Below are 144,179 nucleotides of genomic sequence, written 5' to 3'. Positions count from 1 at the left end.
CCCAAGGCTTGTAAAGAAAACAATAAAATGAAACCAAAGCCCAAATCAGCAAAAAGCAATTGGGACGCTTAATTTTATTTCCTTTATTTGGAGTTTAACAGTAAGTCCCTGTTTCTGATTAAGAAACTTCTGAGTGGGAACAAGGGCCTTTAAAGAGAAACATGCTGTGTTTTGGCAGAAAAACTTAATGACTTAGGACATAAAACTTTGGTCAAAGGAGCAGTGGGCCCTGATGTCAGAGAGCACCAGGCTGAGTCTAGTAACTCATGGGGAGGGGGTCCTTCATTTGCTCTCTCTTTTTAGGCCAGGAAACAGGGGGCCTGGAATCGCTCTCATGTGAATGAACTGGCTTTGTCATGTCTGAGGGGAGGCCTATGCCTTTTCCTCCACTGAAGCCAACCCTGAGCCTGATGAGAGCCTAGTGCAGACTTATGGGAAGGAAGATGGCAGTCATGTCTGAAGGTGAAGTGAATGTCTCCTCTCGACTTGGAAAATGGCAGCGGGTGGAGGACATCTGGCCAGCAAGGGGGCTGCAGGGGTAAACCATGGAGCTGGGAGTACATTATTCTCATCCATGTGCTTTTATTTATTCATTTTTTCAACATTTATTACAAACCTTCTGCTTTTCAGACTTGACCCCAGGTCTTGGGCTAAAGTGGCCCAACAGGCACTCACAGAACCGTCCCTTGAAGGAAACTGTTACGCTGCCAGAGAAGTGGAGCAGAGTGTGCTAGGCTCTGTTTTTGAAGTTCTATAGGAGTACAGGAGAGGGAAAAATTCCTTCTACCATGACTAGGGTAGGGATGACACCACGGCAGTCTACCCAAAGGAGGGATGTTTGTGCTGAACCTACAGGGAAACATAGAAGCTCCTCGGGTGAAGTAGAGGAAGCTTCTTTCAAGCAGGAGGGGAGGTAGACTTATGAGAAATCACAGCCTGTGACTGAATTGGGCTGGAGTTCAGGATGTCGTGAGGTGTACAAGGTGTGTAGGGAGTGTGGCTGGAAGTGTGATCTGGAGGTCCTGGGTGAAGGAGTTCAGTCTTGATCCCAATTGAGAGGAAACCAGGGAAGAGCTGTGAGTAGGGAGTTAATCTGCCTGAGCTGGTAACTGGGTAAAAGTGAAAGTGTTTGTCACTCAGTCGTGTCTGACTCTTTGTGACCCCATGGACTTTAGCACCCCCAGGCTCTTCTGTCCATGGAATTCTCCAGGCAAGAGTACTGGAGTGGGTTGCTGTGCCCTCCTCCAGGGATCTTCCCTACATAGACGTGGGTTAAGAGGCTGGGGAAATATTGCAACCGTGATCAAGATGGGAGGGTAGGAAGTTCTGAAGTGCAGGGGTCAAGGCAAAGGAGAAAGCAGATGGCTCCTGATGGGAGACTTAATCCTTCCTCATTGACAGCTTTTCTCCTTCCTGTCTTCCTCTCCTTTCCTGTCTTTGCCCCATTCTCTTCCTTCTCCACCTCCTCTTCCCTTCTTTCTCCCCACTTCCCCTGTCACTCTTCAAGAAATTGACAACTCTCTTCTTGAAGAAACACAGGGTTCCAATAGCATCTAATCCACCTCTCATTTTCCTCAGAGATCTGAAAGCCCTCAAGGTGACAGAAGGCTGCATTTCCCAGGTCCACAGGCATCCTGCTTCAAGGTCTTCCTTCCCTATGACTGCACAAACTGTCATAAGGTCTCCATGGGTTTCTGATTTGGGGAGATCATGGTGACCGTGACTTCCAGGCTTGAGCTGGTGACCATCTGCCACCCGCCCCCCTCCCCACACTGAATACCAGCGTCATCTTGGGGACAGCAGCCTCACTGGGGGCCGTGGAACCTGTCAAAGGTGACCTGTGCTTCCTTGACTTGAAAAAGTATAAGGTCAGTCCTTCCACCTCCTCCCCACATACCCCAAGGGACAGTCCAGGAAGACTTCCGACACAGTTCTGTGTGTCACGTCTGGAATTGCTTCCAGAAAGGACTTGGGGCATCTTGTACCAAGAAAGGCAGACAAGGTTGAGTCTGAACTGGTCTTGAAGGCAACCATGGGAGGAGTGATTTACCAAGAAGGAAAGAGATATGGAGGACCCCACCCAGGTAAGTGGGAAATTTCAGCTGTTGGCACTGAGGCAGGAAATACCATGCATGTGTAGCCATAGATGAACCATCCTTCATCCCCAGCTCTTTCCCTACAGTTAGGGATAGGTAGGGACATCTCAGGGGCTGCCTGGAGGAAGACAGCTTCACCAGGGAAAGGGCCTTCATCACTGCAATCCTTAAGCCTTCGCAACAACGATGTTATTGTTCCTCAGGCTTGTCTTTACAGAGGACCAGGGGCTGACCTTTGGTCCCAGCACACTTTGGTAAAGCCCTAGACAGGAGCCTAAAATCAGCCAGGGCCAGTATCCACATCACACTTCCCTGCCCCTGGAGCAGACAGGCCTTTGGAAACAGTTCGGTAACTGGCATTGAAAATGAATTTTCCATTCTGCCCTTCTCCTCAGTTTGCGTTCCCATGTGCTGGCCCTGGCATCTTTCTGGTGACCTTGTTCCATGCCTCAGCTCTGGGATTTTGTAATCTATGATGAATGATTGCCGCACAGATAAATCAAACTAGGCGTGTTCGAAGGTCAAACCAGTGCACTTGCAGCTCATTTTACACAGTCAGTTGTTTGCCACAAGTTGCCTGGAAATGGCACCTCCGGGTTTACTTTTTGGAGGAGGCAGGCACTATCTGCCAACCCAGCCACCTGTTTGTTCATCATCTGTTGATATGGCCCTGAAGTCTAGCAAATGTTACTTGTCCCTGCCTCCAGCCCCTGAGTGGTGTATGCAAATGTACATACTGTAGAATCTTGCCATTGAAACAATCATTTGTAACATACAAATCCTCCAATAATCGTAAAGTACCCTCACACCCCTCTGTTCTGTGATCTCTCCTTTGGGGGGTCCCAAGTGTGTAGCCCTGTTCCACATGGTGGCTGTCCTTGTGTGTGTATGCCCGCTCAGTCGTGTCTGACTCTTTGTGACCCCACAGACTTGCCATGCTCCTCTGTCTATGCGATTTCCCTGGCGAGAATACGGGACTGGGTTGCCATTTCCTTCTCCAGGGGACCTTCCTGACCCAGGGATCAAACTGGTGTCTCTTACATTGGCAGGCAGGTTCCTTACCACTGAGCCATCTGGGCAACTCTTGTCCACCATCAACTTCATTTCCCACCATCCGACCCTCTTTCTTGGCCACATGAGAGCCTGCTTCTTTGAGGCAGTTTCTTTTCTTGCTGGAGCACTGCCTGCTGTTTGGATTTTTACACACTGAATTTTCATAAAGTGGGGCTCATTTATATCAGGATATTTGCTTTGGCCTAATGATTCGCTAGTAAATTCCAGACCATTAGAGAGAGGTCAGTGTTCTATGTTGGGGGGATTTCAGTGAGTGGGTTTGCTTAATTTGGCCTTCCAACTTCTTTCTCTTTATTTTAAAATTAGGTTTTAGTATAAAACTAACACAGACTCACAACAAAAAATTTGACCTCCCATCTATTCCCCGAGGTAACTACTGTTCAATCTCTTCTGTAATTTTCTGGAACATAAATACATTTAAATAAACACACACGTATTCGATAGAAATTAGATTTTAAATGGCATTTCTTTTTTAAAAGTCTTTATTGAATTTGTTACAATATTTTTTCTGTTCTATGTGTTGGGTTTTTGGCCACACGTCATGTAGGATCCTAGCTACCAAGGATTAAACCTGTATCCTCTGCACTGGGAGGCGAAGTCCTAACCACTGGACCACCAGGGAAGCTCCAGAAATTGGGTTTTATTATGCACACGCTTCTGCAGCTTGCTTCCCCCCCACCCCATTTCACAGGACATATTTTCACCTTAGTGGAGGGAACTAAATCCTTCAGAGCTTTCTTCTTGCCTTCCTCTTCCATTGTGTCTCTTGTGAAAATCTCAAGTGGTGAAATGCGTATGGATGGAATTAGAAGAAACCCAACCAGGACCCAGGTTTAGGAAGCAACAGAGTTCAATGTGAAGCCAAGAGGCGCATGTTGAGAAGTACCTGCAGAACAGGGATGGGCTTTGGAGGGTGTGGATAAAGAGAAGACTGGTACTGATTCACTTAACATGGGTTGATCTGAACTCGGATGAAGGGTGTGACAGCCACAGGGGCTCATTTACATTTTTTTTCCCTTCTAAATAGTGTGAAATGTATCCACTTGCATATGCAGTAGCTTTAGCCTGGTACAAAGTTAGGCACTGGGACAAAATATATCACCACAATTGCTACCATTTCTTGACCACCTGGTTCCCAGAAAATGCCTTTGTAAGACATAACACATATTCTGCATAGTATATGTACGAACCCAGATGCCTGCATGTAAATGGCATTGGTTGCATTTTATAGTTAAAAGGAACGAGCCTTAGGGAGCATAAGCAACTTGCCCACAGCCTTAAACCTCTCATGGAACTGGTACCTCGTCAGTCACTAGCCTGACCACTGCTGGGATCCACACTCTTTCTGCCGCATCCTTTCGGCTTCCATTATGGGGACATCCTTTTAAAACTGAACAAGTCTTTGTAAAGCAGACAGACCCATTAATAAAATAGGAAGTAAAAACACCATTAGGGAGAATGAAACAGGGATTTCCCTGGCGGTCTAGTGGCCAAAACTCCCTGCTCCCAATGCAGGGGGCTTGGGTTTGATCCCTGATCGGGGAACTAGATCCCATATGCTGCAGCTAAGACTCAGCATAGCTAAATAAATAACTGATTTTTTTTTTTAAAGAAAGAAAGAATGAAACAGCTGAGCTTCTAACATTTTGAATGAGCTTTCAAGCTCAAGCACGCTGCCTGCTCCCTTTTAACCAGCAGGATCCACAACCTAGTCCTGGATGCCAGAGGTTTTTATCAGCGGAGTCCACCCTCGGACTCAGACCCATGGAAATGAAGTCTAGAAGCTAGGCACTAATAATACCTGCTCAATACATGGAGTTTCAGCATCTCTTTGAATTTTTTTGTTAAAAGGAAGATATTTGTGACCTGGTTTAACATTATATTCCCAGTCTTGGTGATATGTCAGCTTCCCTGCCTGATTTTGAAGTTCAGTGTGTCCTTCACATTTAATTGCTTGGGTTGTTGGTTAAAGGAATGTGGTTATATTTTAATTTCTAAAGGTAATGTACATTGATTTCATGTTACAGCTCAAGAAACACTCCAAGAATTTTTCTCAACAAAGAAAATGTGTGCATATGCACACAGAGTTGGGGCTTCCCTGTTGGCTCAGTGGTAAAGAATCTGCCTGTAACGCAGGAGGCCGGGGTTCCATCCCTGGATCAGAACTATCCCCCAGGTGGCGCTCGTGGTAAAGAGCTTGCCTGCCGATTCAGGAGATGTGAGAGATGCGGGTTGGATCCCTGAGTGGAGAAGATCCCCTAGAGGAGGGCATGGTGACCCACTCCAGTATTCTTGCCCAGAGAATCCCATGGACAGAGGAGCCTGGCAGGCTACAGTCCAGAGGATCACAAAAAAACAGACACACCTGAAGTGCGCGTGCATGTGCGCGCACACACACACACACACACACACATACACACACACACACACGGGGACAGGGTGATTAGATGCAAGCATTTCCACCTGGGGGCTGAGACCAAGTGTCTACCTTCTAGCCAAGGAGCAGCTCTGCTTCCTAGAGCTCCGGCAGAACATCAGGAACGAAGGCCTTTGTGGGTACGCACACTTCTGAGATCAAATGAGTCCCGTCAAAGCAAAGAGGGTGTGCAGCTAGAGCAGCTAGGCCAGCTCACACTCCTCAGCCCCCTCCAGCAGCCGCCTGTGAAACAAGGCCCAAGCCCAGCATCGAGGAACCTAATCAAGCCATTCAAGGAGACAGAAGCCCTCTGCCCTGTTTGATATCTTCCCATAATGATATAAAGTGCAGTTTAATGAAGTCAGAGGGGTCCCGGGCCGCTTGCTGTGTTCAGACATCGGGAGGCAGGGCTCTCGAGCCCACGGCTGATGTTCATTACCCATCTGCCTCCAGCCGGCCTGGCCGACAGGCAGCCGGAGCGCTCAGCTGCGTTGAAGCTGGGGCTTTGGGGGGCAGTTTTCCGGTTGCTGCAGCCCCGCCTGCATTTTGTCTACATAAATTAGACCTTGTGCAGCATATTGGCCTGTCAGGGGACTAGGAAGAAACTGTATATTGTTTCTGGCATCCCTGAGCCCTTCTGCCCCTGACATCTGCTGTGCCTGTGACAGGGAATACATTCTTGACTCATTATCCGGGCAAGTGGAATCCCACCCTGACAGGACCATTAATCAGAATCAAGCAGTCCGGCAAATAAAAGAGAGAGCCAGCGTGTGAGTGAGAGAGCGACTCCAGGAAAGAAAAGAGACACTTTCTAACTTTGGCTTTCGGTGTCATTCTGGGGTCCGGACAACCAGCAATCTGTCTTTCTGAGTGACAGGCCTGATGGATGGCCTTATTTATGTTTTTGTGTATTAAAAGACAGCTCTGCCATGGGCTTGTCATTTTCACAGAGGTTTACAAAAAGTTGAAATTTAATTTGGAGGCAAAGGAGGGCAGGGATCAGAGGAGGCTGGCGATTTGACAGCCTGCAAGACAAGAGCGGGCGCTGAGGGCATCCGCGTCCAGGGATCGGCTGGACAGAGGTGGGCAGTGAATATTGCCATGTGGGTGGGTGTGCGTGGGTGTGGCTCTCATGGGTCTTGATGGACTGGATCTCTCGGGGTGGGGGCTTTGACATGGCATTCGGCAGGTGTTAATCATTTTATTCAGATGAATGGGTTTTTGATAAGAGAATAGGCTAATGGAAAATATCCTTGAGGTATTTTCCGCATATACCTGTGGATTAACTTTCAGTGATGATTTCCATTGCTTGACACGGGACCTTCATAAATGTTGCTAGTGATGCTTCATCCAGGACACACCGAGTTCTGGATAACAAGTAGTGGTAATTTACCTGGTTCCGCTGATTAAACCACCATGGTGGACTTGTGAATGTGTTCGAGACTGTGAAAGACAGAGCTGGATAATGGGTAAATAATTCTGTGGCACGAATTTCTCAGACTGTGTCATTCCTATGCCCTAGAGTAGGACAGAGGAGAAGGCAATGGCAAACCACTCCAGTACTCTTGCCTGGAAAATCCCATGGATGGAGAAGCCTGGTGGGCTGCAGTCCATGGGGTCGCTAGGAGTTGGACACGATGTAGCAACTTCACTTTCACTTTTAACTTTCATGCATTGGAGAAGGAAATGGCAACCCACTCCAGTGTTCTTGTCTTGAGAATCCCAGGGACGGGGGAGCCTGGTGGGCTGCTGTCTGTGGGGTTGCACAGAGTCGGACACGACTGAAGCGACTTCGCAGCAGCAGCAGCAGCAGAGTAGGACAGAAAAGAGAGAGGAATAAAGGCATAAAGAGGTTACAGGAAAACATATTAATTAATTAATTATTTCCCCAGGTTTATTGAGTGTTATTTTTTCCATTACATCTTACGTAGAAACCCAAATGAACTTTTTGGCCAACCCAATAATTGGCATATAACATTGTGTTAAAGGTGTACAATGTGTTAATGCATTTATATTTTGCAAAATGATGACCACCATAGCATTAGTGACCATGTCCATCATATCACAAATTACCACTGCTTTTTTTTGCAGTGAGGACATTTAAGAACCACCATTTTAGCAACTTGCAAGTATATACAACAGTTTTGTTAACTCTGCTCACGGCAAGGCCTATAAATAACCTTCAGTTATAACTCTTTGCTCTTGAGTCCCTTCTACTTGGCTACATCCACAGACAACCATGCATCATTTGCTTTAAATTAAAACTTAAAGAACTTCCAATCTTTGGCTTGCTCTTTTTTTACCCTAAGCACCCTGGCTCTGCAAACCTCCTCCCTGAGGGGTCCCCCCTTGGGCTCCTCCAGCACTGATGACATTGCCTGGCAAGACAAGGGAGCCACAGACAGAACAAAGCCTGCAGCTTTAGTGGGTCCAGCATCAGCCTCCAGCGGCTGTTCTTCCTTCCCTTGAATCGCTCTTGTTTCCTGAAAGGAGGTCTATGAGGTCCTGCTATTAAGCTCTGCTTTTGCCAGGATCTTTCTAGGTGTTGTCAGGTCTAGGTCATGACCCTGGAGGATCTTGGGGAGGTTAGAGGATCATTGATATATTGTACGTGTGTGTGAGTTAGTTGCTCCGTCGTGCCTGACTCTTTGTGACCCCATGATCTGTAGCCCACCAGGATCCTCTGTCCATGGAATGCTCCAGGCAAGAATACTGGAGTGGGTTGCCATTTCCTTCTCCAGATATATTGTATTGGGTTGGTCAAAAAGTTTGAGTTTTTCCATATGATCTTATAGAAAAACCTGAATGAATTTTGTGCCCAAACCAATATATTGAGAATATACAGACACAAATCCTGGAGAAGGGAACAGCAACCCACTCCAGTATTCCTGCCTGGAGAATTCCATGGACAGAGGAGCCTGGCGGGCTATAGTCCATGGGGTTGCAAAAAGTCGGACACAACTGAACGATTTTCACTCACAGACACAAATGGCGTGGAATCAGAGGGTGATGATGTTGTAAGGTAGACTATTTCAAGCTGGGGTTAAATTTAGTCTTGAAAGGAAATGTTAGTTCAGGATAAAGTTCTACTACAAATGACTGTATTGTAAGAGCAGCCTTCTGCATTTAAGATGGAGTCATTTGCTCCTCATTCCAATTAACAAGCTGGTCAGAGGCACCAACTTCTGTGTCTAAAGTAACAGGCATTAGGCCAACAGCTGGCTAGTCAAGAAGCTGATGTCAAGTGCCAAGCTAAGTAGGACAACCATGACAGTCAAAGAATTCTCTTGGGTCGGGGAGAGTTATGGTTTTGTGACAAAGACTTATTTAGACTTCCTGAGCCAGCCCCCTTGCTGGTTTTATTGTTAGACAGTCTTGGATCCTAACGCTAGCTCCATCGCTTTTTAGCTTTTCAATTCTCAGTGTTCTTATTGATAAATAGATAATTGTAATTACTTCTTTGAGAGGTAAAGATGAAATGTGACAACATATGTATATTACATCATAAAAATGCTGGCAAATAGCAGATGCTCAAAGAACATCTCAAACTAAAGGATCTATGGGTCTCAAAGGACGAGAGTTCCCTCCTAGAGATTTCACTCATCTCTCTATTTCTTTATGCTTGGCCGGGAAACTATTTCTTTAAAAGACTACCCTGATCTTTCATTTATCATCGTAAAATGTCATATAGGGCTATGAACTATGTCTCAATTTAAAACTAGAAAATTAAAGCTTGAAAGGGCTGAGAAAATAGAATGACCTGGTGGTAAGTATATGTACAGAGTGGTGTGTGCTTGCTAAGTCACTTCAGTCGTGTCTGACTCTCTGTGACTCTATGGACTGTAGCCCACCAGGCTCCTCTGCCCATGGGGTTCTCCAGGCGAGAATACTGGAATGGACTGCTTTCTCCAAGGGATCTTCCTGACCCAGGGATTGAACCTCAGTCTATGGCATCTCCCGAATTGCAGGCAGATGCTTTACTGCTGAGCCACCAGGGAAGCCCATACAGAGTGGAGGCTTTCTAAATATGGCATTTTATCTGTCAGAAGACACCTCATCGTGTTATACTTTAGATTACATAGAGCATCACTGGTATGGAAAGGCACAGAGGCACCGACCATGGGGCATGTTTCTCAGTGGTCCTGTGGGGCTCTGAAGTCTCACCTGTCCAGGAGGAGGCTGCCCTCAGGGTCTCCCTTGGTAACATGGAGAGGAGGGTCATTAAGCTACAGAGATTGCATGGAAAGTGCCCAGTCCAGCACAGTGCTTGGAGTACAGGGCTGAGTGGCCTATTATTATGTCATAGCCTGACTCTCAGAAAACAGATTTGCACAAATGGATTGGTCTTTGACCCAGGGAAAGAATTTGTAGGCAAAAATTGTCCCCAGCCACTGGGCTTCCCTGGTGGCTCAATGGTAAAGAATCTGTGTGCAAATGCAGGAATCAAAAGAGATGCAGTTTCCATCCCTGAGTTGGGAAGATCCTCTGAGGGAGGAAATGGCAACCCACTCCAGTATACTTGCCTGGAGAATCCCATGGACAGAGGAGCCTGGTGGGCTACAGTCCATGGGGTTGCAAAGAGTCCAGCACAGCCCAGCTGTGTGATTGAAACTAAGTCCCCAACCACCAGTACCCTTCAAAAAAAAGCCTGCTATAAACAGATGTACTTACATACCCGTGTTCTCCAACTGAATATTTAAATTTGAGTGTTCTGAAACTTTTTGTCTCTCTTGGCAAGGATAATTAAGAAGAGAGGAACCTACAGGTTAAGCAGAAAGAAAGAGTACAAAGTAGAGGAGAGAACAGAAGCACCTGTGCGATGCTGCTTTAGAAGAGGAAAAGGCAACGAGATGCACTAAACCTGGGCTTCCAGAAACATTCTTGTCTTCACAGCAAAGGGGGAGCAGAGACTTGTGAGAAGATGGGCTGAGCCAGTTAGGGTTAGGGTCAGGTCAGGGTTCTACTGTGCTATCAAGGGTGGAACAAGGCTTCAGTACAGGGAGGCAAATGGATTGATAAGCGCCCCCCCCCCACTTTACTAGTTCAGGAGACCAAACTCCTCTTCATCTCCAGTCCATGGTGGGATCCCAGAGGAGAGAGGCAATAGCTGAGTCGTTACATTGAGTTGGCCCAAAGGTTGGTGTGAGTTTTTCAATGAGATGTCATGGAAAATATTCCATAGTATGTTACTTAAATATTCAGTTGGAGAGCACGGATATACAAGTACATCTATTTATAGTAGGTCTTTGTTTTAAGGACACGGGTGGCTGGAGACAGTTCTTGTCTGTAGATTCTTTCCCCAGGTCAGTGCTCAATCCACTTGGGCACACCTGTTTTCTGAGAGCCAGTCTGTGATATTAATAGCAGATCCATTTATTGAACACCCAACCCTGTGCTCCAAGCCTGGGCTGGGTCACTTTCCATGCAACTTCTGTAATGTAATGACCCTTTTAAGGAAATATGGTCCTCTCCAAGGTGCCAAAGAACATTTTGACCAACCCAATAGATAAGACTATAAACATTTGGATGGAGGAGGAGCCACAGGGGGAAAAATCCTCTTGGTAACTGTATCATCTACCACTAATGAAAAGATATTTATACATACCTCACTGAAACTGAGAGCCTGAAAACCTTCTGGCACGGGGGCAGTGGTAGAGTACATGGAAACCATAGTATGGCCAATAGTATATAATTAAACATCTGCGAATAGATTTTTGATAGTCTTGCTAGTTCATTGTCTTCATTTCTTTTTTTTTTTTTTAGCAAACCCCAAAATGCTCTTAAAGTCTTCCATTCATCTCCCCACCCCCTCTGTTTTTCCCATACTACTTTAAGTCTCTAATTTACAAATTCTTCCACTACGGGGATTTTATGGCTTGGAGAGGAAATACTACAACACCTATTCCATTTTTTTCCAGGTGAGATGGGTCTACAACTTCCTGTTGAACAGATCACCCAACTATTAGGGGAACGAACAGCTGAGTCACAAATTACTCTGGATCTGCTCTGGGCTAGTCCTGTGACCTTAAGCAAAATCAGCACATCATTTAAGCAACCTCTCTGCCCATCCCACTTAGACCTGAAGACTTGGTCATATATTTTAAAATCTTGCTATGCTGCTTTCATGGGTTGTTGAAAAATGCATGCAGATTTCTTAGCACAGTGCCTCACCCTTCCAATAAAGGATTTCTATTCTTATTACTGCATCACATTCCTATGACAGCAGTGATCAAGCCGAAATGGAAAGTCTAGTGCTGATGCATGTTATTGAGGAAGAGGAAGACAAAAGGTCACATGGAATTGGACCACGAGGCAGCGATCTCAGGAAGAGTTTCGGTCATCATTTATTTTCACACAGGAGTTAGCCAATCTCTCGACTTGGTGCAGAGATGCAGAGGTGAAAAGACACAGTGCTAGCACTCAAATTGGAGAGAATAAGTGGGCAAACACGTAATCCCTATGGAAATTGGCAGAGAAAAAGAGACAGATCTGCAAAGAAGTAGTCCCTAAGCAGCCTCTGGAGCTGGTTAGCTGCCCATGTAGTCTCTTTGATTTTTGAACAGCTGAGTACCATGGTCATTTGCTCTGCAGAAAAGGAAACTCTTTCTTGCTTTCAGTTCAGACATTCCAAGCCCTCAGTATCCTTCAAGGACCAATCTCTATTAGGCAGGCAGTTCTTCTGGGGCCCTGAAGTTCATTTGGTGAACTCAGCTGTTTGTGAAACCCAAGGGAGTTATTCATTAACATCAGTAAGGAATGCCTGACTAACATCTGGCTTGTGGGGGGCTGGGCCTGGTTAATTCTACTTGGAACAACACCAATATTAGTTCTGCTTGGATTAACACCAGCACTAATGATGACATAAGACTCTTACTTCATTAGCCTGATGAAGGGAAAATCTTGCATGTTCAGCCCCAGCCAAAGAATGGCGCACAGGTCCAAGACTCAGGGGCTGAGCTTAATGAGTAAATCAAGCTAAATGGACAGAGGAAACAACCCTCTGCAGAGGACTGCAGTGGCGTGCCATAAGGGGTACCCTGGGCCCAAGCAGATGTGTTGGTAATACCCAAGTATTTTACAGGTTATGGGGACTGCAGGCCTTACTGACCTGTCTCGTTTTTTAAGGATGGTTAAAACAACCAGAGAGTTCTTTGGTTTTTATATCTCTAATAGTCAGGTCCCTATTGATAAGGGAAGAAGTGGCCTGTTCTCAGGAAAGGAGACCATCAGCAGCTTGGTTTGGAGTCCTCCTCTCCCTTCCTACCTCCACCACTGGGCTCAAGCAAGTATATATTTATAGACATACAGTTTCTCTGTTATCCACTCAGACTCCAAATATTTCATGCACGTGCCCTGAGCCTTGCCTGGTTCCAGGGCAATGGTGTAGATGAGGTCGACATCCCCACTTGCCATGACAATCAGATTTGAGTTGGACACATAAGGACAAAGAAGCAGAAAACTGAAGATACCTGGGACACAGATGGACTAGAGCGTCAATCAGCTGTGGGCAAAGCTGACAAAACCACTGAAGCCGGGGGAACAGAAGCTATTCAGGAGATGGATGCTCTGGCAGAGGGAATAGTGTTCAGGACCCTTCAGAAGAGGGAGGCTGGGGGGCAGAGGGGCTAAGAGACCACTAGTGGGCTTTTTAAAAATTAAATTATTTATATTAAATTGGAGGCTAATTACTTTAGAATATTGTAGTGGTTTTGGCCATACACTGACATGAGTCAGCCATGGGTGAGCATGTGTCCCCCATCCTGAACCCCCCTCACACCTCCCTCCCCATCCCATCCCTCAGGGTCATCCCAGGGCACCGGCTCTGAGCACCCTGTCTCATGCATTGAACCTGGACTGGCGATCTATTTCACATATGGTAATATACATGTTTCAGTGCTATTCTGTCAAATCATCCCACCCTCGCCCTCTCCCACAGAGTCCAAAAGTCTGTTCTTTATCTCTGTGTTTCTTTTGCTGTCTCGCATATAGGGTCATTGTTACCATCTTTCTAAATTCCATATATATGCATTAATACACTGTATTGGTGTTTTTTTCTTTCTGACTTACTTCACTCTGTATAATAGGCTCCAGTGTCATCCTAGTGGGTTTTGAAATAGAACTGGAAGCATAACAAGAGTGGAGAAACAGGCAGGCATCTAACCACAGTTTGCCCATTGTATTAAGGAGTTATCAGCATCTCTGTTTCAGTTGACACCTTTGAAAGTCTCTAACCTAGAAGATTGCCCTGAAATTCACTTTCAGGGAACGGTCAAGTTCTACCAGCCAATATGCTCCTACTCTTCTTTCTTAGGTTTAAAATATTTAGCAAGCTCATGGCTTTGTGGTTTGTCTTCAGATTCCTCGTAACTCCCTTGTATCTTCTAACCTGGAAATGATTAAGTCTTGGGAGCAGTGACTGTGTTTCTGCTCTCATTCTGACCCAGACATAACCAGGACTCCCACCCATGGTGGTCAGTTCGAGAAGAGTCTTGGATGGGGAGGTCCTGGAAAGGAACCAAGGGACCCCTTGGAGACAAACCCCTTCTTGGGGTTCAGTTTGGCTGCCTTCACCTGATACTCAGCTGATGAGGGTCACCTCATCCACATTTAGCTCCAACTAAATAAAGTTTGTTCATCTCATTGTTGAACTAACACTTCAGTCTCAACTGCATGTTTTTGCAAAGGTAATGGGGCCCGTGTCTAAGAGATGGTATCAATGCTCCCGATGCCTCAGAAGGCACATCCCCTTGTATTAAGTCCATATTGTATTCAGTGAGTCACGTGTGCGTCACTTCCGGTCTTCAGAAGTCAGCCGGTCTCATCTGCGTAGTGAAGGGCTGTAATTTATTCCAAAACCACGCATCTCCCTAAGGCAGGCTTTGAAGACTACAGCTGAATTCTCCAATGAACAAACAGAAAACGGTTTGCTAGTGAAACTTAATTGAGTTTATTACAATGGACATTAAAATTAGAAAAATTGGTTTTTTGCTGGTTCTGCTTTCCACTGGCCTAACAAAATGGAAAGAGACAGGAGGCAAAAGCTGGTGGATTTTGTTGTTTCTCTCTGCGCCAGAAGAGCTGAGGTCATGAGGCCTTTGCCTGTTCCCTGGGCAGCAAGGAAGCTTGGAAAGAGAGGCCAGGGGCAGCCGCAGCGTGAATTCTGGGCTCTGAGTTCTCTCGCCTGGTCTGCCCTCGGTTTGCTGACAGTGCCTGTTCACGGGAGGTTTTCAGTGCCCTGCGGCCACCCCTGGTAATGAAAGAAAACAGCTCTCAATGGTTAGCGGGGTCTTCGTAAATGTAAAACTTAATGAAGGCATCACATGAAAGGACAGAGAATCCAGTTTTAAATCTTTGAGGTTTTTTTGGCGCTAAGAAAATACATTGCATGAGATCTGATTCAGGAGGGAAATAGATCAGATTTCCATGTAGATTTCCCTGGAGAGAGGGAGGTTGGAAAGTTCATCAGTCATTGCTGCTGATTAAGAAGAGCAGGGTAGGGGACTTCCCTGGTGGTCCAGTGATTAAATATTCACTTGCCAATGCAGGGGACGCAGGTTTGATCCCTGGTCCGGGAAGTAAGATCTGTGCCGCGGGGCAACCAAGCCTGCCTATCACAACTACTGAGCCTGTGCTCTAGAGCCCATGTGCCGCAACCACTGAAGCCCAAGCACTCTCTTCAAGAGAAGCCTCTGCAGTGAGAAGCCCGCACGCGGCAACTAAAGAGTAGCCCTCACTCGCCGCAACTAGAGAAAGCACTTTTGCAGTAAGAAGACCCAGCGTGGCCAAAACTTAATTAAAAAAGCAGTGCAGGGCAAGTTCTGTATTCCTCCTTGAAAGCTGGTCATCTCAGATACCAGGTCCCAGGAGATACTGAAGCCAACAATCCTTTCAAAAGGGGATCTAATGTGGATTGAGTGTATATATTACATGAATTATATACATGACTTATTTTGTTCTGAAACTACATAGGGTAAACACTGGCCCTACTTATAGAGAGAAAAGTGGAGCTCAGAGAGATAAAGTAACTTCCTTAAAGACATGCAGCTAAGTATTAGAACCAGGACTTAATCTGTTTAAATACAATACTGGTTCCCTTTCCACTATCCATCCCAAAAAGTGTGGGGAAAAGTGATGGGTTTTAATAAATACTTTGGTGTTTAGGTAAGATGCATAACCACCTTTTCTGTGGTGTTTCTCTGGGGAGAGAAGTTAGAAGGATCAACCTTATGGTCACTTCGATGTATCATGAAATGTGTATTCCTTTTTTTTTTTTGGATGTTCAATTTATTTTTTTTTCTGTTTACAGGGAATTTAAGGTCCAAGTGATTCTGATTGCATAGGTCTGAGTGAGAATCTGTATTTTTTTATTCTTGGGCACATTGAGTGGAATGTGGAAGCTTACTTCCCTGACCAGGGATTGATTGAACCCATGCCCCCTGCAGTGGAAGGTAGAGTCTTAACCACTGGACTGCCAGGGAAGCCCCATGTCTGTTCCTTCTTGAGCTGCATCACTAAAGTGATGTATGATCTTCTGTCCGAAGAATGATCTTCCATCTTGTCAAATCCCAAGGGCAATAGAGCACATGTGGGCCTGAGAGTGGTGGCCACTCTCGCTCTCAGTTTTTTCCTTTTTTTCTTGTCAGTCAGCTGTAGGTTTCCAGGATGGAAAATAAGCCTGTGGTCTGGTCTCTTAGCCAAGGGTCTGTGATATACTGTATCTCTCCTTCCTGACTCATCCTATCCTTGCCCCCACCTAAACTTGGGCAACTTCCCATACCAACACCATCCATGCAGCATCAAACCCTGCAGCACTAAACTGAGATGTTCTCTGGACATGGCTGAGGAACATGGAGGAGGCAATGGCACCCCACTCCAGTACTCTTGCCTGGAAAATCCCATGGGCAGAGGAGCCTGGAAGGCTGCAGTCCATGGGGTCGTGAGGAGTTGGACATGACTGAGTGACTTCCCTTTCACTTTTCACTTTCATGCATTGGAGAAGGAAATGGCAACCCACTCCAGTGTTCTTGTCTTGAGAATCCCAGGGACGGGGGAGCCTGGTGGGCTGCCGTCTATGGGGTCGCACAGAGTCAGACAAGACTGAAGCAGCAGCAGCAGCAGCAGAAGAAGAAGAACATCAAAAAAGATTAAGAAAAGAAGCAACTCATTTATCATGGATCATTTCCATTTACCTTAAAACCATTGATTTCCCCTGAACATGAAGGCATTAGAAGAAACATGAGGTAGATGTCTAGTTCATGCAGAACTATCGAGTCCTAGAAAAATTAAACCCTGGCTGGGTTTAATTTATGCGAGAAATTCCCTAAGATCAGGAATTGAGAAGCACAATCCAGCAACAATCATTTAGACCTAGAATAAGGAGGCCTGGATGCTAATCTTAACTCTCTCACTAATAAGTTACATACCCAGGAAAGTTACTTTACTTCTGGGCTTCAGGTGACACGTCTAAAATGGGGTTAACAGCATCGGTTTTGTTTACCTCCCAGGGACTTTGCAAGGCTCAAATGAGATAAAAATTGTGAGAATACTTGGGGAAGCTTGAAACATCTCAGCTACTGTGTGCCTTTTTTCTAGGAAGCAGACAAGAATTTGGGCTTGTTTTATGTAGACTGATCTCAACCTTGGCTTTGGGAGGGCTTTTGCCTCTGAATCCACCTTCTCCTCAGTAAGTCATTGGGTTTAGAGTCTGCAGACATCGCCTTATTCTTAACATGCTTGAGATCCTAGGTAAATATTACTCGGTTTGAACCTCAGCTTTAGCAACAGGATTCTTCTTCCTATTTAATGTAATCATGTGAAAATGTATATTGAGAAAGCATTTTTGAAATTACATCCCTGGTGGCTCAGATGGTAAAGAATCTGCCTGCAATGCGGGAGGATCCCTGGGTCAAGAAGATCCCCTGGAGAAGGGCATAACAACTCATTTCAGTATTCTTGGCTGGAGAATTCCGTGGACAGAGGAGTCTGGCAGGCTACAGTCCATGGGGTCACAAAGAGTCAGACACAACTGAGCAACTAACACTTTCACTCTCAGACATTTTAAAAACATTTATTTATTTATCTGGCTTGACAAAGTTACCTAGTCTAGTGGCTTTCAGACACTTTCGATTATACATACATACTCTCTCTATATATATGTATGTATATATAGACACATATATACATATATTAATATATGTAATACATATAAATATATGCATCTATACATATATGTATCAAATGTAATTTTTGTTGTACACATTTGGAATCAACTTAATTGATTTTATAGCAAGTAATGGGTCATGAGGGCTTCCTGGTGGCTCACTGGTAAAGAATCTGCCTGCAATATAGGAGACATGAATTAGATCCCTAGGTCAGGAATATCCCCTGGAGAAGGGAATAGCAACCCACTCCAGTATTCTTGCCTGGGAAATCCCATAGAGAGAGGAGCCTGGTGAGCTACAGTCCATGGGGTCACAAAAGTCGGACACAACTTAGCGACTAACCAACAAAAACAGTGGGTTATGACCTTCAATCCCAAATCCCTGATTTAACCTTGCATTAGTCCCAGTTTCCTGAACTGAGAAAGGGGCTTGTTGAAGACGCCAAGCAAACTCATGCTCATAAGAGACTTCACACATTAAGCATTGGATACATTAGCAATTATGTCATTTGTAAATAATAGCTCACCAGAATTTATACCACAGGTAAGTGGTAGAGACAAAATTCAAGCAAAAAATTGTTGTCTCCTTTCCATGTTAGCCCAGTAGGATCATTTAATTATTTTTTCTTTCCTCTCTTCATTCAGTCCAGTAAGAAATATCTAGTGTGAAATATGTCACAAGCGCTGTGGTAACCCTGGGAACAGAGGATGAATAAATCATGACTGCTGTTCTTACACAGCTGGAATATCTAGAACTGTAGTGTGCAATAGTGGCCACTCACCATATGTGGCTATTTGCATCTACATTTAAATTAATTAAAATGTAATAAAATTAAAAATTCATTTCCTTAGTCGCACTAGTCACATTTCAAGTATTCAACAGCCACAGGTGATTAGTGGCTACTATATTTATCAGCACAAATATGGAAACCATTCATCATCACAGAAAGTTCTAAAGCACCAGCAAAGAGCCTTGGCAGGATGGATAGCTACTCCTCAGATTTAGAGGATGAAGAGGAAAAGAACTCATGTGAAATGGTCTTTATCTTTCAAGGGAACTTGAGAATTTCTCAAACATTTCAGAATGCCACCTGCTGATACAGTTGAAACCTGCTTTCAGTTTGCCCTGGTCTCACATACCTGAGCAGGTGCCCCTTGCTGCTGCATCTCTGCAGCTATACTTGGATTGGAAAATAGAATCCCATTCACGAGGAAGCAAGATGAACATGCTTGATTCCAAACACAGACATTAGTCTGAGCTGGATTCATTGCCTCTCCACCTCTGCCCAGCTGCTGGATATAATAAATCCCTCTTTGGATCCACTGAAAGGCAGACCTTTTGGGGAGCATCTTGTTTACTGGACTGAAGGTCTAGGGAGTGTCTAGCCCCAAGGGCCAACTGCGCATGGGACTATGGTCCCTATCCATCACTGTGTGTTGACAGTCTGACTGGATCCTGTTTCTTGATGGTAATAGAGCCTGCCTGTTCATCTGGTGGCCTTGACCTTCTGCCTGATAACTTCCAGCTCTACTTTTGAGGTTAGATTTGTTTTGGATATTTACTGGCCAGACCCCACCTTAACTTGAACAATTTCCCCTGGACAGGTGGTCCTGACAGCCCTTTGCAGCATATGTCTACTGAAGCCTAGAAGCATTTCTCTGACATACTGCTCACATATTAAGAGAGAACCAGCACTTACAAGAATTGCTGGAGAGCAGAAACGATTCTGATCTGGACTTGACAACTTGGTGTGGATGGGATCCACTGCATTCAATGTAATGGAAAGAGGGAGACCTTTGGAAACAGTCCTGGGTTCAAAATCACAGTCATTTACTAACTGAGATCCTGAAAAGTTACCCATTCATTCCCACCATCAGGACATTTGTTCTGTAAAACAAGATATGCAAGTAGACACGTATGTTGTCTAGGATTTAATGATGTTAATGAAGGTGAAGCCTTGAGCTGGGTAAGGCTTGATGGCACTTAAGTGTAAGAGCTGTTCACCTCTGAAGGCAAGTTCCCTGGCACAAAGGAACTGATGACCTGGGGACCAGCCAATTGTGAGAAATATGTTTATACAGTCAGTTGGTTTATTTGCAACTCTGCAATGAGAAGATCCTTCACATGGGGATGAGGAACATATAAGAGAGACTGTCACACTGAGTGGTAAGTCAGAAAGAGAAAGACAAATATCCTATGAGATCATTTACATGCATAATCTAAAAACATGATACAAGTGACCTTATTTGCAAAACAGAAACAGACTTAGAGAACAAACTCATGGTTACCAGGAGGGAAGGGAAGGATAAAGGGATAGTTAAGGAGTTTGACATCAACATATACACACTGCTACATTTAGTAATATAATGGATAACCAACAAGGACCTATTGTACAGCACAGGGAACTCTGGTCAATATCATGTAACAACCGAAATGGGAAAAGAATTTGAGAAAGAATGTATGTGTAAAACTGAATCACTTTGCTGTATGCATGAAACTAACACACTATTGTTAACTAACTGTATTCCAATATAAAATAAAAGTTATAAATTGATTAAAAAATAATTGAACTTCCCCCAAGTGGAAACATGACAGGGTTGATCGATTCATTTCTGAGGTCACAATGGTCTGTTCAGCTCTTTTCTGCTCTATGACCCTCATACACATGCTCCTCTACCAGAAAGGCTTTTCTCCCTCCCAGTTAGTTTTTGGCTGAGCCTCCCCATTGAACACTCATTTCTCAGCTGTCTGTAGAGCCATCCTTTATATCCTCCAAAGAAAAAAATCCTTGCCACCTGCCTATTCTCCTCCCTAGGAGTGCATGATCTATTCATAATGCTTGTGAAAATGTGGAATCACTGTATGTGTTCATTTGCATGATTATTTGTTTAAGTTTATCTCTTGAACTGGACTAGAATCTCCATAAGACCATGAACCCAAGATTCAAGCATAAGCCTGTGCCTGACTTTGTCTGTCCTGCATGTACAGTGTCTAGCCTCATAGCATCATCCCTGTTCTTGAGGTGTGCTAGTTGATGATAGAAGAAGGTTGCGGTCTGGGTATACACTGTCCCTGGTTCATTTACATGATGAACTCTGAGAATAGATACAAAACACTGAGAAGATGTGAGCTGGGGTTGGAGATTGAATGCAGGTAACCTTGGTTATTTAACTTATATGCAGAGTACATCATGTGAGATGCCAGTCTGGATAAAGCACAAGCTGGAATCAAGATTGCCGGGAGAAATATCAATAACCTCAGATATGCAGGTGACACCTCCCTTATGGCAGAAAGTGAAGACGAACTAAAGAGCCTCTTGATAAAAGTGAAAGAGGAGAGTGAAAAAGCTGGCTTAAAACTCAACATTCAAAAAATTAAGATCATGGCATCCAGTCCCATCACTTCATGGGGAAAGTGGGGAAAATAGATGGGGAAATAATGGAAACACTGACAGATTATATTTTCTTGGGCTCCAAAATCACTGCAGATGGTGACTGCAGCCATGAAATTAAAAGACGCTTGCTCCTTGGAAGAAAAGCTATGACAAACCTAGACAGCATATTAAAAACAGAGACATTATTTTGCTGACAAAGGTCCGTCTAGTCAAAGCTATGGTTTTTCCAGTAGTCATGTATGGATGTGAGAGTTGGACCATAAAGAAAGCTGAGTGCCAAAGAACTGATGCTTTTGAACTGTGGTGTTGGAGAAGACTCTTGAGAATCCCTTGGACAACAAGGAGATCAAACCAGTCAATCCTGAAGGAAATCAGTCCTGAATATTCATTGGAAGGACTGATGCTGAAGCTGCAGCTCTAATACTTTGGCCACCTGATGCGAAGAACTGACTCATTGAAAAAGACCCTGATGCTGGGAAAGATTGAAGGCGGGAGGAGAAGGGGATGACAGAGGATGAGATGGTTGGATGGCATCACCAACTCAATGGACATGAGTTTGAGGAAGCTCCGGGAGTTGATGATGGACAAGGAAGCCTGGCATGCTATAGTCCATGGGGTTGCAAAGAGTCGGAAATGACTGAGTGACTGAACTGAACTGAGGCTTTGGTAGGCAAATCTGGAGAAAGATTGTATGGAATATAAAATTAATGAACTAAGAGGGCATTGACAATCTCCATTAGAAATTAGGAGGAGCAGTATAATTACGCATCAGGGAGATGGTGTTGGGACTGGCTTGCTAAGGGACCTGTTAAGTTTGCCTGCATTTATTAGTGAGGCAACACATTTCCCTGGCCATGTCCTCTTGGACTTGTGAATAAGCCTGTGTCTGGCTCAATAAATATTTGCTGAATAAATGGTAGAGTTCAGATAGCTTTGAATTAAACTAAAAATAACTATTAAAAAAGCACAGGATAGTAAGTGTGTTCTATTTTACAGGATTTGGTATAACCTTGTGCTACCAGCTGGCTTTTTGAGGAAGGCTGGATTAGAGGCTCTCTGAAGTCATTTCCAATCAAGAATCCGTGGCTCTTCCAGCAACATCTTACCTTCATTATGAAAACTGCTTCGGTGAGAAAGAGATGCTGAGTTCCAGCTGAGCAAGTCAGGATACATGCCCATTCTGTTAAATAGAGGAACTGATGAGCTTTCTTCCAAGAGGAGGGTTATGCTCCATTTGGTCATAACCCTGAATCCATTGCTCCCAGGGTGTTCTGAAGGATGAAGACTGATTCCTCTGGGAGTTGAGGAAGGGTGTAGGTGGAAGTGATAGGGGTGGCTCCTAAGATAAACTGATTTCTTTCTCTCTCAAGAGCCGTTGATTTGGTGTTTGTGTGTCTGGAAGTGCCTCTACAAGCAGAGTGATGAACGTGTTGGCACTTTATATTCTTCACTGTCTGCTGTCCATCAAGGCTCCCTCTGGGGCCCAAGGAAGCAAAGTTTCCTCTCATCCTTCATGATCCAGTTCAATTCTCTGCCCTTCCCTCCATGATGGCTCACCTAACAACTCTCAAATCAGATGTCCTCTCTTTCCTCTGATATCTTAGCATTTGTTATGCCTCTTGTTCTTTCACAGGATCTTTTAAAAAATGTTTATTTTTGGCTGCACTGGGTCTTCATGGATGCGTGTGGGCTTTCCCTAGTTGCAGCGAGAGGGGGCTACTCTGTAGCTGCGGTACATGGGCTTCTCATTGAGGTGGCTGCTCTTGTTGCAGAGCTCAGATTCCACAGCACAGGCTCAGTAGTTGTGGCACATGGGCTTAGTTGATCTGCAGCATGTGGGATCTTCCTGGACCAGGGATGGAACCCGTAGGGAAGTCCCTTTCACTGAATCTTAATCACATACAACCATGTTGCAGCTCTTACCTGGTTGAAGTATACTATCCCTTGAGGATGCCACAGTAGACCGAAAAGTGTTCCCGGAAGACATCCCCATCCTATTCCTAGGAATGTATGAATATGTCAACTTACATGGCTAAAAGGACTTTGCAGGTGTGTTCAGGATTTTGAGATGGTGAGATTACCCTGGATTATCTGCGTGGGCCCAGTGTAATCACTAGAGTCTTTCTAAGAGGTGGGATCAGAGGGTAAATTCGGGAGAGAAAATGTAACAAGAGAAACAGAGCTTGGCATGATCAGCATCAAAGATGGAGGGAAGGCCACGAGCCAAAGGACACAGGTGGCCTCTAGGCACTGGACAGGGTAAGAAAACGGATATTCCAGAAACTTCAGAAGGAACGCAGCTCTGCTGGCACCTTAATTTTAGCACATAAGATCTATTTTGGACTTGGAACCTCCTGAAATGTGAGACCAAAAAAAAATGTGTGTTGGGTTAAGCCTTGACATTGGTGGCGATTTGCTCAGGCAGCACAAGGAAACAAATACAGACTGGCTCAGCAAACACTTGTCTGTCCTGATTAGGCCTTGTGGGACATTCTGCAGGCTGATAGAAGTTTGAACCTATTTGGAAAACAATGAAATGGCCATGAAATTTTTATGTAATCTGTTAGGAAAGTGTGGTTGTATTGTAGAGAGCCTAAGAGGCTGGCTAAGAATGCCACCCCAGCCTGCTCTGAAACTAACAGTTGGGTCTTAGCCATGCTCTTAGCCTGAGAGACAATTTGCTGGGTGGTTTGGAGCAGTTGACAAAGAGACTCTGTGTAGCTGCCAGTAATCTGGGAAGAGGAGAGAGTTTGTAATTTAGCTGAGAGTGGGCAAAGCCGCTGCCACTGACATCATGGAGCTTGTCCCAGGCAGAGGGACCAGCCTCTCCTTTCCTGCTGGACTCTCTCCAGGCCTCCGGTGGAGGCAGTGCAATGATCCCTGTGGACCTCAAAAGGCAAACTGCAGAAATGGTGAAGGAGTCCAGCTCTGTCTGGCTCCTGGTTGAGATGGTGGTAGTTAAGTAGATTTCCTCCAAGCCAAGGAAGCACAAGTCTGCCAGGGAAATCAAATTAAAACAAGGAAGGTGGAGAAATGATCTTCATTAAGAGCATACCTGCCACACTATTTCTCCAAGCCAATTTGGCACAGAACTTTGCCTCGACTGCTTTTAATAGGTGTGAACTGATGTTTTATTTAACTGTCCACCTTCTCCAGGCTCCTGATGCTGCCTAGAAAAATAAAGGTTTTAAAATTTATTTCTGAGTTAGCTGGCCATGAGTCCAGGCTTTTCCCAGGGCTACAGCCTCGGGAAAACATTAGAAAGAACACTCGTTTTTTCAGAACTAGGTATTTCATTCAAAAAACTACTGAGCTCCTATGAATCACATTGGGAACTGTCTGAACTCTGTCTGTTTTTTGGAGGGAGTGCTATTTTTGTTTTTGCAATATTTTGATTTTTTTCCCCCAGTGGTTATTCATCACTTAAATGTTCTTACTTTTTTGAATGTTCTTACTTATAATTTGCATAATTTACATTTTTTCTATAAAATTTTTAATTTTCATCCATTTTTATATTTCTTTTAAAAAATTTATTGAGATATAACTGACTTACAATGCTCATTTCAGGTGTATCACATCGTAACTCAATGTTTTTATACATTACAAAATGATTACTATGTCAAGTCTAATTACCATCTGTTTCCATACAAAGTCATAACATTACTGACTATATTGTCTTTGCTGTATATTACGTACCATTATTTATTTATTTTATAGCTGTATTTTATCCATTTTTCAATTTTACTAGTGTAGTATTAAATGAAGGCTTTTTAAAAAAGTCTTCCAACGTCCATTCAATCTGTAAATATAAACCCTTTATCTTGTTCAGTAGTGTAATTGTAAACTTGTGTTTTACTTTTTGTTTCTTGATAGATAAGTTAGTTCAACTGTTTTGCTGCTAGATTTTACAAAACCCTAATTCATTGACTTTTAGAGTTTTTCTTTATTTTAAAAAGTTACTACAGAATATTTAGCAGAGTTCCCTGTGCTATACATCAGGTCCTTGTTGGTTATCTGTTTTGACTTTAGGTTTAATTCATCAGCATTTATTTCCTATGTTTACTTATATTTTCTTACTTATACCTCCAACTTTTGGAGCTAAATATTATTTATATCCATTTTGTTTAGAAATGATGCCATTTAAGGCTATGAATGTTCCTCTGAGTACGATTTTGTTCACATTCACTAATTTCAAATGTGAAGTTTCTTTTATTGTTATTTAATGCGTAAGATTTTGACATTCTCTTTGACTTGAGGTTTTTATTAGTGTTTAAAATATTTCTGTTTGTGAATTATTTGTGCTTCTGTTATTCATTGATATCTCTTGTTTTGTTGCATGTGGTAAAAAAAAGTGTCTAGTTATCTTTGAAATTTATTTAAATTTTTTCATGTTTTATATGATCAACTTTTTAAAGTAATGTAGCATTTACATGTAAAAGGTATTAATAAGTATATTTTTATTTATGAGATTTGAAGCTTGATATACAGAGTTTAAAATTATATAGTATACACCATTTACTTTTGTTTTGAGATAATTTTCTTATTGCCTGTGGTCTGTGCTTGCTTGTGTGTCTTTTGCTATATGCTTATGTTTCTTGCGTGTCAGTTTTTTGTGAATTGCACTTTGTGTCTCCCGATTGTGAATATTTGATGTGTTTATAGTTATCACTTAGTGAAATTGAGAAAGCAAATAATATTGACAGATTATTTTCTACTAAAGATACAGAAATTAGATCATTTACACTTTGCTGTCTGGATTTTGTTCTTTGTATGGCGTTTTTAGTGAAAGTATTATTACTACTCTAAATTACTAAATTATATCTCATTTGTCATTTTCTATATTACATACCTTGACCTTGAAGAATTAGATATCTACAATCTTTTCCTTCAACATAATTAGCAAAATTACTTGAGCCCAACTTTGTGTTCATACACATTCAATTAGCTTATTCCAAATATTCTTCTTTGGGAGATTTGTGTTTGCTTGCTTGTATTGTGTGTTTTCTGATTCATTATTTTTTAAAATTTACTTATTTATATTAATTGGAGGATAATTACAATATTGTGATGGCTGCCACCCATCAACCTTTTCTGGGCTTGCAACTTCCCCAACTGAAGTGAGTTCTTGTTTCTGTTTTCAGTTTACTTGTATACCAGTTTAATCTCCCCTTTAAATTTGTTCTGGAGCCTGGATGATGGATTGAAATGATGAGTTCAGTTGTTCCGCAGTCAGTGGTGGTGGAGCTACCGCCATCGGCAGCTAAAGAATTTGGTGCAAATTCAGTCTCTCTGCAGTAATGGACACAACACCACCAGGGCTGTTTCTGCTTCAAACCATGTTCTTCACATTAGGAAGAGTTTGTCGTTGCTGCAGTCAGCCTCTGTCACCATTAGGAAGTCATGTTAGAGAGAAAAAACTGGGGCACGACCATGCAAACTTCTGTCCCCACTTACAGGGTGTGTCTGACCTCAGTCAGGAAAGGAACAACCAAAGTAGGTTGTCCGCTTTTTTGCTTATGGCTTGACTGAGCGACTGAACTGAACTGAACTGAACTGAATTCACATACTCAATCTTCATTTTCATAAATTGAGGATCAGAGTCTTTAGAAAATTATTATACAGAATTTCTTGACAAAAAATTCACAAGTAGCTGTTGAACAACCTTGGACAGGAAGACACTGGAACCCACCAAAGAAAGATACTCCCCATCCAAAGACCAAGGAGAAGCCACAAGGAAATGGTAGGAGGGGGAAAATTATGCTAAAATAAAATCCCATGCCTGCCGGGTGGGTGACTCACAAACTGTAGAACAATAATAATACCAAAGAGGTTCTCACACTGTTGTGAAGTTTCTCGGCTCCACATCAGAATTTCTTAATCTTCCCATGACACTTCATAGATCTCTTAGGAACTGAAGATGGGTCGTCCACCTTTGATGACTCATTTCAGCTTGGATCAGATTGTCTCTGACACATATTTCTCAGGGCTTAATGATATAAAGTAGATCATTCCCTCCATTCAGAATAATAAAGTAGTTTTCTCTTCTGCTTCTTTTGGGTTCTTTTCAGTAGTGTTTAGGATGGGAGTTTTGTAAAGTTTCATCTACATTGCCATCCTTCCCCAAAATTCTCCGTGGCACTCTGCTGTTACTTTGCTAAGCAGCTAGTAACACAGTAATCTCTAGTGCCTTCTCTTTCCTTAGCTAATCTTATGCTTTTTCCTTTTCCTAGAATAACAACCACCTCTGTTTTGTCTGAGTTTTATATATTAAGCAAAAACCTAAAAGAGTCTCTCTCACTATGTGAAATCTTTCTTGAACATCACACCCTCCGGTAATCTTTCCCAGTTTACATAATCCTCAACATTTTACATTATTACTGGGTATAACATTTGGTACTTGGAACATAAAAAGATATACTATTTTTCTGTGTGTGTTACACTCTGTCTTCTCTCCAGCTATATTTTAGTTGCCCAATGCGAGGCATTACACACAATAGGTTGCCATACATTTTTGATGCTTATAAAAAATAACTTTTAAGCAGCAAAAAGAAAAACTAGATCTTTATAGATCCCTCCCCAATAATGACCCCTGCCCAACCCCTTCCTAGTCTGACCACCTGGCTTAGTTTAGAGTCCACAAAATAGTTTTCATTACTTTAAAGTTTATTTGGTTTTAAATTTTTCTCTGAAATCTCAATTTGAAGGGTCATCAGTAGGTCAGCTGTTTAAATATCTCTACCAGCAATGTAAATAGTGAATCAAATTACCTATTCACACAGGAGCGCTTTAATTCCTCCTACCTACCCCCCTCCCTTTTTATTGTTCTCTCTATTTTATCCCTGTGGCAAGAAAAGTTAAATGAGACTGAAAAAAAATTGCAGCTGATTAGGGCAGATAAACTGAGCTCAGGGAACTGTCTTCCTAAGCCCAATCAAGTCTTTAAAACAGATCAATTTTGTTTCCCACAGACAGCTCGGCACCTGAGATATGGATGATTTTAAAAACTAATTTGTTTGGGCTCTCTGGCTGAGCTTTAGCTTTCTAATGCCAAACACAGGAACAGAGAAGAAGGAGGAAGAAGCAAGTTGTTAGAGGATTAATATTTTCTTGATTTCCTATGCCTCCTTCGAAGATCTTTCAGTAAGTCATTTCCAAGAGGTCTTGGACATGGCAGCCTTGTAAAGGGAGGTGATGATTTAGAACAGAAATAGAGAGGGAATGAAGCTGGTAGATCTAATCCTATGTTTTATGTGCTACACACACACATGCAAACTCACACCACACTATAAAGCAACTTCTCATTGACCATTCACTCGCCCGATAGGTCAGGATCAGTCCATGAGATTGTGGCTGCCTTTGGGCTCCCCTTGGTGGCATTCAGGCACTTGCCATTCCACCTGCACAGAAACTCTTTAGGAATTCGGATTCTGTCCCTTTTACCTCTGTTGCTGCCAAAGACTTGCATTAGGGCCCACCACTCTTCCCAAAGCAGTGTGCCCACTGTTTTCATGCTGTCTTTTTTCAGATGAGGGAGGGGTAAAGAGAATGAGACCAGGATCTGCCAGCGGTCACAGGTGCTGGTAAGGCCTGGAGCTGTTGACAGAGAAACCAGCAGAGACTCTCAAAGCCTTATTGACAAACTGTGTATGAAAAACCTCCAGCTCGGTATCAACACTTCAACACTTTCATATTGCCTAGATGTCAGGCACTATGCTGGATCCCTCTGGAGAAGGGAATGGCAACTCACTCCTGTGTTCTTGCCTGGAGGATCCCATGGACAAAGCAGCCTGGTAGGCTACAGTCCATGGTGTCCAAACAGTTGCACATGACTGGGCAACCAAAGAGCAACAACATGCTGGATCCTTCAGGCACTCACATAGGATGGAGGAGAGAGGATATACATAGATAACTAAAGTATGCAGGTCAGTTCAGTTAAGTTCAGTTGTGTCCAACTCTGCAACCCCATGGACCAGTCTTCTCTGTCCATCACCAACTCCTGGAGCTTGCTCAACCTCATGTCCATCAAGTTGGTGATGACATCCAACCATCTCATCCTCTGTCATCCCCTTCTCCTCCTTCCTTCAGTCTTTCCCAGCATCAGGGTCTTTTCCAATGAGTCAGTTCTTCACATCAGGTGGCCAAAATATTGGAGCTGCAGCTTCAGCACCAGTCCTTCCAATGAACACCCAGGACTGATTTCCTTCAGGATTGACTGGTTTGATCTCCTTGCAGTCCAAGGGACTCTCGAAAGTCTTCTCCAACACCACAGTTCAAAAGCATGCAGGTAGCATGGATCGATACAAAGTAAGGGCTCATTGAAGTTATGTTTACATGTGTAAAATTATGTTTAGGGTGAGAAAATTCACAAAACAAATAGAAAAAAAATAACAAACCCCCAGTGATAAAGTAAGATGCCCCATCCAGCTGGAGAATGTCACTGTCCTTCTTGATCAAGGGCTAAGTTTCTGACTTAGCATCCTTGGCAGCCCCACACATGGAGGAGCTCATGATTAGGGGACTCTGGTGAGATGATGAGGAAAGAAGGATCTTCCAGGTCACTGATTTTATGAGACTATAAGGGAGGGGAAGCTGATTATGGCTATTTTACTGTCATCCTTCTACCTTCCAAGGAGAAACTTGAGTCAAATATCCCAGCAGGTCATAGGTCAGCAATTCCAATGGGGCCATTGGTAATATGTTAGAAGTAAGGAAGACGTCAGATTTCAGCAATTTAGAGCTATAAAGTGTGGCCTTTGCTAATTCTGCAAAGGCAGATTGAGCAGGCCAAGGCAGAAGCAGGATCTCTTGAACAACAGTATCTAGGTTACACGATGTGCCCAAATGTGCTGGAGCACTAGAACTCTTCCAAGGCTTGGGACAAGAGTTAGAGGTGCTGATACAGCCTTCCCGTCTCAATGGTTTGATGCTATTCTTACTTATCAGTTCTATGCTCTGTTGCCTACCCCATCATTAATACTCACAATCTATTGCTTTCCCTCTTTTTCCTTTTGCTCCTCATTTTTCCATTTGCTTGTTGTTTTTGTTGAGTCTCTAAGTTGTATCTGACTTTTTGTGACCTCATGGACTGCAGCATGCCAGGCTACCCTGTCCTTCACTATCTCCTGGAGCTTGCTCAAACTCATGTCCATTGAGTCAGTGATGCCTTCCAACCATCTCATCCTCTGTTATCCCCTTCTCCTCCATTTGCTTAGAGCAAGAATTCTCAGGTATGATTTCCAGGCCAGCAGCATCACTATCACCTGGGACCTTCTTGAAATGCAAATTATGCAGTCCCACTTTAAACCTCCTGAACAAGAAATTCCAGGGCTGGGTCTCAGCAATCTGTGTTTCAACAAGTGACTCTGATGTCTGCTAAAGTTTGACAACCACTGGCTGGGCATTGGTGTTCTAGTCAGTAGCAGATGGTAACACTCAGGAAAGGAGATGACGATGAATATGCATCGGTAGTCTGTCTGATGCTCCCTGTGGGAGATGCTGCTAGTTGCCTTATAAATACTTGTCCTAATTTTCTCTCTCAAAGGAAAATTGATTTTTAGCCAGACACGTTGTGCCTTGACTAACAAATGTTTCCTGGCCTCCCTTGCAGCTAAACATGACCATCTAAGTTTTGACCAAGCGACTGCAAGTAGAGAGGTCATGTGGAAGAGGGGTTTGCTTTCCTGATTCTCTTTGTCCATCTTGCTACTTTGAAATCAATGTGATGCCTGGAATGATGACAACTCTCGAGCCAAGTGGACAAAGACTACATCCTGGGTTTTGTAGAAAGAGCTTAATTTCATCCAGACAATTTAGAACTACTGTTTGAGTCTTGGACTTATCTTCTTTCAACTATTCTTATGTGAGAGGGAAATAAACCTTACTTAAATTACTGTTTTCTGGGTCCCTGTTACTTATGGACAAGCTTAATCCTAAATAATGTCATACTTACCAAGTCTGTGAAACAAGGCCCTTGCTTGTACTTCCACTTCCCTGATCCTTAAGAAAAGGACGTGATTTCATATTATGCTGCTAGTTGCCTCACAGGAATTCAGAGCATTTGGCAGAAAATTGCTTAATTTATCCATAGAGTTTAGGTTTAGCTTATTGACTGTTAAATGAAGCAGTGTGTAAAAGGTAAAAATAATTTTCTCATGGGTTACTTTTCATTCTGCAATGCAGTACAGGCTGCTTTGACAACTAAGGGAATATTTAGCCTCTCACCAAAGGATGAGGATTGTTCTCTCTGTTTTGCAGATTAATCAAGTCTAAGGAAAGGAAGTCACAATTTAGATCATGTAATTGTACTATGAGCTCCTTGAGGGTAAAGATTGAGTCTTATGACCTGCATGCCTGGAAAAAATGCTTGGGATACAGTAAGTCTTTGATAAATTTTGTTGAATGAGTTAATTAAATTAGAAAAAATGGGGACCAAACTCAGCCTCCTTGCCCATTGTCCTGTTTATGGAGATAAATCCAGTGGAGATTAATTCTGGGTTTTCAGTGATCTGAAATGTGTTTTAGCCTGAATTTAATTTTAATTTGGAATACTGGAGAAGGGGAAAAAGTGATAATAGGAAATGCTGAATTTCTAAGAGGGAAAGCATGGCAATTTTCTTATTGTGACAGCTGAAGGTCTCTTTACAGCCTTTGTTTTTCCTATAGTAAGCTCTAATAACAGACGATTCAAGGAAATTTGGTCTAAATTGTATCTAGTTAACCAAATTCTACTCTTTGACTATTTATTGTGGACTATGTCAAGAAGAGGAAGCATTTTGATGTTATTAATCTCATCATTAACCCCCAGTCTTCCCCACTGTGGACTCCATCACTAGCCTGTTCAACTCAGCACCCCTTCATTTCTAGACTCTGTCATTGACATGACACCTCACCAAGCCTGTGAGTTCGAGTCTTTGGTTCTAATTAATGATCTAGTTGAGTGGTATCTGGTTGCAAATGTTACTCTCTAGCTGTGTGTTGGGTGAGGCACTTAATCTCCCTGGATCTCATTCTCCCCCTATTTAATGTATGAATGATGACACCACATTCACATGGTTGAAATAAATTTAAAATGAAGAGCATTTTGAATTACTCCTTGAGGAAGTTTTCATTTTCCTTAATGCCAGTAAACCCAGAGATTCCAAGTTTGACAAAATTTGTGACCTTGGAGTTCCCTTCTCCTTGAGGATTTCACCCTAATTTCTGCTCACTGTTAACGTTTAACCCTAAACTGATAGGCTGAGTTATTTTTAACAAACCAAAGAGAGAGGGGGAGGGATAAGGTAGGGGGAATTTTTTTTTTAGTGAGGAAAATAAGCATGAAGAGTAAGATGCAATTAGCTTATATGGGTGCAGCTCATTCATCTGTAACACACGCCCATGCTTATTATGTGTCACTAGATGCCAGGCACTGTATAGCTCATGGCTGTTGAACCACGTGGATGTGTGTGTCTTTGATCTTACAGAACTTGCAGTCTGAGCATCTCCTTACCTCATTTCCACCTATCCTTTGTGGGAGGGATCATCTTTCTTTGATCTTCTGGAAACACAGTAAAAGTGGAGACTTGAGAGAGTGAGTCAGGGTAAGGTAATTTTCCTTTCTGGGTAGTTCAAGACTAGTTCTAGTTTCCTTTCTAAACCCACCTCTTTTACAGGTACTTGCCACTCAGGAAGTCGTCTACTCACTTCAGGTAGAGACCTGGCTTGCCCTCAGTCAAAAGGTTACGGGTCCTTCCCATATTTTACAGTTGTCATTTCAGAACACAGTCAAAAAGAGAACCACAGGGCACTCTTATTAAATCCTGTCCTGAGCTTACCATGTAACCTGTATCATGGACTTCAGTTCTGTTGCTCATAAGAACATGGGATGCAAAGAACTTTTCTTTGGAGCCCTGGTTTTCTACTCTCCAGCATTACATGTCATCACTTCTCTACTTGAATTCTCTATTTTAGCCTAACTGGTTTACGTATTATCCATAAATCAAACTGTGATTTTATTTCCCTCTTGAAAATTTATTTCATTTTTTGTTCATTTATTTAAGTCTTTCCTTTTCCTTCAAGATTACCTCAGTTTCTACTCCATCCAGGAAGACTTCCTGAATGACCTCAGTGCATTAAGGCCTCCTCCTCCTCAGTATTTATTATCACATCACCTGGTCAGTATTTATTTGTGCCATGGCATGCTGCTGCTTATCTGTTATGGCCAAGTCTTATTTTTCTGATTTGGTTGTATTCTCTCTGAAGGCAGATGGAGATTATAGGGTCATAAGTATAACGTATTCCCAGTAAAATCCATAAATGTTGAAAACAAATTTTTAATGAAATCTCACACTCTATTAAAAGTATAGTGTATGGAATTTTGTTTTTTAAGTTTTTAAAATTATTTTCTAAACAACTCAAAATGTGGCAATATTAGGGTCAGTGGACATTTTTTTCTACTGTTAAAGAGTAGGAGTTGTAAATCTACTATATAAACTTAAAATCTTTAGCTGAAAAAAAAAAAAGGAGTAGCAAGATTCTGTTTCTAGGAAGGATGAGTAGCTCCTATTGGGCCAACTATTTCATGGGTAAGAATTATTAATTCTGGACAGAATATAAAAAATGGCTACCCAAAGACATTTATGTTTTTCCTACCCAAGTCAGGAACCAGCATGGAGGTCTACACTTGACAGAAGGTGAATTGGATAATTTTTTTTTTTTTTTTAAGTTTTGTTGGCTAAGAGTAGACCTTAGTTTGGCCTCATGTAAAGTAACTGAAATTCTGATAGACCCGTGCAGTTTTGCAGACTGAAGAACCACAGGAATGACCACAGAAGCCAGAAAGTGAGAGGGCGTGCCTTAGAAAATAGATATACAGAGAGCAAGAATCACAGATTCTGCACATAAACATCCCAAATATCTGGTTTGTGTCCGCACCACACACGTACAGGACAGATTCCAAGCGTTAAGTAGGTCTAAAGAGCTAAATGGAGATATTAGCTGGTGTCCGTTACAGAGAAGCAGAGGTTGGTGATTGAGGCCTGAAAATTCAGACTGTTAGCACACATGCAAAATAGCAACATTCTTTGGAGGAGTAGGAATACAAAAGCACCTTCAGTCCCTACAATTATCTTTTACAATGTCCAGGATGCAATCTAGAATTACTAAACATGTTCAATAAGGAAACACGAGCTATACTCAAAAGAGAAGGCAATCGACAAAGACCATATAACGGCTAGCCTTAAATAAGGAGGCTGAGAAGGCTCTAAGGGGCTGGGTGGCGGGGGAGGAGGGGTGGTCCAGTGGTTGGGATGACCATGGCAGGTTGTATCAGAGCTGGAGGTAGAAACCCAGCAAGAGCAGGGACATAGGAGGAAGGAAGGAGAAACCAAGCACCTCACAGAGATGCTAGACTGTGGGAAGGAACACAGGGAGGGAAAATCAGCTTTGCTTAAGCCTTCTCATCATCATGGGGTATTAGAATCCTCGAGTTTGCGTATTATGAACTCTACCCTCCATTCCTATAATGACAGACCTGTCAGCTTCTGTGCATGTTGGCAGGCACGTATAAGAAGGAAAGGAGATCTTTCATCAAGAGGGCGCGCCCCTGGGAGGCCCACACTCACTTCTCCGCACAGAACACACTTCTCCCATCCGCCCACTTTCTTCCCTTCTACACCTTGTCTACCACGCCTTTCTCCTGCCCAACGGCTCGCCTCTACCACCCTGAATGAATGCTTCTTTCAGCAATGGGATTTTTCCAGCTGGTTGACTTGATGAAAGCTTTATGAGTTGACATTATGGGAAAAAAGAACAAAGTGAAGTCAGTGTGTGTGTGTCTGTGTGTGTGTGTGTCTGTGTGTGTGTGTGTATGTGAATGTTTGTAGGGGCAGAGGTTGCAGCAGCTACAAAGAGCTGCTGAAAACTTTATTACAAGCTAAGAGACATTAGAAGCAATAAATCACTCATGTGTCTGCCACAGGGGAGCAGAAAACAGGTCTGGCTTTCAGGTAGAATTGGACATACACACAACTCCTCTGCTAACAGTCAGGGGCCCTGTTCCCCCTAGAGGAGATCTGCACATGGTCACAGACCTTTTCCTTTTTCTATTTCTCTCTCTTTTCTTAACCCAAAGAATAAAGAAAATCAGTTGAAAGTGTAGAATAAAAGAAAAAGCCCTTAGCCACCCAGGAGGTGAGGTGTTTAGTTTCTCCCTGCCTGTTAGGGGCAAGTTAAGAAATTAGGCATTGGAAGCCAAGGTCTTGGATTAGATGTGTATTTCTCAATTTGTTTGCATGTTTCTTGTTCTGGGGTCTTAATTTTTATCTTAATGGGGAAGGTGAACATGCTTTGCCCTTACATTATTGCGGGTTCTTTCCAAAGAACATCAGGCTTCCTCATGACCTTCACCCAGACCTTGGAATTGTCTGTAGCAGTGAGAGTACCACATGCTTTTTTTTTTTTTTAACTACTCACCCTCTCACTCCTTGAAGACAGTTGCATCTCTTTGCTCCAGTATTCTGGAGAGATCAACCCCAAGAAAGATTTTTGAAGCTTACCACAAACGACCATCGGTTTTGTTCAATGTTCCTTGGCACCTCATTCTCCAAGACACTTCTAAAGCTCCTGGGCATTTCTTGACACTCACATTGTCATCCCACAAGGCTCTGGACATTAACTAATCCACCTGTTTAATTAAACAAAGAGGCCATTAACCTGAGATGCCTTTCATGTCTTTAGAAACCCAGTAAGCTAATCAAAACTGAGCCTGAAATGCCTCAAGGTTAAGAAATCAAAGCTGAAGGACAGACAATCACAAACAGTCAATGTGTTTCTTCCAAATAAGGTAAATGCTTAAGCTATAGCCAATCCAACAATTTTCTTGTTTTGCTTCTGCAACTTTCTTATAAAATCTTCCCCTTAAGCCCCTGTTCCTGGAGCACTCCTAACGACTTCTGGTTTGGTGCTGCCTGACTCAAATTGACTTTTGCTCAAATAAACTCTTAACATCTTTTGATTTGCCTCAGTTATCTTTTAACACACTTCAGGCTGGCTTCTCCCAGGTGTATTTAAGGAAATGGACATCTCAGGGAAAGACCCTCCTTTGGATTAAAGGGCCACTGGAGCCTTTTAGTAAAAAGAGCCATAATTGTAATTGAGAGAAAAGATTATGGTTGGGCGAAAATGCTGCACTAACTCAATGATCGTTAGGGACAATTTTATTCTGTATTTTAGCATTCAAAAGAAAAATATATACTCTTTGAAGAAAACCTAGGGGAAAACCATAAAGAAAAGAGGCCAGAAATCATTCATAATTCCATCACCTGAAGCTATCCATTGTATCTCTGCAACATGTATTTATATATGACTGTGACACATAATATTTTCACCTCTGCTACACTTGGAATTGTTTTTGTGGCAACCTCCTGAAAGACCACCAGTTAGCTTCACCATTGGTTTGATGTGCACTGGAAACATTAAAAGAAGGCAAATCACTCCTTGGTGGCCCAGGGTGAGTGATTCTTCACTAAGTGATTTAAAAAGCTGCTATGGGGTCTGGTTCAGAACATTAACATTTGAAAATATCATTAGCAACTATTGTGACCAGAACTTGTTTACCCAGCAAACTCCATGGGAAAGACCATCAAGGAGAAAAGTCTTCAGAATTAAGAATAAACGGGTTTTTGGAGAATGTGGTTCCTTTTGCTTTTGAAAGAAAACTATTATCATTATTATTATTACCATCCCAACTCACCCTGTAATTGTTATTACAATGGCAATTTTACACTGCTTAAAGTTAGGGAAGGCATGAGTTAAAGAGAGTTGGCTATCAGGTCTCATTAAGTGCCAAGTGCAAAGCTAGATCATTTTTTGGAGGGGTTGGTTGGTTGGTTTGTCTTACTTTGCTGAATAGCACAGCATCAGGATCTTAGTCCCCCAGACAAGGATCTAACATGCTCTCCCTGAGAAGAACCTCAGATTCTCAACTTCTGGACCCCCAGGAAAGTCCCTAGATCTTATTAATAAAACAGTTCTTTTGTCTATAGAGCTAGTTCTTCTGCTGTGCCTTATTTCACTGGATTAGCATACGACAACCTCCATTTTATGTCATGCAGTTCTTACAGAAGTTCTTTAAGTTGTGCATTACTTATCCTTCTGTCTGATAGAACTGTCTGAGAACACATGCTCCCTTAATTGGAAGGGTAAGTCAATCAATGACTTTTCATCTCATGTCAAGGGCAACTACTTGCCAGGGCTGTAAACACACACACACACAATCAAAACAAAAAACATCACTGTGCACAGGACACGTGGATCATCTCCTAAAATGAGGTAGGTAAGGAAGCCGACTTGCTCCCTTGAAGGATTATCCTTGGTTCTCTGCCAGCCCCCGATTGTCCAAGAGAATCAAGACAGGGAGACACCCCTAGAAGAGTGCTCTTAACCACAACTCCACCACCATCTCCCTCTCAGCTTCCCTGCCCTGCAATTATCAGCATAACCAAACTGCCAAGCAAAGCTTTTTACAATCCACAGACACGGCCCGCGCCCTCCTCCTCCACCTGGTCAGGCTGCTGCGCTCTGCATAGGCTGTGCCTGCATTCGCCCTGCTCTGGTCTCTAGGGCGCTCCTCTCTGGGATGCATTTTGCAGCATAAGCTATTCTCCTGCTCTGTGAAGCAAAGCCAAGAATTCAAGACAAGCCTGAAATTAGAGCTACCGCAGCTCTGGGATTCAGAGAATCATAAAATCATAGAATTTTTTTTTTTTTTTTAAGTCGGAAGGGACCGTTGAGATCTTTTCAACCTGCTGATTTTACAGGATGGGGAAGTGGAGGCGGGGATTCAAGAAGGAGAATGTGGAGGAGAGCTGAGAACCGGAAGCCCTGGGGCGGGGGGTGATGCTAAGTGCTAGACCAGGAAGTGGGCGAGCCCGGTGGGAAGACTGAGGGTAAACATGAGAGTTTTCTAGTCCACCCCTGAGTCCTTAGAACTAGAACCTCGGTCACTCTCTCCCTCAGCCAATCACATACCACGTGTCTTCACTTATGTGACATGGCCAAATGCTTTCATCCTTTAGATCTGGGCAGAAAAGGGACATTTCCCTGCAAATCATAGCATATTAAGCTTCAGCTCATTTATTCATATTTTCAAGCAAAGCCAGAAAAGTAGTGAAGATGCTCTGGGGGGCGGGGCGGTCTTCTGCTGTGCAAAGATACTTTGTAAAAATCCAAGGATCATCTGTACCATTTTTCTAGACCACATATATGTGTTAATATATGATATCTGTTTTTCTCTTTCTGACTTACTTCACTCTCTAAAGCAATTATACGCCAATAAATTTTTTTAAATCCAATTAGGAAATTAAAAAAAAAATCCAAGGATCAATTTGTTTTTCTTGCAACAAGGGACTGAAGTCAATTTCAGGGAATGTGAGTTAAAGTGAGAATGGCATCCTTTCCAGATGTTAACTCTTGCTAAGGGCTGACTTCTACAGAAATGTCTCATTCCCACCCAAGGATTTCATTCTACTTGTCTTCCCTGCCTATTGAAAGATCGAGTCCAAGCTTCCAGGGGCCATAGGATGCTAAGAACCCATAGGTAGATCCTTGAGGCCATGAATGGTTTGCAAACTTTTGTGTGTTTGCATATTTTTTCAGAGTCCCTAGCTTTCAGCATTTTCTCAGAGGGGTGTGTGATCCTTAACGTTATAAACCATGAACCTAGATTGTTAGGACTGAAAGAGCTTGGGCTCAACTTCCCTGTATTAGTTTGCTAGGGCTGCTATTTTGGGTTCTGGATCCAATTCCAATGTGTGGGAGCAAGTCTCCCCTCCACACACTACCAAGCAATTCTGGAGACACCAACTGGGCATCCTAAAATTCATCTCAGTTCTGACCACGTCTACCTGGAGATTCCATGGGTAAAGAGCTCAGTCCCACAAGACCACCCTCCACTTCTTCTGATGCCAATTGCAAACTCAGGTTGTACCTGGGCTTCTGACTGAAAATCAACGTCAAAGTCGCTCAGTCGTGTCTGACTCTTTGTGACCCCATGGACGGTACAGTCCATGGAATTCTCCAGGCCAGAATACTGGAGTGGGCAGCCTTTCCCTTCTCCAGGGGATCTTCTCAACCCAGGGATCGAACCCAGGTCTCCCACATTGCAGGCGGATTCTTTACCAGCTGAGCCACAAGGGAAGCCAGGGCTTCTGACTGACTGGCTATAAATCAGAGAATGCCCACTCCTTGGGTTCAACAATTTGTTAGAGCAGCTCACAGAACTCAGGAACCCGTTCGCTCACTAGGTTACCAGCTTGTTAGAAAGGTGCGTGGGGACAAGGATGACAGAGAGGCCACTTCTGCCTGAGGCCACGTGTCCAAGTGCTTCTAAAGGCACAGCCCCTGTGTTCCCTCCCTCCACAGGGAGGCAGCATGTAGCGATGGAAAGAAAACCGGACCAGAAAATAAAGCATCTGTGTTCTGGATCCCAAACACACCTCTGTGACTGCACTTCACGGAGGTGGGATATTTGAGGTGGGAAGAAGCAGGTGCTCAAGGAGGGACAAGCCAGTCTCTGTCACCAGCCAGAGGTGGCGCATTCAGATCTCAGGCTTGATGATAGGTCCCTGATTTCAGGAACCCATTCTCCCTTTTCTTGGGGTAAAAAGCTTCCGCTTCATGCTTGCGAACACTAACAAATGAAGCCAATTGCAGCTGGCTGTGGATCACCTTTCGAGAGCAGGTTGACAGAGAGAACGATGCACTAGCTGGCGGCTGGCGAGTCTTCGGGGGAGCATCTGTCATCGTCTTTGCAGTGAGTGTCAGAGGGGTTTCAGGCTCCCTGTGACTGGCAGGAGAGAGCCGGGGAGAGGGGTGAGTTCAAACCCGCTGACACTCCTTGAGTGAAACTCTCAGCTTCCTCTGCCTCCTCTGAGTCTCAACAGAAACAAGTTTGGTGCGAGTTCAAGAGACTTTCAATGGCAACAATTGCATACTGCCAATTAGTGTTTTCTCTTTTTCCTGAAGGGTAGTCACCCTATAGAACACCTTTATATTCCAGGCCACGTGATGGAGAAAGGGTAGCTGCCTTCTCTATATAGCAGTAGACATTGATGCCTACATAGAGCAGTCGTTCCTGCCTTCATTTCTCTGCGGGTATTTTCTCTGCTCGAGGTGGTCTTGAGCCTTTTGGAAGATTCATTTGGGTTATTTGGGAGCCAGTGAGCAGAAATACATGCTTACTGCTGAGTCTCTGGTGAAATTGCCCTTCTATTAGCGGGATGACCAGGTGACAGGGCTGGCAGGGGTCTCAATTACTGGGAGATTTACCCTGAAGCACAGGCCATAACCCACTGACATGCAGAGTCCTTGCATTTTTCAGAGGACGGGAATTAACGGCACATGCAGGACTATGCAGAAATCCCAAGGCAGGGACCCATTCCTGTAAAATTCCTGCCTCCAAAGGTTTACCTGCTGGCAACCCCCCAGAGGTGGGGTCCAGGGGGCCCTTCTTGAAGTGGAGCCTCTTTCTTAGGGGTCCTGTTTCCCTGTGATGCTCAGAGGTGATGACACTATTTGCGAGTTGGGTACTAGGTCATGGTCCCCGCTTTCAGGCACCATTTCTGCCAGCTTCCTCTATGATCTGCTCTTTGGCAAGACCATAACTTGAGCATTTCACAATTTCCATCCTGTTGGATGTGACGGTACCTGCTTATAACTCAGGTACCATCGTATCCATACAATGTATTTTTAAAATAATAAAAGTGAGATGGAAAGAAACCTTAAAAGCCATCAGTAAGAGATTCTGCACCACGGAAAGGAGAAAAACACCACGACGACCTAGGAGAAAGAACTTCTGGAAATGAAAGGGATGAAAAAGCCATTCCAGGATCCATCTCCTGCCTCTGGCTCGGGACTCCCTTGGGTGGCTCTTGGCCCATATCCGACAGTGTAAACCAGAGATACTTTATCCTGCAGAGCGGCTCTAAACACTGAAGCTTCTGTGAGTCCATTAGTCCAGGAGTGACAGTATGCCTATTGTATCTCTTCTGATAAAACAGCAGGGTGCAAAATCCTTCTGGTCTTCCTTCTACCTCACCAAAAACATGGCTACTCCCGGAGAAGCATTCTGTGTTCTAAAAACCTAATGGCCAGCTTCCCTGATGGCCCAGTGGTATAAAGAATCTGTCTGCCAATGCAGGTGATTCAGGTTTGATCTCTGATCTGGGAAGATCCCACATGCCACAGAGCAACTACTCCAGTGCCACCACAACTATTTACCTGTGCTCTAGAGCCTGGGAGCCGCAACTGCTGAGCCCCACGTGTCGCTTTACTGGTCTGCATGCCCTAGAGCCTGTGCTCTGCAACGAGACAAGCCACTGCAATAAGAAGCCCCCGCACCGCAACTAGAGAATAGCCCCCACTCTTGACAACTAGAGAAAAGTTCAAATAGCAATGGAAACCCAACACAGCTAAAAATAAAGAACATAATGACGTTCAGAAAACGAAGATCATGGCATCTGGTCCCATCACTTCATGGGAAATAGATGGGGAAACAGTGGAAACAGTGTCAGACTTTATTTTTTTGGGCTCCAAAATCACTGCAGATGGTGACTGCAGCCATGAAATTAAAAGACACTTACTCCTTGGAAGGAAAGTTATGACCAACTTAGACAGCATATTCAAAAGCAGAGATATTACTTTGCCAACAAAGGTCCATCTAGTCAAGGCTATGGTTTTTCCAGTAGTCGTGTATGGATGTGAGAGTTGGACTATAAAGAAAGCTGAGCACCGAAGAATTGATGCTTTTGAACTATGGTGTTGGAGAAGACTCTTGAGAGTCCCTTGGGCAGCAAGGAGATCCAACCAGTCCATCCTAAAGGAGACCAGTCCTGGGTGTTCATTGGAAGGATTGATGCTGAGGCTGAAACTCCAATACTTTGGCCACCTGATGCGAAGAGTTGACTCATTGGAAAAGACCCTGGTGCTGGGAAGGATTGGGGGCAGGAGGAGTAGGGGATGACAGAGGGTGAGATGGCTGGATGGCATCACTGACTCGATGGACATGAGTTTGGGTGAACTCTGGGAGTTGGTGATGGACAGGGAGGCCTGGCATGCTGCGATTCATGGGGTCGCAAAGAGTGGGACACGACTGAGCAACTGAATTGAACTGAAGTGAATGACAAAATCCCCTCCCTCAAGCTCTTGAGACACTGGCTAAAGGTCCTTTGTCTACTCTTTGCTTTAATGAAAGAGCATTCAATTAGGAAGTCAAAAGACTTGTTCTGCCACCAATTCATTTCAGGAAGGTATTAAATAACTCGGTTCTAAAAGATTTTTTTTTTCATTGTAAAAACACCATGAATTCCCCTCTCTGACTAGCACCCTCCAGCCCCACTTTTCCACTCAATTCCATTTGCCCCTTTTCCATTAAGTTGCCCAGGGGCTGTGCCCTCCTCAGGGGCCCTTGGTTTGTCCTTTTTCCATGGGTTCTGCAGTGCATCTGTTCTATTAGATGATGAGCCTGATGGTCATTGACACCTAATAGCTTTTCTGAACATGTCTTTGAGTGAAGGCTTTCATGATTGATCCTCGGAGGACATGGTGTCCAAGTCTCCTGGACCAGCACCCTCTGTCCTGGCCTCCAAACAACAGCCACTCTGTTTTCCATCTCAGGATCACTGCAACTGCCCTCACTTATAAAAACTAGGATTGGAAGGACTCCCCTGGTGGTCCAGTGGTTAAGGCTTCACCTTCCAACGCCAGGAGTGTGGCTTCGATCCCTGGTCGGAGAGCTAAGATCCCACATGCCTCGATGCAAAAAGAAAAACAAAACATAAAATAGAAGCAATAATGTAACAAATTAAATAAAAACTTTAAAAATGGTCCACATAAAAAATAAATGGTGCATAAAAAAAATACTGATTGGAAAAGGACTTTGGAAGCAATCTGAGACCCTAGGACAACATATCTCTTGGACACAAATATCAGTGAAGGTTGAGAAACACAACCATTTTCGAGAAGGGAAGGAAATCATGGAGAAACCTTGGCAAAATGTCTGGATCTAGGAATGAGATAGGGACGCCAGATGGCGCAGCAGAGGATATGAAAATATTGAGCATTAAGTCTTTCCTGGGCTCTCACTCATCTCTTATGGATGAAGGTAAAATATGACGGCGTCAAAGTGCAGAGAGATATCTGATCAATACCCTGCGATGATTTCTGAAAGAATAGGATGCTGCCATTGCCTTTTAGAACTGCTGCTTCCCTATGTGTTTGGATGGGCACAGGGGGCCTTCTGGACCTCAACTCCAGTGACCTTTCATGAAGCCTGGAACTTGCTGCTCTTGGGGTTCAGTGGTTGTCCTTGGGAAACATGGAATCATTTATTTTCATGCTATGACTCTAAAACCAAGCTATATTCTTCTGCAGAAAACCCTTACAGTATTCTGCTAAGTTGTGCCTACTTTTTACAAAGGAAGGCTGTTTGCTTGAAGAAATCCTAGAGAATAGGTATTAGCAAACTTCTCCTGTAAAGGTCTAGATATTAAATAATTTAGGTGTTTGGGCCACCCAGACTCTGTTATAGCACAAAAGCAACCATAGATTATGTGGCAACAAATGAGCCTTACCATATTCCCATAAAACTTTATTTATGGACATTGGTAGTTGAAGGTCATAAACTTCCCATATGTCCTAATACGTTTTGATTAAAAAAAAAAAAACATTTTAAAATATAAGGGACTTCCCTGGTGGTCTAGTGGTCTAGAATCCACCTGCTAATGCAAGGAACACTGGTTGGTCCCCGGTCCGGGAAGATCCCCCTGCAGCGGGGCAACTAAGCCCGTGTGCATGGCAACTACTGAGCCCACGCTCCAGAGCCTGCGCTCTGCAAGAAGAGAAGCTGCTGCAATGAGAAGGCCAAGCGCCGTGACTAGAGAAAGCCCACACGCAGCCATGAAGAGCCCAAAATTAATTAATTAAAAATAAAAACAAAAGAGTCATTCTTGCTCACCGGCCATACAAGAATCAGGCAGCAGAGCAGGCTTAGCCAATGGGCGGACCGATGCTGGCTGTAGAAGAAAGCTATTTACTGTGGGCATCTGTTCTTTCTAGCACTGAGTAGGTATTGACACCAGCTCTCGCTCTGACAGCCAAGGTAGGGTGTCTCTTCAAATCTGTGAGGCTAAATAAATGAGGGCAGGCCCCTCTTAGCATCTAGAATGCAGCGTGTGTACACTGGTGTGATTTCATGTATCAGATGCCTGCATGAGAAACACTGTCATGCCATTAATAACCTTCGGAGGAACACCTTGAAACTTGACTTGCCGAGGGCACGTTGCAAATGGGCTCTAATGGCTTTTATTTCTCATTCTTGTCACCTCAGATCTAATCAGCTGTTTTGTCATTTTTAATTCCTGTTTGGCAGGATTCTCCTACTCCCTCGGTACAGGCTCAGAGGAGAACTAAGCCCGCAGGCCTCTAGGAGCAGGGAGTAGGTGGGGGTGATGGAAAGCTGAGTAAATAAGGACCTTCAACCCTGGCTGATTCAGGAGGACCCAGGAAGGAACAAAAATTGCTAAATGACCCCCATTCCACCCTCACCTCTCTTCTGGGATTCACACATCCTGACACTGCTTTCTCTGGGGAAAAATATCTTTCACTCCTCAATGAGGAATGAGATTCAAGTCTTGTATCATTCTGCGTTGGCTAGGAAGAAGATGAAGGTCTGACTTAGAGGCCTCTTAAATGGGTGACATTTCATTACACAGAGCAGTTTAGCTGTGGTTCAGCTCCTCTACATAGAAACACTGACTCCTCCCATCTGGCCCAAGCAACCAAAGGCCACCCTTGGGGTGAGCTTACTTCCCTTGGAAGGCAGTAAGGAATTGTGAATAATGGAAAAGAATCCACTCCATAAAAATAAAACTACAACGAACTGCGTGATAATTAAAAATCAATAAATAAAACTCATAAAAGCTATTTTCTAGTGTTTGCATGGTGCTAATTATCTTACCTATATTAGCGTATTTAACCTTTACTCCAACTCAAGAACATCATTGTGTTCATTTTGTAAATCAGGGGAAAACTGTCAGAAGGCAAGTTGTGTCTTAAGGTCTGCAGCTGGTAAGTAGCAGAGCAGTTTACCAGTACAGATGTATCTTGCTTCGGAGTCTATAATCTTAATTACCTTCTTGGTACCTATGCATCTTTGCTAAATCATTTCACCTCTCTGAGCCTCATTCCCCTCAGCTCTGAAATGAACTCAAGAGGATGAAATCTAACCTCCTACATCAAAATTCTGACTATTATTTTCACCCCTCCGCCTGCAGGAGTGAACAAAAGTAGACACATGAAGTCAAACACTAACTTAGTGAAAAATTAAAAGTAAATTTCCAGGGTATATCTTTGAGTCAGTACGATCTGTGTGCTGTGCTTAGTCGCTCAGTTGCGTCCTACTCTTACGACCCCATGGACAGCAGCCTGCGAGGCTCCTCTGTCCACGGGGATTCTCCAGGCAAGAAAGAATACTGGAGTGGGTATCTTTCCAACCCAGGGATCAAACCCCAGTCTCCCCACACTGCAAGCGGATTCTTTACCAACTGAGCCACAGAGAAGCCCACAAACTACTACTGGTTTAGTCACTAAGTCATGTCCCACTCTTACGACCCCATGGACTATAGTCTGTCTGGCTCCTCTGGTCCATGGGATTTCCCAGGCAGGAATACTGGAGTGGGTAGCCATTATACGTATCTTCTCTTTTAAAAATTTTTACTGGAGTATAGTTGCTTTACAATGTTGTGTTAGTTTTTACTGTACAGCAAAGTGAATCAGCCATACATACACACCCTCTTTTGGATTTCCTTCCCATTTAGGTCACCACAGAGCACTGAGTTTCCCATGCTATATTGTAAGTTCCCATTAGTTACCTATTTTATATACGGTGTCAACAGTGCGTATATGTCAATCCCAGTCTCCCAATTTATTCCATCTGCTCCTTCCTCCCTTGCTACCCATATCTTTGTTCTGTGTGTCTGTGTCTCTATTTATGCTTTGTAACGAAGATCGTCTATACCAAGTTTTCCAGATTCCACATGTGGTGGGTTAGTCGCTAAGTCATGTCCAAATCTCTGTGACCCCATGGACTGTAGCCCACCCGGCAGCTCTGTCCATATGATTCTTCAGGCAAGAACTAGAGTGGGTTGCTGTTTCCTTCTCCAGGGGATCTTCCTGACCCAGGGATTGAATCCACATCTCCAGCATTACAAGCAGATTCTTTACTGACTGAGCCGCCAGGGAAGCCCACATATATGCGTTCACATATAGTATTTGTTTTTCTGTTTCTGAATACCTTGTTAATATAACACTGTGATGCAAGTAAGTAACAGTCCGAAAATAGTAACCACCCTCTGCTGGACTCAGTAAGGAACTGAAAAAGACCTGTTCTGATCTGACCTGCAAAAAAAACCATATAAACTATCTTGAAGGTATAAGATATAAATCAGAGCAAAGAACTTTCCATTCAAAAAGTCGCGATTCTGAATTATTTTTTAAAAAGCATTATGCTTATCACAGTATATTTTCTAAGATGAACAAGACTTGCTAACAAGATCTTCCAGGGAGGATTGAAGCTCTAGGCACTTTGGAGGCTAGCAGAAACTCTAATTCCTTTAAATGAGGGGTATTACTGTTTAACTCTGAAACCCAAAGCAGCCAATTAACTAAAGCTCCCATTCCTGGAATGTTCCAGTATTGAGCGTCAGAGACAGAGGGAAGGATCAGGGCCGGGATGAGAAAATTCAAGGCCTTCCCCTGAACGCTTCCTGACCAGAGATGAGAGCAATTTCCTTCCAGCCAATTAAACTCAGAAAACTAGGATCTATCACAGCAGGGAGATGGGGGAATTGGCTAACCTCCAATCTGTGATGCTAGCCAATCAGCTCACAGGGAGAAACCGGCATTGACCTCCCAATAGGACACGAGCTATGGCCCTAAAAAAAAAAGAATCAAGAGCAAATATCTGGTAGAAGGCAGATTTCCTTTTTTCTCTTACAGACTCTACCAAGTGACCTGCTCCAACTTCACTGGTATGCTTCATTTTAGTCTTTCAAATATTGATTTTTAAAATATTCTCCAAGAGAAAGCCACTTGGGGACCTTTAAGTTGGGGTCTTCAAATGGTGCATGCCCAGATGTGTTTATTACAGGATGGAAATATGGACTTTTCCCTCTCCTCTTTCCCCTCTACCTAAGTATCTCTTTATTCATTACTTTAATTACCTAATCGTAAATTTCTTCAGGGGGTTACTTAGAAAGAAAATTAGCATCAAAGCTTGGCAGTAAATTCAGGGTCTTTTGGAGACAGTCCAAGCTGTTTCACCTGTGATTAATTAGATGATTTTTTTTCCCCCTTTAAGTGCCAGAAGGCTGTTGAGGTCTTTAAGCAGTTACATGACTGCTGGCACTAGTACAATTATGATTGATGCGTGCGTCTGGAGTCTTTGCAGCCCGGCTTTTGTTGATGGTACGTGTGTGTGTGTGTGTGTGTGTGTGTGTGAAAGAGAGAGAGAGAGAGAGAGAGAGAGAGAGAGAGAGACAGAGACAGAGACAGAGAGATAGAAGGACAGAGACTGACTTGGGAAGCACTAGCTTGGAAAACTCCAAAGGTTTCCAAAACCAGGGAGGTGCTTTTTTAAAAAATATGCTTGCAAGCACAAGTCTAAAAGCTCCAGGACAGGATCTTTTTATCAAACTGTCTCAGCAATTTCAGAAATGTTGCTTGAGCAGGCCTCTTCCTTACCATGAGCCACTGCAGTCTTCGTGGAGACTTTGCATAAGCTCTTTATGCTGTGCACCAAGGAATGCATATTTTCAACAAGCCTTTTGCCATATATAAAGCAGAACAGTCACACCTGTTTTCATATTTCACCCTGGTGAAATTCAACTGGGGGAGAATGTAGTCTCTTTTCAAAATTCATCCTGTATAAAATTACCTCCCCAAATTGACATAAAATCAATGTAACCTCTTAGTATATTTAGAAAAAAGGGAATCTTTCTCAGTCACAATGAACATGCTTTCAAGGATGCAACAGAGAAATATAAATTAAATGACTGCTTGATTGAGAGTGCAAGATTTTCATTTTTTCTTTATACTCTGTATATGAGGGAGAGAAAGGATCCTTCAAACCACCTGACTCAAAGTAGCAGAAAGTTCAGTGTTGGCCAACTTTTGCTGGTATCTATGTAATCTTACAAATGCCTCAGCACCTGAATTGAAGATCATCTGACATTTTCTCCACTGTCCCTAATGCCCGTGACAATGTTTATACAGTAAATTTAACATCTGCCACTCACCTGCCCTCTGAGGACTAACAGGAATGTTGGCCACATGAATTGGTGGCAGCTTTTCTGCCCAGAACAGGGGTAGCCCAACTCTTCGTAAAGAGCCAACTCTTTATTTCAGGCATGCAGGACACAAGATGTCCATCATAACTTCTCAGCCCCATGACTGCAGCAAGAAGGCCACCGAATTAAGAGATCAGCAAATGGACATGCTGAGTTCCAATAAAATGTATTTGCTGCCCCTTGGCCTGGAGTGCTGCTTCTCAGACTTTCACAGGCACAGGAAACGCCTAGGAATCTTGGTAAACTGCAGGTTCTGGGACTTCCCTGGTGACCCAGTGGTTAAGAATCCACCTTGCAATGCAGGGGATGTGAATTTGATCGCCAGTTGGGGATCCCACTTGCCATGGAGCAACTGATAAGCCCGCACACCATTGGAAAGTCCATGCACTGCAGTGAAGATCCCACGTGATCTAACAAAGACCTGGAGTGCCACATCTAAGACCCAATGCAGCCAAATAAATAAATAAAAAATTAAAATGCAGATTCTGATTCAGCTGGTCAGGAGTGCGCCTGGGATCTGCCTTCCTGACCCTCCAACCAGATGGTGGTCTTGATGCTGATCTGAGGACCTCACTTTGAGCAGCGATCTTATAGTGTCTCCTTGGAACATGCCCTTCCTTTATGTCCTGGGCATTTCCAAATACCCTGAGGCTCAGAGAACAGAGCTGGACTCTGGGTTCATTAGGAAGATGGCTGTAGGAGTAGTATTAGGTTTATACCCTTCAAATCCAGACGCTTCGAAGGTGCCTCCAGCCCGTGCGAGAGCCCAGATTTTCCTCTCCTGAATATCCCCTTCCTTGTTTTTCACCTCCGGGCTGGTTGTTTAAGGTCTCCTGCTCTTACATGGACAGATGGCTTGGCCTCAGTGCATCTGCACACAGCGCGCATCAGAGTCATCTGAACCTGACTGCCAGTACCTTTCCAGCCCCCGCATGGCAGGATCTAATGGCCACGCACAGGGCCCTCTGGCCCCTGCCTAATTGGCTGAGATGCAAAAGCTAATGTAGGTTGAGAGACCAATTAACTGGGCTTGTTTCTCCCGCCGCCGCATCTGCACATCAATTATGCTAAACAACATGCTGTATTAAGACGTTTCCCTGTCACTAGCATTTGCTGTGGGACACTCAGATCAGGGCAGAGAGAGACCACCTCTCACAACCTGCCTGAGGGATTTTTCTCTCTGTCAGCACAGACAGCTGGCAATAGGGAGCCCAGGCCTCGAACTGGGAAACCCACGACGCAGGGACACATCTGACACTAACTGGTTACCTCCTCTGGGCCTCAGTCTCTATAGATTGTGGGGAAGACGGTTCAAGAAGCCAGCCAACAGGTTGGGTGAGGGATGCTGATAACCCTGGCATGTCACCTGCTGATTCCACTAAGAAACAGAAACCCCAAGGCTTCTGGATGCTCACAGGGTATGTTCCCTAAAACTTGAAAAAAAAAAAATCCGTAACTGAACAGTTGGGAGGGGGAACATCGTTGTATTTTCTGCTACAGGTTGAGCCGTTTGTTTGTTCTGATTTCATATAGTTTTATTTTGCCAAATGCAGTTGGTGGACTGGGTTCCTGCATCTGTACCGACAGCTGGGGCATCTCCACCCTTAGAGTTTCTGGAATAAATTACTTGAGCTCTGTGCTTTGAAAGCGGTGTACTAAGTCCTTTACTAAGGAGTTCCTGAAGGGCTGCCCTGGCCAGGGAACTAGGGTTTCTCGGTCTCTCAGAGACGACAGCTGGAGTTACAAGCTTATAGTTGGGAGCTACTTTCCAGGGTGTCATATGTTGCTTTGTCAAAGAAGACTAGGTTATTGAGCTCGTTTCCAACTTTGCTTCTGGAACACTTCTGTTTAGGCTTGCCCTGAGGTTTGTTCACTGGATCTTTGTCTTGCTTGGCTGACTTTCTGGAATCTTTCTTCTTGTGCTCCTCGGGTGGCAGAGTGAAGTTGGGAGAGCAGCTGCTACTGCTGTCGCCTCTCTAAGATGTCAGACAGAAAAAAGCTGTTTCTTTTAAAAGCATATTTTTTATTTAACCACACCAGGTCTTAGCTGCAGCATGCAGGATCTAGTTCCCCAACCAGGAATCGAACCCAGTTCCCTTGCACTGTGAGTGTGGAGTCTTAGCCACCGGACCACCAGGGAGGTCCCTAGCTGGGGCCGCTTTTGTATTCCATTCCTCCCTCCTTTGAAGCTTCTCTCTGAGAATGCATTTCTTGATCTTTTACAACAACAATTTGGTTTAGAAATGCCCAGTTCATTTTGAGGAAGCTTACCAACTTTAAGACACGATGCAGTCTATAGTTGAGTTGGGAAGGCTGGACTAATTCAACATTGACTCATTTACTCAATCATTCATCAAATATTTGTTAATCACCCAGTATACATCAGGCAATCTGCTGCGCTAGAAGGCTTTTTTTAAATTCTAAGTTCATTTCACAACAGAATGGGAAAGACTAGAGATCTCTTTGAGAAAATTAGAGATACCAAGGGAACATTTCATGCAAAGATGGGCTCGATAAAGGACAAAAATGGTATAGACCTAACAGAAGCAGAAGATATTAAGAAGAGGTGGCAAGAATACACAGAAGAATTGTACAAAAAAGAGCTTCATGACCAAGATAATCACAATGGTGTGATCACTCACCGAGAGCCAGACATCCTGGAATGTGAAGTCAAGTGGGCCTTAGAAAGCATCACTATGAACAAAGCTAGTGGAGGTGATGGAATTCCAGTTGATCTATTTCAAATCCTGAAAGATGATGCTGTGACAGTGCTTCACTCAATATGCCAGCAAATTGGAAAACTCAGCAGTGGAAAAGGTCAGTTTTCATTCCAATCCCAAAGAAAGGCAATGACAAAGAATGCTCAAACTATCATACAGTTGCACTCATTTCACATGCTAGTAAAGTGAAGCTCAAAATTCTTCAAGCCAGGTTTCAGCAATATGTGAACTATGAACTTCCAGATGTTCAAGCTGGTTTTAGGAAAGGCAGAGGAACTAGAGATCAAATTGCCAACATCTGTTGGATCATCAAAAAAGCAAGAGAGTTCCAGAAAAACATCTATTTCTGCTTTATTGACTATGCCGAAGCCTTTGACTGTGTGGATCACAATAAACTGTGGACAATTCTGAAAGAGATGGGAATACCAGACCTCCTGACCTGCCTCTAGAGAAACCTGTATGCAGGTCAGGAAGCAACAGTTAGAACTGGACATGGAACAACAGACTAGTTCCAAATAGGAAAAGGAGTACATCAAGGCTGTATATTGTCACCCTACTTATTTAACTTATATGCAGAGTACATCATGAGAAATGCTGGGCTGGAAGAAGCACAAGCTGGAATCAAGACTGCCGGGAGAAACATCAATAACCTCAGATATGCAGATGACATCACCCTTATGGCAGAAAGTGAAGAGGAACTAAAAAGCTTCTTGACGAAAGTGAAAGAGGAGAGTGAAAAAGTTGGCTTTAAAGCTCAACATTCAGAAAATGAAGATCACGGCATCTGGTCCCATCACTTCATGGCAAATAGATGGGGAAACAGTGGAAACAGTGTCAGACTTTATTTTTTTGGGCTCCAAAATCACTGCAGATGGTGATTGCAGCCATGAAATTAAAAGATGCTTACTCCTTGAAAGGAAACTTATGACCAACCTAGATAGCATATTAAAAAGCAGAGACATTACTTTGCCAACAAAGGTCCGTCTAGTCAGGCTGTGGTTTTTCCAGTGGTCATGTATGGATGTGAGAGTTGGACTGTAAAGAAAGCTGAGAGCCGAAGAATTGATGCTTTTGAACTGTGGTGTTGGAGAAGACTCTTGAGAGTGCCTTGGACTGCAAGGAGATCCAACCAGTCCATCCTAAAGGAGACCAGTCCTGGATGTTCATTAGAAGGACTGATGCTAAAGCTGAAACTCCAATACTTTGGCCACCTGATGCGAAGAGTTGACTCATTGGAAAAGACCCTGATGCTGGGAGGGACTGGGGGCAGGAGGAGAAGGGGACGACAAAGGATGAGATGGCTGGATGGCATCACCGACTCGATGCACATGAGTTGGAATGAACTCTGGGAGTTGGTGATGGACAGGGAGGCCTGGTGTGGTGCGATTCATGGGATCGCAAAGAGTCGGACATGACTGAGTGACTGAACTAAACTGAACTGAAGTTTATTTCTAGATAGAAAGGCGGGTAGACAAATGAATAATAGTAATTCTGGGTAAGATGTGCTATTATATCTATGACAATACTCATGCTAAAGGGGGCCTGATACATATAAAAAACACAGAACAATAAAATTATGTCTGTGCATTAGGGCATTAAACTATAATGTATCCTTAGAGTAGAGTGTTATGCCCCCTTCCTCGTGATGCTTATTTCAAAAATCTGCCACTCTCCTTAACTTTTTTGAACTTTAAGAGAAAATGAGGCATAAGCTCCCTCAGTTTCCAGCATCCAGAAGCTATTTATTTTTGCATGTATTCTCATATCCATATTTCTGGCCTTGCAGAAAGAGATGTCGTTTCTTGCATTAAGGCCATTCCCTCTTGACTGACTCTGCCAGCAGTCCCCAACTTTTTTTGCACCAGGGACCCATTTTGTGGAAGACAATTTTCCATTGTCTGAGGGTGGGGGGTGGTTTGGGGAAGATTCAAGTGCATTACTTTTATTTCTATTACTATTATTATTACATCAGATCAGACCTACTGATCTGACCTTACTGCATCTCTGCTCTCTTTCTCCCTCCCAAGTTGCCAACTTTGTCCCCATTGGTTCCTTCTGCATAGCATTCGATTATGACCGAGCCTGGGGTCCATCTTAGAAATAAAGTCCTCCCTTGACCCTGCGTTGTACTAGCTACTTAGTGCTCAGGTTTGGAACAGCAAGTAGTTTTTTCCATGTGTGTTGTCCACAGTCTAATTGGGAATGACTCTCCTTAACTTCCAAGCCTAGAATTCCTTCTTTGCGTTTTTTTTTCTGTTATTTCTACTTTCTGCTCACTTGTTCTTCAAACGTCTGCAGTCTATGTTTGAGTTCATCTTTTCTGATCACGGGCCTGATATTTTATTTTTTAATTAATTAAATTGGAGAATTATTACTTTACAATATTGTGATGGCCTGGTATTTTATCTAACTGGCTGTTCAATTCTATGACTTGTCTCACTTTGCTTCTTCCTAGATCTCTACTGCTTCACTGACCAGCCTTCTCCTGTCATCTGTGGAGTCTTAATTCTCTTCAAGTGCCTTTTCATATTGTTTTCTATGACTGCTTTTTCCTTGGACTCTTCGCATTTCACAGCATCTCCGGGTGATACCTTCTTATCACCTGCTGTCACTTACCACCGTGTTCTTCCTTTCAAAATGTATTCAAGTTAACTCTTCTCCTCTGAGAGCTGGTTCCATCTATCTGCTTCTTAGGCTTCTCAGCTTGCTCCAAAGTCATTAATTTCCCACCAAAGTCTGCTATTCCTTCTGTGTTGAGGAATGGCAGAATTATAAAAAACTTGGATGTTATCATCTACTCTTATCCTTTCTCACCCTGACACCCCATCAATCAATAAATCCTGCCAATTCTATTTCTTGAGCATCTGTTAGGTCTGTCCTCTCTTCCCACTTATCTTGCCTTAATTCAGGTCTCATCTTCTATTTGGATAAAAGCAATTATATTACTATCTGATGTCTTTGCCTTTGATAAGATCTCTGATTTTATACCCTTTCAGTCTATCCAACACACTGTGGCCAGGGTCACCTTTCCAAAATACAAATCTGATTGAAGACAAAAGCACACGTGAAATATTCTGCAGTGAGCTATGACCTGTGGTGCTCGTCAAGGTATAGAGGAGAGATTCAACTGAGCCATCTGAGCAGCTGCTAGGAAGGGGAGAATAGAGGGTTAATTAAGGATGTCAATTCTAGGCTCCTATTTCTGCCCTCTGCCCTCACCCAGTATTGTGCTGGTAGGTGCTTAACAACTAACTCTCACAAAATAAACAAACCCCTCATTTGTAGAGTGTACTGGGTTCTGTAGTACAAAAACTACCACTAGGGCCAGTTTCAAGCAACCGTCACCTGAGTTTGGAAGACATTTGCAATTGACAATCACAACTTTTGTTCTCTTTCCTCATACTGAGTATTTCTACAGTGGGATCTAGGCTAAAAAAAAAAACAATGAATTCCCTGACCACCTCTGGTCCATTGTAGGGGAACTTTCTGGCAAGCTTCAGCTGGAGTCAACTGAGCAGTGGATGAGTAGAGCCTTGCTGGGGACTGCACTGGACTTCACAGAGAGGCAATGATGGGCAGAAACTGAAACACAAATTGACGAGATGCTTGGGCTCTGTAAGCAGAAGATGCAGTGGAGTGGATGCTGACAACCTCCTGTGCAGCTGTGGAGGCCCACTATGCACAGAAGACCAGGAGGCTACAGAAAGCACAGCCCTTGCTCTTGGGCTGAGTCGCCCTCACACTGCTGCCCTGTGGCCAGCCTGCCTGGAGCCCACCCTCCCGGGTGACATTGCCTCTGCTCCCCAGAACAACACACAGATAACTTTTTTCCCCCCCATAGCTGTGACCGAATGGATTACTCCTTTCTGCACAAGATTGTATGTCATTGTCAACATCAAAAACTTCCCCCGCTTTGCTCTGGCAGCACCTGCCTTATTGATTGGGTGCCTTCTGAACAACTCACTCACACAAAGCAATTAAACCTGTCTGACTTCAAAAGTAAGGTAAGACAAGCCACGTCGAGCGGTGCAGCACTCACCTAATATGATTATTTCTCTTCTTCCTGGTGATAATAGAATTATGCAAAAGCGGCCTTGACCCAGTAAGGATTTTTCTCTTCAGAATCAAATCTCCACTCCCCCCTCAACTCCCAGCCCTCCCAGCCCCCTCCTTTCCTGTTCTGCAGCCACTCCCTAGGTACTGAAGTTCTTTGTGTACCAGCCCGCGAATCTAAGAGTTTCCGACCTGTGAAGCAGCACAAACTGATGACAATGTGGCCGGATGCCTCTAGTAGGTAAATGATGAAGCAAAAACATCCATCTCCGGCTATTAACTCATTCTGAAAAGTTTATTGATTGCCTCTCGTGTGACTGCTCAGGTGACTAGATTTCATTTAAGGAGTGAGGCTTTTTCCAGCTATTTCAGAATTCCCCTGTTTGACATTATCCTCAAATTGTCTGGATTCTGGGCAGAGGGAGGCCCTGTCCCTGGGCTCTAGTAATAGGAAGGGTAACAGCCGTATGAGCATTTGTATGGCAATGCTGGTTGATATATCATTAAAATAGTTCCCTTAAGGAGCTTCCCTGATGGTCCAGTAGTTAAGATTTTGAGCTTCCTGTGTAAGGGACCACAAGTTTGATCTCTGGTTGGGGAACTAAGATCCTGCATGTACGTAGCGTGATCTAAAAATCAACCCCCCCCAAACTTCCATGATGGTTGGTAAATAGTCATTGCCTTAAGTCAGGGGTCCCCAACCCCGGGAGACTGGGTCCATGGCCTATTGGGAGCCCAGCCACACAGCAGGAGGTGAGCAGCAGGCAAGTGAGTGAAGCCTCATCTGCCTCTCCCTATCCCTCCCCATCCCTTGCTTCACCTCCTGAGCCCTCCTCCCCTATGCCCAACCCCCACCACCTTCTGTCCCTGTTAAAATTTTGGAAAAATCAACTGAATCAGCTGATGTCCTCATGTGTAGCCTCTCTAGTGACAGCAGATCCAAATACCAAACACAGGAAAAAAATCCCTGTGTAAAATCAACTGACCATTCAGAAGAATTGTTCAACTGTTAGGTGACCTTTCCTGTTCAAAACAATGGAGCAGTCCCTGCTAGGGTAGAAGGCAGCCAGATACAGGGGGACTCAGGAGATCCAGGTCCTCTCCTGGATGCAAAGGCACTAGTCTGGTCTAATACCAGCCCTACTCAGTTACCATGGAGAGACCGACAACCTGGCAGGTCCCAGAGGAGATGCAGGGAGTAGAAACAGGAAATATAATTTCCTTGCTTCTGTAATAGATTACCTTAAGTCACATTTTAAGAAAGGTAAAAGAAAGGGCATAGAAAGAGGAATTATATAAGAACTCCAGAAGCAAATAAACAATGTTATGGAATAAACTGTATATGTTCCCTCCCTACAGACAGCATTCAATCTGATAACAGAAGCCACTGAGCCACGATCTCTGCCAGCGAAGCCCTTTATAAGGATGCCAGTGTACACACCAAGAGGGCTTTTTTCTTACCTAACTCCTTCAAAATGTAACTCCTCAAATGTCAGATAGTTTGGGAATTCAAGAATAGTTGATTGGCATCCATCGACCCTGCCCCCAGGTCACACTTTCACTCGGGCCCTGCACAGCACTGCTTTTGGCCAGAGTTCATTTGCTTTCCAGCCAAAATCAGCTAGGACTTTTGCTTCTGTCATTAGGGTCGATGGGTGTTCTGGGGAGGCGCTCTCACTGCAGAATAAATACACCCTGCAGAGAAAACGTGCTTTGAGGCATCGCTAGCTGCCTCTCTTTGGAAGTGACTGAGAAGGGGTGGCCTTACGTACATTTTAAATGTTTGGTAGAATTCAATAGTGAAGCCATCTTATCCTGGACTTCTCTTTGTTGGACTATATTTGTTCCCTGTTAGAATTCAAAGGGCATTTCCCACAGAAATTGAGCAAACAATTCTGAAATTTGTTTGAAACCACGAAAGAATGTAAATTGGTGCGGCCACTATTTTATTAGTTGATTGTTACTGGCCTTAAATTTTTTTTACATGCTTCTCCTCTTTTTGATTAATCAAACTTTTTTTCGTTTTGCTCTCTCCGCGTTCATTATGCATTCCTTGTATCATTCTCTTAGTGTTTATCCAAGAGATTATGATGTGTGTCTCTCACTTAATAAAGTTACTAAAAAGTAGTATTTTCACCACTGTCTTCTATCAATTTCCAGCAAGACACAAATGTTAGTTATCTTAAATTCCATTTATCTCTCTCCCATGTTTATTTTAAATTCCACAAAATGATATTACTATGCAAGGAGATCCAACCAGTCCATCCTAAAGGAGATCAATCCTGGGTATTCATTGGAAGTACTGATGTTGAAGCTAAAACTCCAGTACTTTGGCCACCTGATGTGAAGAGCTGACTCATTGGAAAAGACCCTGATGATGGGAAAGACTGAGGGCAGGAGGAGAAGGGGACGATAGAGGATGAGATGGTTGGATGGCATCACCAACTCAATGGACATGGGTTTGGGTGGACTCCGGGAGTTGGTGATGGACAGGGAGGCCTGGCGTGCTGTGGTTATGGGGTCCCAAAGAGTCAGACACGACTGAGTGACTGAACTGAACTGAACTGATTGTTTAAAAAAAACAATGTTAACTTGTATTTATCTATATATTTCCTTTTTCTGCTCTTCATTCTTTACTGCATTTCCATTTATGAATCTTTTCTTTTTGTCTAAATAATTCCTTTTAGCATTTCTTTTAAAATATTAGTTTGAAGGTGATAAAATCTTTTACTTTCTGTCTGTCTGGTAATTTTTATATTTGGCATTTATCTATAAATTATCATTCTGGGCATAAAATGATAGGTCAGCTTTCTTATTTTTAGAACTTTAAATGTGCTATTTCCCTGCTTCATTGTTTCTGTAGAAAAGTCGACCTTCAATCCTGTTGTAACTTTTTTGGGTATAATGTGTCTTTAAAAAAAAAAAAAAAACTTCAGATGCCTTTAAAATCTTCTTCTGCTGCTGCTAAGTCACTTCAGTCCTGTCCGACTCTGTGCAACCCCATAGATGGCAGCCCACCAGGCTCCCCCATCCCTGGGATTCTCCAGGCAAGAACATTGGAGTGGATTGCCATTTCCTTCTCCAGTGCATGAAAGTGAAAAGTGAAAGTGAAGTTGCTCCATTGTGCTCTACCCTCAGCGACCCCATGGACTGTAGCCTTCCAGACTCCTCCATCCATGGGATTTTCCAGGTTTAATTCGAAGATTTTTTACTATGATGTGTTTAGGAATTTTTTTCATTAGTCATGGTTGGGGTTCACAGAGACTTAAATGCATGTGTTGATGTCTTCAGTTTAGGCTAATTTTCAGTATTTCCTCAAATATTTTTCTCTGTCCCACATGCTCACGCTTTCTCTCTCTCCTATTTTTCTTGGACTTTAAGTACATTTTTGCACCTTATTTCCATGTCTCATATGTCTCCTAAACACGTTCATGCATGTTTTTCTTTTCCAGGATTTACTCTGTACTTTTTTTCCCCCTACTAACCTGTCTTCCAATTCACTAATTTTACCTTCCTCTCCACTCAAACAGCTGTTAACCCACCTCTGACATTTATAATTTTATTTCTTGTACTTTTAAAATAGTTTTTTGATAGATTATAATTCTCTGGTAAATTTCTCCAGTTTGTTTTCAGGTCTGTGGAGAAGTTTCAACTCTTTTATTAAGCAGCAGGGTGGAGACCCCCAGGGAAGGAAGACAGAGCCTCTTCCTTCTCCACATGTCTTTTCCACTGTGATAAACGTTCAACCATAAGGCATTTTCCAGCAGAGTCCTGCCTCTCAAAGGATATTTACACAGAAATGAGAGAGCTAAAGGAACCACAGGCAGTAGGGCACTTGTTCTTCAAAAAGCTGTGTGTTCTGACATCTTGCAGACATCAGCTAGACCCCACAGCAAACAAACACGAGGGCCTGAAACACCCACTGAGAATCACCAGAATCTCTCGCTTTAGCACATTTTTGAGGGTGGGGGTGGTGCATGCAGAATGAGCTACACAAAGCTGGAAACCGTCAGGCTACTTGAGAAGTCACACCACGTTCAGACTGAGAGTTATGATTCCCTTGAAGATGGGCACATAGCTTGGATTTCCTGCCATCAGGCCCTGCTCCAGAGCCTCACTGATGGTTGACTTCATGTCCTGGTAGGTGCCCCCTTGGGTGGCCAGCAGTGGGCCAATGCAGTCATCCTTGGTGTCTGGGTATTTGCTGATCAAAGTTGAAACCTCCAGGCAGAGCACAGAGGGTTTGCTAATTTGATGACTTCTGCAAGGGTGGCAGTAGTGATACTCTGCCCACCTGCATCTTTACCAAATCTGGAGACTTCCGGAACAAGAAGTGGAGCTGTTCCGCCTCCCTGACGGTCTTGTGCTACCTGGCGCTCCAGGATGAGACGTGCTTCTGCGTGGTGGCCGATAGGGACCCCACCCCCACTTGCTGTCACCCTCTTTCTATATGATTTTGAATTTTGGCAACATCATTGAAATATGCTTCCATAGTAACACAGACAATGGCTACAGTTTTGAGCCTAACAGCCACTTCTTTGCCATTGGCTCATCTAGATGTTGCTCCAGATCCCAGAAGACCTCCTCCAGGTAACTGCTGCAGCCTCCTTGCAACAATGGTATCTAAAACCCCATCCATATTTGGTTCACTCTTCCATTTCATTTTTTTAAGTTAATTTATTTTAATTAGAGGATGATTACAATACTGTGGTTTTTGCCATACATCGACATCAGTCAGCCACGGATGCACATGGGGCCCCCCCCATCCTGAACCCCCCTCTCACCTCCATCCCCATCCCATCCCTCTGGGTTGTCCCATTGCAATGGCTATGAGTGTCCTGCTTCATGCATCAAAGTTGGACTGGTCTTCTATTTTACACATGGTAATATGCATTTTTCAATGCTAGAAAGATGGGAATATATTCATGGCAGCAAAAGAGGCACAGATGTAAAGAACAGACTTTTGGACTCTGTGGGAGAAGGTGAGGGTGGGATGATTTGAGAGAATAGCCTCCATTTCATTTTAAAAATACTTTCTCTTTAAACTGACCAGGAGTTCCATAAATGTCTGGCAGTTGTGACAATTGCTGTCATATCCTGAACATAACATAACCCGTAACAGCGTGGGTGTTGCCAGTATTTCAGATGTTCTATCTACAACTGAGTTTCATCTCTATAAGAGTCAAATTCATAGAGTCAGAAAGTACATTGGTAGATGCCAGGGCCTGGGGCGGTGGGGTGGGGAGTCAGTGTTTAATGGGGACAGAGTCTCAGTTCAGGAAGGTGGAAGATTCAGGAAATGGATGACGGTGAGAGCTGCACAACAATACGAATGTACTTTAGTCTCCTGAACTGTACAGTTAAATATGGTTAAAATTGTACGTTTTATATTGTGTGACTTTTACCAAATGCAACATTTTTTTAAAAAGAAAGAATTCATTTACTGAAAACACTAACTAGTTCCTTTATCTTAAAATCTTCACTTATCTGGGTAACAACTTAAAGAATCTGTTGGAAAATCTAGAAGATGATGGCAGGGAGTGTTCCCACGTGGGTCAGCTCTGGGCTCAGTCTCTTTCATGCCATCCTTAGTGTCTGCATCTAGTGATTTCTGCAGCCAGACAACGGTGTTTGAAGAAGGAGCTGACATGGACATACGAAGCAGTTCAGACACCACATCTGAAGGAAGTATAACCTCTAGGCACTGACGTCCATTTCTGGGACCAGCTCCATGTTCCCCACCATCTCTGTGCTTGTGTTGGTGTTCAAGACCCACGTCAAACAGGCTCATCATTTCTTTTGCTTCTAGATCTTCCCACGAGATTTGTATCCAGGTTCTCAGAGCTTGGTGGTTGAGGAGGTTTCTGAAAATCTCATAATGGGGAGGAAAGCACTCAATCGTGGGGTTTTTGGTAGCAATGAGGTCATCCAGGACATGCTTCCATATGACTTCCAGGTGGGAGATGGACCACTCCTTGTTGGATAACCTGCGGTCTGCCTCTGTGCCCTCAATTCTAGCAGCCTTGATTCTGTCCAAGAGCACAAACATGGTTGTTGTTCAGTTATGTCTGACTCTTTGTGACCCTGTGGAATGCAGCACACCAGGCTCCCGTGTTCTTCACTATCTCCCAGAATTTGCTTAAATTCATGTTCATTGAGCTGGTGATGCCATCCAACCATCTCCTCTGTCACCCCCTTCTCCTCCTGCCTTCAATCTTTCTCAGCATCAGGGTCTTTGCCAATGAGTCGGCTCTTTGGAAACATTTCCTCCTTCCAATTCTTGGACCTTCTAGGAAGAACAAAGCTAGTTTGCATTTTTTTTTTATGGTTAAATATGCACCAATTTTTCTTTCCTTGCCAGATCCAGACAACAGAGACCAGCAAAATGGGGTCACAGGGACGGTGGCCAGGGACTTCTGTAGCATCATCCACAGCTGCTTGGCCAGCTCAACTGAGATCCCCTGTTTTCTCCTGAAGGAGCTATGGATGAGGGTCATGTCCACGTGGTAGTGCTTATGCATCAGCTCATCCCAGGGGCACCCCTGTTTCAGGTCCCTCAGGTTCCAGGGGGCCTGCAGGAGCACCCCTTGCTTAATGAAGTCCAGGGACTCCCTCACAATCTGGGGCCCCAAGAAGATATTCTTGAGGTTCTCCACAGCTGTAGTGAGCTGTCTGTGCTGCACGATTGCATCCTCCATCCGTACTTTTTTGTTCGGCTGTGCTGCATCTCACTGCAGCACGCAGGGCTTCTCTGGTATGGCACAAGCACTTCTGCATTGCGATGGCTTCTCTTGTGTTGGAGCATGGGCTCTAGAGCATGGGGGCTCAGTAGTTGCTTCACAGCACATGGGATCTTAATTTCCCAATCAAGGCTCAAAGCCGTGTCCCCTGCCCTGGAAGGAGGGTTCTTTAACTGATGGACCACTAGGGAAGGCCCCGTCCTTCACTTCCTTGATGCTGTCGACCGATGGTGTGGATGATCCCTCCCTCTCTAGTCCTTGCCGATCTTGGCCAGGGCCCTCGCGATGTCTGTGACTTTATTCAGTGCATTTTGAAGCTGGTTCCAGCCCATGTGGTTCCCCGCATGGCTCGCCGTCCAACTACGACTGGATAGCATCCTCAGTTCACACAAGCCTTTCTCCGGACCTGTCTTCTGTGGTACTGCTCCACTTTGTCCTGCTGCTCCAGGCCCCAAAGCACCCCAGCAACCTTTAAAAAAATTTTTTTTTAAATGATAGAATAATTGTTTTACAATGTTGTGATGGTTTCCGTCGTACAGAATAAGTCATGACTGTGTATATATCCCCTCCCTCTTAAGCCTCCCTCCTTTGGGATCATTGTTGCACCAGCCTCCCAGACTGTCTCCTTCCTGGTTAGCAAGCAGGCAGAAACCCCTCCTTCCCTGTGTCAGAACAACATTATCCCTCAGCTCTGCCACTGGTGTCCTGTGGGAAGTGGCATCCAGTTTCTTGAACGTGTCTGTTACAGTTACTTTAAAGTCTGTCTTGCGTAGTATATCTAGATCATCTGTGAGTCGTCTCCATTATCTGTTTCTTTCCTCTTGATTTGAGGCCATTTGAATCTCTCTAATATCATTCCTGGGCTTCCCTGGTGGCTCAGCAATAAAGAATCTGCCTGCAATCTGCCTGCACAGAAGACTCTGGTTCGATCCCCAGGTTGGGAAGATCCTCTGAAGGAGGGCATGGTGACCCACTCCAGTAATCTTGGCTGGAGGATCCCATGGACAGAGGAGCCTGGCAGGCTACAGTCTATAGGGTTTCAAAAGAGTCAGACGTGACTGAAGCATCTTAGCTTCAGTAAATGGTAATTATTTACTTATTTATTGAAGGCAAAAAAAGAAATAAAAGATACTGTGGACAATGCTGCGTCTCAGAAACCTGAAGGCAGCAAGGCTTGTTGGTCTGTCTGGAGGCTCATTTATCTTGCTCAAGAAAAGCATCAAACAAGACAGATATGAGACTGACTCCAGTTATTTTTATTGAATGTTGGATTCTGTACATAAAAAAGTGTAGAGACTCTGAATCATGCTAACTTCCAGCAGAAAGAATCTATTGACTTTTTTACTCAGTGAGTTACTTAGAGTAGGGGTTGGTCCCCTTGATACAGTTTAGGAATGGGAGGCATTAAAGCTGATTTCAGGCTTTGTGAGGACTGGTCTACTTCTAGTCTGAAGTTGAATCCCGAAGGAAAAGCGTTCAAGAATCTCAACTGAGAACACTGGGCCCATCGCCCTCACCCAGCCTTGGATGCCAACTTCACCCCACCAGCACTTTGAAACTGGCCGAAGCTCTGCTTGGCTTTTTAGATTCTTCATTGGCCTTTCCTTTTGTTTGCTGAGCCTCTTATGTTGGAAATATTAGTAATAAATAATATCCTCAAGCACACACTCATTGTTTCCATTCTCTTTTCTCTAAAACTTAGTCCCTTCAATTTCCACCTGCCTGGATAAACCTCACCTCCATTTTTTTTCCCGTCCACCCCCATGTGTCTGCTGAATGCCCTTAACCTTGAATTCCAACCTGATCTCTTGCTTGGTCTCACTTGGCCAATGCCCTGAGGGAAAAACATCAGAGAATGGTGAACTCACCTCAGTGCTTTTCTTTTCTCTTGGATCTTAGCCTTTGAAGTTCTTACTGACTGTTTGGCTCTATGATTACTTCAAACAGGTATTTTAAAATCTTTTTAAACCAATTTTAAACATTTTTTCTTGGAGTAGGGGTTCATCTGCTATAGTTACTCTCTCATGACTATGAGAAACATATTTAACAGCATCATATTTTATGTAAAAATCAGAATTCTCAATTTCTCTTAAAATTAAAAAAAAAAATTCTGGACATCTGGACCCACATTCTTGCATAGAAATAATGGCTACAGGTAAGTAGTCTCTGTCCTCAACTTTTAGGTAAGATGCTCTGCAGTTTTATTATGTGGATCACTCACTGAGCCCTGAGAGTGAAAAAAGAAGTCCGCAGTCAAGATTTGAGTGATGCTAATACCTAATCACGTTGTATAAAAGGCAAGTTGAAGGGAGTGTTGAGGATGCATAGTCAGGAAAGTGAATGGACGATTAAAAGATGGTTGTATCACGCAACTCGAGAGAAGAGAATGTTTCCGAATGGGACAGGGGTTGGGAGGATCAGCTGTGCTGAATCCCACTCAGGCTGCAAGTTGGACAGTACTTAATACTCTCCTCAACCCAGTGACTTCAAAAGAACTGATGATCTTATGGTCTTTTTAGCAGAATCATGGGAGTTGCAACCAGAGCCTGGGGTGGCTTAAGGAGTGAATCAGAGCAGTGGGAATCAAGCAGTGATGTAGATGACTAGTGAAAAAGCCTGGCCGTGTCAGGAAGGCAAGAGAAAGACTGGCGTCAGGAAGGAAGGCGGCCAAGGAATACATTTCAGTGGTCCTTCTTCGCTGCCTTCTTGATGCATCTGCTGGCCTTTCCCGGGTTTCCTGCAAGATGAAATGTGGCAAAGATATTTTCTTTAAGGTGAGAAAGAGGGAAAGCTGATCAACATTTCATATCTCAGGCAAGAAAGTAACAAGGCTTGCTCGGCTCTCTGGAGGCTCCCTGAGGTTGCTGGAGAACAGAGGAAGTGAAGGCAGAGAGAAAAGCCCGACTCTAGCCACTCACCTGAGCTGAGCCGCCCTGCCCTGTATGAAGTCATCCCCCACCCCCGCCCTGACAGAGGTAATGATCAGAAGACAGCAGCGAAAAGGCTGCCTGGTTTTGCCTTTTCAAAAACCAGAGGAGGCCTGGGACATTTCCCTCCCCCGCTCTCCACCCCCCGCCCCGCCACCTCGAGCTTCAGGGGTCTGTTAATTGGCGCCCCAGTAAAATTACAGGAGCAGTCTGCCTGATAATGATTGTAAATGACAGGGACGATCAGGTTTACCTTTTGACGTCCCCAGGGGACTGCGGTTAGTTTAGTCTGAACTTAGCATCAGCTGCTAGGTTCCTTTCTTCTCAGCAGGCAGGGCTGGACTCATCCTGTATCCTTTCAAACCTCATTAGTGTGAGGGCTTTTCCTCCCTCTCTCTCGCCTCCTCTCCTCTCTTGCCCGTGATCCTTAAGCATGCCAATCTAGGAACCCACACAGCCGGCTTTGAGAGGTTCCGCTCTTTGTTTCATTGACCTGGAAGGAATAACCCATGCCTTGGAGCTGAAGGTTGTTTATTATTCCTCCAGGAAAATATTCACCAACTTGACTGAACTTTAACCTCCCTTAACTCCTTTATGGTTTGAAAGGTACTCAGCTTAAGGATTTTATAACTAATTAGAGATGTTTGGAATGTATTGTAGGTCTTAAATAGGAGTGAACACGCCAAAGAGCTAAATGTTGCAGGGCATAGTTTTTATTAAAATCCAAACCTCCAGATCTTCTCATTTGCCAGGAGTCACCACGTGTGCATGTGCTTATGTGTGTATGCATATGTGTATATGTAGGTGTTTATGTGGATGTGCAATTTATATTACAGATATATATCACATATATCTATGTTGCACATATATACATAAACACATATATACTCCTTGAAAGCCCTGCTTCTCAAAGTTAAATGTATGGATCACTTACACATCTTGTTAAAATCAGAATCAGATTCAACAGGTCTGGGATGGAGCCCACCTTCAGGTATTGTAGATGTTGCTGGTTTGGGGACCACATTTTGAACACCAAATCCTAAAGAGATCATCACACATCGCCTTCCAGCTTCTTCAGGGTAACCTGGTTGTCCTCCTTCTTAGTCCTTTAAATGCTGCTCCAGTGTTTCTCTAGGCTTACGTGAACCATCCATTGGATAGGCGGCATTTTTGCTATTTCTCAAAATATCTGAAACAAGTACTCTGGTCTCCTGACTCCCATGTCCTTTCTGGTGATCACTGCACTGGTTATTGAAGGTCTATATCAGGGGTCTGGGAAGATGATGGATAAACTGTAGGGTGACCCATGACCTCCCTCTCATTTATATGATATCTTTTATGTAATACATACATCTCTTAATTTTCTCTGGGGAGGAAGACTGTAGCTTTCATATAATTTCAGAAAGGTCAATGTCTTTTAAAAAAAATCATAAAAACCACTGAGTCACATACTGTTAAATTCATTGTACATTTTATCTTGTCTTCATGTCAGTCCTTCAATTGATAAGAATTGAATAATCATTATGAATTAAGTATCTGCCATATTACCAAAGGATCTAGTGTTATGACTTGTATTAAAATGTAAAGGGTACATTATATCTCTAGGTAAAGGGTTTGGTTCTAGAGTTATGGTGTCACTTGGCACTAAGTCTAGGAGGCCCTCTGCGAACTTTATTTTTCAAGACTGGCAACAGAAACGCTCACATACTGGCAATGGTTGCATATACCGCCATATTTCTTTAGCCATATTTTTGGTACCCATTCCTCTAAAATGCTGGCAAGTAAAGAACTTTTCATTCAAATTTCTCTGCTACATTGAAAGTGAGACCATTTGAGGGCTACGTTTTTACTCTGAAGGTCCAGAGGCTAAGTTTAGATTAGAAAATAAATATAAAAACTATTAGTCTGTGCATATGAATATGCACAGGGCTTGTCCATCCCTTCCTAGGCATATTTTGTTTCTACTGAAACTGCTATATGGATAAAACGGCTCAGGGAAATGTGGCAAAGAAATAGTACTGTCTTTGCAGTAGATATTTGGTGGTACCTCTTCCTAGGTCATGAACTAGCCTTCCTTCCCTGAGGACAAGTCCTGCATTCAGAGATACCCTGTTCCTCATCCACTGATAGCTGGGATGGAGAAGCCAAAGCTGAGTCCTCTTCGTACTTTCTTTCAGAAATCAAGATCTGGTACCCTGTTCCTCATCCACTGATAGCTGGGATGGAGAAGCCAAAGCTGAGTCCTCTTCGTACTTTCTTTCAGAAATCAAGATCTGGTACCCTGTTCCTCATCCACTGATAGCTGGGATGGAGAAGCCAAAGCTGAGTCCTCTTCGTACTTTCTTTCAGAAATCAAGATCTGGTACCCTGTTCCTCATCCATTGATAGCTGGGATGGAGAAGCCAAAGCTGAGTCCTCTTCATACTTTCTTTCAGAAATCAAGATCTGATACACAGAAACAGGACAGTTAAATCTCTGATGTGCCTTCAACTCTAGCTGTAACTTTGAAATTGCAAGGAAATATATTTTGCCGTGTATACAGAAAAACAAAGAAAGTCAATCTGTAAAAAGAGAAAGATGAAGATGACTTAGCTAAACTTGAAAAATTTTAAAAAGGATCCTTGGTCTCTGACAACTTTTATTACAATCACTCTTTTTTCCCTACGTATATTAATTTCACTACAATGAAAGCTTTCCCAATCCAAATTTTTTCTCATAGATGAATATTTTGTTTCATTTCCTCTACTTGTGTTCTTAGAGGCACATGTTTATAGGTGCTGGGGTTGAATTAACTAGGTTTAAATATGGATTCGATCACTTACTAGCTAAATTCAGTAATTTGGATGCACTCATGCTAAAGTTTGTTGTTTATCTGAAATTAAAATTTAACTGGGTATCCTTTCTGGGAACTCTATTTGTGACATGGTTTCTTCCTTTGTCAAATGGAGGTAGTGATACCAAATTGACAAGGATGTTGTGAAAAACGTCAAGGATATCATAAACATTATGTAAAACCACTTAAGAGAAATAGAGTTTATTATTCTCTTTCCTCCTCCTTTTTCCCTGTATCGTATTTATAACACAAGAAGGCACTTCTTACCAGGCTCACCGTGCATGTGTGCTAAGTTGCTTCAGTCTTGTCTGACTCTTTGCGACCCTACAGACTATAGTTGGGTGACAGGCTCCTCTGTCCATGGGATTCTCCAGGCAAGGATACTGGAGTGGGTTGCTATGCCCTCCTCCTGGGGGTCTTCCTAACCCAGGGACTGAACACACATCTCTTATGTCTACCTGCATTGGCAGGTGGGTTCTTTACCACCAGTGCCGCCTGGGAAGCTCATGAGGTTCACCAATTGGGAGTAAATACTTCCTGAATGTGCTGAACTTTTACTCTGTTAACAGAGTAATACCCAGGCAAAATGACCTAATGATGCAGTTTACAAGGAAGTGGACTGGTTCCTCTTGGAACACGGGGAAATGTTTTATTACCTCTTGTGAGCTGCCTTTGTTCTTCAATAAGAGGATCCGGAGGGTTATATATTTCAACCTACCTGACTTCACCCAGGTACCCCATTTGAGGACACTCTAATATTCATTTTTGTGCCAGGCCATGCCTAGGCTTTCATTATACACAAATTGCTTTCCAGTTCAAACAAGTATCTCTCCAAGTGGCCACTCTCATCTCCTATAGAAAGAGATGAGGAAACAAAAAGTAAGAGGGAAAAAGAGAAGATGATAATATACTAGTTCACTAGTTGCTTGTTTGAAGATAAAGAATGTAAGATGCTTGATTTGGGGCTCTTTATGTCTTGTCTCTTATGTCTAAGTCCTTCTCACTTTTATCTTGATGACTCATATCCCCTGTCTGGAGGAAACCCAGTCAAGTACTGAAGAACGTCTTTGACATAGCTCCAACCATCATGTTTCCTGCCTAAGAGATACAGAGCGATGCACTTCCCTTACAGAGGCATTTATCATCTATTTCTTTATTTATCACACCAAGTCCAGTGGGATTAAATCAAACTTCTGTCTCTTCCTAAACAGTGTGGGCTTGCTGGTCTAACCGCCACTGCACAATTGGCGCACCATGGCAGACTTCCATGCTTATCTTCCGTGTTCAAAGTCACCATCTCTGGAGATGCTGTGTAAAGAGTGAGCCAGGGGCCCCTGGGGAATAGTGAAAGTCTAGTCTAATGGTGAAAGGCATAGGCATCTTCCACTGTGGTTTCCTCCATGCTTTCTTTTCCATTTTCTTCCACAGTTTCACCTGGGTATGTGCAGTGGTGATGAGATGAATGTTTACTGCCCAGAGTCAATATTGCTTGCTTAGAATCAGTAGCAGGGATTGGTTTGGGCTCCAACAAAGGGACTGGCCTATGGGGCAGTTGTGATACACTCTCCCTGGCCTGGGCAACTAGAGGTGTTTGGTCAGGACTTACGTCTGGGACCGTCTCTTTTTTCAGTGGCATTATATTTATAATCTCATATGGAGCTGAAGCTTTACTATCCTTTTTGTAACAAGAGGTGCTGAAAGGGATGGCGCAGAACACGAGATCCGAGGGCAGCAGGCTGAACTCATTTTCTGGCCGGGTAATCACAAACCTGTAAGAAAAGCCAAACTTGAATTCTGTACCCCTGCAGCTGGGACAGTGTGGGTGCAGGGAGTGACCAAAATAAGAAAGTCAGTTGGCTGGGGGACAGAAAAGGAAAGATTTGTGTTGCTTTGCTTTATTTGGTTTCTGATTAATAATTAAAAAAAAAAACAATCTTTGGTGTGGTGCAATAGGAGAGGCCCTGGACTAGTAACTGGGAGACTAGTATTTTCATCCTTTCCTCTGAAACCAACCATCTTTGATCTTGGACATGCTGTCTCCCTTCTGGGTCCTGCTCTTCCCATCATTTTAATGGGAGTGAGGTAGGACCACGGTTTGGGCTAGTCATTTTCTGATGGCTTTTCTAACTCTAGGCTCTGGGCTTGCCTATTCTCCCAATCACCGCAGTCCACAGCATTTCCAGAGGTGTTGGGGGGGAAGCGGATGGAGCCCAGACATAGACAGACAGAGATGGAGGGAGGAGATGTCAGTATCATTCATGCTTTCCAGTGCCATTTCCTGAGCATCATACTCCTCTGCCATCTTTGTGGTCAACGCTCTACAGCCATACCACCCTCCCTCTTGACTCATCAGTGTCATCCACAGAGCTCCATGTTTATTTAAGCCTTTGGCACGTGGGATGCGTTTTCTCTCCAACTCCAGGGCCGCCGTCACCTGACGTGCCTGCAGTGCCTGCATGATTTATGACTCCAACAGGCAGACCAATTTCTTTGACTTCCACTCCCCAGCGATCTTTATCTCCTAACCACTTTCCTGGCCACATACTGATGTTATGACTTCCTGACATATCCTGCCAGCTACAATCTTACACTTCAATCAATCACTCTCTGCCCGCAACTTCCCATCACTCTTTCTCTCTCTTGTTTCCTTACTCTGAGGACCACTGATCTTGAATTTCATCAGGATTTCCCATTCCCCTGTCCTTTTGTAGTTTTGCTTCTACGAATCCACCATAAACTCCTTCTTCCATCCTTTGCAGCAATTACTGTACCTTTTACCTCTGTTTCCACTCCCTGTGAACTTTCCCCTCTCTTCTCTCAGCAGGGGCTTAGCCATCTGTTGCTGAGAAATCCTAGTGTTATGTTATGTAAACATTCCCGGAAGCTCAACCCTCATCTGCAGCCAGGTTGACCTTGGCATCCTTTCTTTCCCTTCTCTTCTCCTTTGAGCCGAGAAATTGTCTTTCTTTGTATTCACCACAATTCCACTTGGAGTGATTTGACTTCCTTCCCCTTTCTCCTGAAACAGTCCATTTCCACTCTGGTATTTTTAATTTCTCCTTCTCTACCAAATCCTGCGCACTCCCACCATGAGACTCTCAGCCTGGAAGTCCATCGCTCTGCTGTCTACAAACGGCACCATCTTTTTTTACTCCTCCTCCCTCCACATACATTTTCTCTGTCTTCCCTCCTGCTGTCACATTGATCTTTCTTTAAACTGAAATCTCTACATATCGCTCCCAAGACTTAGATGGACCAAGCACAGTGGCTAGAAGAGGCACTCAATAAATACTTACCCAGTGAGCCCAGCAGTGAACAAGTGGATTTTTCAAAGTGGACAGTGGCTTTCAGCTTTAAAAAGTTGCATAGCCATGGGTCAGGGGTAACTTGCAAAATAACTCAGACTTAAAATCTGGGTGTACATCTCAAACTTCATTGGGGATAAAGATCCCATTCTCTTCACATGGCCAGTACTAACTGGATCCCAATCATCAGGGTTCATTCCTATTATTGATACTGATCCTACATATCTACTTCCCCACACCCTTCATTGCAATGAGAGGCCTTGAATTCTGGCCACCCCTTTCATTCCTGAATGAAGTAGCTTTGGCCTTTATGCTTGGATGGGGGCCCAGCACCTTTTGCACCAGCGTACTTCCCTTTTGTGCTCTGGATTGTGCTCTTCTTCATCTATCATGCGGTATAAGCCGAGGCACAGGATTCCAAGATTATTTAATGAGCCGCAGAATATTTGTCCAAAAGTTTTTCTTGGCTGGGGAGAGAAAAGAGAAAAACACATGCCCAGTGGCACTTAAAATTAAGCCACAGCAAGCATTGGAGTTGTCATCTGCCTTTCCTCCCGGTAGAAGCCTGGCAGACCCGAGAGCCACCTCCTAGTACCTTTGTGGTGGTAAGTGGCCAGGAAACCAGGTTTACCATTAGTCTTGAGCATCTCATACCAGCAACTGTTTCACTCTGGTCTTTGAAGAGCCTCTGATGCACGGGGTGTTGCGAGGTGTTATGCTCGCTTTTATCAACACTGATATGTTTTGGTAACGACTAACAAGGAACAATGAGCGCCAGGTTGGAAATGCTGTTTTCAAGGCATGCCATGAGCTGGGATGTTAAGTGATCTCCAGAGAGCAGTCTTCTTTTGACCCTGCTCTCAGGTTACTGCCAACAAGGCGCTACAAGTGGACCTCAGCTTTCCAAAGCAGCAGCAAATGGATCCTGGGAATTTGAAAATGAACAGTCTGTTTAGGTCCGTGATACCTCAGGGTAAAGAACAGAGCGAGGCCCACACATCAGTGGAGAAGAAAGGGTTTACCAATCTACTGACACCTCTGGCACCAACAGGATGTGGCCAGCGGCAGCCGTCCTGGGCTTAGAATTGCTCACAAGTCAACCTTAGACGAGGAGCCCAGGACCACAGAGATTTGAAGGACTAGACCACGGAGGGAGCTTTGGAATGCTGTGTGTACTGGGCAACCAGATGCACAAGGCATGGGGTTCACCCTTCTTGGTGGTACCTGCTGAGACACGGCAGGCACAGAGGCTGGAGGTTTGTGAAGAAGGGGTTCTGCTCATGTCCCTATAAAGGCCAGACTCTGACAGCGACACTGGGGAGCCGAAGGCCACGCCACTCAACACCAAACCCAGGGGCGTCACACTGACAAGTGGACTCCTCTTTGCAGGGCTGGACTTGACTCAGATCCCCAAATGCCAGATGCCTCACTAGAATTTTCCAGAATTATCTTTTCCTTGCTGTATCTTTTCCTTCCTTCCTTTCCACTGTTTGCTAGTTCTGAGGATCGAGAAAACTCAAGCATTTTTCACTGGCTGGCCCAATAAGATTCTTAGACCAAACACGGAGTCCTTCTGCCTGATTTCAGATGACATGATCCAATTTCTTTAATAGCTAAAGTGTAGGGAGAGTGGGCGGGCCCTTGGTCAGAGTGCCTTAGAGGGACCCTGCTTGGCCACTTGGAGACAATATGGTCTCAGGTAAGTACCTCAGCTTCTTGATCTGTTCAATGAAATTAAATGATACCTACCTTGTAAATCCTTGGATAAATTAAGTGATTTAAAAAAAAAAAAGCAGACAGGTCTAAGCAAATGCTCAGTGAATATTAATCATTACACTTATCATTAGTATCCTTGTCAAAGGACAAAGTTGTTGAACCCCTCTGATGCTTCCAGCGCACTTTATTTTTTGCCTGGAAGATGAGGATCATATCAACTGCTTGATATAGCTCAAGATAAATATAACATGTGAAAATGACTGTAAACTGGAAATAACTATGACTATGTTACATTAATTTTTGTTATCATTGTTATTATTTATACAGTATAAGCTGTCTAGGAACGCAGACAGGTTGGATCCTTTCCAAAACTCAGGGAGGTAAGGACATGGGAAACTATTGTGAGAAAGAAGAGCTGTACAGCCACTTTGGAGAACAGTGTGGAGATGCCTTAAAAACTGGGAATAGAACGGCCACATGACCCAGCAATCCCACTGCTGGGCATACATTCTGAGGAGACCAGAACTGAAAGAGACAGATGTACCCCAATGATCACTGCAGCACTGTTTACAATAGTCAGGACATGGAAGCAACCTAGATGTCTATTGGTAGATGAGTGGATAAGGAAGTTGTGGTACACATACATAATGGAATATTACTGAGCTATAAAAATGAATGCATTTGAGTCAGTTCTAATAAGGTGGATGAACCTGGAACCTATTATACAGAGTGAAGAAAATCAGAAAGAGAAAGACCAACACTGTAAATTAACACATATATATAGAATTTGGAAAGACGGTAACAACAATCCCACATGCAGGGCAGCAAAGGAGATACAGATGTAAATAACAGAATTTTGGACTCAATGGGAGAGGTGAGGGGGGGATGATTTGAAAGAATAGTGTTTAAACATGTTCATTACCATATATAAAGTACATAAAGACCAGTGCGAGTCTGCTGCATGAAGCAGGGCACGCAAAGCCAGTGCTCTGGGACAACCCAGAAGGATAGGATGGGTGGGAGGTGGGAGGAGGGTTCAGAATTGGGGGGAACACATGTATACCTGTGGCCGATTCATGTCAAAGTAGGGCAAAAACCATCACAATATTGTAAAGTCATTATTCTCCAATTTAAATAAATTATTATTATTTTTTTTTAAAGAAGAGCTGACTCACTTCAATGTCTGACAGGACGGTCTGGTTTAGGGAGAGCAGCCCCAGCTTACACCGCATCTTTCCAGGTAAAATCGTAGAGTAGCTGGTATTCAGCCCAAGTAACTTTTCTTTATCCAGATGTTGTTCCAGCTGAAAATTCATCCCTCCTGTCACTAGCATCTGAAGTAACTCTACAACATGGTAGTTGTAGAAAGCCTGGAGAGCAAGGAGAAGGCACATACAAAATCAGAAGAGCTGCTCTGTAGACCGTGGAGGTGAGAGAGGTGGGAATTACTGGGTATGGCTGTCTGAAATGGATCCGATGGTTCAAAGCTCTGTCTCTCATTATCATTAATTTTGTTAAAGATTTTTTTTTTTTTTTTTGGACATGGATCACTTTCCAAGTCTTTATTGAATTTGTTTCAATATTGCTTCTATTTTATGTGTTGTTTTTTGGCCTTGAGGCATGTAGGATCTTATTCACTCTCCAACCAGGGATTGGGCCTGGACCACCTGCATTGGAAGGTGAAGTCTTAACCACTGGACCACTAGGGAAGTCCCATCATTATCCTTATTAAAATCAACCAAAAGCTGGTGGTTTGGATATGGTGCTGGGTTAAGCAAAGTGCAGAGAAAATAACACTTACCGTATTCCCGCTCCTGAGGGAGGGCTCTAGCAGAAGAAATTAATGGGTAAATGATACTGACACCATGGTAGTCCCCACTTCCAAAAATGATCAGAGGAGAATAGCAGGCCATAGACACCCTAATAATATCAACATGTATTTAAAAATATGCATTTAATGAGACATCAATACATTTTCCTTAGGTGGTGGTTGTTTAGTTGCTGAGTCATGTCTGACTCTTTTTGACACCATGGACTACAGCATGCCAAGCTCCTCTGTCCTTTACTATCTTCTGGAGTTTGCTCAAATTCAATTCCATTGAGTCAGTGATGCTATCTAAGCATCTCATCTCCTAATGGTCCCTTCTCCTCTTGCCCTAATCTTTCTGAGCATCAGGGTCTTTTCCAATAAGTCGGCTCTTTTCATCAGGTGGCCAAAGTACTGGAGCTTCAGCTTCAGCATTTCCTTAGGGGACTATAGATATTATTATTGTCTATTCTTGAATCTTCTGGATGTGGATCTACTTACATTCCTTTTGATTCTGACCTATGTGAGGACAGGTATTATCTCTCATAGCTATTATAGAACACTTCAAAAACTGTATGTGTTGAGTAAATGAATGGAATTTTAGAATATTTGACATCAAAATGAAGCCAGAGATTGATGTGTGGTCAACTTAGTTTGAAACTAGCTTGAGTCGGAATAAGCATAGCCATTTTCTTAAGCTTCTTTTCCAAAGGATTCCTACATAGTGTGTTGACTAGGCAGTGACGTACATGGAAACATCACTGTAATAACTGCCCATGAGGTTTTCTCAAATCTATTGTTATCTATGTAAAGTTTTTAATTTCCTACCTTTGTCTTAGTTAAATTGGGCTTTCATTCCAGTAGAAATAATTTACGTGGCTATATAGCGCTTATGTAAAAATCAGTACTTTTGTTTTCATTATAAACAATAGGAATGACTTAATTGCTATTGAGAAATTTTACCATTGACTTTCTCTGTCCAAATTCAGGGATTTGCCTCCTGAAGCCTGGGTTGTGAGAGGGGCCTCTTTACGAGTCTTCTTCTCATTTGCGATCCATCACTCAAAATGCTTGCAGAAAGATTGTCTAGAAATACAAATTTGGACTTTCACTGTCAGACCTCTGCTGGAAAACCGAGCTCAGACTCATTTCTGTGGCATTCAAAGATGCACAAGATCTGACGTTCCCTCCAGGGCACACTGGTCTCTCTGCAGCTGCTCAAGCTACACACTTACTCCTTCATGCTCTTGTTTTGGAACATCGGCTTCATCTTTCCTTTATGAAACTGGCAGACTCTTCACGGGCCTCCTTATCAGAGTGAAATTTTCCTTGCTTTGCGATACTATGGTCACTGGCTTTTATTCTGCATTTGAGAGCTAACTGTTTGTAGGGAACATATCCAGGTTTGAATCTTGGGCTGGTGTGTTCTAGCAGAATACCTTTGGACAAGTCATGCATTCTCTTAGCCACAGTTTTATGATCTTAAAGCTGACATGATAATACCCATTTTTGAGCACTATTTGTGGGATTAAATGAGATACGCAGCGTGCACACTGAATTCTATTATCTCTGACATTGGTTCTCAGGGACCTAGATCACCTGGAGTGATATTTGTGAGAGCAGATTTCCAAGACCCCTGATCTACTGGATCAGAATTACCAAAGAGGAGTTGGAATCAAAATTTAAAGGACACCTTTGGTGGTTTGGACACCGGTGGTCCTCAAACCATACGGAGGGAGCAACGCTGCCTTAAATGAAGTGGTCTTTCAGACAGACATAATCTACTCAATATTCATGTTCTCAGGAGTGCATTGGACCAAGCAGGTGTAAAAATACTAAGTGCAAAGATGGTTTCAAATAATTAATTATTGTAAATAATTTTAAAAATTGAGTGCAAAAACAGCTGTAAGAATATTGAGTGCAACTCCAGCTGATTTTTAACAAGTAAATGTGTATTTCTAGGAAAATATACAGACCACTGGAGAAGGTAAGCTGGGAAAGAATATAATCTAAGTCAATTAAGAGAAAATAAAAAGAATTTCTATAATATTTTTCAGATTAAAGATGACTTCAAATGCTTTCTCCATCCTCACATCCAGACTGCAAAGATTCCCTAAGTGACATTCCTTTCTGTTGTGTCCTGTGACCTCCCAGAAGGATGCTTAAGGATCCGGCTCCCTGAAATCCAGGAGGGTGCAGAGGTTGTAAATCCAGGCTGGGCCACAATCCGTTTAAGAACAAGTGGCCGCGGTGCAGAATGATCAAACATAATGCTGTTAGGATAATTCTCCACTGATTAAAGAAAAAGGTGTAACTTCTAGGGTTATCCTGGTGTCCATGGCTCTGGGGAAACGTACTTTACATATTTAATGGAGAGAGGCTTAGCTTTTGAATATATCATTTCTTCAGTGTTGACATCAAAAGGCTTGCAATTCTATATTGGGGGAAATAATGGGATTTACATGTCACCCTTACCCTGCGAGCTCATCTAATATCCTTATTATTCAGGATTTCATAGCACTACCCTATGGGTCTCTTTCTTTTTTTTCTTTCCTCCCTCCCTCTCTTCATTGTTTCTTTTCTTTTTTTTTTTTTTACTTTGTCAAGGAAATATGCAAGTTGAAATGTGCTTGAAATAGTCTAGGGCTTCTAAACTTGGAGAATGTTTCTAATATAATCAGATTTACTAGAATTTGGACTTCCAATACTAGAAAATATTGTAGAAAAGGGTTTTAACTTTGAACTACAATGAAGCTTGAGGTCTCTCTCTTAACCCAGGATATCACTCCTTAACAACACAGATGCTAGCAGCCTAGCTACTTGCTGCTTTTTCTTCCGAGAATTTCTCAAAAGGCCTGAAGACCAAGATTTTTTGAGTAATACTTCTGAGAATGAGGCTATATGGGAGGAAAAACTGAGTGAACTTGAGAAACCAGATAACTTCTGTTACTGTCCTTACCTTCTTATAAGTAAAGGAAAATGCCTTCTCTTTTATGTCTAGTTCTGAAATTCTATTATTATAAAGTTTTGCTCCCATGGATGTGTGTGTGGGGTGTGGTCTGGGTGCCCCACCCGTAGAGTTTTTTATACTTAATTTTTTAAAATTTGTATTTATTTTTGGCTGTGCTGCATCCTCACTGCAGCATGCGGGCTACTCTGGTGGTGGCGCGTGGGCTTCTCACTGTGATGGCTCCTTTTTGCGGAGCACGGGCTCTTGTGCTTAGGTTCAGTAGTTGTGGCACACGGGCTTAGTTTTTCCATGACATGTGGGATCTTCCCGGATCAAGGATTAAATCCGTGTCCCCTGCATTAGCCACCAGGGCCCCCTCCAGATTTTAATCTTTATAGCATCGAACTATAAAGGATTTATCAGTTCAGTTCAGTTGCTCAGTCACGTCCAACTTTTTGCAACCCCATGAACTGCAGCATGCCAGGCCTCCCTGTCCATCACCAACTCCCGGAGTTCACTCAAACTCACGTCCATCAAGTCGGTGATGCCATCCAGCCATCTCATCCTCTGTTGTCCCCTTCTCCTCCTGCCCCTAATCCCTCCCAGCATCAGGGTCTTTTCCAATGAGTCAACTCTTCGCATGAGGTGGCCAAAGTATTGGAGTTTCAGCTTTAGCATCAGTCCTTCCAATGAACACCCAGGACTGATCTCCTTTAGGATGGACTGGTTGGATCTCCTTGCAGTCCAAGGGACTCTCAAGAGTCTTCTCCAACGCCACAGTTCAAAGGCATCAATTCTTCGGCGCTCAGCTTTCTTCACAGTCCAACTCTCACATTTATACATGACCACTGGAAAAACCATAGCCTTGACTAGACAGTCCTTTGTTGGCAAAATCCTTTATAAAATATAGAGATTAAAATTACACGTTATAGGTGTGTTTCTCCAGCTGGGCCAGGTGTTTACAGTAATATTCCAGGGGATACCTGAAGGTACTGTGTTGGCTGAATCAGAATATTTGGAGGAAAAATCCACTATTTTTTTATTTTAAAAAATGACAGATGTATCAGGGGATAGAAGGGGGAAGTGCATGAAAATCTCAAACATAACATCAGTGCTTCCAAGTAGGGATGAGTTCACACCACTTTATTCGGGCTCAGCTCTCTCCCAGGACATGTGAGTTTCTTCTCCTTGTGTTTCTCACTGGTGATTTAGCACAGAGCAGTTTTCAGAGGACTTGTGAGGAGGGGGAGGAAATAGAGGCAACCTAGACTGGGGTCGAGGAGGGACCTCACCCTGTTCCAGAAGCTGCAGAGGCGTCAGCCCCCTTCATCCGAGGCAGCCTGTCCTGAACACACCTGTCGGTAGCCCCGCCCTCTGCAGAGGAGGGCACGGGGGAAACACACATTCTGATTCTAATTATAACCTCTGACTCTGCAGCCATGGAAACCAAGCTCTTGGTGCATCAAGCTGGACAGCAGGCAGGAAGAGCCCAGTCTAGAAGATGCTCCTTGGGGAGGGAAATGATGGGACGAAATGGACATGCGGCTGAGTGGCAGACAAGACTCCTGACTGGGACCTGGAGACATGACTCAGAACAGAGGGGAACAGGAATCTGGTTCTCTTATTTTCGGCCTGTTGGTCAGATTCTCTAACTTCTAAGTAGTAGTTTCTAAAGTCTTCTTTACAACTGAAATCCTTCTTCTAATCAAGCCGTATGCAGAAACCTCATGCGGGATCCAGCTGAGAGTAGAGCTGTTCTGATTGGGGGAAAGTGGTGGGGAGACATTGGGAGCTGGAGCACCCTGGTCCCCTTCTCCCTCTCCATCCCATGGCAGCTCTGGAGCACCCCGGGAGGCAGATTCCTCCAAGCACAACCTCAGTGTACTGAAAACACACTCATCATCACAGAAAGAGACTTCTAGAGCAGCAGTGGATCTGGTTGCAAGATCTAACTCTGGAACCTTAGGGATTTGTCACGTGTGAGTGCAGTAACCTTTGGCACCTTATTTACCCCTTTAGGCTTCAGATTCCTGATCTAGGAAACAAGGCTAGTGGGACTTTCCTGGTAGTCCGGTGGTTAAGAACTTGCCTGACAATGCAGGGGACACAGGTTTGATTCCTGGTCAGGGAACTGAGACCCCGCATGCCACAGGGCAACTAAGCCGGCGAGCCACAACTCCTGAGCCTGCACACCCCAGAGTCTACGCAGGCACCACAATGAAGAGAGGCCCCCGCTCACCACAACTCGAGAAAGCCCATGCCCAGCAATGAAGTCCCAGCACAGCCAAAACTAGATAAATAAATAAAAAGAAGGCTAGGAATTATATCCTCCTAATTGAGTGGATGGGAGAATTAAACAGATAATGTGGGTAAGGCATTTAGCTGAGATCTTGGGCCCAAGGAAAAGCCTGAGGGATGACGTTATGACTGTTCCTAAGGTGGGTTCCCTGGTGGCTGAGATGGTAAAGAGTCTGCCTGCAAAGCGGGAGACCAGGGTTTGATCCCTGGGTTAGGAAGATCCCCTGGAGAAGGGAATGGCAACCCACTCCAGTATTCTTGCCTGGAGAATCCCATGGACAGAGGAGTCTGGGGGCTACAGTCCATGGGGTCGCAAAGAGTCAGACATGACTGAGCGACTAACACACGCTACAAGGCGGGTTCTATGCTGTTGATGTGCATATTCCCCCTGGTATTGAGTGTCCTGGCTCCAAGGGCTTTACGTTTCTAATCTTAAAAATGCAAGCTTCCCTTGCCACACAGTTATGAGAAAAGGCAAAATAATGTCAAGTGTTTCTGGAAAATCAGAGAATGCAGAATTGCGAGGCATCAGTTAGCATCATCCCTGGACCCCCACGTGCTCTGCCCTAGGCAAGGGGCTGGTCGTGCAGGCTCCTGGGCTTCGTGGCACTCACCGTGGCCAGGAGAGAATCTAAGAAGCTGCCAGAAAAGACGGTGCCAGTGGCGAAGGAAGTGCTCAGATGCAGGTTCGTTCCGGAGAAGTTCCATTCCATCCCACTGAGCTGTTCAATAAAGTGGATGTTGGAAGGATTTTCTGCAAGAAAAGAGGCAAAAGGGAAAGGCAGGCAGACAAGTTTAGGAACACAGGACTTTCAGAGCAGACTGACCAAGTGCGGGGGGTTGAAGGGAGGGGGGAACCATTGCTCAAAGGGACAGATGCCACTATGGGGTCCATGTGGGACCTGCCTCAATTTTAGTACTTTTTTTTTTTTTCTTTCCGAGTATCTTCATCCCCTGAAGATGGGATATCCTTTTGAGTACCTTCACAATCAAGGAGTTATTCTTGGATCTTAGGCTCAGTTTCTCCAAGCAAGTATCCTGAAAATCACTCTGTATAATTTGTCTTTCAAGCCAGGACACTTTGAGGGGAAGGTGGGGAACACTTTCAATGATCACACAGGTATAAAAGACATAAATAGAACATTTGCTCACCCCTGTCATTGTCTTTTTCTCCATATACTGTTTCACAGATGGCTTGGTATTTACTTAGGTTCTTAGAGTCATGTGGGTCTAGAATGAGTTAATCAGGGCTTCCAAAACTTAGTGTGCAAAGTGAACTAACTGGGGATCCTGTTATGACACATCTTCTGATCCACTGGGTCTAAGGTGGGCCTGAGCATCCGTGTGTCCAACAAGCTTCCAGACGCTGCTGCTACAGCTGATGTGTGGACTACACTTTGAGTAGCAAGGGCTTCGAGAATCATCCTAACCAAACCAGGGTGGCAGCGGCCAGATTATCCATTAGCAAATCCGTGCCAGCCTCAAGCTACAGCTCAGACCCCTGTAGGCAACCTCTGAGCTCAATGCAATCATTCATTTCTAGGACAGCAGAGGCACTGACTGTCTTCGTTCCATGACTATTGCTTGAAAAATGTTTTTGTATAGAGGACAGCATTGGCAGACAGTGATAATGTCTCCTACCAGAGCAAAGGGAAGTCACGCTTACTGCCCATTATAAAAGATTCTGGTACCCGAAGCTCAGGGTTCCTCTCCAACAAGCAATTCATGGTGGATCCAGGTGTTATTTGGTCCTCTTCATGCCCCTTTGTGGGAACTAAGGCTAGGGAAACCAGCAAAAAAATAAGGATGCTACTGCTATTGCTGTGGGTGCTAAACTATTCACTCTCTCTGACCCAGTGGTCTTGTGTCTTCCATAAACTGGGCAGATTAACCTGTTATTATAGCTTGCAAGTTGCATGATGTCTTAGATCCTTCAAAGTTCTTGACTGTCCTATTACTGATCCAAACAAATCTATTGGACATGCAACTCAGAGCACACTCTTTCCTGAGCTTGGATTGGTTCCTCGTTCTTAAAATTATTCCTTAGTCAAGTTTGGGGGAAGCAATAGACTTCTGGTATTAGGGAATAATTTTCCTCCAAGAACTATGTATATTTACAAAAGATGAGGGAGGTATGACTAATATCAACCCAAATTTCCTATGCACACATACTTTCTTCCTCTTGTACTGCCAACCCTCAACACACACACACACACACACACACACCCCCCAGAAGCCTTTGTCCCGTTCTTGCTGTGTCATCCTAAACCAGTGGCTTCAGTGTTCCCAGTCGTTATCCTGCATTGTACACTCTGTACTGAAATGCTGGCTCTCAAATCCGCAGCTCTTATGTCACTGTGATCCTTCCTTGCAGCCAAAGAACAGAAACTGAGTGAACTGGCAGGAGAATTGTTCGGCTAATTTGACAGGTGCTGCCAAGTGCCAGAAAGTGTTTAGTTGAACAAAGCTGTATGTCCCTGGAGAGTGACCAGATGCATTTCTGGGGCCAGTGAGAAGCTCGCTGGTCCCCTCCCAACCACTCTAACTTATACAAAACTTAGGGTATATACACATCAGGGTGACAGATGGCTCAAAAGGGAATAAAAATAAAACAAAAAATGAGAACTGTAGCCAACAGTTTTAGGGTGGTTACGGACAGACTGGCAGGGACGAGTCAGACTCAAGGGCTCTGAGATCTTCCAACCTGGATTTGAAGGGCTAGGGCTCCGGGGCACAGGGACTAGATTGTTGCCCGCCCTCCTATGCACAGCCACTCCCAAACCACAGAGTAGTGTCACCCACTGGTTCCTCTCTATGTTCACCTGCTTCATTTCTGGAACTCTGACTTCTGCTCATCTGCTTGGTTAAAGTTTCATTTGGCTTACATACTCTGAATCATAAAATTCCCACTAACACATTTGTTACATCCTTGAATCAAGTCAAATCTCATGCCTGGGGCCAACTTTAGAGACTGACTTTGAGCTGATCCAACCTATGTTAAAGGTACCGCCCCTTCTTCCGTAACCTCCCCTTTTCTCACCAACTATTACCAGTATTAAACCCAGGGTCTCCCTGAGTGCCTCACAAACACCCCCCAGTGTCCTCGAGCACCCCTCCCCCCTCCGCCCCTGCCTTTCTTGCTGCCCCCGGGGCTGCTCACATCCGGGGAGGTTCCATATACATTCGTTTTCCATAAGATGTTGGTGAGAGGTAACAGCCTGATCTGTTATTTCTGCTATGGAGCATTTCTGTTTTATAAGAGCACTGCTCAGGGCTGGGATCAAGAAGACACAGGGGACTCAGGAGCAAGCCTCTTCCTAAAGTCTGTACCCCGGGGCCTCACTGGCCTCACCCCAGCGCCTGCCCTGGGGTCATCACAGGAGAGGAAGGAGCCTGATGGGCAGAGAAGCTGGTTCAGGGAAAGCCTTTCTAACAGTTTTCAAATCAATGTCCCCCCCCAACTGCCGCGGGGGTTCCCTCTGAATGAGGCTGAGACAAGTGCTGGTCTCCTTCCCCTGGAAACTGCAGAAGTGGGGAAGTCAGGAGCCACCTCTGCCCCAACCGCGGGCCCCCGCAACACACACACACACACACACACACACACACACACACACACACACGACAGGCTCTGCTGGATGACGTCAACATCACCAATCCAGTAAAAGCCTAACATAACGTCCTGCAAGCACAGAATGGTCTCTCAGTCTCCTTCTGGGTCCTCAGTCCTTTGCCGGTGTATCCTAAAGGCAACCCTGGGTCATCGAGCACACAGGCAAAGACCTCTCCCTTGAATTCTGCCCTTGAAACACAACTTACTCAGTTCGGTGAGAATGGGGATCCTTCGGTACTTTGATTTCCTGGGATTGCTACTGAAGCACTGGGCGAACTCTGCAGAACAGACAACAGGGAGAAAAGGGGTCGATAAACATAAAGGCGGTGGCTGGTGACACAGACAAGGATGCGGAAGCACACCGTGGCTCCTGGTGCTTTATCTTAGCAAACCGACCCTCACGCCCAAATCCCAAATCCTTTTCTATAATTAGAAAAAAAAAAAAAAAACAAGTCTCAGCCTCTGCTTTCCAGTTTAGTGGTGTATGTGTGTTCCCTAAATCAGCAATCCTCAACTTTTTTTGGCACCAAGGATTGGTTTCACGGAAGACAATTTTTCCATGGGATGGTTTTGCGATGATTCAAGTGCATTATATTTATCTCACACTTTATGTCTAATCTAAAGCCACGGCTGATCTGATGGGGGTTACCAGTCCGTGGCGCAGAGGTTGGGGACTCCCGTCCTAAATGACCTTTCAGGTGAATTGTGAAAACAGGTGGCGCTCTCCCCATAGTTGTTTATTGGCGAACAAAGTTTAAACATGATTGTTCTGCACCGTGTGGGGTCCCAGGTGATGGCTCAGGCAGGCAGTGCTTCAAACCACATCCTTTTGCTTGTAGAACTTTCAGGAAACTGTGAATAAGCAGGAGTGCCTCCCCAGGAGCGCTTGGGGATACACAGTCACTGGAGGGCTTCTGCTCCTGGTGCTTCTGCCTCTTTGGGGTCCTCCTGGCCTGAGGCTCTGCCCACATCCTCTTTCTTCTTCAGCAAGACTGCCTGCCTTCCAGGTCTGGTTGGTCTTCCCAATCCGTAATGTCTCGGGAATGCCTTAAAGACTAGGACTGGAGGTCACAGGGGCCTCCGTACTTTGCTTTTAGTTCCTGCCTTAGGAGACGAGGCCCTTCCTCTCAGTCCACAAGCCTCGAATGCCAGAGAGAGTCGGTGCCCAGCCCCGGCCCAGAACACAGCCTCAGCTCGTGTTGACAAATGAGGAGTTTCGAAAACAAGAATGACACCAGAGTCTTGGTCGCCAAGTTAAACCCTCAAAAAAGGTAAAGAAAGAAAACGGAAGAGAGAAATAGGAATCTAGGATCCTGATTAAAAGCAAAGACACACAACCAAGCAAAACAAATATACGATGCTCTCATCGGGAGTTCTGCTTTAAAACTGCTGGTTAGGGATTTCCCTGGCAGGCCAGTGGCTACGACTCTGGGTTCCCAATGCAGGGGGCCCAGGTTCAATCCCTGGTCAGAGAACTAGATCTCACATTTCGAAACTAAAGATCCCGAGTGCTGTGTGCCCCAACTAAGACCCAGTGCAGCCAAAACAACCAAAAAAATGCTCATTACCTTTCTTGAACTGTACTGAGAACACTATGCATGTAAGAGGGAAAAAATATCGTGAAACTTAACAGTCTACTTGTCATCAAGATTCTCTGTTGCCTTGGAAGAAGTTGAAATATGTGGAGAATCTTTTGTTTCCCAAGCCAGGGAAGTGGTGGGGAGGGAGAGTGAGATGAACAAGTTTGGTTTGGTAAGAGAGTCTGAGAAACAGACCGAGGCGTGGTCATGGGGAAGCTGGCCACTGAGACAGGTCTGGAAAAGGGGAAATCCAGAGGGAGGTTTTGTTCCCAGATGGAATGCTAAGCTCTGCAGTGTTTACCACCTCTCCCATCTCCCCCAGAAACAGTCAGTAAAAGGGCCACTCCTGTTAATGCAGAGTAGAGCTGAGTACATTTCTGATTGCCACCAAAATGCTGAGTAGATTTAGGGTGAACACAGAAGCCACACGGGGTGGGGGCAACACATGCAGTTAACAGTTAGATCCGGAAGCAAATGGCCTTAGGATGTTAGCAAAACCCTTTTGCTCTCTGGGCGGAAACAGATGCCCTGGGGCAAACCTCACCCACACAGCTATTAAAGAGGATGGTTTGCCTGATGGCTAGAGATCAGATATCCAAACTCACTGGGAAATCTTATTGCTGATGGGATCTGAATACATTCAACTCTTTTTCTTAAATTTCTGGGATTGTCATCATGCAGAGAGTCTTGGGGGAACTGAGATTCTATTTGATTTTCAGAGCCATACAAGGCGTTTCATTTGCTTTCTGTCCCTTCCTTCCTTCTTCCCTCCCTCTCTTCCTTCCTTCTTTCCACCCTCATCTCCTTTCTACCTGTCCTCTGTCTATGATTCTTTAAAGAGTATCAGCTCCAGGTTAGAACTGTGAACAGCCCTTTCCCCAATTACTACGTGTTGCAATATTTGCAAATTTTTTTGCAATTTGCAAATAAATTTGCAATAAACAAAATATTTTCAGATAGTGAAGAGCACTATGAAAAAACCTAAGTTTTCGGGACTGACAAGGGAGGTGGCCTTACTTAGGGTGTGAAGAGGTTTCTCTGACATTGAAATGCCATCCTGAGTGATAAACAAAAGACATCCAACGAGAGGGGACTAAAGGCAGGAAAGAGCCAGTATAAACAGGCTGAACGAGGAGGAAGTTCAAGCTCCTTACTGGCCTGCAAGACCCTACATGGTTTTCCTATAATTGTTATGGGTCACCATTATAGGACTGAAAGGAGGAAACTGATAAATTTATTATTTAATAAATACTTTCAAAAAATCCCTCTGGCTGCTGTGAACAGTAGAAACGGCAAGGAAGTAAGAATGATGACATCGAATGGTTACATGCAATCTATAAATTATGTCCCACAAGATCACCTTTGAAGACAGGGAAACTGACTCAAGGTTTATATACTTTGCCCAAGATTATCAGATCAGATCAGATCAGTCGCTCAGTCGTGTCCGACTCTTTGTGACCCCATGAATCGCAGCACGCCAGGCCTCCCTGTCTATCACCAACTCCCGGAGTTCACTCAGACTCACGTCCATCGAGTCAGTGATGCCATCCAGCCATCTCATCCTCTGTCGTCCCCTTCTCCTCCTGCCCCCAATCCCTCCCAGCATCAGAGTCTTTTCCAATGAGTCAACTCTTCCCATGAGGTGGCCAAAGTACTGGAGTTTCAGCTTTAGCATCATTGCTTCCAAAGAAATCCCAGGGCTGATCTCCTTCAGAATGGACTGGTTGGATCTCCTTGCAGTCCAAGGGACTCTCAAGAGTCTTCTCCAACACCATAGTTCAAAAGCATCAATTCTTCGGTGCTCAGCCTTCTTCACAGTCCAACTCTCACATCCATACATGACCACTGGAAAAACCATAGCCTTGACTAGACGGACCTTTGTTGGCAAAGTAATGTCTCTGCTTTTGAATATGCTATCTAGGTTGGTCATAACTTTCCTTCCAAGGAGTAAGCGCCTTTTAATTTCATGGCTGAAGACACCATCTGCAGTGATTTTGGAGCCCAGAAAAATAAAGTCTGACACTGTTTCCACTGTTTTCCCATCTATTTCCCATAAAGTGATGGGACCGGAGGCCATGATCTTCATTTTCTGAATGTTGAGCTTTAAGCCAACTTTTTCACTCTCCACTTTCAGCTTCATCAAGAGGCTTTTGAGTTCCTCTTCACTTTCTGCCATAAGGGTGGTGTCATCTGCATATCTGAGGTTATTGATATTTCTCCTGGCAATCTTGATTCCAGCTTGTGTTTCTTCCAGTCCAGCATTTCTCATGATGTACTCTGCATACAAGTTAAATAAACAGGGTGACAACATACAACCTTGACGTACTCCTTTTCCTAGATTATATTGCTTGCAAAGATTATATTGCCCAAGATTATATTGCTTGCAAAGGAGGGATGGGTTCTTACTCACCAATTAGTACTTATTTCAAAGCCCACGCTCTTTTAAGGGCTCCTTTGTAGCCCTATTAAAATATACCAGGTTGGGTTGGCATTTTCAATAAAACACTGAGATCAGTTTCCCTTAAAGGGGAAATCCTCCTTCAAATTCCACTTTCTGATTCCAATTCCCTCTAAAAGGGCTTGGAAAATCCCGACTTTCAGAGGCAAATCTTCTTCTTGGATAGAGATGTGTCCACATCAGCTGGCGTAACTGTATAAGTATCTTTTCTGACACCAGCTGGGGCACAGAAACAGTTTCTGCCTGAACTCCATCCTTCCTTGTAAAGTAATGGTTAATGTGAATGGCAATTTGAATATGTATCTGATGACAGCCTGGGTACATTCTACTAATGTCAATATTTTTGCCACCTAGTAGTACACAGTATTATACCTGAAATCTTCCAGGCTGGCAGGGTGCTATTACAAAAGATTGCTTAATTGTAGATTACTGCTGTACGTTTAAATTTCAGTAGCATATTAAGTTGTCAGACTTAATTACCGTTATATGTTTAGATTATGCCACAGATTATTTAGTTCAGTACCTAGGTTTGCCAACCTGCTCTTGTGACATGACAGGGCAGTAATTAGAGCATCAGCTGAAAAATCTTAAGTTTGCCATGATGTCATCCTTTAGCGAGTCTTCAGTCTCTCTGTCCTTCCATGTCCACCGTCCCTTGGGGGACCACTGGATGCAACAGCCTTGCTGGTCCTAGACAGGTTTTATGTGTAACTTTGGCATGGTCATGAAGACATGGAAAAGCATGCTGAGGCCACAAAAGGCTCAGCAGACATGTCCAGAGCAAGAGTTCTCAGTCTTGATCTTATCGACATTTCGCACTTGTACACTGCAGGATATTTAGCAGCATCTTTGACCTCTACCCACTAGATGCCAATAGCACCACCCCCCAAGCTGTGATAACCAAAACTGTCTCCAGACATTGTCAGCTGACCTATGGGGGTAAAACTGCCCCTGGTTGGGAACCACTGTCTTAGAGGAAGGAAAAGAAAATTGCCAGGATGCTAGATGCATGTTGGTGCTCAGCGTGGAAGAGCTTTTCTCCCTCCCTTCCTTTGTCTTCCTCCTTTCTACAATTGTGAAATTGTGGAATTTCACAATCCTTTATACTCTCAGTTCTTGGAGGTGATAATTCCCATCGCCACCTGCTTGGTCTGGTGCAAGGGGAATATTAGTATGAAATGGGAAGAATGGTTAAGAGAACTGATCAGGCTTCTCTGAGGGTTGGGAATTTCTCTATGCAAACTCCAGGGAGATTCCTGTGATGCCAGAACAACTGATGAGGTTTCTAAGTGACAGTCTTTGGCTATCTCCATGTGTGTACAACCTGAGTTTACTGCTGGCTACCTCTCTTAGGTAGCACAGGAGAGCCTGTCCGGACCTCTATTTCCTCATCACACAATGGGTGCATTGACAACCACACAAGGAAATAAGCAAGGTCTACACAATATACTTTTCTCTAAACCGTCCCTTTTGTCGTTGGGGAGAGTACCTACTCATACTTCGCGATGATTCAAACACTGTGACATCTCTTCATCATCTTTCTCCCTCCCAACCCTTTTCCCTCTTTTCTCTCTCTCTTTCTACTAAACCCATCATTTGCTCTTTTAAGGGTAACCTAGCCTGCAGCAGAGTATGTGACACATACAAAATGAATATATTCTTGTTGAATGAATAAATGCATAAATGAGAAGAATCACTAGATACATAATAAAAGAGACTAGAAGTAAAATCATAGGTTTCTATATGGTTTAGCCTGTATAGGATGTAAGATTAAAAAATAATAGAAGGACAAGTCACCTGATGATTAGCTAGGTGGCTTACGACAGTCCACCCCCAGTTGTTACTGAGTGAGCGTTTTCATCTGTATATTGATGACATTGCCTTCAGAGTGAATACTTCTCTGTCCAATTTTAGAAAGTTGAAAGCACGATACACACACACACACACACACACCATACAAATTTTGTGTAAATCTGAGTGCCCTCATTGCTAAGCTAAGGACTGACATAAAGAACACAATGTCATTTGTATGCATCTCCAGATTAGCTCAGCAAAGGTATAGTTCACATTTTCTTAGTGAGGATTTTCAATGTAGTTTGATATTCAGGAACTGCTTTGCTATTATTTCACTTAACAAAAACCCCTGAAACTCCGGTTTAGGTTGAGTGGTGTTTGGCTGTGTAGTGCAGGTCTATGCAGTAGCTGACTTAATTCACCCACCAAAGATTTGACAAGATTATTCATTTATTCCTTTGTCCCAAGAGCCCTCCATTTTCCTTCCTAGCAACAGTACTAGGAGTCAGAGAGTGGTCTTTGGGTTTCCTGATTTCACTCGTGAACATGTCCATCCACTGTCATGACCATGAAAGCTTTGTGAAGGCTGGACTGTCTGCCCTCTTCAAGTTCCATGTGAAGTAGGACAGCTGTGGTCAGCAAGACACGTGGTTAGAGGACAGAGTGCCCTATCTTAATACGAAGCATCCACATCCCCAAGGGAAACAGTTGGATCTGGGGTGGGGAGGCGCCTCCAACCAAGGGTTGTGTTCACTTCATGAATTGAAAATCTGTTCTAAATACTGAAAATTATTCACCATAATATTTTCATATTAAGTGGCTAGTCATAAATTTTTGGAAATGGACTGATAGCTAAGCCTTTTCCCAATTTGGGGAGAAGGTAAGCCACGAGTCTGCCGCAGGAATATACCTGAAGCACATTTTGGGCAAGTGAGATGCATGAAAACTCCTCACAGTCCACCTACTGGCTCACTTAAGTTGACTTAATAAGTGCATGTTACGCATCCACAGATGCTTCACAAGGGCTTTACTGGTGGCTCAGCTGGTAAAAATCCACCTGCAATGTGGGAGACCTGGGTTCAATCCCTGGGTTGGGGAGATCCCCTGAAGAAGGGAAAGGCTACCCACTCCAGTATTCTGGCCTGGAGAATTCCATGGACTGTACAGTCCAAGGGGTCACAAAGAGCTGGACACAACTGAACAACTTTCACTTCAGGCATCTACGGAATGACCATAATTGTACTCAGAGGAGTATAAAGGAGGAAGAGATGCAAACCCCATCCTGAAGTGATTTCCCCACTTCTCACCATCGCTTCCCAACCTGACACTTTTAGTTTATAGCAATTAGAAAGGACTTTAGGGCTAATCTTCTAAAAATTCATGTAGTGAAAGTATCTTGAAGACTGAAAGAGAGTTAGGCTTCATTCTGTCCAAGCACAAAACTAAGAATAGTAACTTTAACATCTACTAGCTCCAACGAGAACTAACTGGCAATAATAATACTTGTTATTAACAATAATGAAATACCAATGGCCATGTTCACTGATAATTGATTCGTGACAATAAACAGCACTTACGACTCCATGATTTTCCTTAATATGAGAAAACAGTGTTAGGGGCATTCCAGTTAGGAGATGAACGTCACTTTTCACTGGACTAGGGTTCCCCAGGACTGAACTGTCCACTAACCACTAATCCTAGTACAGAATTCTCAGAGCTGGATGGGATTTTCCAAGCCATCCAGCTCCATTTCTCCTCCTCCCCATCATGAGCGTTTTTTAGAGAGGAGTTGACTCCCTTTCCTCATCCTATCCTCTCCAGCCCCTTTCTATCGGGGTGTGGTTCTTACGTGGCCCTGAGGGTGTCCGGGCCGAGCAGCTAATTCGCAGGTATCCAATGTTGAGCGTGGCCATGATGGGCTCTGTGTCCACCAAAGTCGGGCCACTGGGTGACTTACAGGAGGAGGAAAAGACAGCACACATGGAACACTCCTCTATGTTGACCGCGTGGAGGTCCCCGGAATAGAGTGCAGATCCCTAAGGAGAGAAAATCCGGTGAGAGGACACTTCTCAGATGGCGCTGGTGCACTGGGGATGATGCAAGCTTCTGAACCAAAGCTGGCATCGAGTCACCTAGATGACTCAAGTGGGAGGAGAAGGGGGCGACAGAGGATGAGATGGTTGGATGGCATTGTCAATTCAATGGACATGAACTTGAGCAAATGCCCGGAGATAATGAAGGACAGGGAAGCTCAGAGTACTACAGTCCATGGCATCGCAAAGAGTGAGTCACAACTGAGTGGCTGAACGACAACTCAGGATAACAGTGGTGAGGAAAACATCGCATCTAAAGATCGGGAGGTCACCTCTGCATCCTCACAATGCTGCTTTTGGGGGCCCCACCTGGAACCTGGATCAATTAGTAAAGTGGCGGTTGCTCCTTTGGTGGAGAAATAGGGAGAGATCTGGTCCCACCATTAGGTGGCTGAGATGCAGTTACTGGTGATTCCTGACACCAGCTGAATCTGGAGACTTCTGGTCATTTTCTTTCCTCCCTTTCGACGGACTGAGGTGGTGCAGGGAATTTTATGGTGACTTTTTTAAAAGCAATACAACTTGCTTCCTGAGACAGCTGCTTTTAAAGAATACTTCTGATATATTGATAGCATTTCTTGAAAAATCAAACGCTTTGGTGCATCTCACACTGCCTATGTATATTTTAATCCAGGAAAATGGCGGCCTATAATGAGATACAGATCTCTATGTTGGTTCAGAGCAAAGACGATTACAACCCACAGTACCACAGGGGCCTAATGGACCCGTTTCTCAGAATTCCTCCTTTTCATACGTCTATCAAGGACCACATGGCACTATGCATTCCATAAAAGACGAGTTTGCAGAGCACAGCCTAGGAAGGCTGGCTAGGATCAGCTCAGGTGTAGACACTAGGTCAGAATCAGATTCAGAAATGCAGATAAACTCTTTACATAAAGGCCACACACATGGTCATTAATATAAACATGAAAATATGTCGATTCAAATCCTAGTCCAGCTACTTACCCACCGTGAAAACTTGGACAGGTAACTTCCTTTCTCTGTGCCTACAGTTCAGCATCTTTAAAATTTATACTATGGGGTTATTTGGAGGGTTAAGTGAATTAGTATGTGCAACCTGCTTCAAACCATTTCTGGTACCAGTAAGCACTGTATAATTGTATAAAATACTGTACAATACATTATTGATGTATTATTAGTATCATGATTAATCTTAACTAGTATTATAGTAATATATATATATAATATATAATAATATAATGTTATTATTATAATCATTATAACCATTCACTATTCCTTACTGTGACACTTACAGGCAGAATGTATATCTGGGGAAAATTCCGGATAAATCGCCATTCTCTCTGCAGGTAATCCAGAGACCCAATGAACACAATGTCCTTCAGCTCCTGACGGGTATAGTTGCTAGCTCTCAATGGCATTACAAAATTCCGAAGTCCCATCAGTGTTGAGTGGGCATCTCCAAAGATACATGCTACAATGTGGTCTCGAAACTCGTATTTTGCCTTGTCAGTTCGTTTCTAAGCATAAGCAGGCCAGACTCTGGTCATTTTTAGAAACAAGATGACAGTCCCTTAAAGAAGGCTCCTTCCCCACATTCCAACTCTTCCAGGTGTATTAACACTAGCACTTTCATAACAGTAATCAGATTCTGCAAATTCTCCTAATAATATGGAACATGGACAATTATACTTTATATCTTTTCCTGGTGTTCCTGCTTATTTCACTTTTTCCAGTTTTATATTAGCTTGGAGTGCCTCCATGAAAATTCAGATTGGTATCATTCCTCAAGTTGTGAAACCACTGAACCAAATGGGGAAAATAGCTCTCATTTTCATTACATGTTTTTAGCCTCATATATGCGCTCCAGTGTTCTTGCCTGGAGAATCCCAGGGATGGGGGAGCCTGGTGGGCTTCCATCTATGGGGTCACACAGAGTCAGACACGACTGAAGCGACTTAGCAGTAGCAGCAGCAGCGTGCTATAGTGGGCTTCCCTGGTAGCTCAGATGGTAAAGAATCTTCCTGCAATACAGGAGATCTGAGTTTGATCCCTGGGTCGGGAAGATCCCCTAGAGAAGGGAATGGCAACCCATTCCAGTATTCTTATCTGGAGAATTCCATGGACATGGGAGCCTGGCTGGCTACAGTCTGCGGGGTTGCAAAGAGTCAGACGTGACTGAGCAACTAACACACACACACACAGAGACACACACACACTATCGTACAACTCCCTGAAAACTTAAAACATCCCAAATCCTGTTGCTAAACTTACGTCTTCTAGCGAATCTTGAAAATTACACCACGTTGTACAGTATGATGCAGTTTTCAGTGGATTTTCATACATATGAAGACACATATATTAGTTTGAACCACATGAAATTGCCTTCTTCTGGGTCAAAAATGGTTGACTACTGGCAACTTCATGTGGTTCCACCAGCTACACTAAATGGATTCCAGAGAACTCCAGAGTTGAGGAAATTTATCATGAAAAATACACAAAATAAAAGGTTACATTCTGTTTCATCTCAGTCATCTGATTATGCCCTCAGAATCTTATCAGCATGGCCGATTTTTAGCATCTCTCCTATACTTTTAAGCTAAGATAAAACAATATATGTGACGGATATTTAGATCAGGTTTCTCCCACATTCACAGAGACTTTTAAAAACAGTAAGCATCACTTTTATTGAAAGGAATATTTTTAAAAGGAATATTTCTGTAAGAAACATTTTAAGTCTCTGTGATTGATCTCAGGGAATGAGTCAATGTCATCTTTCGTGGTGCTGGGATGGGTAGAAAAAGCACTGATTTTGTATTCTGGTTGTCATTCATGTATGACCATAAACTAGCTAGCCTCTCTAAGCCCCAATTTCTTTACATTTAAATGATTTAAAAATAAAAGTTAATTCTGTTGTGGAAATGGGATAATAGGTTGAAATTTCAGTACTTCTGTCTTTAACTGTTTTCAATAACTATTTAATCCAATCTGAATCACACTGAATTCCTAGATTTTCAGAGAAGGACTCTTGGAAACTGGTAGAGAACTTGCTAAATGCATTGACAAGCCGTTCCTGCTTGAGAGTGTTCTACATTCCTGAGTAGATGAAAACTCAAAATATTTCAAAGGGATGTATCATTCATCCTTATGCCAGTCCATCGCTGGTTAAAGAACAAGCTTCTGTGAAACAGGGGCTGCTGAAATTTAACAGGATAGATAAGTCACATCTGACATCTCAACAATTAGAGTTTGTTCTATTAGCATAGACTGGGAAATACTCTTTCTGAAGGGAATGGCCCCGTGAGGGGACACGAAGCTACTCATCTGGAGATCCTTTCTAGAGAGTGATATGAATCTTAACCAAATCCATTAAATAATTGTCTCTGGCTAATCCGATTAGTTTTAACTTGAATAATGATGCCTCTAACAGTATTTAATGGAACAGCTCTGAAGTCCAGAAATCGCTCTTCTGAGTAGAACTAAACAATTAGGAACAAGATACATGGCATAGGGCATTAACGGGCACAGCTAGCAAGGCAATTTCTCCAGGGAACTGTGGCACAAAACTGTCTTCCCACTGAGAAAGATGGTGGCTTCAGTAGGAAAGAGGGGAGTGCACTATTTGCTCCAAGTTGTTACTTTTCTGCAAATCGAACCAAGTTCAAAGTTGGCCAGAAATTTGCAACCTATACATTTCTCCTCTATGATCACAGTTTCAAAACTCTTAGAACCTCTTAAACTAGAAGCCCTTCTAAATTCATCAGAAGACTCGGTTATATTTCACATCAAGTGCCATAAGGGGACATCTCTCAGCAAGCTATCTGGGGACTTACTAAACGGGATAAAGAAACATCTGCTATTTCCATCTCTTGGTCTCTTGAATGCTTCCATCTGCAGTCACCTCCCAACCTTTCTAAAGATGTCCCTCCCACTGAAAACATGTTTGCCTTCCTGCTCAACGGATGTTTGTTTCATTTAAAATAAGACATACTTTCTAAAATGATGAGCTTAGGCAGTCCTAATAGTCTTCCAGTTGATATGACAGCTCTGACAACTTTGTGCTTCTGATCAAATGATTGATTATGCTTTTTATAAGAACTGGAACGTATTTTGTCAGGACATTGGCACTGAGCACAAGGATTGCGTGTGTGTGTGTGTGTGTGTGTGTGTGTGTAACAGAAAAAAGTGAACTAAACTACTTTTGGAAAGCAAGAAAAATACATAGTTACCAATTAGTCATAGCTGAACAAATTATACAGGGTTCTTACAACATGTAAGTAATCTTTTATTAGCTTATTTTAAATTAAAAAAAATAACCTTTTGTTAGTTAAATTTACCAGCTACTGCTTGAAAGTAAACCACTGAGATTGTACTTGAGTTTCCAACTCTGAGAATAGATGGAGATCGAGAAAGTGGGTGTCAGAGCCTGGGATTAGGATCTGAGGTGTTTACATCTTGGTTGCCGGCATTTCACTGAACTCAGTTAGTTTGTCTCCTTGGAAGGACAGAGTCAAGGACAGAATTCTACATCTATATGAATTCACCCATGCTGTGTGCTGTGGGAAGGCCAAGCACTACAGAGCTACATCCGTGGCTAATACATTCAGTATACGTATAACCAGCTTTAAGAAAAAATACTATTAAAAAATTCCAACTTTGAAAACAATAAATTAAGGAAACATTTATCTACTTTAAAAAAAGGGAAAGACTGCAGAGTTCTTGTAAACAGTATGTTCCCCTGGTACATGTAAATTAACCAGATTTACTAGCAAAACAGAAAAGTTTCAGGAGAACATTATTCTGAATAACTGACTCAGCTGAACTATTAAAGGAAGGAGAAAGTGGTTGAAGAATCTGAGCTAACGTGTTTTAAACCCTGGCATATTACCCACAAGGTTGTTGTCAAATGCCCCATCTGTTAACCTGCATATATTTAGATGGCTCGTGAGGCTGTATTTTTCCTTCAAAATGCACAGTTTACAAAGAGAAAGGGCAAGTGCTTATGACTAGCAGGAGGACACCGTCTACCCTAAGAGAAGCTCGAGTCTATCTGAGATTTGGCGCCAGGTCACCTACCAGAATCATCTTGTTCAAAGGGGTGGCTCTACACCAGTGAAACATGCCGCTGCTATCGAGGCGGTCAGACTCCTCTTCCATTTCGCAGAAAAAAGTCCTAAATGTGGAGAAGGGACAGTTAGCCTGGGAACACTCGGGGCTCTGGCGAACAATGCCTGATACCAAACTTGTTGAGCCCTGAGCCCAAAGGGAATAACACAGGGAAAGCAACCTTAGGTCTGTGAGACTCCAGAATAAAGATTCATGTCTGAAGGACAGCAAGGGGTCATGTCTTCAGAGCTGAAGGCACATTAAGCACGCTGGGGCAAAAGCCAACAAGAATTGTGTGCACGTGTGTGTGTGTGTGTGACATACCAGTCTCTCTTTTTACCTTAGATTAGATGTGTTCTAAAGGTAGTTATGTCTGCTTAAGTTTTGCCCTTAGTTTTGTTACTGTTTTGATGCTACTGCTGTTTGGGAGAGATCATGAGAGATGTTTTGTGCACCCTAATCTAGAACTTAAAGCGTTAGGAGATCCAGTCATGAGTGCTATATCTCTCTCCTTAGCCTGTTTTCTTCTCCTCTCCTGTCCAGATCTTTTCTTATGGGTCCCGGTTGAAACATCCTTACTCATTAAATGCATTTTGCATCCTTTACAGCTTGCATCTCACTGGCCTGCATTTGACTAAAACTTGCTCAAACCTTGGTCTAAGTCTTGGCAAACCCTTCCATATGATCGCCCCACACTGCAGTCAGCCACAACACTTGTCATGCCATAGAGTCAATCACCAAAAAGGCTGGAGGAGGCTTAGAAAAATTCCACTCCCATCCTGAGGAACATGTGCCTGTGAGAGAAGAAAGGACACCCTAAAGGGATCACCGAGAGGTTTGGGTTAGAAAGGACTATTCAAGTTGAGAGAATCCAGGCACAGGCTGCAGAAACAACCTCAAAATCCCAAGGGCTTAATCCAACATGGGTTATTTCTCACACACACTATTCATTTTACTGAGGTGAACAGGTGTCTCTGCTCCACACAGTCACTCAGCGTCTTAAAAGGAAAGAGGATCTACCATATTAAATTGATTGGCATGCCCCCCTGGAACTCACATCCTCCTTTGTCATCAAGGCAAGAGAAGAGAAAGAGATGAGAGAGTCAGGCTCAGGCATTTAACTGCCTTGGCCCAAGTCAACCAGCCATTGTACCTCACATTTCACTGGCCAGAACGAGTCACGGGGCTCCTGCAGGCTTTATGGGGCTGAGGAATCGGGAAGCATTTGAAATATCTGCTGAGCATTTCTGTCTCTTTCAGAGACTTTACCCCTTAGTTCATGGATAAAATTCAAAGAGCTAACAGACTGAAACCTGACACTTGAATATACTGATGAGGTTGAGATTACTGGTATTCACAATTTCCCATTCTCCTTTCCTGCCTTAGCAGATGGACAGGTTAGGTGAGGCCACGTGATTCGCTCTGGCCAATGACATGTGAGCAGTCATGGTTGACATAGGGAGAAGTCCTCAGGTGAGCCTCCATACCTCCTCCTAACCCATTGCAGAGATGACCAGCCTGAGTATATGAGTGATGATGAGCTGATTCCTTGCCTTCCTGGCCCATGTTGGACATGTAACATGAACAAGAAATATGGGTTGTGCCAAGCCGCTAAGGTTTCTTGGTTGCTACCACAGTATTAGTCAGCCCTATTCTAACACAATTACCTTTTCCAAAATATTCCATAATGTGAGCAACTGAAGAAGTCCCTAACACATGTTTTCTGGAGGCAAATAAATTTTGAGAACAGTAGCTCCTCTTTGAAATTTACCCCACACCTTAGCATATGAAAGGTTCTGAAAAGTCTTGCAAAAGAGATATCATTTGAAATTTGTATAATTCAGTGTTTTACACACTTCTTTGACCATAGAAACATTACTATTTACTTAACTACCTATACTTATTTAAACACGTCTGTTACGATGCCTTTTCCAAATACTGTACCATGGCACGCTATGGGTTCAGCCCTGGTAACCTGTAGCTTAAGATAGCATTCTCCTGTAAGATTTTACTATTCATCCATAGAGTAATATGACCTATTTCTCTTTGTGCTGAAGGGTTAGGGGTATTCTCTGTGAATTAACACAGCTTGTTATTTGATACCTGGTCAAAGACTCAGACTCCAACATAATAACAAGCAATTTTTGCTCTCTTTGACCAGGTTAATTTCTAAACTGCTATGTAAAACCATAATTTTTCTGACAAAAGAACTTAGATTGACATGTCAGATCTAAAGTAATGGGATAGAGAGAGGACACAGATAGAGAAGCTGAGGTAGGAGGCTTGAGGCAGAAGGGTTTAGAAGGGTTTGGAAAAGCAGAGAGGCTAATTGCTGATGAGATCAGCCAAGGACTAGGTGCAATTCTTAATTTTCCTCTCCATTTAATCTCCCTACAAGCTTAGTGATTCCAGTCATCTACCTAGCCAGAAGACGTTGTAATATAAGCCTCAAAGTCAGCTTGACTAAAATAAGCTACCTTGTTCATTCAAATTAATGTGGCTTTTTGTGGTTTCAATATCCATAAGTCATGAGCCCCAACCCAGAACCCTAAGAGCCAAACAGGCACACTCTTAATGGTGATGGCTAAACAGGACCATGGTGATCATTAAGGGGAACACACCAAAGACCCATATCTGGTTTTGATTTTTATCAGGACTTGGAGAATGGACTGTATTACTCATTCATAGAATCTTCTTCTCCCATCATGTGTAGCTTTCTCGACACTATGCCTCAAGTGCTAATATAACGTAGCTAAGTTACCGTCAGGAGGCGGCCCTCAGTGCCCAAGTCTGCAACAACTGTGCCTACTCTTCTGCTCACTTTCTTCAGCTTTTTTTTTTTTTTTTTCCGCTTCCTCTCGTTCTTCCTCTCCCAAGTGCACCCCCCATAATGAATAAAGCGTCCTTGGTCTGGAAATGAAATGCCTTTTTGGCAAATGGAAGATGATCTCCTTCCAAGCACATTTTAACTTGACTCAGAGTAGCAAATAAGTCACTGTACACATTTCTATCATAATAAAAAGCATGATCTATGTACGCAAGCTGTCACAGACAACGTCTTTCTTCATTCTGACGTTATGGAAAACAGATAGGCCTTAGAGGAAACACCTGTTGGAGACCGGCATTAAAGAGAAGGCTGAGAAGGAGACCCGCTTCATCATAAAGGCATCCATCTGGTGTCTTCGCCAAAGCAAAACCTGATGTGATTCAGTTCACCACCCCTTAACTAAAGCACCTTCCTGCCATATGTCTCACAAATGACATGGTCCTTGCAGAAATATACTTCCCTAAAGAGACGAATAAATCATCCATGAGAATGTGGAGCACCAGCAGTCTGAGGACTTAGAAACCAGGACTGGAACATAAAGGCCAGGTCTGTTGGACGGAGAGGTAGCCGCACGGCACCATCCAGGTTATCAGAGCAACCTGAGGAGCCTCTTGGGTGAGGGCACTTTCTGTGTAAGAGAGCCTGGCAAGAAGCCAGGTGGGAGTCCCCTGAGAGGGCCCTGTTTGGGATGAGAGTGGGGGTTTGGTCACAAGACCGGCTTCTTGTTGTCTGAGCCAAGTGGGAGAACCAACCTCCAAAGGGGAGACCCCAGGAGGCACTGAACCTTGATATGTCCTTGGAGTCAGGTCTCGCCTTGTGCCTTGGGGAGCTGATGGGCTTAGTGTGCTGGGTGGGAACAGCATGGCAGCCGCCCACCCGGGACGTGGGGAACAGTACCGGGAGGAAGCCATCAGCGATCTTTGCTGACAACTGCCTTGCTTCAGGCTGCTTTGATGTTCATGAAGCAAACATCTTGTGAACCCAAGCTTGGACCTGTCCCAGCTAAGGAAGGCAGGCTCTTTCCTCTCTGCTCTCTGGAACCATTCTGAAGAAAACTGCTACTCTGCCCGGGGCCACAGCAACCTATCGTGTATGAATCCTGTCCCTTGGCAGCCGTCCCCAATCTTTTTGGCGCCCTGGACTAGTTTTGTGGAAGACGATTTTTTCCATAGTCTGAGTGGGGGGATGGTTTGGGAATGATTCAAGTGCACTAAGTTTATCATGCATTTTATTTTGAACATTATTACATCAGCTCCCCCTCAGATCATCAGGCTTTAGATTCTGGGAGTGGAGACCCCTGACTTAAAGGAAAATAGAAATAAGGGACCATGTTCCTTTGGTTTCCACTGGTGGCGCCTGAGGTGACAGAGATCCAGCCGTGCAGGGAAACCTCTATGCATAAGGCGGGCGAGGTTTCAGGGCCAGGTTGGGAAGCAAGGTTTCCCAGAATGTAAGTAGGCTTCCATATTTCCTCCAACAAACATTCTTGACTCTGATTATTCTTGAAAATGATCCAATAGAGGAGATCCTCCACTGATCACAACATCTATTAGAAAGTTCAAAAGGCACCCACAGTTCCTTTTTTGGTTTGTTTTTGCAGGGTTCATTTTTGGATGTGTTAGGAAACCCTGGCTTGCCACCCTTCCATGTAAAACCTCTCTAAAACTCCACAGGTGGCTTGTAAATTCTGAGGAGAGAGGTTGCTGGCCTGGATGCAGAACCATATATTTTTTTGCTCAAGACTTGAGTTGAATAAAAATAACATGCTTCGTCAAGTCTTAGCACAGGGAGAAGGACAAGTCCCTTGGCCGAGTGTTGGGGAGGAGAGGAAGAATGGGTCCCTGTGTCGGGGAGTTCCAGTGCCCTTCTAGGCTCAATCTTTGGGAAAATCCACTGCTACTCCTTCTTGAAAGCAGTGTTCAAGTTCTCACCAAAAATGGAGGGGGCAATCTTCAGTCCCAGATGCCTCTGGAGCTGCGGAGGATTTTTAATCTTGTGGGCTATAGCTGCTTTCTCCCCAAGGACTCAGCACAGACGTAGCGACAGGGCTTTGCAGTTCATATTTAACCCAGAAATAGTCACTTATCATCAATTCGGACTACCATCTTTTGTGTTCTGGGAGAGAGGAAATCACCTAAAATTGGGGAACATGAGGGCATTTTGCCTACTCTCTGCTTCCCCCCGCCTCTCTCTCAAACTTACACACATATACATACATCACACACACACATACACGCATGCTAGAGTCAAACTTCAGAATATGAGCCTTTATGGTCATATTATGATTTCATTTTTCTGGGTTGCACCCTGTCGCCATTTACTCATTTCAAAGCATTATTTTCACCTTGGAGAGAAACTTAAGGTATAAAAACATGGATAAATTTTGCAATCCTTTCACCTAGGAACCTGTGGATAGGCAAGCAGAAAAGGGCCCCTGGGAGCACTGAGAAGCCTTCTGCTACTGCTGCTGCTAAGTCGCTTCAGTCGTGTCTGACTGTGCGACCCCATAGACGGCAGCCCACCAGGCTCCCCCGTCCCTGGAATTCTCCAGGCAAGAATATTGGAGTGGGTTGCCATTTCCTTCTCCAATGCATGAAAGTAAAAAGTGAAAGTGAAGTCGCTCAGTTGTGTCCAACTCTTAGCGACCCCATGGACTGTAGCCTATCAGGCCCCTCCATCCATGGGATTTTCCAGGGAAGAGTACTGGAGTGGGGTGCCATTCCCTTCTCCGAGAAGCCTTCAGGACCAAGTAACTGTGGCGGGAGCTCAGGAAGGCAAAGGGTCTATCCCACCTTCCCTCATAGAAAGGCCTCAGGGGTCGCATCCTTTTCAGCAAGAAGGGGAGAGCACGCACCAGGCTCCGTGCTGCCCCCAGCCTCCAGTTTGACCGGATCTCCTTGCTGAGAAACCTTTACTGGGTAAAAGTGAGAAAACCCACCACATACTTTGACAGCAGGCTGGTTATCTAGAAAGCACCAAGCTTTCTTGGTTCTCATGTGGGAATCTTAGGGAAGGAGAAGAAATAAGAAACACAGAGGCGGGAGGGATGATTTGGGAGATTGGGACTGACATATACACGCTACTATGCAGAAGGTCAAGAATCTGCCTGCAATGCAAGAGATCTGGGTTTGATTCCTGGGTTGGGAAGATCCCCTGGAGAAGAGAATGGCTACCCATTCCAGTATTCATGCCTGCAGAATTCTGTGGACAGAGGAGTCTGGCAGGCTATATAGTTCATGAGGTTGCAAAGAGTCAGACATGACTGAGCGACTAACACTTTCACATATAAAATAGGTAACTAATAAGGACCTACTATTAGCAGAGGGAACTCTACTCAATATTCTGTGATGCCCTATATGAGAGTGTGTGCAAGTGTGTGTGCTCAGTTGTGTCAGATTCTCTGCACCATTTCCTGCTCCAGGGGATCTTCCCAACCCAAGCATAGAACCCACATCTCTTGTGTCTCCTGCATTGGCAGGTGGATTCTTTACCACTAGCGCCATGTGGGAAGCCACCCTATATGAGAACAGAATCTTAAAAAGAGTGAATACATGTGTATGTGTAACTGATTCACTTTGCTATACAGCAGAAACTAAACATTGTAAATCAACTATACTCCAATAAAAATTAATAATAAGAAGAAAAGAAACCCACTGTGGGGCAGCTAGGGACTGACTGTGGTTGGCTAAAGACTCTAGTGTCTCAGACAAGAGGCTTAAGTATTAATACTGGTCACTTGACAGCTAGAATGGGGACACTTTCTCTGCTAATCTGAAAAGCTCGTAGACAGAGAGGAAGAAGGAGGAAGGAAGAATAAAGCCTTGGAAAGCTTGAAAGCCCAGAAAAGCTTCCACATTGCCGCTGTTGTTTAGTTGCTAAGTCATGTCCAACTCTGTAGTCCACTCTGTGGACTGTAGCCCACCAGGGTCCTCTGTCTATAGGATTTTCCAAGAACTCCAAGAACACTGGAGTGTGTTGCCATGTCCTCCTCCAGGGGATCTTTCCCACCCAGCGGTCAAACCCGAGTCTCCTTCACTGGCAGGCGGATTTTTTTACCACTGAGCCACCAGGGAAACCCTGAAAACTTTCCACACTTCTACCTATATATAGATAAGTCTGGCTGATGTTCAACTGAAGAAAGGACACTGGGGTGACTGGAATTCTGAATGTTTTAAGACAAGTAGGTTCTGGTGAATTACACCTTCCAACTTCCCTCTGGATCCTGTCTCCTAATTCCTGGCATATGTAAAGTCTTCACAAAGTCATTGAAGAATGATGAACTTCGGTGGTAAAGAGTGTTGGTATGACTTTTTTAAAAAAGTCAAAATGGTATTTTTTAAAAAGAGAGGTGTTAACATCAGGACATCAGCATAGTCTTCTTTCAGTCTACTCAGGAGAATGTAAACTGTGTTCCGATGTAAACCAAGCCAGCCGTGAGGAGGGCATTTTGTTTGCTTGTAAATGCTGCTTTCCAGATGGAGTTGACCAAATCCGCGGCCTCTATTTTCCATGTTTATCACGTGAAATCTCCACGAAGACATTTCTTTCCATCCTCTTGCCTTAGAAGTTAGACCTGAGGTCAGAAGGGCCCCGGCCCAGGTGAAGGCAAGAAGGGGAGGGTGTTTCCATGAGATTAACCCACATCCGAGCTCACATGCGAGCATCTCTCTGCTAAGTTTTACTATATTTCTGATGAGTGTAAACTGACGGATTCTCTGCAGAGCATATTCTGTGAAAGCATTCATACAGGCATCTCAGAACTGAAAATTGTTACCAGACAGGAGATGGAGGAGAAAGATAAAAAAGGACAATTCCTTGTTTCCTCACCCATTCCCCAGATGGATCCTCATTTAAATCTCTTTTTATTTTATGGATATTGCATTTGGGATTTCCTACAACGTGAGGACAAATGAGGCATGACCTGGAGCAGCGGATGCCTTTAATAAGGCTGGAGACTGCGCCCTGGGCGAGAAGCCTGGGGTTGGGGTGGGGTGGGGCGGGGGCAAGCCTCACCTCTCCCGGGAACCATTTCCTTAGCTAATCTTTGTGGCATGAGGTTGTGTTTTCAAGTACTCTTTCCAGCATGTTCTAAATATCAAATGACCCCGTAAACACAGAAGTAGATTGGAATGAAAAATACGTTCCTCCCTCAGACAGATTGGGATACAATTTTCCCTGTTCAGTGGGCTAGGAACTGAATGATGGAGTCAGTTACTCGAATACTTTTGATCTTAAAAGGAAAACACATTACAGAAAAAAAAAAAAGAAAAGAAAAGAAAAGAAAAAACACGTTAAAGGAAACAAATGCATATTTCAGGCAAAAGATTTCGTTTTGGCGGAGAGGATATACAAGTGGGAAATAGGAAACTGAAATATCTGAAAAGTAGTTTGTTTTTCATTATATTGATGTACTTTCTGAGGTTTTAAAGGGTTGAGCCTGGGTCAGATTAGGGTGACAGAAATGCTTTCCTTATGCAGTGGGGCGAGAGGCTTGGCCTTGACAATTACTAATAATAATTCCCCCCTCAAGAAATTAGGACTGATGAACAGCATCCATCATCAAAATGTTACAGTTGTGAGTGTACACGTATTCTTGAGTGTGTGTGTCTGTGTGTGTAAGAAAGAGACAGAAAGAGAGGGAGGGGTATTAAATTGAAAGGGACACAAATTGTGTAGAGCAGATAAAATAATTCCAGGGTATACGGATATTACTGGATTCATTTTCTGGTAATAGGGTGTTATTTGCGAAGACTTCTTATCTACATTCCTTAGTTTCTCTGAAATCCCTGAGGCTGAAGTTCAAGATGGAGACAAATTATTAGTGTGCTGGTGATTACAGACTTTTGGAAACCCTGGAAGGACTTAATGATGTGTCGAGGGCCACGGACTTTAGACTTTTCCCCACATCTGGAAGCCATCTCTGGAGGGAAGCCTGTGGAGTAATGGCATTCTGGGTGCAATAGCATTTTTCTTTAGCACCTGTGACCTGTTATGAAGCAAGGGACGGCATGGAGGTGGAGGCCGCTCGGCATCTGTCGTGATGCGAAGCCCTCCTCCTGCATTGGGTTTTATAGGATGGCTATTTTTAAAAAGTGGTCTGCCTTGATTAAAAATGAAAAGTTAGGATTAGTGGGCTCTGGTGGGAGAGAAATGGCTGTGATTAAAGTGATTAAACTTGGGCTGATTTTAGTGATGAAAGCTAAGAGTCCAGTTTCTTTGGTGGGAGACAGGAGTCCCAGGATGAGAGGGGGGAAGACAGGTCTTGAGCATTGTTACTGAGATGTCCCCTGGGTGTTAGGTCTTTACATTAAAGATGAGAGACAACAAGGGGAAAGGAGCAGAATGTTGATTCTGTTCTGTTCACCTCTAGCTTGAAACTGGGGCTTCTCAGTGGTACAGTGGTAAAGAATCTGCCTGCCAATGCAGGAGAAGCAGGTTCGATCCCTGGGGCGGGGAGATCCCTGGAGGAGGAGGAATTAGCAACCCACTCCAGTATTCTTGCCTGGGAAATCCCATGGACAGAGGAACCTGGTGGGCTGCAGTCCATGGAGTTGCAAAGAGTTGAACACGACTTAGTAATTGAGAATGCACACACAGTTTGAAATTAAGTTCCTGTAGCACATCAAGCACTTGACTTTCCTTATGTGTGACTATGGAGGTGACACTTATCACTGGGTTTCTGGAGGCTGAGGCCTGCTGCACCAGGAAACCATCTGGATACCCCATCACTTACCCCTACTGCCTAAGGTCCAGATGGAAAATTTGGGGAGTCATGTTTGCCTTCCCAATATTGTCTACTTGGGTGCAGTCATTTATAGGAAGGAGAGAGGGAGGGAAAGAGAGAGGGGGAGGGATTATATAAACTTTCTGGAAACAGAGAACAGATGTGTGGACATGGTGTGGAGGGAGCAGGGGTGGGAAAAATTGGGAGATTAGATTGACATACGTACACTACCATTTGTGAAATAGATAGCTAGCAGGAACCTTCAGAAAAGCATACTGAGCTCAGCTCGGGGCTCTGTGAGGATCTAGAGGGGTGGCGGGGGGTGGGGGAGGTTCACGAGGGAGCGATATATGTATACATTAAGCGGATTCACTTCCTTGTACAGCAGAAACTAACACACTGTTGTACATCAACTATGCATGCATGCTAAGTCGCTTCCGTCGTGTTCAACTCTATGTCACTGTATGGGCTGTAGCCTGCCAGGCTCCTCTGTCCATGGGATTTTCCAGGCAAGAATGCTGGAGTGGGTTGCCATGACTTTCCCTGGGGGATCTTCCCAACCCAGGGATGGAACCCCTGTCTCTTATGTCTCCTGTGTTGGCAGGCAGGTTCTTTACCACTAGTGCCACCGGGGAAGCCCATAAATCAACTATACCTCATTACAAAAATCAAAAAATGAAATCACCACCAAATATACACACATTGAAATGCCTCCTGTCCCATAGAACCATGGTGAATGCACGTAAGTGAGCTGTAACTTGCATTTTTCTTGCTGCGTCTCACAGCAGGGACAAGGGCACCCAGTGGTCCATCACGAGGCCTCCAGCAGGGAGAAGTGCACGCACGCCCCTCTTCACTGCCTCTGGAGACCACATGGAAGACCCCAAGGGATGCACTGTCACGGGTTTCATCTAAGAAGCTTTGGCTTTTACAAATTAGAGTAAACTGGCATCTGTTTAGAATTATATGGCTACTTAACACAAACACAAGTAATATTTAACTAGCCAGTGAGTCATTTCCGGACTGTTTGGCAAGAATGCAAATTCTTTCTTATCATCTTTCTCTTCCATATCAAAATGTCCATGGAAAAAGATTCTAAATTATGCATGAGCTCTCATCACCCTGTGAAAGAAGAGAAAATAAACTACATGTCCTGTGACTTCTTTTCTCAGCCTCTTCTATTTGGTCATCTGCCAGGGGCCTGTTCTCCTTTACTCAGGATTCCAGAGAAAAAGTGGAACAAAACCACACCAAATTTCAGATGTCTTGATGATTACTTTGACTCTTTGATTCTTGTATCTTTTGTGGGTGTATATTAGTTTTAGTGGGAAATTGAGGCTATATAATTGAGGAGTCTGACTCTTTGCGACACCATGGACTGTATTCTCCAAGCCAGAATACTGGAGTGGGTAACCTTTCCCTTCCCAGGGGTCTTGCCAACCCAGGGATTGAATCCAGGTCTCCCGCATTGATGTTGAAGCTGAAACTCCAATACTTTGCCACCTGATGTGAAGAGCTGACTCATTTGAAAAGACCCTGATGCTGGGAAAGATTGAAGGCGGGAGGAGAAGGGGACGAGAGAGGATGAGATGGTTGGATGGCATCACCGACTCAATGGACATGGGTTTGGGTAAACTCCTGGAGTTGGTGATGGACAAGGAGGCCTGGCGTGCTGTGGTTCATGGGGTCGCAGAGAGTCGGACATGACTGAGCGACTGAACTGAACTGAATTGAGGAGTCAACTGCATGTTATGACACTCTTTATTCACTTCTACTTTTCCAAGCTATTCAACACCCTATTAATCTAAACACAAAACTTTTAGTAAGAGTTTGGAATAAGAATTAATGTCTTTGCAAAATTATCCTGAAATTAATTTGTGCCTATTATTTCCAGACATCTGATGCAATAGTGGTCAGCTTAACTATCTAGAACAGGATCAAAACAATTTTTTTTTCCTGTAAAGGGCCAGCTTTGCAGGCCAAGAGACAAAACTGATATTATGTAGGTATACAGCAAGACAGAAAATAATTTTTCACAATTTCTCATTGATGATATTCATGATAATAATCATAAAGTGAAAGTCACTTGGTCATGTCCAACTCTTTGTGACCCCATGGACTGTTGCCCACCAGCTCTTCTGTCCATGGGGACTCTACAGGCCAGAATACTGGAGTGGGGAGCTGTTCCCTTCTCCAGGGGATCTTCCCCACCCAGGGACTGAACCTAGGTCTCCCATATTGCAGGAGGATTCTCTACCATCTGAGCCACCAGGGAAGCCCCAATAATAATCATAATAAATATAATTTTCTATTATAGATCTAATAATGAAAAGAAATAGATTTTCAAAAGTACTTTGATTAACTGGCAAACAAAATTAGTGTTATCATCAAAATCAATTGCAAATGCTCACATGCTAATGCTAACAAGATTTAATTCAAAAATGTATCATCTTGAAAAAAGTTTTCACACAGATAGGTACTGCCAAATACTGATACTGCCTCATGAACATATGATTCTAATTGAGAATATTCATCACTTAGGAGACATTATTAAACCCTTCTGTCTATATCTGCCTTTAGCATGTGATCATATGACAGATTAATCACCTGCAACCGAGATAGGTGGAAACTCCTTACTTGCACTGCTAAATGAACTTAAAATACAGATGTTTCCATTGCCCTCACATCAAGGTCCAAATGAACTAACTACTGGAACTGGTAGGTCTACAAGATCAGAAAATATATTCACTGCAAATATGTGTGGAAATAGCGATTGCACCATTAGTTTTAATTTCTGACATCATGGGGAATGTATAAAGGAGCATGACGTTAGTTGTGATTCAAAGAACAATAATTGTCATTTTAGTGACTTTTATCATAAAACAAGTTTCATATATAAGCTGCTTTGTCTTTTAGTTTTATGTTTGATGGTTTAAGAAAAACAGTGAATGATAGATTCTGAAGAGATCAGTAAAAGTGATCAAGGACAATTCTTATTCAGAAAAATTTCAGTCTTGACCCAGAGTTCAAAAACTGTCAAAAAATCCTTACCACTACTAAGCTCTTAGATGGCTTTGCAATAGGGTAAGTCAGGATATTCAGCTTCTGTTTCTGACAAAAATTCACAGGACTAACAATGGTGAAGTCTGGAAGAGCCAATGAAGTTCACTACTGATGCTGCTGCCCTAATAACTCAGGATAAATTAAAACATTTTCCACAAGCTACTGGCTGATTAAAAAATACATATATTATATTCATGAATATAATAAACACACACAGTACATGCCTTGCATTTTACACGTTTTGAAAATTTGTGTCACTGAATTTCTGCTCCACATGTATTTTTATCAATATCACTATCAGTTGTAATACATCTTAGTAGATTCCACTTCAGATTGTACTGAATGAGTACTTTCTCACCTTTTCTGAATGTATTTTCATGTGGACGTTGTGCCATGCAGACTATTCACAGAGGATAATTTTCTCAGTTACTTCAAATTCGGCATTTGTTTCTTTAACTCACAACAATTAAACGGTAACATTTATTGACTCATAATGAGCTAAGGGAAACCCCTCAAAATCATTTGTCTTATTTTTTAAATGGCTATTGATATAGTTTCCAAGGTCAACTATTCAAACAACCATTATTGCTGGAAAATTAATGGTATTAAATGATTTCATTTTCTATGACACTGTTACTGGTGTTGCAATCAAACAATATAACTGGCTCACAGTCAGTGACTTCCCTTGCTTGGTTACCAAATGAGCCACTTATAAATAAACTTTGTTTGCAAATTCTGTTGTGATGAGATAGTCTTTAAAATTTTTCTAATTGTAACAAGTGCTTTTGAATAGGAATATCGTGATAAGTGCCTAATCTGATACCATCAATATATATTTCATTCAGTCACCACCACGAAATACTGTCACTGCGAATTAAACAGACTGCTTTGCCGTTGCAAGCCATTATACAAAACAAGTGGTAGGCTGGGGATTTAGCCTGCAGGCCATAATTTTCTAGTCCCTGACTAGAACACACCCTGACATCATTTTTTAAAACAACATTTGCACAGACTAAAAATATCACAAAGTCCACGTGGCATCTAATGGTAAATTTTTGCACGTGTTATCTTTAATTCTAATATGCTTGGGTTTTTTTTGATTTGCAAATTAAAAGTGTCAAATTATAGTTGAAGAGAGAAGTTGCTGCAAAGAGATAGTTTTATATCACCTTAAGTGATCACTGAAATTTTAATAGAAAGATAATAAAACTAAACTAGAAAAAGTAGACTTGGAGAAAAGCACTTCCAGATGGCAGTAAGGACCTCCAAAACTCCGCTCTTCCATAATAGCAATGAGAATACTGACAAAAATTCTCAAAATCAACTTTTTCAGAACTCTGGAAATTAGCCATATGCCTGAAGCAATCTGAGAAGTGTACAATTCAAGAAAAATGACAGGATCTTGATAAGAATGGTAAGTTTTGTTGCATTGTAGCTTGCCTTATTCCCATCCCCTCTCCCCATCTCTACGGTAGCCTTGAAGTCCAAAAGCCTCACAATCACGGTGGGCAGGAAAACCAGCTTTTCAGCATCCACTGGAGGGAGAAGAATGGATTTGAACTTTCCCCCAAAGCCCTATTTACAGAAAATGTCACCATTTAGCTTATTGCGGCTCCCTGGAGACACCCTATCACAGGACTTGCCTTTATTTGACCTGACTCCAAGTTTCCTCAGTGGGAATAACTGGTTCTCCTGGGAAATTTCCCAAAAATGATGAGCAGCAGTTGTTTAAAACTGTAGATACTTGAGGCAAAGATAACAGCGTGGCAAACAAGAGGCTAATCAAAATCCTTAAACAGAAAAGCTGGAGAATAAGTCCATGGGGGTGGGGGCTTTGAACTTATTCATTCTAGGAATCTAAATCAACCGCTCGCACGTGCAAAGCTCTGCACATGATATCCAGGAAACACCTGAGGCGTCTTTCAACCCTCATATCTGGGTGACTTTGAGACTGCACAGGCAGGAAGTATAGGCTAAGGCAGAGATGGGCACTGCTGGGGTGTTGAAGGCATTCCCCAACATGCATACAGAGTACATATGATAAAATATTGCAAAAATATATATCTGATAAAGAACTTGGTCAGGAAAAATAAATAACTCTTAGAATTCAACAACAAAGACAACCCAATTAAAAATGGATAAAAGCCTTGATAGTCATATCAATGACCAATAAGCACATGAAAAGATTCTCATCATTAGGCCCCAAGGAAATTCAAATAAAAACGACAGTGAGGTACCATTTCACTCCCACTAGGATGGCTATAATAGAAAAGACAGACAATAGCAAGTATCAGAGAGATTGTAAAGACATTGGAGCCCTTACGCATTGCTGGCATAGTCACCAATGATGTATCAGCATTGCAGGATAATTTGGCAGCTCTTCAAAATGCTATGAATAGAGTTATCACATAACCTAACAATCCTACTCCTGGGTATATATCAAAGAGAACTGAAAACATATATCTGTACAAATATTTTCACATGAATGTCCACTGCAGCATTATTAATAATGGCCAAGGAAATAAACAACTCAAATGTTTACCAACTAATGAATGGATAAACAAAACGTAGTGGGCTGATACAATGGAATACTGTTGTTGTTCAGTCACTCAGTCGTGTCTGACTCCTGGCTAACTCATATCCACCGAGTCGGTGATGCCATCTAACCACCTCGCTCTCTGTCGTCCCCTTCTCCTCCTTCCTTCAGTCTTTCCCAGCATCAGGGTCTTTTCTAACGAGTCAGCTCTTCGCATCAGGTGGCCAAAGTATTGGATATACAATGGAATATTATTCAGGCCTAAAAAGGAATGAAGACTAGACATATTACAACATGGATAAACCTAAAAACATTCTGCTAAATAAAAGATGTCAAATACAAAAGGTCTTATACGACCTAATTCAATTTTTACAACATGTTCAGAATGGGAAAATCCATAAAGACAGAAAGTATATTAATGATTTCAGAGGATGTGGGAAGGGTTGAATGGTTTTTTCCAGAGGGATGAACCTGTTCTAAACTTAGATGTGCCAGCTGCACGATTCTGTGACTATAAAAAAACCACTGTACTGAGCTACAAAGGGTGAACAGTATAGTAAGTGAATTACATCTCAATAAATATTCATTAAAAAAACAAAGTAGTCAACAGAAGGGACAAAGCGAGGTATTCTATTTGCCTTCCTGCAGGGTCAAATTCTCCTCCAATTCAGTTAACTATAACTGTACTGTGTACTATGATACATCCAATCACTGACATTAATAACGAAAACTGAACAATCCAGAGGTTAAATTATAGTCAATACATTCTTCCATAAAGAATCAGGAAAAGTGCCTACTATGCTCCTAGGAATATTTCTACCTAAAATTATGTAAACCATAACGATGCTTAGATAAGTTCTGGGAAAAGTTATCCAGAATGATTTATTCCAAGACTTTAGATTCACTGAAGTTGAAGATATCTTGCAACTATTATAAGTATCTCATATGACACTGAGATTGACAGAAAATCAAAGACTACTGGCATTTCCTCTCTAAGGCTTACAGAGAACTTCTGCATGCTTGAGTTGCATGAGAACACAGATCATGTGTGTGATCTAGCATATAATACAGTGTTTGGCACATTATGATTCAGAGGACATCCACTGAATTCCCAGTAAATATTTGTTGACTTACTGAGCGGAGAATGAGTAGCTGATGAAAGCCATTGTCTGTAAACTTGGCCAGTTGTGTTGCCATGTTACTGGTTTAAGAAAGTTACAGTAAGTCCAGGGCATCTCTCCTACTATCAGGAAATTCAGAAACAAAATTCAACTGCTTTATAGTTTACACCTTCCATGATTTTAGGGAAATTCACCATCTACTTGTAGATATATGGTAATTATAGCAAGGTGTGTTCCTGTCACCCACAAACTGGGAAAAAATAGGTGAATCTTAAAGTATAAAATCCACAGGATGAATACCATGCAACACTCGTGAGAACAAAGCAGCGGGTTATCTAGAGCTCCCCTGTTCCTTGGGAAATAAAGGTTCAGGATAGCAAGTTTAATATGATTGTGATTTAGTAGTGAACTTAATAAATACTTTCTACAAAATCTTCTCTAAACAAATCTTCCTTTGATCTAGGAAATGAGTAACTGCAACCAACATCACCTATCTGACATCTTCTGTTTTACCATAAGAAAAGTTTCTCTTCTTCTTGGACTCAAACTCTTGTGGCAACAGGTTGGGAAGATGGCTCTGAGCCTGACGTGTAAATGCAACAGGCTGTTATCAGCCTAAGGGTCCTTCAACCAACCCCTTCTGCTCTAATTTCATGTTGGTCAGGCACAGGCAGATGAGGGTTTCTTTCATCATAGGGGCCATGTATTGAATGAGCACTCCTGGAAAGACCTACCCTACGTGCTTCATGTGTATTACGCTAATCCTCACGTCGACTCTGCAGTTGCCTAAGTTTCAGATGAGGAGGAGCTAGATAATTTCATTAAGATCCTGTCATTGCTCTGTGAATAAGGAGAGATGCACTGGCCACGCCAATCTGAGCATTTAGGTTCTTAGGTGGTTTTATTGTAAAGTAATATACAACTGCTTGGTTGGTACACATCTTTTCCCAGACGGCAAATCAAAGCCTATCAAGCTGAAAACCACATTCTGATGTGTGGCAAGTAACCAGTATGAATAACATCCTACGAAAGGGCTTGAAAGCAAGCAAATATTGTTAACTTCTCCAATTCAAACATTTATATCAACATTAAGAAAGGCAAAAGTATTAGAAATTCCTTAAAACACACACACACACATTTCTGCAGTATGATGAATTCATTAGCGAACAAACAGGATATAACTCTATGTTTCAAAAGAGACATAAATTTGATCTTGTTTATAAGCAACTATTTAGCCTGAGTTTTGATGGGCAGATAATGTCTTTTGTTTTTACTATCATTATAGTCTGGCCTTTTCCAGAATGTCATATAATTTGAATCATAAAATATGTATGCTTTTTCACGCTGACTTCTTAGAAACAGACAAAATTTAAGATTTATTCATGTCTTCTTGTGTCTTGATAGTTCAGTTTTTTAAATTGCTAAATAAAATTCAATTCTGTGGATATAGCAGTTTGTTATCAATTCATCTATTAAAGGCCATCTTGGTTGCTTGTAGGGTTTTTTTTTTTTTTTTGGTGATTCTGAATAAGCTGCTATCACATTCACATGCACATTTTTGTGGGGAGGTAAGTTTTCAAAGGTCTTGTAGGTCACCATAGAACCGTTTAACTTCAGCTTCTTCAGCATTAGTGGTTAGGGCATAGACTTGGATTACTGTGATATTGAATGGTTTACCTTGGAAACGAACAGAGATCATTCTGTCATTTTTGAGACTGCACCCAAGTACTGCATTTCAGACTCTTTTGTTGACTATGAGGGCTACTCCATTTCTTCTAAGGGCTTCTTGCCCACAGTAGTAGATGTAATGGTCAGCTGAATTAAATTCACCCATTCTGGTCCATTTTAGTTCACTGATTCCTAAAATGTCTTGCCATCTCCTTTTTGACCACTTTCAATTTACCTTGATTCATGGACCTAAAATTTCAGGTTCTTGGGATTTCTTTGGAAGGAATGATGCTAAAGCTGAAACTCCAGTACTTTGGCCACCTCATGCGAAGAGTTGACTCATTGGAAAAGACTCTGATGCTGGGAGGGATTGAGGGCAGGAGAAGCAGGGGATGACAGAGGATGAGATGGCTGGATGGCATCACTGACTCGATGGACGTGAGTCTGAGTGAACTCTGGTAGTTGGTGATGGACAGGGAGGCCTGGCGTGCTGCGATTCATGGGGTCGCAACGAGTCGGACACGACTGAGTGACTGAACTGCACTGATGCTTAATCCTCCGGGGAGGGCTGGCATGCTGAAGTCCATGGGGTCGCAAAGAGTTGGACATGGCTGAGGGACTGAACTGAACTGAAATGATGTTTAATTTTATAAGAAACCTCCAAACCATCTTCCAGAGAACTTTGTCCTTTTTCATTCCCACCATCAATGAATGAGAGTTCCTGTTGCTATGCATCCTTGATATTGTCAGTTTTGTTGAATTTTTGCTAAATGAATAGGTAGGTGGTGGTACTTCATTATTATTTTAATTTGCAATTCTGTCAGGACAAATGACTTGAGCATCTATTCCATATGCTTATTTTCAACCTGCATATTTTCTTTGGTGAGCTGTCTTTTCAGTTATTCTACCCATGTTTTAACTGAATTGGTTTCTTATTGAGTTTTACGAGTTCTTTGTTTATTTTGGATACAAGTCCTTGTTCAGTTATGTATTTTGCAAACATTTGCTCCAGACCTGTGGCTTATATTTTCATTTTCTTAACAGTGTCTTTTGAAGAGCAGATTCTCTTTTGTTTTCCTATTTTCATTTTTATTGATTTATCCTATAATTTTATTATTACTTTTCTTCTTCTTGCTTTAGGATTAAATTTTTTCTTTCTTTATTGTCTTATGGTAGAATCTTAGGTTAGTAATTTTAGTTACTTCCTCTTTTCTAATATATACACTTAATGTCATAAGTTTCCCTTTAGGCCATATCCCACCTATTTTGATAACCTACATTTTCTTTATAAATCTTCCTTTAGATCATCTTCTTGTACTTATGTGTTATTTAGAAGTTATTTCTACCTATTTGGGAAAATTTTCAGCTCTCTGTTACTAATTTCTTTCTGTTAGTTTAATTTCACTGTGTTCTGAGAAATATTTTTTATGATTTCAATGCTTTTAATTTTTAAATTTTTATTGAAGTATATTTGGTTTATAATTCTGTGTTAGTACTGTACAGCAAAGTTAATCTGTTATACATGTACATATACATCTACTCGTTTTTGGATTCTTTTGCCATATGGATCATTACAGACCACTGAATAGAGTTTCCTTGTGCTGTATAGTAGGTCCTTACCAGTTATCTATTTTATGTATTGCTTGTTGTCTAGTTGCTAAGTCATGTCCAATTCTTTTGAGATCCCACGGGCTGTCCATGGGACTTTCCAGGGAAGAATGTTGGAGCGTGTTGCCGTTTCCTTCTCCAGGGGATCTTCCTGAGCCAGGAATCACACTCACGTCTCCTGCCACGTCTCCTGCATTGTACGCGGGTCCTTTACCACTGAGCCACCAGGGAAGCCCATTTTATACATGGCAGCATATGTATGTCAATCCCCATCTCCCAGTTTACTCCCTCCAGACCTCTCTGCCAACCATAAATTCGTTTTTTACATCCGTGACTCTATTTCTGTCTCATAAATAAGTTCATTTGCTCCATTTTTTGTTAGTGTATTTTCTGTAGCCCAGGGTGTAGGCTGCTTTGCACACTTAAGAATGTGCATGTCACTACTGCTGGTAGTGAGACTACTGCTGTCAGTTAGAACAAGTTGATTGATAATGCTGTTCGGATCAACTACATCCTGTATGACTTCCTGCTAATTTGACCAATTACTCAAAAGGGGGTCATCAAGTCTCCAATTTTGAGTGGATTTATCTATTTCCCCTTTTATTAGCTTCAACAATTTTTTGCCCTGTGTATTTCTATGTTCTTTATGTATTTTTATGTAAACATTTAGGGTTGTTATCTTAAAGGATTGACTTCTTCATCATCATGTAAGTCCCTCTTTATCTGTGACAATTTTCCTTGTTTTGAACCGTTTTTGATTAAAATGAATTTAGCTACTCAAGCTTTCTTTATGATTAGTGTTAGCATGGTTTATCTTTCTCCATCTTTTCATTTTTAACCTATGCAAATACTTATGCTTAAAGTGGGTTTCTCATGGATAGTAGGTAATTGGGTTCTGTTTCTTTATCCACTCGGACAGTATTGGTCTTTGAGTTATTTTATTTGTGTGCTATGTTCAGTTGCTTAGTCATGTCTGTCTCTTTGCAACCCCATCGTCTGTAGCCCGCTAGGCTCTTTTGTCTATGGGATTTTTCAGGCAAGAACACTGAAATGGGTTGCCATTTCCTCCTCCAGGCAATCTTCAGGACCCAGGGATTGATCCCATGTCTCCAGCATCTCCTGCATTGGCAGGTGGATTCCTTACCACTGTGCCACCTACTAAAAGTGATTATTGATTTATTAGATTGTCTACTATGTTTTATAATTGTTTGCTATTTTCTGCATTTATTCTCCCCTTACCTTTTCTGCCTTCTCTAGTTTGAGCATTTTGTATAAGATTTCATTTTATCTCTTCTCTTACTCATATTCTACTAAAAAAAAAAAAAAAATTGAGTTCTCCTACAGCTTAAAAGTGCATTCCAATATACATGAGCAAATATTGTTTGATTCCACTTATAGGAGGTACCTAGGATTGTCAATTTCACAGACTCAGTGCATTGGTAGATACCAGGGGCAGGGCAGGAGCGGTACAGGGGAAACAGGAAGTTAGTGTTTAATGGGGGTGGAGTTTCAGTTTATTTTTTGTTTGTTTGTTTTGGAGTTTCAGTTTAAGCAAGTGAAAAACTCAGGAGATGGATGAGGGTGATCGTACGTAGAGCCCCTGAACTACACAGTTAAATGTGGCTAGGACAGTATGCTTTTTATTATGTGACTTTTACCACAATAAAAAATTAGAAAAAGAGAATACAAAAAACAATAGGAGTTATCTTCAAACGTGCAACATACACCTTTAACTAAACCAAGTCCATCTTCCAGTAACACTGTGCTGCTTTCTGTTCAGAGCTGGTGCTCGTAACAGAGTATCCCCTCTTCCTCGTTCCCATCTCTTATGACACTACAGTTAATCATTTCAAGTACTTCTGTGCTATAATCATCCAATACAATTTTAGTAATTTAAACACATATATTTTAGTTTAACTAAGAATAAGAAAAATTAAAATATTGTATTTTACTTGCATTTATCCCTTCTCTAATGCTCTTCTTTTCTTTATGTAGACCTGAGATTCTGACCTAGATCAATTTTTTTCTTCTTGGAAAGACCTTCTTACTTTCTTACCTTTCTTGATTTTTCTTGAAGGAGAGGTCTTCTGGTGATGTAAACTCCCTAGGTTTTTGTCTGTCTGAGAAAGTGTTTAGTTTTCCTTCACTTCTGAAGAACAGCTTCACTGCGTATAAAATTTTAGGTTGAGGTGATATTTTTTTTCTTTCAATACTTTAAATATTTCACTCCACTCTCTTCTTCCTTAGAGTTTCTGACACAAAGACCACTGTAATTCTTAACCTTGTTTCTCTTGAGGTAGAGTGTTTTTTTTTTTTTTTCTCCTCCTCTTCCTTCTTTCACAATTTTGTTTTGGGGTTTGTCTTTTTTATTTTTTTTTTTAGCAGTTTGAATATGATATGCATAACTGTAGACATTTTTATATTTATTATTCTTGGTGTGCTCTGACCTTTCTGTATCTGTGATTTGTTGTCATTAATTTTGGAACATTTTCAGCCAATATTCACTTCAAATATTTCTTCTGCTTCATTCTTTCTCTGTTCTCTTTATATTCCAATAATGCATATATTTACACATTGTGAGAAATTGTCCCATGTTTCTTCAACACAGTTCTGAGTTTCTTTAAATCCTTCTTCTCTTTGATATTGGTCTGGGGAGTTTCTGATGACATATCTTCAAGCACACATTCTTTCTTGTGCTTTGTCTAGTCCACGAGTGATTCTATAAAGACATTTTTGTTACAGCGTTTTTATTTTCTAGTTTTTCCTTCTGATTCTTTCTTAGAGATGCCAATCCTCTGCTAGCATTATTCACTTGTTTTTCTGCACTGCCTACCTTTTTTATTCAGAGCTCTTAAATAGTAATCACACTCATTTTATATCTCTTACTAATTCCAAATTGATGACACCGATGAGTCTTCGTCTAACACTTGCTCTGTCTCTTCATAGAGCACTTTTCCCTTGCCTTTTAGCATGCTTTGCATTTTTTTTTGCAATGGGATATGACATATTAGATAATAGGAACTAAGGCAAACAGATCTGTAGCATGAGATTTTATGATATTCTGGCTAGCAATTACACTCTGTTTAATGTCTGCTGTAGCTGTAGTTTCCAAGGATTCAACTTCCTTTAACATCTGTGCTTCTGTCTCATCTTAGGGTTTCTCAGAGAACTCTTTCTTAAATAGTGTCTACATTGAAGCTCTTTTGTCTATAATTCACTGTTGTTATACTGGAGCTTCACAGTAGTAATGTATGGGAGAAAGGAAGATTGTGTAATTTTGTGATTAAATCTCAGTTTTTCAGTGGCCCTGCATCTTGGGGCTGTAACTGTTAAGGGTATATTTTATCTCTGCCTGTCCCCTGCTCAGGTGAGATAGGAGGGCTAGAGGAGGCTGAGTGGGAGAAATGCCACTCCCTCACCATTCCTTTAGGTTTTAGATAAGCATTAGAAAACTCTTTTCCCAGGGAGAGTAGGACTTTGTTCCAGAAAACCCTCTGGGTATATTTTGCTATAGTCACCCTTCGCCTCCTTCTTCCAGTTGTTGAGGGGATTTTTGTTTGTTTGTTTGGTGGGAGAATTTGATAGAGCTCCTATAGGTGAAAGTCCCTCAAAGTGTGGATGTCCCTCTAAGTCTCCAGCTCCCCAGACCTTCTCACTCTTCACCTAGGCCACACTCAGTTCAGTTGAGTTCAGTCACTCAGTTGTGTCCGACTCTTTGTGACCCCATGGACTGCAGCACACCAGGCTTCCCGGTCCATCACCAACTCCCAGAGCTTACTCAAACTCATGTCCATCAAGTCTGTGATGTCATCCAACCATCTCATCCTCTGTAGCCCCCTTCTCCTGCCTTCAATCTTCCCAGCATCAGGGTCTTTTCTAAGGAGTCAGTTCTTAGCATTAGGTGGCCAAAGTATTGGAGTTTCAGCATCAGTCCTTCCAATGAATATTCAGAACTGATTTCCTTTAGGGTTGACTGGTTTGATTTCCTTGTAGTTCAAGGGACTCTCAAGAGTCTTCTCCACCACTCAACCTCCAGCAATTAATAAAAATTACTATTTACATGTTCCTACCACTTTATGGCTCCAGCGGCCCTTCCCCCAGGAAAGCAGACCTCACCTGTAACTCTCTGCGTTCCAGGGCGACAATCTGCTTTGTAACCTCAGTGTTCTGATGGGGGAAGAAAAGTCTAATTTTCAGTTTGTTCAATTTTTTTTCCTGTTGTAAGGACAGGAGTGATGACTTCAGAGCTCTTCACATGTTGAAGCTGAAACTGGAAATTTGGTGACGCCTTTCCTTATTCTCCATAATGCCAGTTTCAGAGGCTGATTCCTCCATGTCACAGAATCAGGCAGCTCAGTTTTCAAATACAGCTCACATTTCAGCACATCCCCTCTCTACCTGTCTAATCTGAGAACTCCCCCTTCAATAATTAAATATACTTTCTTTATGAGTCATTATGATGTGATTTATGACACGTATGTAATTGTCAGGATTACTGTGAGTAATTAAAACATGAAGCGAAGGCTGCCAGAGGCTTCAGTCACTCTCGGTGCCCTCATTAAAAATCAAGAGCTGACCAAATTATACATAGACTAGTTTGCACAAGTTTCCAGCAAAATCTAATTATGAAACTTATCCTTTCTATCATAACTCACTCCATTAGTCATGCAAATTCTGAAAATGATTAAGCTATTTCATGTGCCAGGACTGCGGAATTAATAATAAAGAGGTGAGTTGTGGTAATTAGACCTCACTATGAAACTTTATTACAAAAGGTCACTCTGGGTCATACCGCACCTTTTCCCGATCCCACACTCAACACAATATGCACACATATGTACGCACACACACACTCATGCACACACATACCTGCAAGATGGTTTAATGAATGGCATAATGGTTTTAGCTGATTTATGATAACTTTTTAAGCGAAAGCTAACACCAGGAGGAGAAAGATTTGCAAATGCCGCATGTGCATTGTCTTGGAGTTGATCAGAGAAAGAGATCCTTTCTCTGATCAGAAAGAGCAAAGCACCACAAGAAGAAATCATTTACTGTGGGGATGTTTCAAGCTACGGCAGCTGGAGCAGGAGCAAGTGATAACTTAAATCTTGAAAGAGCTTTAGATGATTGTGTTTCATCTCATCTAGTTTTACTGATAGAGGACTTAGCCTAGAGAACATATGTGGCTGCCAGTGAATAAGAGAGCCAGGTTCCAAGCTTGTCTGTTTTAATGTATGGAAGGCCCTGGACTGATGAGGAAATCGGAGAGCATCAGGGTTTTCTCAGCATGGGACCGGGTGAGAGAACATGGAAAGCAGGTCCACATTTAGTTTGCAGAGTACAAGAAAGGTAAGTCACTGTCTGGCTTGGAGAATTGTGGCTTCAGCTGAGATAAGGGAGCTGCTCTATGGAAACAGAAATACTGCAATGCCTATCCAAAAGAGGCTGAGAACTTTGAGTACATTTCTGGGGAAGCAAAAGCAAATAACAATTCAAAGATAAGGAAGGAAGAAGAGAGGGATATAAAAAGAGAGGGAGAAGGAAGGAGAAAGGAAGAAAGAAAAAAAAGACAAGCCTACTTTAAAGACAGATGTAAAATTCAAGAGCTGATACACGTTTACACATCAGACGCTGGAGGTTCCGCACTGCCAGTGTGGTCAGGTCGATGTCCGTCTGCGGGGAGCCATGAGGGCAACAAGGCAGGCGAGAGAGATGTGTGCAGGAATACGGAAATTCAACTAACTGACTGCCCTTATCAACTCCTGAACTGCCTGAAAGTTACCCTTTTGTACTCTCTCCCGGAATTAAGGGCAAAAAAGTTTCTATGCTGCCGGACAGAGAGAACTGAAATGCAAGATAGTGAAGCTGTGAATTCTGCCTAGAATGAAGCAGTCCTTGCTGTCCTGCCTGTCTCACTCAGGTATGCCTGAGTGTACCCAGATGGCATCCTTGTGCAAACGTGACACATCAACAGACAGAAGCTCGTATGGAAGGACCTTGGGAAGATGACACAGAAGAAGAGAAGGGGGGCAAGGGAGTCGGATGCTCAGCACGAGAGAACGGGTCTGGTCACTTCAAGCAGCTGCGGAAGCTCTGATGGCTTGTCTACAAATCCCTCCCAGGAAGGTGACAATGTAAAGAGGTGGTGGAGGGAGGGTTTGACATGATGGGGATGAGGAGATGAGCCAGAGGGTGATAAACTCGAGAAAACGCAGAGCTTTATAGGAGGGAACTCAAGAGTCTGGTTTCAACATGGTGGTTAAAACTTTTGACCCATGAAAACCCACTTCTGACAAATGTAGGAGTGAATAGCCTTTAAAGTGTGCATGTGTGTGTGTATTGTATGATTTGACTTTTTGCAGCAACATTGTGAGGTCAGCAGGAAAAACATCCTGTCCACAATTTGGGATGATGCAAAATTAAGTGTCTCCAAGTCCCCAGATCAGAAGCAGTGAGTCTGGGTTCCAGTCATCCAGACTCTGTGTCTACTGCTTCTCTACAATATGGGAGCACTTTACAGAACTTCTCAGAATGCATGGAGTGGAGTGTAGGAAGGTAAGTGAATAAAATTCACATTCGCGTCCTCTTAAAAAGCTGGTGGGCTTTTTACTGGGTTAGTTTTCTCGCCTCTTCCAATGGTGGCGGAAGCTCAGGACCCTGAAGGGGATCTTGTATGACCATTAAGCAGCTGCCCGACCCCTCAGAGGAGGGGGAGAAGACCTACGGGCTCCCCAGGGCATATACACTGCAAAGTGTACTAGGTCTTGGAGACTCTGTTCTGCTTCGTCCATGAAAGTGAAAGAAAATGTTAATTGCTCAGTCGTGTCCAACTCTTTGTGACCCTGTGGACTATAGCCTGCCAGGCTCCCCTATCCATGGAATTCTCCAGGCAAGAATACTGGAGTGGGTAGCTGTTCTCTTCTCCAGGGGATCTTCCCAACCCAGGGATAGAACCCAGGTCTCCTGCATTACAGACTGATTCTTTACCAACTGAGCCACCAGGGAAGCCTTGTCCATGAGAGGCCTCGAAATCCCCATGGGACTCCTTTGACTTCCTCTACATTGATTCCAAGGACTCCCCCCCACCCCCAACCAATAATTCAGATGGCACAGAATCCTTTGTGAACCCCCATGTCCACCCCCCAGGATGCCTGCTTGTCTCTCACTCACTCAAAAACGTATCAAATCCTTTCAATGCATCTTTCTTTTGGTTCTCTTGGCTCTTTCTGAGGTTTTTTCTCCCCCAAATTTCTCAGCTTCGTAGGAAGAGAGTATGATACATTCACCTCCAAATGGGGAGCTGTCTCAGCAAGAGGCACTCTAAGAAAATAAAATGCCTCTGAAGACGGCATTTGTTGTTTCACTGGAGCAGATACCGCCACCTCATCTCTTGCTTGGAACCCAAACAGGGTGACTGCCAGTCAGGGATTCCAACCAGCTGGTGGAATTGGCCTGAACCATCTGACAAAGGGATCCCTCTTCCTCAACAGCAGCTTCTCTTCTCTCTCTTTCCTTTTTTTTTTTTTTCGCTGGAGAATGCACAGTTTTGCATTTGCCCTTCATACAAATAACTGGAGGGTGGGAATTATTCAGAGAGCTCGTGTTCGACACCCCATCTGTTCATTCCTGACAGCAATATATAATGTAAGGCTATAAAAACTTGAAAAATAATGCAACATAAAAAGGGATTGACTCAGCTCCAAGAGGCCATAAATGGTAACAAATACCACTGGATGATTTATTTCATGCTGTAATCTTTACAGTAAGTCATCTTTCAGACATTTCCTTGTGACAGGTTTTAATAATATTAATGCCCAGAGCAATCCAAATCATCGCCAATAGACGTATTTATCAAGCTGCCAATCCGAGTAAATGAAATTCTATAAGCAATAATGTAACATGTTTAAAGGAAGCTAATAAAACAAGTCAGCAGAGAAATATTACTTCAAAGTATTCTCTCTCTCTAATCCAGTCCTGTATGTTATACAGCCAAAATGCAAATCTTTCCATGTTTGATTTATTGCTCCAAAAATACCAATGACCTTTTCCCAAGCTTCTGTATATTCGCTCTCACACATTCATAAAGCCTGCAGTGCATCCTGCCAGGCTGCTGAACACCAGAGTGCTTAGCATTTATTGTTATGTTTGTCTTGCTTCGACACAGGTACTTGATTGGCAGCTGCAGTGAATAACATCTAAGTTTCCGAGCCTTATTAAAATGTAACAGCTATCTGAGCTATAAACCAATCTTTACGATGCCCACTCTAGGAGGCCCGTCAAGCACACCTAAGAAAGTGACTTAATGGTTTACCAGCGGTCACGTAAATTTCACAGGAGGGAAAGCCAAGCTGCATTTTCCTTCGATCGAGCGTGCTTTGTATTAATTATTTCTCACTCACGCGGGTTGCGGGGGTGCCAGTTGTTAAAGCATTTGGCGTTTCAAACCCAGCTCCAGATCCACCTCCTGCAGGAAGCCTTCCTTATTAATCTCACCAATTCTCTGATCTCCAGCACACTGCTTGACCCACCCCACAACACAACTTCCTAAGTAATGAATCCTTGAGGGCACAATGCACATTAAAGGCACTCACCAGATATTAGATGGAAATATGCATTGCATTGATTTATTTGGTTCATGCTACAATTAATTGATGCCTATTTTTTTTTTTTCTTGCTTCTCACACACATGCTCCTTGAAGACAGATTTAGTGTGTTTAGTGGGCACCACAAGTGTTTGCTATACCATAGGGTACCCCATAGGATCATAACATATTATACATATATTATTATATGGGTATTTTATGTATCTCCATACACATGTATCTATGGGCTTCCCTGGTGGCTCAGATGGTAGACAATCTGCCTGCAATGCAGGAGACCCAGGTTTGATCCCTGGGGCAAGAGGATTCCCTGTAATTTTGTAATGTTAGTCCCTAATTTGGCATAGGGACTTGGTTCCAGAATCTAACTACTTTGTCCACTTCTCTATATATTCTCTTCCCTCCTCTTCCGTTCAACGTTAGCACTCCCATCACCTAACCTCACATACTATGGGGCTCAGAGTGAAGACAAGTCAGCCAAGGGAGCTATGAAATCGTGGGTCTGGGTTGGGAGACATTTTGAAGCTGTCTCTTGCCCCCAAAAGTGATATATCCATGCATCATTCCCCTGGGAATTAGTTTCCTTCCTTCTCTACTCTTCTGTTATTTCTTGGCTTGGAAAACAATACACCTGGAAAAATACTACGACAAGATTCAATGGCTGAAATCATAAACTAAGAAGAGTAAAGAAGGAGTAAGGTAGCCCCACAGACCTAGAGGTGGAGATGAGAGCATCTGGTGAGACAGTGGCTGATAACAATCTTTCTTTACACTCCTTCCCCTCAGGAAAGTAAAAGGTACTAGGCAGGAAAGTGGACCTTGAAAAACCATCTAGTTGGTAGAGATACTCTATTTGTGTGGGTTACATATAAATAATTTCCTTAAATAGCTCTTAAGAGTTGGACTATAAAGAAAGCTGAGCATTGAAGAATTGATGCTTTTGAAATGTGGTGTTGAAGACTTTTGAGAGTCCCTTGGACTGCAATGAGATCCAACCAATCCATCCTAAAGGAGGTCAGTCCTGAGTGTTCATTGAAAGGACTGATGCTGAAGCTGAAAGTCCAATACTTTGGCCACCTGATGCGAAGAACTGACTCATTTGAAAAGACCCTGATGCTGGGCAAGATTGAAGGCGGGAGGAGAAGGGGACGACAGAGGATGAGATGGTTGGATGGCATTGCTGACTCAATGGACATGAGTTTGAGTAAACTCTGGTAGTTGGTGATGGACAAGGCAGCCTGGCGTGCTGCAGTCCTTGGGGTCATAAAGAGTTGGACACAACTGAGCGACTGAACTGAACTGAAGATTTAGTCATCTGACTAAACTTTAACTTTGAAAGCAGATGAATGCAAACTCACCCGGGATGGTTTCTGCCTGTTTTACTCTGTAATATGTTCACCATTTCCTCCCTACAAATTAACTGTTAAAAACAAAAATAAAACAACCCACAGAATCCATATGGAGAGGTCAGAACCTTCTTCCAGTAGTTTCACGGATTTCGTTTTGTTTTGTTTTGTTGTTTTGGCTTCCCTCAGAATGCCTTCCTAGATGAGCTTAAGGGATGCTGATGGAAACCAACTACTTTGAGTGGAGAGTGCCAAGAGCTGTTTCTGGAAGAGTGAGCTCACAGGACAAGCAGATACTGACCTGGCCCTACACATCCTTTCTGGGATTCCCTGGTGGTTCAGGCGGTAAAGAATCTGCCAGCAATGCAGGAGACCTGGGTTCGATCCCTCAGTTGGGAAGATCCCTTGGAGAAGACAATGGCTACCCGTTTCAGCATTCTTGCCTGGAGAATCTCATGGACAGAGGAGCCTGGCAGGCTACATGGCTGCAGTCCATGGGGTTGCAAAGAGTTGGACATGACGGAGCAACTAGTGTGTGCACGCGCACACACACACAAATCCTTTCCAGTTATCTTTATCTCTGAGCCATCTCTAAGTCTCTGATTACTGATTACTAACACTAATCCACAAGCAGGATTTCTCAAAGGAGTAAAACAAGTGAGAAAAAAGGAAATGCCAGCCATGGTCCTGGAAGTTGAATACCTATGCTGTGGGATAAAGCTGCAACCAGGGATATTTAGAAAGGTCCTAGAATATTCAGATTTACCCCCAGTGTAAAAGCCAGGCACCAGGCTTGGCTAATTGCGATATCTAACAGAATATTTCAGTTCAGAAGCAAATCTAGCTAATCATTTCGGAGATGGTTTTCATGAAATAGTTTAAGGACTAGAAATATTAATAAGCTCTTTACATGTAAAAAAATGAAAACATACAGGTATTAATCATGATGATCACATTAACACATAAATAGGAACTGAGAGCATTTTAATGTTGGAAGACCGTTTGCACTGCTTTCGATTACAGAGCCTCACCAATGGATTATTTCAAATGAAAGTCTGTGGTTTGTCCCTTTTCACTTCAATCTTTCCTAGATCTTCCTGTAAACATGGACACCTGAAACGTGTCTCCAGGTGAGTATAAACTATGAGTGTGTAAAGTGGACCATATACATATATATGTATAGATATATGGGATTTACTTTACCCACTGATTCCTGTGCAGTAACACCGGAATCTTTCCCCAAAGATTAATTTATCTGCAATATATGCGTTAGTGATTCTAAAGGATATGCATTAAAAATTTCTTCCATTATCTAAACTGAACATTTTAGGAGAAGTTTGAGTCTAGAAATGGCACCTCCTCTCACACTTACAAATTACTTTATGATTTTTTTTAAACTAGCTTTTCCCCACTGGCACCTTAAACATGCATGAGCTGTAATAACACCTCTGTTTCATGATGAGAAAACTAGAAAGCAGAGAGGGAGCAACCGCCTGTGGTGATGGTGCTAGAATCAGAGTCTTGGGAAGAGGGGCAGCGCCTCCCTGACCCACGGAGGCTCCTGCAGCAGAGAAAGTCCAGCTCAGGGCACAGATGCCAGAGTCCTCTGACCCAGCCAATGCCAGTGGTGAACCCTGTGACATCTTATCTGGAGAAAGAACTGCATTCTCAATACAACCCTAGGAGCAGAGGAAACTCCAGGTTTTAAAGTGAATAAAAGGGAGGGGGTATTTCTTATCTTGACATAAGGATTTTCCATCAAATGATATAAAATAATCTACTCATTTAGAGCAATAAACAGAATAATAGTTAGAAAGGATATGTGATGTCTACATGCTTTAAGGAACATGGCTATTGCTTAAAGAGAGACAGGCTTGTAAATAAAAAGAATGGTGACTGCTCAGCTTTTCCTGGGGCTCTGAGGCGAATAGAGTAGGTTTCCAGGGAGCCAGGTTATTTAGTTCACTTTTTAGCACTATCTGCAGCAATATTTCAGAGCAAAATAAGTAAAATATCTGTTCCTTTTCATCTGGCAGCAGCAAAGATCTCAGGGAAAAAAAAATAAATAAATAAGAAATATGTAATCCCCATGGTGTAATCCTAGGGTATGGAAACTTACTTCTCTTAAATACCTCCCTCTGGCGTAATTGACTTTTCATGTGCATTTTAATAATGATATTTCAGCAGGTTGCAAGCAAGTTTTGTTTTTTTTTTTTTTTGCTTCTGTTGTTGTTGTAAATTATGGTTTTGGGGGAAAAAAGTGTTATAAATCTAATTACATTTTCACTTATATTAACAAGTCAGCACAATCTTCTAGCACATTTACCAAGCAATTCCAATATTTACAGCTGACCTAATTGGTTGTGGGGTAGAAGCAATGTGAAATGGTTTATTGTCCCAGTAGCTGCGCATGTGCTGAAGGCAGCTGCTAAGGTATAAAGCTGCCTGGCGACTCTGAGGTTTTTCCTGCCTCGAGTCTGCCTTCATCAGCCAGTTACAGAATGGGAAAGAAAGTGGGAGGGAAAGAGAAAGGGGTTCTGGGGTGGGGAGAAGAGGAGCTTATTAAAGATGTCTTCTCTGAATCCTTTTTTGGCAAGAAAGTACTTTGCCAGTTACTTGGAGCTGCCTCAGACCCAAAGTTTACCTGCTATTGGCAAGTTTGCATGAAAAGGTATAAATACATTAAAGTCAATAATATCTTGAAGTTAAGTTGAGGCCAACCTTGGCCCTGCTCTTAACTTTCACAGTCAAAGCCCGTGTGGTCTTTAGCAGGGGTCCCTAGCCCCCAGGCCGTGGACTGGTTCTGTACCGTGGCCTGTTGGAAACCAGGCTGCACAGCGGGAGGTGAGCATGTTGAGCAAGCAAAGTTTCGTCTGTATTTACTCCCCATCACTCGCGTTACTGCCTGAGCACCTCCTGTCAGTTCAGCGGTAGCATTTGATTCCCATAGGAGCAGGAACCCTACTGTGACCTGTGTAAGCAAGGGATCTAGGTCGTGTGCTCCTTATGAGACTCCAACGCCTAATGATCTGAGGGGCAGCTGAGGTGGTGATGCTAACCCTAGGGAGTGGCTGCAAATACAGATTATCATGAGCACTCTAAATGCAATGCAGTTGAATCACCCTGAAACCATCTCCACCCCCATTTGTGGAAAAACTGTCTTCCACGAACCTGGTCCCTGGTGCCAAAAAGGCTGGGGACCACTGGTCTTCAGGACCCAGGCATGGGTCTAACATAGGTTGGAAATTCTCATATTCTTATGTCATTAGAGAACAGGCTGAAAAAAAAAAAGAAAGAAATCGCTCCTACCAGTCAAAGACCATACTGCTTCATGGGGAGACAGAAACTGGGTCTACCTCTCACGTTACCTGAGGTGAGTTCTGCTACAGCTTTGTTACCCCTCAGGCTTAAATGAAAATCTCACTTATCTTTACGTCCTCTATCTTTCCTTTTAATGCCACTGATGTGAACACAGACGCACAATGCCAGTACAATGTTAGCAGAGAGCTGCTTCCAGGCAAGTCTCCAGTCCACGGGTTCAATTATTTTGTGGCCAAGCGCTGTTTTCTGGGTTGTGATAATGGCTAACACTTACTGAGTGCTTACTCTCTGCTGGGAACTTGGCCAAGAGTCTAACGCTCGGTCTTCTCATCAATCCTAGGACACTAGTTGCTGTCGTTCAGTCCCTTAGTTATGTCACTCTTTTGTGACCTCGTGGACTGTACCCGCCAGGCTCCTCTGTCCATGGGATTTCCCATGCAAGAATACTGGAGTGGGCTGCTATATCTAAAATGGATAACCAACAAAGACCTATTGGATAGCTCATGGAACTCTGCTCAACGTTATGTGCCAGCCTAGATGGGAGGGGGTTTGGGGGAGAATGGATACATGTATATATATGGCTAAGTCCCTTCACTGTTCACCTGAAGCTACCACCATATGTTAACTGACTATAGCCCAATGCAAAATAAAAAGTTTAAAGTTAAAAAAAAATAATACTGGAATGGGTTGTTGTTTCCTTCTCCAGGGGATCTTCTTGACCCAGGGATTGAACCTGCATCTCTTGCATTGCAGGTAGATTCTTTATTTCTGAGCCACCAGGGAAGCCCCAGGACATTGGTACCACTTGTTTCACAGATGAAAAGTCTGAGTCACCATCACATGGAAGTCACAAAGTCACTGAGATCTGATCCTAACCCATTCACTTTTGGAGTCCCCACCACAGGCTCCTTCTTTATCACTCTTGCCTCAACCTGCAAACTAAGATGCCGCCACACACAGCAGGCTTCAAGGCGTGCTTTAGATGCGCCCAGGAGATCCTTACCAAACATTACCTCGAATAACACCTCCCCATCTGAAATCCCCCAGCTAGGTCTCTGCCCTTTAGTTGAAATCCCTGATCTTTGATGAAAGAAAAGGTACCCCTGGGAGGAGTAATAATCGTAAACTTCTGTTTTTGTGAACGATGCAAAAAGCACATCTTGAAGCTTGTTGTGTATGATGGCATCTTAGTTCTCAGGTTGAGGCAAGAATGATAAAGAAAGAGGCTGCCCATGGCCAAGGCTACAGTAGAGACTCCGAAGGATGGTTCAAATAGTAGATATGGATGAAAACAGGGAGTAGCTGGAGACTTTGAGTCCCTGAGCAGAGGTGATGGTGGACATCAAACAGAGAGCCCAAAACACAGAATGAAAAGTCTGTGGCAATTGTCCAAGTTGCATTTATTTTTCCCTAGAAATTATGCCATCTCCTTAGTCCCTGGATAGTTTTTCTTATCTTAAATAATTTCTTTTTAAATTGGATATAATTGCTTTACAATGGTGTGATGGTGTGTTAGTTTGCTGTACAAAACATTGACTAAGGCTCTCGCAATCTTCACCCTGTCTGGTTGCGTTAGCTGGTCTTTTATATATAATCCTACAGGATGAGGTCTCATCCCCACCTTTTAGGAGATTACAAATAAGAAGAATGAAAACATGCAAAAACCAATTACTTAATTCAAATAAATAAATACATTCGGTAATTAATCAGTTGTCCTAGTATTTTTATTACTGGGTCCTGGACTGCTTCCTCATCTTATCCTCTAGCTAAATCAATGGAAATTTCCATACCCATAAGTCCTAGGAGAATTTGACTTCATTTTTCTTAAAACCTGTCCACATATTCACAAAGAGGTTTTTAAAAAAGGCCTTTATCCCTCTTTGATTACAGCCTTCTAAGTCAAACAGACAGGGAGAGAAAGAAAAGAATAATGAAAGGAACATGTTGAATTGTCCATGGCATTACTCTGACACTTTTATGAACCCTAAAGCTCTTTTGTCTTCTATTTTAAGTAATAAGAATAAAATATTGTTTGTTAACGTAAAGAACTCATTTATTCAATACATATCTGATGAATTATTCCTATACAGGCAGACCTCAGGGATATTTTCCAGTTCAGTTTCAGACTACCACAATAAAGCAAGTATCGCAAGAAGGCAAGTCACACTAATTTTTTGGTTTCCCAGGGATACAAAAGTTATGTTACTGTCATCTGTTAAGTGTGCAATAATTGCATCATGTCTAAAAGGTGTGCATCCCTTAATTAAAAAATATTTTATTGATAAAAAATTCTAACCATCATCTAAAACTCCAATGAGCTGTAATCTTTTGCTGCTAGAGGGTCCTGCCTTGATGCTGAGGGCAGCAGATTGATTAGAATGATAGTGGTTTCTTAAAATGAAGCAACAATGAAGCATTTCTCTGGAGCAGGCAATGCGGTTTGATAGCATTTTACTCCTGGTAGAACTTCTTTCAAAATTGGAGTCAGTCCCCCAAACCCTGCTGCTACTTTATCAACTAAGTTTACTTACTATTCTAAGATTCTTTCAGCCGTCTTCATCAGGAGTAGATTCCATCTCAAGAAACCACTTTCTTAGCTCACCCACAAGAAGCAACTCCTCATTCATACTAGTCTATCACGGGACTGCAGCAGTTCAGTTACATCTTCAGGATCCATTTCTAATTCCAGTTCTCTTGCTCCTTCTGCCACATCTGCAGTTAGTTCCTCCCCTAGAGTCTTGAACCCCTCAAAGTCATCCATGAGGGCTGGAATCAACTTCTTCCAAACTTGTGTTCATGTTGATATTTTGACCTCTTCCCATGAATTGTGAATGTCCCATGAATTGTGAATGGCTTTGAGAATGGTGAATTCTTTCCAGAAGGCTTTCAATTTACTTCCCCCAGATTCGTCAAAGGAATCACTATGTATGGCAGCGACAGCCATACAGAATGTATTTCCTGAATAACAAGACTTGAAAGTCAGAATTACTCCTTGATCCATGGGCTGCAGAGTGGATGTTGTGTGAGCAGGCGTGAAGACAACATGAATCTTATTGTACATCCCCATCAGAGCTCTTGGGTGACCCAAGTGCATTGTCAATGAGCAGAAATATTTTGAAAGAAATATTTTACTCAGAAGTAGGTCTCCACAATGGAGGAAATACTCAGTAAACCATGTGTGAAGAGATGTGCTGTCATCCAGGTTTTGTTGTTCCATTTAAAGAGCACTGAGGGTAGATTTAGCACAATTTTCATCTAAAAGACCCTAGGATTTTCACAACAGTCAATGAGATTTGGCTTCAACTTGGAGTCACCAGCTGCCTTAGCCTCTAACAAGAGTCAGCCTGTCCTTTGAAGCTTTGAAACCAGTTTGACTTCTCCCCTCTAGCTATCAAAGGACTAGGGCATCTTCTTCCCATATATATATAAAACTATTTCATCCACACTGAAAATCTCGTTTAGTGCATTCACTTTCATGAATCATCTAGGCTAGATTTTCTGGATCTCTTCCTGCATCATCACTTGCTGCTTCACCTCACACTTTGTGTGATGGAGATGCTTCTTTCCTTAAACCTCATGAACTAACTTCTGTTGGCTTCAAACTTCTTCTGCAGGTCCCTCACCTCTCAGCCTTCAGAGAATGGAGGAGAATGCTGGATTAGGCTTTAGCTTAAAGGAATGCTGCAGCCGGTTTGATTTTCTGTCCAGACCACTAAAACTTTCTCCATATCAACAATAAGGCTGTTTCACTTTCTTATCAACTGTGTGTTCACAGGGGTAGTGCTTTTAATTTTTTTCAAGAACTTTCCCTTTGCATTCTCAAGTTGACATTTGGTACAAGAGGCTTGGCTTTTGCCCTGTCTCTGTCTCCCTCACTGAGTTTAATAATTTCTGGGTTTTGATTTCAGGCGAGAGATGCATGGCTCTTCCTTTCACTTGAACACTTAGAGGCCACTGTAGGTTTATTAATGGGCCTAATTTCCATATTGCTGTGTCTCAGGGAAAGGGAGGCCCGAGGAGAGGGTGAGAGATGGGGGGACAGCTGGTCAGTGGGGCAGTCAGAACACAGACATTTATTGGTTAAGTTCACAGTCTTATATGGGTGCGGTTCATGGTGCCCCAATTACAATAGCAGCATCAAAGATCACTGATCACAGGTCACCACAACAAAATAATAATAGAAAACTTAGAAATTACAAAAACTATCAAAATGAGATACAAAGTAAGCAACTGCTTTTGGAAGAATAGCACCAATCCACTTTGGTGCGAGGTAGCCACAGGCCTTCAATATGTAAAAAAAAAAAAAAAAAATTAATAAGTGAAAATAAAGAGAGAAAAAAGCAGTGTATACAAACACAGTTAAAGTGTGTTTGTCTGTATGGCACTTTGCTGGAGTCTGGCACACTGCTTCTCAAGAAGTCAGATTTTCGCCAACAAATCTGAGACAAGAACTAGAAAGGCACTGTTTGGAAATTTCAAAAGAACAAATCTACTCATTCTTCTCAAATTCTTATTCTTTTATTCTCTGAAATGCCCTTTCATCTATCTTTGATACTCAGGCTCATGATGCTTCAGTTCAGTTCAGTTCAGTTCAGTCACTCAGTCGTGTCCAACTCTTTGTGACCCCATGGACTGCAGCACGCCAGGCCTCCCTGTCCATCATCAACTCCCAAAGCTTACTCAAACTCATGTCCATTGAGTTGGTGATGCCATTCAACCATCTCATCCTCTGTCGTCCCCTTCTCCTCCTGCCTTCAATCTTTCCCAGCATCGGGGTCTTTTCAAATGAGTCAGTTCTTCCCTTCAGGTGGCCAAAGTATTGGACTTTCAGCTTCAGCATCAGTCTTTCCAATGAATATTCAGGACTGATTTCCTTTAGGATGGACTGGTTGGATCTCCTTGCAGTCCAAGGGACTCTCAAGAGTCTTCTCCAACACCACAGTTCAAAAGCATCAATTCTTCGATGCTCAGCTATCTTTATAGTCCAACTGACACCCATACTTACTACTGGAAAAACCATAGCTATGACTAGACTTTGTTGGCAAAGTAATGTCTCTGCTTTGGCTGCCTAGATTGGTCATAACTTTTCTTCCAAGGAGCAAGCGTCTTTTAATTTGCTTAAATATATCATTCCTTGGAGAAGGAAATGGCAACCCATTCCAGTACTCTTGCCGGGAGAACCCCAGGGTCGGCGGAGCCTGGTGGGCTGCCGTCTATGGGATCGCACAGAGTCGGACACGACTGAAGCGACTTAGCAGTATATCATTTCTAGATGTGTCTGTGTCTATCTTTATCCCTACCCCAATATCTATACCTATAATTGGACACAGATATATTTGTATCACTGGGTTTTTTTTAACTTTTTATTGAGACTTGATGAAGCTGCTTATTAAACTTCCTGGCCAAAATACACCCCTGCTAGTGATTCCTATGTATCAATTGAATATCAATTGAAATGAGGAAGGCATCTTTAGAGGTTCTAAAACATAAGGCTGGAAACAAGAGCACTGGGAACATAAGAACTACCTGGCCTCTGAAGAAAGGTAATTCTGGGAGATAAAATGCTGGCTACTCAGTACTAAGCAGGTGTGGATTTCTAGAAGGTGATATGAAATCCTACAGTAAGGGAATACTCAATAAGTGTGTACGAAGGAAAGAAGTAAAGAATGCTTCTGATTTACCAGTGATGGGCCATATTTTATGTAAACAGAGAAGTCTGTGCTTGTCTAGAGGGAAAGTTATTTTAAAAGCTTAATATGGACAAAAGGGAAAAAAGTACCTACTCAGATAATCTCACTTGGTTAGCTTTGCAGAAAGATCAGACAAGGTGTGGAGAGAGAAGAACCACATATGGTGATTCATATCCAAGCTCCTTCTCTTGGAAAGACCCTAAAAGCTGGTCCTCAGTAGGAATTCAGACACCACTGAGGTTAAAAGATGGCATTTCTTCTGTCTGGATCATCTGAAGCACAGAATTCAATAAATGTGAAGAGCTGAGACTAGAAAGAGAGGAAGGGCCCAGCTTCCTTTCCTAATATCAGTGTGTGTGTGTGTGTGTGTGTGTGTGTGTGTGTGTGTAAGGAGCATGGTACCTGAAAGTGAAAAGTTGTAGGGACAGACATCCCAGGAGCCATGGCGGGCAGAGTACCCACTGGCCATTCTGATGGACTATAATTTGCTCAGAACCTGAAGGCTGCCATGGGATTAGCTGGAAGACCCTGGGAAAGAGCCAAGGAAGGAGCTGGAACCGCCACGGAAAGAGTGTTCTGGAGAAGACATGGTGAGCAACGAACAGACTTGGGCAAAGCGAAGTGAATATGCCCATGGGAAGTACCACATCACAGACCTTCTCTGGAAACCCTGATGACATGCTTCGCTGAGCTGATGGTCTTGGCTGGTGGGCCATAGACAGTACATGAAATTTGGGAAGATCTTAAACTTCAAGCCCTCTCCCCTTGAAGGAGAAAGAAACTAGTTGCAAAAGCATGAAAATCTACCAGCCAGAGAAATGAAGGCAGAGGGAAGAATCACAGCAAAGGAACCCCTTTTCGCTTGCTTGATTTTTGCTACAATCCTCACAACATTTCAATTCGGTTCTATTGTTATCTCTGCTTTACAGATGAGGAAATTGATGGTGGGCTCAAGTCTGCCATGGGGCAATGATCACTTGCTTTAAAGAGCTAAGGCTGGGCTGGACATTTGGATAAAGAGAGAAAAAATAATATGCATGGCCTCTGATATCTCTAAAAAGACACGGAGAGCATGAAGACAAAGCTGACACTATTCATAAGCCCTTAGCCACAGGTTTCTTAGAGACAAAATGGAAAGGGAAGTTGTGTGGAAACTTATTTGGATTTCACCAGCATCTGTGAGGTTTGAATGTGGCAGACCCAGAAGGAGGGCTTCTACGGAAGGGCCAATAGTCCCAAAGATTTTTCATTAGAATTGGCCTCCTCTCCCAACCCAGATCCATCACACACTGCTTGAAAATTTCCACCTCTCCTTGTTTCAATGATTAGCTATCTATCTGTGTCTACTTGAGTTTATAAACACTCAACTTTTAAAAATACTGAAAGACTTAGTGTGGTTATCCTGCTACTAGTCAGTCACAACATAATATGAGTTAGTTGTATCCCAATGTTTTCTTTCTAATACCTGGTCAAAGCCAGTTTTCCTGAAAAAGTGGATTTTGATAGAGAATAGTCAATACTGGGTTTGATCCCTGGATCAGGAAGATCCCCTGGAGGAGGAAAAGGCAATCCACTTCAGTATTCTTGCCAGGAAAATGTCATGGACAGAGGAGCCTGGCGGGCAAAGAGTTGGGCACAACTGAGCACGCACAGACATCATAGTTGTCCTGTGCGACAGTAAAGTGGACAGAACTCTCCTAAGCTCACCCCAGTGGTGTGGCTATGGGAAAGAAATCAGAAGTGAAGGCAAAGGAGGTCCAAGAGGGATTGGTATGCATTTCTATTTACCACCACATTGTGCACGGGGCTCATCTTTTCACCCTGAAAGAAACAAGAAGAAATATTTACCTTCCCCCTTCTCAAATCACATGACCCCTTGGTTTAAGGCCAGTTTCCCTGGTACCTTAGCTGGGAAAGAATCCGCCACAAGGACGCAGAACACAACTAGTGTTTGTCTATTTGCTCAACAAACCGTATTTAACTACCATCTATTAAACAGACTTTAGCGTGCTAGTCTGAGATCTGAACTGCTACTTATGACATTGCTTACTGTTGCTTTTTCTGTGGGGAAAGAAAGACACCAGGGATGCAATGAAATATTGAACTATAACTTTTGAGTATGTTAAGGCCGTTTGAACGGCCTCAAGGACTAAGAATAGAAGATAGTATTTTCTGAACTTACCAGAAAACCCACTGGTGGTCTGAAGATTCCATCTTTAAAAACACCAAGCCCACTGTCAGCAAACTTATAAATAACTGTATGCTGTTTTGGAAATGTGCATGTAATACTACTAACACATCAAAAATGGGTCACAAGTTGCACCCATCACACATTTTATATTATTTCCCCAATAATACCTATTCATCTCTATTAGGCCATCAAGTCTCTTTTACCCTCGTGGTTGTTTCCCAGGACATATGTTTGCTAGTTTGCTGGTTGGAATTATCTCTGCCCCACAAAAAGAAGAACCACAACAAAACCCTCAAAACCAGAAAATGAAACCCACTCTATTTTATAGTCCTAAGTGGGAGCAAGATGTGCTGTTCATCCCATTAACACTGGATTTCAGTCAACTGAATTGACCACTCCCTTGATGAAATATCACAGAAAATTCACCCACAAATGGCATTTATCTATTGACATGCATATAACCATCTATTCAGCAGTGTGGCTTTGATCAGTTTCTTAAGCTCTGTAATTCATGAGAATTTGTCTTGCTTTTTAATTAAGAGGTGGAAGATGATTATGCATCCTCTTTAGAGATAATCTGGATGGGACACTATCACTGTCCTTGACCTTCTTTAGACGTAATCAGGAACCCCTAGTCATATAGAGGGCTGATGGGTCCAGTCTGCAGATGGACCAGGCCATGTGGACCAATTCTCCTTTTTTAAAAATTGGGGACATATGTGTACCTATGACTGATTCATGTTGATGTGTGGCAGAAACCAACCCTACATTGTAAAGCAATTATCCTCCAATTAAAAATTAAAAAACATTATTGGAGTATAGTTGATTTATAATGTGTTAGTTTCAGGTACACAGCAAAGTAAAGCAGTTACATATATATGTAAAATATACATATATATCCACTCCCTTTTTAAAAAATTTCCCTATAGTTTATCTATTTTACATATAGTATGTGTATGTCAGTCCCAATTTATACGCCTCCCTTATCCCCTGGTAACCGTAAGTTTGTTTTCGATATCCATGACTCTACTTCTGTTTTGTAAGTAAGTTCATTTGTAGCCTTTTTTTAGAGCCTACATATAAGTGACATCATATGACACTTGTCTTTCTGTGACTGACTGACTTCACTCAGTGTGGGAGTCTCTAGATCCATCCATGTTGCTGCAAATGGCATTGTTTTATTCTTTTTACGGCTGAGTAATATTCCATTGTATATATGTACCGCATCTTTTTTATCCATTCCTTTGTTGATGCACATTTAGGTTGCTTCCATGTCCTGACTGTTGTAAATAGTGCTGCAATGAACACTGGGGTGCATGTTATCTTTTTGAATTACGGTTTTGCCCAGGAGTGGGATTGCTAGGTCTTATGGTCGTACTATTTTTAGTTTTTAAAGGACTTGCCATACTGTTTTGTGTAGTGGTTATACCAATTTAAATTCCCACCAACAGTGGAGAAGGGTTCAATTTTCTCCACACACTCTCTAGCATTAATTGTTTATACATTTTTTGATGATGGCTATTCTGACCGGTGTGAGCTGATATCTCATTGTAGTTCTGATTTGCATTTCTCTAATTATTGGTTAAAATTTTCCTTTTAGATGCCTGCTTTACACCATTTCCTTATTTATTACAGACAATAAAGAAATTAAAGACAATGGGGAAAACATCCATGATTCTGTCCTTAGAGCTGTGTTAAAGAATGGTGAGAAAAGTCAGTGAAACTCAATAGCTGAAATTGGATTTTCTGTGGGTTCTCATTATCCATGACTTGCCAATCCTCTCATATCACAGAGAAGACACAGGAAAGAATAAATGAAAGTATAAACATGGTTGGAGCATTTTATGTGTTGTCACATATGCTGTCTTTACAGTCACAAAACACTTTTCAGAGTGGAATTATGTTTTTGCAACAACTTTGCATTAACACAAATGTAACATACATGCATATATTCACACGTGGGCAATACCAACAACCAAGAGTGCATTCTTGAGAAATCTGAGACATTGTTCCTCACTCCATCATACATTCCCACCCCTAGTCATGCTATTCAGACACAGAGGGCTCCATGTGTTTCCCACGACTTGCCCGTATCACGTCTGTCACAGGACTAGAGATCCCATGCTGTTATCTTTCTCCCAATCCCACCCCACTTCCTACAGGAAACACTCTGGAACAATCCACCCAGCCCCCACTGACCTCTTCCTGCTTGACCTCTTGCCAGAATCATCAGTGTAGACCTGGAAGGGATGCTGCCTTATTTGGCCTCAAATTAATTTATCTGAATGCATCTGGTATACCCAACTAGGTTTCCTGAGGGCTAAAACATGATTTCTGCATCTAACAACACACCCAGCAGAGTGCCTACTGAGCACACAGAGCTACTCACTGCATAGTGCATTACCAACCATTTCCAAGGAAAAGGGGGGCATTCCCCAGCAGTCCAGTGGTTAGGACTTTGCACTTTCATTGCTATGGCCCTGAGTTCCAACCTTGGTCAGGGAACTAAGACCCTGCAAGCCATGCGGCAAGACCAAAAAAGACAGAGAACTATCTACAGATGCCACTGCTAGCTTGCGGATGTGAGTAAGGCAAAATTCCTGAGATTCCATAGACTCTTTCCTCCAAAAAGTCTGTAATCCTTTCATGTAGATTACCTCACTTAGGTTTCAGAAAATCCTGGAATAGAAGGCAATAGCATAGAATAGGAGAACAGAGAATGTAATTTCTAGACTTTTATATGCCTCTCAGAAAGCACACCACCGAGAGATGGCACCTTTGGGGCTCAGACGCCTGACACCTGCCTCGCCTGCTGGACAGGTACAGCAAAACCTCTGTTAACCAGACCCATCTATCCAGAACCCTCCAGTAAACAGAAACCAGACGCCTCATGCATTAAAAGAAAGACGTGGGTTACAGCAAAATAAGATCAAGGGTTTATCTCAAAATCCACATCCCTGGAAGGCTCTGCACCTACCATGTTTGCCGTCCAATTTCATACCCAGATACAAGAACTGTTCATTGCAATAATATGGAACATTTAACGAATGCTTACTCTCAGCTAGGAATCAAGTAAAGTGTTTTAAATACCTCATCTCATTCAGTCATTACAAAGAAGCTCAGGGTCTTCATCACTACTATACTCACTTAAATCAGAACTGAGACACCAAGAAGTAAAGCAACTTGCTCAAGGTCACACAGCTCAGGACCAGTGTTTGCCCTGAACACTGTGTAATGCCACAGCATGATTTCTATGCTCTGAAGAAAATGTAATATTTACTCACAGCTGATGACAATTCTCAATCATGAAAGATTTTCCTGGTATGTTACAGCTACTAAGTTGAAACGTTGCCGATATGCTACAGAATTATTTACAATAAAATCCGGGGTGATAGAACCTTTATATCACCCCTCGATTTAAAAATTAACTAAACAGATCGCACACTCTTCACCTACAACCCTGAATTCAGCTTAATCAGGGTTTTCATGGACTAAAGAGATGTAGGAATTTGAGTAGGGGAGGGAAAATTTATTGGCCCTATTTTGCAGACCTAAAACCAAACACCATCATCAATTTGTGTCTCGCGTCAATTTGCTCAAAATAAAGCGTTGGATTAATAACAGAAAAAAAAAAAAAACCAAAAAAACTGGGAAAGAGCTGAAATCTTGCCCTGACACACATTTCCAGAGTAGGGCTGATCTGAATGAAAACCAGGTGCATAACCTATGGTTGTCATTGGTAAAAATGATTGGAACAATGCCGGGGACAGGTATATTTGCTTAGCTAAGTGATATTGGGAGAAGCTGTGATGCATTCATTTTGGTGAGGAACAATTGCGTTAGTCAGGATAGGAGCTGATAAAGCTAATATTCCTGTTTAAGTCAAATTGTTGTTGCCCAGCGATTCTTAAAAACTGATAGGGAACCAGGGTTCTCTGAGGTGCTTACTTGGTAGTAACGCTCAAGCCGCTATAGAAGCTCATACGTGTTTCTGAGTAGGGGTCCTGGAGTTCACAGTATTCCTCCTGGCTGTCTCTCATCACCACGACCGTTGTCCCTGCAATGGCAGAGCCATCTTGGTGAGTTGGCATAATACCCCTTTATTCTGGATTATTCCTATTGACTGAGACAGCTCTACATCCTTGACTAGGGAGAGGCTGAGAATTTCAAGCTATAGTCTAATTCTAAGAGGATGGTTGGTAGAGAGCTCTTTAATTTTCCTCTGCAGAGTTAAAGAGTGGGTGAAAATGATTGTGAAGGTGTTACTACCATATGGTCTGTTTAAAATAAGTACACATTGTGTACTTTCTTATCCATTCTGCACCTTTGTAATCCGTCGCTCCTCCCATCTCACCCCCGAGTGTAGCGTTGGGGAGCCTTCTGCTGCTAGCGCGGTCTGCAGTCACGAGGTGCATGCTCAGTTGCTTCGGTCATGTCCAACTTTTTCCAACCCTATGGACTGTATGCTGCCAGGCTCCTCGTCCATGGGATTCTCCAGGCAATTCTCCAGGAGTGGGTTGCCATGCCCTCCTCCAGGGAATCTTCCCCACCCAGGGATTGAACCTGTGTCTCTTACATCTCCTGCATTGGCAGGCAGGTTCTTTACCACTAGCGTCTCTACAGGCTCAAAGAAAAGATCTCAGCCAAGTCCTCTTCTCCCTCCCCAGGTACTGGTCAGGCTGAAATTCATTGTCCTCCAATTCTGCCTCCTTTTACTTCATTTTTCCCTCAAGGCTTCCTTTCTTATTTTTAACTTTGAAGGATCTTGATCTTACACGGGATATGTTGCAAAACATGTGTGAATTTCGACATCTGGAAACAACACAAGAGCAGATCACCTTCTCATCTGCAAAATGGGGATGAGAATGGGGCTTCAAAGGGTGATTGAGGAGGATGAACGCACGGACGGGTGACATGTAGTCTTTAGATGAGCCACAGGAAGCTGCTTGGAGATGGAAAAAGCAAAAACGTGACATGTGAGCCATGACTCCTTCCTGCACCCACAGGTTGATACTCTATCTTGTCCCTCTTATTCCAGAGCAGAGATTTAACCTAGGAATCCTTTCAAAGCGCTGGGCTAGGAAGCCATGCTTGCTCAATAAGAATTGGCACTTGGTACTGTGATGAAAAGTAACATTCTAAAGGATGCTTTGAAAGTTAAATGCTTTTCTTTCATGGTTCGAAAACCCTGCATGATTTGCTTTCCTGAACCTGACTGCCAGATGATCAGAGAGGGGGACATTGCCCGGGAAGAAGTTATCAAGGAGATGGACAAAGTCAAAGAAGAGCCATCATGGCTACTCTTCTGCAGCCACCCACCTAAATGGAGAAAAGATACACATTTCCTCCTGGAAATCTAAGACTCTGTCTATACTGAGACTACTCAGAATGCAGAGTTCCTCTGGGACAATCCTTTAAGCCCGCACCTCACCAGGTTTGGGACAATGGCAGACAGAATGAGCCACAGAAATATTCTACTATCCCTTTTCTTTTGATATAATTCCTTCTGAGCCATTTTAATCTACAGAAAATATCAACCGAGTCAAAACACACTTTCGAAAGAAGAAGGACCTCCTTTGCTGATGTGATCTGTCGGCTTAAATCAGCAGTAATTGCGTCATACAGGTGTGCTAACAGCCAGGTTTGGAATAAGATCGCTCCTGACTGTAATCCTCAGAAAGCCTTCACTTTACATATGGAATTTTGATGGGGTTTTGAAGTTGACTCATGTTTCCTTATTCTCTGTTAACTTTTTTTGCCCTGGGCGGGAAAGTGGCTTAGGAAGGGAACTTCTTAAGAAATATCTGAGCGAGGACTAGCGTTTTACCAACCGTCAGCCTTTCAAGGCTAGCCGGCTTAGGGCTCCTGAGAGAAAGTGAGCTGTGGAATGTAGAAGGCAACAAGCCCAAACTGGCCGGAGAACAATGGAACTTTCGGGAAGTCTCTGCTTTCTCAGAGCCTGACTCTCCAGCGGATGATGTGTGCCAGGTATTAAAAAAAAGGTGGGAGGAGGGTGGGTGGGTTCAGTGAGTACTAGGTATGGACCTCTCAAAATTTCTGCTAAATAAAGCTTTGACTCTTCCCTTGTGTCCTTTGGGATAAAACCTCTCCTTAGAATACATAAATGATTTGCATAATGCTGGCAGCTTCCTGCATGGACATAGGGGCTGGAAGGCACAGTCTGCCTGAGAATGGGTGGAGTCTCTGGCTGGGTGCTGCTGGCTCCGAATGGAAAACACCTATTCCACATGATCTCTTTGGTCCCTTCATCTCTAAATTCTATAATCATAATGGATTTCAGAAAAGGAGTCTGAAAGTGTCCTCTTTCAGAGGACACTTACCAGAGGAGGCTGTTAAGAATGTGCGACGGTCTATTACTGCCTTTCTCCCCAGTTTCTTCACTGCTTCAGACATTCAGAGGGCGAGAGCTCAGAATAAAATAAAACTAGGAAGCAAACTCCCCTTCTCTCAAAGAAGTAGACAAGCAACTGAGTTTTCTCTGATTTCATTTTCTAAGAAAGTTTGACCACTTGATTTGTTTATATTTTAATCTATCTACAGCTGACAGTGTGGAAAAAAATTATGCTTTCATATTTTAGGCAAGGGAAAATGAAATGAAATTTGCCTAACGCTCTAAGCTAAAGGCTTATTATGACTTCTTCTCTATGGATATTCTAAAGATGGTTTCCTTATAAGCATTAGACATCAAAAAAGACATGGCAGCTAAGATATCTAAGACCTGTGGGCGACTGAACCAAAAAACAAAAGCCCTATGTAACGCCAACATCTTGATTACCTTTCTCTCTTCTTCAAGAAATGATTCCTTGAGAACGACAACCAACCGTTCTCCTTTCCTGGCACACACGATAGAACTACCTTTAAAAACATGCCCCATACATGACTTCCATGTCGAGAGCAATCATTTTATGCCTTTCTATCTCCCTCAAATCTTACCAGAGTCCCAATGAGTGAAAATAACTTCTGCCTTATT

General features: G+C 43.0%; 1 protein-coding gene and 2 pseudogenes across 2 annotated transcripts; all 3 read right to left on the bottom strand.

Annotated features, from left to right (window-relative positions):
- Window positions 1–50,046: 50,046 nt before the first annotated feature.
- Window positions 50,047–58,680, bottom strand: LOC139180164 (small ribosomal subunit protein eS25-like; annotated as a pseudogene).
- A 628-nt stretch (window positions 58,681–59,308) lies between these two features.
- On the bottom strand, window positions 59,309–70,909 carry LOC139180163 (exocyst complex component 3-like; annotated as a pseudogene).
- LOC139180115 (potassium channel subfamily U member 1-like) lies at window positions 66,817–142,446 on the bottom strand. Of its 2 annotated transcripts, XM_070781385.1 has the most exons (8): window positions 141,137–142,446; window positions 96,461–96,557; window positions 92,680–92,904; window positions 91,162–91,348; window positions 83,687–83,758; window positions 80,485–80,624; window positions 73,991–74,185; window positions 66,817–71,566 (listed from the first exon to the last, which is right to left on the bottom strand). In XM_070781385.1, exons 1-8 carry the CDS (start codon window positions 141,277–141,279, stop codon window positions 71,408–71,410), a joined length of 1,218 nt encoding a protein of 405 aa, XP_070637486.1. In that variant the 5' UTR covers window positions 141,280–142,446; the 3' UTR covers window positions 66,817–71,407. The 2 variants fall into 2 exon arrangements, with proteins under 2 accessions (XP_070637486.1, XP_070637487.1); XM_070781386.1 differs by lacking the exon at window positions 92,680–92,904.
- Between the last annotated feature and the right edge of the window lie 1,733 nt (window positions 142,447–144,179).

The sequence above is a fragment of the Bos indicus genome, chromosome 27, assembly GCF_029378745.1.
Source record: "Bos indicus isolate NIAB-ARS_2022 breed Sahiwal x Tharparkar chromosome 27, NIAB-ARS_B.indTharparkar_mat_pri_1.0, whole genome shotgun sequence".
Lineage (NCBI taxonomy): Eukaryota > Metazoa > Chordata > Mammalia > Artiodactyla > Bovidae > Bos > Bos indicus.
The sequence above is the reverse complement of the archived record's forward strand: the minus strand, read 5'-3'. Positions and strand labels throughout refer to the sequence as shown.

Bases quoted from the DNA above. Each gene is read 5' to 3' on its own strand.
- LOC139180115 (XM_070781385.1), bottom strand. From the start codon at position 141,279: ATGCCAACTCACCAAGATGGCTCTGCCATTGCAGGGACAACGGTCGTG. The intron at 92,905-96,460 runs GTAGGTGACCTG...GCTTATGCTTAG, and splicing joins CTTTGAACAAGATGATTCTG to AAACGAACTGACAAGGCAAA. The intron at 71,567-73,990 runs GTGAGTCAGCTC...TTCTCTCCCCAG, and splicing joins CCGTCCTGTCAGACATTGAA to CCAAGAAAAACTTTTGGACA.